Source organism: Pseudorasbora parva, chromosome 7 (assembly GCF_024679245.1).
Source record: "Pseudorasbora parva isolate DD20220531a chromosome 7, ASM2467924v1, whole genome shotgun sequence".
In the NCBI taxonomy this organism is placed as follows: domain Eukaryota; kingdom Metazoa; phylum Chordata; class Actinopteri; order Cypriniformes; family Gobionidae; genus Pseudorasbora; species Pseudorasbora parva.
In genome coordinates this window covers 33,164,695-33,308,873 of record NC_090178.1, presented here as the reverse complement: position 1 = coordinate 33,308,873, position 144,179 = coordinate 33,164,695, and the positions used below count along the sequence as shown (strand labels likewise).

Sequence of the window (144,179 nt, the reverse complement as noted above, 5' to 3'; positions counted from 1 at the left end):
TTTGTGTTTTTTAGGCTTATGCTAAGGGAAAACCGTTTGAGATATCCAATAACCGTTCGCATTTTAGCATCTTCTGTATATTTACTTCATGTTATCCGAGTTTGGAGGAGATTGAATGAATCGCTTTTGAGGAGAAGGTAAAAACTAAGAGCTCGCTTTCCACTTTGTGTTATCTTCCAACCAAATTATCTGACTTCCTGTTGGTCAGAGCTAATGACTGTAAATTAGAAAGTTGTCCGGCTCGAAAAGTACAATATATATACCGAGTTTGGTGACTGTAGATAAAACTAACCCCCCACTTTGGAAAAAAGGGACACTTCCTGGTGCCAGTTGGTGGCGCTATAACTTTGGCTTACAAAAGTCATATCCATGTGATCAGCCTCTTACAACGAACACACAGCTGAAGTTTCATCAAAATGAATTAATGTATGCAAAAGTTATAACACACTTCCTGTTTCCCTTTTCTCGCCATAAATTCGTCTCTTCGCCACGGCCAAACCGTTTGAGATATTAAAAAGTCGCTCGCAATTTAGCATCCTCAGTGTCTTGACTTCATGCTGACCGAGTTTGGTGCTGATCGGGTGAATCGTCTAGGAGGAGTATCACAAATTCCAGAGCATGCGTTTTCCGAACAACCCATAATAGCTCACTTCCTGTTGGGCTGACGCATAACTTAGAGCACGAAAGTTGTTCGGCCCGATGAGCTCTATATGTGTACCGAGTTTCATATATGTACGTGAAAGTGTGTTTGATTTATAGACCACGTTTTCAGACCCCACTTTAGGGGGCGCCGTAGAGCCCCCCTGCCACGCCCGGGTACCAGCCTCAGCCCGGCCCTGATGGCCGCGCATTCTGATGCGTGTGCAAAGTTTCAAGAGTTTTCGAGCATGGGAAGCGCCTCGAAAATGCCCAAATAGTCGGGTTAAAATAATAATAATAATAATAATAATAATAATCCTTAGAAGAACAATAGGGCTATGCGCCCTTTCAGGGCTTGGGCCCTAATAATAATAATAATCCTTAGAAGAACAATAGGGCTCTGCGCCCTTTCAGGGCTTGGGCCCTAATAATAATAATAATAATAATAATAACGAGCAGCGATGACGGGCCCAAGCCGGTGGCACCGCCACCCCGGTGGCATCAGCTTTACTGTGCACAGCAGGCCAATAGGCATTTAATATGGGAAAAAATAAATAAAGGGACTATGTCAAAGTCATTTGAATTCACCTCATTAACTGCAGCAACTGGTGCTGCTATGACCAGGAACCACAACAGTCATATCTCTGAGATCAGTTAAATTTTATTCTTTAATTTTATGTCAGGTGATGTCTAATGTCAATTTCAAAATGAGTGCAGAATACTGTCCAAATGCTGAAGTTGTATTATCCTTACACTTCTCTTAAAAATAAATTAAGCCAAATCACAGAGACCGCAACAATGATTTTAATATCAGTGTCAGGTAAGAGTAATATGCGTGCATATAATTTATGGAAGTTTATTATAAACAGCCACTTTTATAAGATCATGTGAATTTTTTTTTTTTTTATCCATTTGAATTCTATCAATAAATAATTAGTTTAAAGAGGTGTCATACGTGATCTTTGCAAACACAGCACATGACCTTCTTTAAAGCCCATGTTATAGAAAACAATTAAAAGTATTAGGATATCACTTTCAATTATGTGCAAATGTATTTTTTGCAGCTCAAAATTTTGTAAGTTCAGAAGACCAGTATTTAATTAAAGATATAATATATGTTTTTGTTTTACTTATTTTTCACAATAAAGTGATAGATATTTGTGATAGCCTATGAAATGAAAGGGTTAAATTATGAAAAAACAAGAGACAAGGTGACACACACACAGAGAGAGAGAGACCCCCTACACACACACACACACACACACACACACACACACACACACACACACGCACACACACAGAGTGATCCTGAGAGAGGGAGAGGGGGGGGTAATTTTTTTTATATTTATATTTTTTTAATTATAATTATTTGTATTACCACAATTATTTAACTAATTATATAAAACAATATTGTCAATGCCCTACAAATAAACTGGTTTTATACATTCATTTTTTTATTCAAACCCAGAATAATATGTTTAATCCTTTAATGCAGGCCAAAGCATTGAGAGGTAATCTTTTTAGACAGAAAAGTGTCTCTCTCTCTCTCTCTCACACACACACACACACACACACACACACACACACACACACACACACACACACACACACACACACACACACACACACACACACACACACTTACACTCATGTCTGGTTCACTATCTTTTTGGGGACTCACCATAGACGTAATGGTTTTTATGCTGTACACTCCATATATTCTGTCCTCCTACACTGCTCCTACCCCAAAACCTACCCATCACACAACTTTCTGCATTTTCACCTTTTCAAAAGAACTCATTCTGTCTGATTTATAAGCTTCTGTACCCATTGGGACCTCAGTTTAGGTCCCTACAGTGACACGAGTCCTCATGAGTCTGTGTGCATTCAGGTTTAAGTCCCCACCAGGCTAGAACAACACACACACACACACACACACACACACACACACACACACACTAGTAATGCTGAAGTATGCTGCAGGTAACTCAAATCAGCTCAGCCCCTCCCCCATTCCCCCATCCACAACACATACACACAGCCAGACACACACACACACACACACATACACACACACACACACACACACACACACACACACACACACACACACACACACACACACTCATATCTGGTTCACTATCTTTCTGGGGACTCAACATAGACGTAATGGTTTTTATGCTGTACAAAACATTAATTCTGTCCTCCTACACTGCCCCTGCCCCTAAATCTACCCATCACACAACTTTCTGCATTTTCACCTTTTCAAAGTAACTCATTCTGTTTGATTTATAAGCTTTTGTACCCATTGGGAAGTCCCCATGAGTCTTTGTGCATTCAGGTTGAAGTCCCCACCAGGCTAGAAAACCATTCACACACACACACACACACACACACAGAGGCAAGTTTTTTTTGCTTGAAAACTTATACAATATTGCCCTCTACTGGACATTAAGGGAGAGAATGTGTTGAAAAAAAAAAAAAAAAAAAACACAGTGTGCTATATAGAATAACCAGCAGGTGGGAGTATAGCCTTATTTATGAATCAGGCACTTGTGTTCTTATTTTGTGTTTTTTAGGCTTTTGCTACGGGACCACCGTTTGAGATATCCAATAACCGTTCGCATTTTAGCATCTTCTGTATATTTACTTCATGTTGTCCGAGTTTGGAGGAGATTGAATGAATCGCTTTTGAGGAGAGGGTAAAAACTCAGAGCTCGCTTTGCCACTTCTTATTATCTTCCAACCAAATTATCTGACTTCCTGTTGGTCTGAGCTAATGACTGTAAATTAGAAAGTTGTCCGGCTCGAAAAGTACAATATATATACCGAGTTTGGTGACTGCAGATAAAACTAACCCCCCACTTTGGACAAAAGCCACACTTCCTGCTGCCAGTTGGTGGCGCTATAACTTTGACTCACAAAAGTCATATGCATGTGATCAGCCTCTTACAACGAACACACAGCTGAAGTTTCATCTAAATGAATTAATGTATGCAAAAGTTATAACACACTTCCTGTTTCCCTTTTCTCGCCATAAATTCGTCTCTTCGCCACGGCCAAACCGTTTGAGATATCAAAAAGTTGCTCGCAATTTGGCATCCTCAATGTCTTGACTTCAGGCTGACCGAGTTTGGTGCTGATCGGGTGAATCGTCTAGGAGGAGTACCGCAAATTCCAGAGCATGCGTTTTCCGAACAACCCATTATAGCTCACTTCCTGTTGGGCGAAGCTTATGACTATGAGTGCGGAAGTTGTTCGGCCTGATGAGATCTATTAGTGTACCGAGTTTCATACATGTACGTGCAAGTGTGTTTAATATATAGACCCTGTTTTTCAAGGGGGCGCTGTTGAGCCCCCCTGCCACGCCCGGGTCAAAGGCCTCTGCCCGACCCTGTTGGCCGTGCATTCCGATGCGTGTGCAAAGTTTCAAGAGTTTTCGAGCATGGGAAGGGCCCCAAAAATGCCCAAAAGGCGAAAAGATAATAATAATAATAATAATTAAAGCTGCGAGCAGCGATGACGGGCCCAAGCCGGGGGCACCGCCACCCCGGTGGCATCAGTTTAACTGTGCACAGCAAGCCAATAGGCATTTAATATGGGAAAAAATAAATAATGGGACTATGTCAAAGTCATTTGAATTCACCTCATTAACTGCAGCAACTGGTGCTGCTATGACCAGGAACCACAACACTCACATCTATGAGATCAATTACATTTTATTCATTAATTTTATGTCAGATGATGTCAAATGTCAATTTCAAAATGAGTGCAGAATACTTTCCAAATGCTGAAGTTGTATTATCCTTACACTTCTCTTTATGTGTTTTTGACCTACCGTAGCTTGTGATTGTTCACCAATTTTATGCAGCAAAAAGCATGCTTGTTTTATTTCAATATGTGTGGCATTCAATATTTTTTTTAAATAAAAAATAATAAAAAATAAAGCCAAATCACAGAAACCGCAAAAATTATTTTAATATCAGTGTCAGGTAAGAGGAATATGCCTGCATACATTTTATGGAAGTGTGTTATAAACAGCCACTTTTAAATGTTTAAATGTAATTAAATTTAAAATAACGATATCAAAGTCATCTGAATATATTTACTGGTCAAAGTCGACCTCTCTAAAACATGCAGCATGTTTTTATACCGCTGAGAATGTGCACGACAGGCAATATGCATTTAAACAGGAGAATATTTGAAAATTGCTCTAATATGCCACATGTATCACAGCAGCTGGTACCCCTATGATCACAAGCCACACCTATTATGAAATTTAAATATAGATTTTTTTTTTTTTATGTATTAGGATATAATGGGTCACTTTCAATTATGTGCAAATGTATATTTTGCAGCTCAAAATGTTGTAAGTTCAGAAGGCCAGTATTTAATTAAAGATATAGTATATTTTTTGTTTTTTTTAAACTTATTTTTCACACTAAAGTGATAGTTATTTGTGATATGAAGGTTTAAATTATGACAATCAAGAGACAAGGTGATACACACAATGAGTGAGACCCCTCCACACACACACACACACACACACACACACACACACACACACACAAACAACCCAAACAGAGTGTAACTCAGAGAGGGAGAGTGAGGGGGGAGGGGAACGACAGACAGAGAGACAGAGTCTAATTCCGAAAGAAACAAGATAATCTAAACAGTGGGAGAAAGTTTTTTTTTTTCTTCACTGTCTGGAAACACTGTTTTGCAATAACAATAGTTTTATCTTCAAAACGGTGTTCTCAAGGACATATCCAACCTGGTTCATAACTAAGGCTATACTCCCCACCGCTCTCATTTTCGTCCACAAATAAAAGGCATTAATCTGCTTATTTTTAGGTTACACAAATTTCTTTGTTTGAAAAGGAAACTCAAATGTGTTTTTTCTATTGTTACAAATTAACTGGTTCTATAATTTTATTGTAACCCAGAATAATATATTTTTTTATCCTTTAATGCTTGCCAAAGCACACAGCAATGAGCTAATCTTTTCACAATCAAAATGAAGCTGGCACCATCCCCCTCCAAACACACACACACACACACACACACACACACACACACACACACACATACTGAGAGAGAGAGAGAGAGAGAGAGAGAGAGAGAGAGAGAGAGAGAGAGAGAGAGAGAGAGAGAGAGAGAGAGAGAGAGAGAGAGAGAGAGAGAGAGAGAGAGGGGCAAAGTGAGATTTAGATTAAACATATTTTTCAGCAAAACAATAATAGTAAAGTCTAAACGGTGGGGAAAAGTTTCAAGCCACACCTATGATGTAATTTAATTATAGATGAATTCTAATGTAATAGGATATAATAGGTCATTTTCAAATATGTGCAAAGTTATCTTTTGAAGGGCAATATTTTGTAAATCCAGGAAACCTGTATTTAATTCAAAAGTATTTTTTTATTTTTTTATTTTTTTAACTTATTTTTTACATTTGTATTAGCCTATGTTATGTAACGGTTCAATTATTACCATCGAGAGAAAGTGACTGACACACACACACACACACACACACCTGCAGCTTACTGTGTGTGTGTGTAAGCTGCAGCCCATCCCCCCTCCACACACACACACACACACAAACACACACACTCATGTCTGGTTCGCTATCTTTTTGGGGACTCATAGACGTAATGGTTTTTATGCTGTACAAACCATATATTCTGTCCTCCTATACTGCTCCTGGCCCCAAACCTACCCATCACACAACTTTCTGCATTTTCACCTTTACAAAAGAACTCATTCTGTCTGATTTATAAGCTTTTGTACCCATTGGGAAGTCCCCATGAGTCTGTGTGCATTCAGGTTTAAGTCCCCACCAGGCTAGAAAATCATTCACACACACAGAGAGGCAAGTTTTTTTTCTTGAAAACTTATACAATATTGCCCTCTACTGGTCATTTAAGTGAGAGCATAAGTGTTGAAAAAAAACAAAAAAAAAAGTGTGATATAAAGAATAACCAGCAGGTGGGAGTATAGCCTTATTTATGAACCAGGTACTTGTGTCCATATTTTGTATTTTTTAGGCTTTTGCTACAGGAACACTGTTTGAGATATCCAATAACCGTTCGCATTTTAGCATCTTCTGTATATTTACTTCATGTTGTCCGAGTTTGGAGGAGATTGAATGAATCGCTTTTGAGGACAAGGTAAAAACTCAGAGCTCGCTTTCGACTTCTTGTTATCTTCCAACCAAATTATCTGACTTCCTGTTGGTCAGAGCTAATGACTGTAAATTAGAAAGTTGTCCGGCTCGAAATGTACAATATATATACCGAGTTTGGTGAATGTACATAAAACTAACCCCCCACTTTGGACAAAAGATGGCGCTACTGAGCCCCTCTACCACGCCCGTTTCTGAATCTTTGCTTGCATCTTCTGGACAGCATGTCAGATGTGTGTGTTGAGTTTCATGCAATTTCAAGCATGCTAAGTGTCTCAAAAACACCTAAAAAGATTATTGGACTTTGACACGTTGCCATGACAACAGTATTTCAAGAATCAGGAATCCATTCATATGTCTATATCTGCCATGTTTTGACATTATACTGATGAAGTTTGAAGTAAATCGGGTGAAAATAAGATGGGGATTTAAAGCATTTTTGAAAGTGACACACTTCCTGCTGCCAGTTGGTGGCGCTATAACTTTGACTCACAAAAGTCATATCCATGTGATTGTCCTCTTACAACGAACACACAGCTGAAGTTTCATCAAAATGAATTTATGTATGCAGAAGTTATAATATACTTCCTGTTTGCCTTTTCTCGCCATAAATTCGTCTCTTCGCCACGGCCAAACCGTTTGAGATATCAAAAAGTTGCTCGCAATCTAGCATCCTCAGTGTCTTGACTTCATGCTGACCGAGTTTGGTGCTGATCGGGTGAATCGTCTAGGAGGAGTATCGCAAATTCCACAGCATGCGTTTTCCGAACAACCCATAATAGCTCACTTCCTGTTGGGCTGACGCATAACTTAGAGCACGAAAGTTGTTCGGCCCGATGAGCTCTATATGTGTACCGAGTTTCATATATGTACGTGCAAGTGTGTTTGATTTATAGACCACGTTTTCAGACCCCACTTTAGGGGGCGCTGTCGAGCCCCCCTGCCACGCCCGGGTCCCAGCCTCAGCACGGCCCTGATGGCCGCGCATTCTGATGCGTGTGCAAAGTTTCAAGAGTTTTCGAGCATGGGAAGGGCCCCAAAAATGCCCAAATAGTCGCGTAAAAAAATAATAAATAATAATAATAATAATAACAAAAAAAAATAATCCTTAGAAGAACAATAGGGCTCTGCGCCCTTTCAGGGCTTGGGCCCTAATAATAATAATAATAATCCTTAGAAGAACAATAGGGCTCTGCGCCCTTTCAGGGCTTGGGCCCTAATAATAATAATCCTTAGAAGAACAATAGGGCTCTTCGCCCTTTCAGGGCTTGGGCCCTAATTAAAGCTGCGAGCAGCGATGACGGGCCCAAGCCGGGGGCACCGCCACCCCGGTGGCATCAGTTTAATTGTGCACAGCAGGCCAATAGGCATTTAATATGGGAAAAAATAAATAAAGGGACTATGTCAAAGTCATTTGAATTCACCTCATTAACTGCAGCAACTGGTGCTGCTATGACCAGGAACCATAAGTCACATCTATGAGATCAATTACATTTTATTCATTAATTTTATGTCAGATGATGTCACATGTCAATTTCAAAATGAGTGCAGGATACTTTCCAAATGCTGAAGTTGTATTATCCTTACACTTTATGTGTTTTTTACCTGCCGTAGCTTGTGATTGTTCACCAATTTTATGCAGCAAAAAGCATGCTTGTTTTTATTTCAATATGTGTGGCATTCAATTTTTTTTTAAATAAAAAATAATAAAAAATAAAGCCAAATCACAGAAACCGCAAAAATGATTTTAATATCAGTGTCAGGTAAGAGTAATATACATGCACAATTTTGTAAGTCCAGAAGGCCTGTATATTTTTTAAAGATATGTTATATTTTGTGTGTTTTTTTTAACTTATTTTTCACATCAAAGTGATAGCTATTTGTGATAGCCTATGATATAAAAGCGTTAAATTATGACAATCAAGAGACAAGGTGACACACACACACACACACACACACACACACACACACACACACACACACACACACACACAGAGTGAGAGAGACCCCCCCCACCACACACACACACACTCACGCACACACACACGCACACACACACACACAGAGTGAGCCTGAGAGAGTGGGGGGGGGGGGTAAGGACAGACAGAAAGAGAGAGGCATAGTCTGATTCCGATTGAACAAGATTTGAAACAAAAAATTAAATTTACATTCTCAAAAGAACTCATTCTGTGTGATTTATAAGCTTCTGTACCCATTGGGACCTCAATTTAGGTCCCTACAGTGACACGTGTACCCATGAGTCTGTGTGCATTCAGGTTGAAGTCCCCACCAGGCTAGAAAAACATGAATATTGAACAAGATTTTAAACAAAAAATAATAATAAAATCTAAATGGTCGGAGAAAATTATTTGAAAAAGAAACTCAAATGTGTTTTTTTTATGTTAGTATTTTAGTTTTAAGAATTAATCTTCAAATACAAAATGTTAAAGAAAACCAATATATTGATAAAAAAAATACAAAAAGTACATTCATTTTACATTTTTATTCTTTCTGAGTTTGGTGACTATAGATAAAACTAGCCAAGTGTTTTATTTTTATACATTTTTCTCAAAGACTTATCCAGCCGTGTTCATAAATAAGGCTATACTCCCACCTTCTTTGTATTAACACAATTATTAAACTAATTATATAAAAAATATTGTCAATGCCTGTCAAATCTTCAGTGTCCTTTGTTTCATGTTGACCGAGTTGACTTTAGTATTTATCTAAAGGTCTTTTTATATTTGTATTTTCACAATTACGAAACTAATTATTTAAAACGATATTGTCAATGCTCTACAGATTAACTGGTTCCATAATTTTTCCATTTTTTATTCAAACCCAGAAATATATATATATATATATATATATATATATATATATATATATATATATATATATATATATATATATATATATATATATATATATATATATATATATATTTATCCTTTAATGCTGGCCAAAGCACACAGCAATAAAAGAGCTAATCTTTTCCTCATTAAAATGCAACTGACACCCATCCCCCATCAGACACACACACACACACACACACACACACACACACACAGTCAGAGTCACATGTCTGGTCTCTGGTGTGCTATCTTTCTGGGGACTCACCATAGACTTAATGGTTTTTATACTGTACAAACCATATATTCTGTCCTTCTACACTGCTCCTACCCTAAACCTACCCATCACACAAAACTTTCTGCATTTTCACATTTTCAAAATGTTTTTTTATATTTATATATTTTTATTAATAATTATTTGTATTAACACAATTATTTAACTAATTATATAAAACAATATTGTCAATGCCCTACAAATAAACTGGTTTTATACATTAATTTTTTTATTCAAACCCAGAATAAAACACACACACACGCACACACACACACACACACTGTAGAAATCAGTGACACGTGTCCCCATGACTCTGTGTGCATTCAGGTTGAAGTCCCCACCAGGCTAAAAAGAACACACACACGCACGCACACACACACACACACACACACACACACACACACACTCATGTATGTATCTCATCTTTTTGGGGACTCACCATAGACGTAATGGTTTTTATGCTGTACAAACCATATATTCTGTCCTCCTACACTGCCCCTACCCTAAACCTACCCATCACACAACTTTCTGCATTTTCACATTTTCAAAAGAACTCATTCTGTGTGATTTATAAGCTTTTGTACCCATTGGGACGTCCCCATGAGTCTGTGTGCATTCAGGTTTAAGTCCCCACCAGGCTAGAAAACCATTCACACACACACACAGAGGCAAGGTTTTTTGCTTGAAAACTTATACAATATTGCCCTCTACTGGTCATTTAAGGGAGAGCATGTGTTGAAAAAAAAAGAAAAAAAAAACACAGTGTGCTATATAGAATAACCAGCAGGTGGGAGTATAGCCTTATTTTTGAACCATTACTTGTGTCCCAATTTGGTCTTTTTTAGGCTTTTACTAAGGGAAAACCGTTTGAGATATCCAATAACCGTTCGCATTTTAGCATCTTCTGTATATTTACTTCATGTTATCTGAGTTTGGAGGAGATTGAATGAATCGCTTTTGAGGAGAAGGTAAAAACTCAGAGCTCGCTTTCCACTTTGTGTTATCTTCCAACCAAATTATCTGACTTCCTGTTGGTCAGAGCTAATGACTGTAAATTAGAAAGTTGTCCGGCTCGAAAAGTACAATATATATACCGAGTTTGGTGACTGCAGATAAAACTAACCCCCCACTTTGGACAAAAGTGACACTTCCTGCTGCCAGTTGGTGGCGCTATAACTTTGACTCACAAAAGTCATATCCATGTGATCGTCCTCTTACAACGAACACACAGCTGAAGTTTCATCAAAATGAATTAATGTATGCAAAAGTTATAACACACTTCCTGTTTCCTTTTTCTCGCTATAAATTTGTCTCTTCGCCACGGCCAAACCGTTTGAGATATCAAAAAGTTGCTTGCAATTTAGCATCCTCAGTGTCTTGACTTCATTCTGACCGAGTTTGGTGCTGATCGGGTGAATCGTCTAGGAGGAGTATCGCAAATTCCACAGCATGCGTTTTCCGAACAACCCATAATAGCTCACTTCCTGTTGGGCTGACACATAACTTAGAGCACGAAAGTTGTTCGGCCCGATGAGCTCTATATGTGTACCGAGTTTCATATATGTACGTGCAAGTGTGTTTTATTTATAGACCCCGTTTTCAGACCCCACTTTAGGGGGCGCTGTCGAGCCCCCCTGCCACGCCCGGGTCCCAGCCTCAGCCCGGCCCTGATGGCCGCGCATTCTGATGCGTGTGCAAAGTTACAAGAGTTTTCGAGCATGGGAAGGGCCCTAAAAATGCCCAAATAGTCGGGTTAAAATAATAATAATAATAATAATAATAATAATTAAAGCTGCGAGCAGCGATGCCGGGCCCAAGCCGGTGGCACCGCCACCCCGGTGGCATCAGCTTAACTGTGCACAGAAGTCCAATAGGCATTTAATATGGGAAAAAATAAATAAAGGGACTATGTCAAAGTCATTTGAATTCACCTCATTAACTGCAGCAACTGGTGCTGCTATGACCAGGAACCACAACACTCACATCTCTGAGATCAATTACATTTTATTCATTAATTTTATGTCAGATGATGTCAAATGTCAATTTCAAAATGAGTGCAGAATACTGTCCAAATGCTGAAGTTGTATTATCCTTACACTTCTCTTAAAAATAAATTAAGCCAAATCACAGAGACCGCAACAATGATTTTAATATCAGTGTCAGGTAAGAGTAATATGCGTGCATAAAATTTATAGAAGTTTATTATAAACAGCCACTTTTATAAAATCATGTGAAATTAAAAAAAATGTATCCATTTGAATTCTATCAATAAATAATTAGTTTTAAGAGGTGTCATACGTGATCTTTGCAAACACAGCACATGACCTTCTTTAAAGCCCATGTTATAGAAAACAATTAAAAGTATTAGGATATAATAGGTCACTTTCAATTATGTGCAAATGTATTTTTTTGCAGCTCAAAATTTTGTAAGTTCAGGAGACCAGTATTTAATTAAAGATATAATATATTTTTTTTTGTTTTACTTATTTTTCACAATAAAGTGATAGATATTTGTGATAGCCTACGATATGAAAGAGTTAAATTATGAAAAAACAAGAGACAAGGTGACACACACACAGCGTGAGAGAGACTACCTCCACACACACACACACACACACACACACACACACACACACACACACACACACACAGAGAGAGAGAGTGAGAGAGACCCCATACACACACACACACATACACACACACACACAGAGAGTGAGAGAGACCCCCTCCACACACACACACACACACACATAGAGTGATCCTGAGGGGGGGTTGTGACAGAGACACAAAATCAAACCAATATCTTAATGGTTCTCATTTTTGTCCTTAAACAAAAGGCATTAATCTTCTAATTTTTAAGTTACACTACTTTTTTTTAAAAAGACACTCAAATGTGTTTTTTCCTTTGTTAGTAATGTTTTTTTTATATTTATATATCTTTTATTAATAATTATTTGTATTTACACAAATATTTTGCTAATTATATAAAACAATATTGTCAATGCCCTACAAATAAACTGGTTTTATCATTTATTTTTTTATTCAAACCCAGAATAATATGTTTTATCCTTTAATGCAGGCCAAAGCACAGCATTGAGAGGTAATCTTTTTAGACAGAAGAGTGGCTCACACACACACACACACACACACACACACACTGTAGAAATCAGTGACACGTGTCCCCATGAGTCTGTCTGCATTCAGGTTCAAGTCCCCACCAGGCTAAAAAGAACTCACACACACACACACACACACACACACACACACACACACTGTAGTAAGTATAAACCGGCCCACACCCCCACCCCCACCCCCCCTCCACACACACACACACACACACACACACACACACACACTGTAGTAAGCTGAAGGTAGAAATCAGCCCCCCTCCCTCTCTCTCCACACACACACACACACACACACACACACACACACACGTCTGGTTCACTATCTTTTTGGGGACTCAGCATAGACGTAATGGTTTTTATGCTTTAACAACCATATATTCTGTCCTCCTACACTGCTCCTACCCTAAACCTACACATCACACAACTTTCTGCATTTTCACATTTTCAAAAGAACTCATTCTGTATGATTTATAAGCTTTTGTACCCATTGGGAAGTCCCCATGAGCCTGTGTGCATTCAGGTTTAAGTCCCCACCAGGCTAGAAAACCATTCACACACACACACACAGAGGCAAGGTTTTTTGCTTGAAAACTTATACAATATTGCCCTCTACTGGTCATTTAAGGGAGAGCATAAGTGCTGAAAAAACAGAAGAAAAAAAAAACAGAAAAAAAAGTGTGATTATATAGAATAACCAGCAGGTGGGAGTATAGCCTTATTTATGAACCAGGCACTTGTGTGCTTATTTTGTCTTTTTTAGGCTTTTGCTACGGGAAGACCGTTTGAGATATCCAATAACCGTTCGCATTTTAGCATCTTCCGTATATTTACTTCATGTTGTCCGAGTTTGGAGGAGATTGAATGAATCGCTTTTGAGGAGAGGGTAAAAACTCAGAGCTCGCTTTCGACTTCTTGTTATCTTCCAACCAAATTATCTGACTTCCTGTTGGTCAGAGCTAATGACTGTAAATTAGAAAGTTGTCCGGCTCGAAATGTACAATATATATACCGAGTTTGGTGAATGCAGATAAAACTAACCCCCCACTTTGGACAAAAGTGACACTTCCTGCTGCCAGTTGGTGGCGCTATAACTTTGACTCACAAAAGTCATATCCATGTGATCGGCCTCTTACAACGAACACACAGCTGAAGTTTCATCAAAATGAATTAATGTATGCAAAAGTTAAAACACACTTCCTGTTTCCCTTTTCTCGCCATAAATTCGTCTCTTCGCCACGGCCAAACCGTTTGAGATATCAAAAAGTTGCTCGCAATTTAGCATCCTCAGTGTCTTGACTTCATGCTGACTGAGTTTGGTGCTGATCGGGTGAATCGTCTAGGAGGAGTATCGCAAATTCCAGAGCGTGCGTTTTCCGAACAACCCATAATAGCTCACTTCCTGTTGGGCTGACGCATAACTTAGAGCACGAAAGTTGTTCGGCCCGATGAGCTCTATATGTGTACCGAGTTTCATATATGTACGTGCAAGTGTGTTTGATTTATAGACCACGTTTTCAGACCCCACTTTAGGGGGCGCTGTCGAGCCCCCCTGCCACGCCCGGGTCCCAACCTCAGCCCCGCCCTGATGGCCGCGCATTCTGATGCGTGTGCAAAGTTTCAAGAGTTTTCGAGCATGGGAAGGGCCCCAAAAATGCCCAAATAGTCGGGTTAAAATAATAATAATAATAATAATTAAAGCTGCGAGCAGCGATGACGGGCCCAAGCCGGGGGCACCACCACCCCGGTGGCATCAGCTTAACTGTGCACAGCAGGCAATAGGCATTTAATATGGGAAAAAATAAATAAAGGGACTATGTCAAAGTCATTTGAATTCACCTCATTAACTGCAGCAACTGGTGCTGCTATGACCAGGAACCACAACACTCACATCTATGAGATCAATTACATTTTATTCATTAATTTTATGTCAGATGATGTCTAATGTCAATTTCAAAATGAGTGCAGAATACTGTCCAAATGCTGAAGTTGTATTATCCTTACACTTCTCTTAAAAATAAATTAAGCCAAATCACAGAGACCGCAACAATGATTTTAATATCAGTGTCAGGTAAGAGTAATATGCGTGCATAAAATTTATAGAAGTTTATTATAAACAGCCACTTTTATAAGATCATGTGAAATTATATTTTTTTATCCATTTGAATTTTAATCAATAAATAATTAGTTTAAAGAGGTGTCATACGTGATCTTTGCAAACACAGCACATGACCTTCTTTAAAGCCCATGTTATAGAAAACAATTAAAAGTATTAGGATATCACTTTCAATTATGTGCAAATGTATTTTTTGCAGCTCAAAATATTGTAAATTCAGAAGACCAGTGTTATATATATAATACATTTTTTAAAACTTATTTTTCACAATAAAGTGATAGAAATTGCTGATATAGCCTATGATATGAAAGGGTTAAATTATGAAAAACAAGAAACAAGGCGACATACACAGAGTGAGAGCGACCCCCTCACACACACACACACACACACACACACACACACACACACACACACACACACACACACACACACACACACACAGAGTGATCCTGAGAGAGAAGGGGGGGGGGGGGGGAAGGGGGGAATGACAGACACAAAATCTAAACAGTGAGAGAACATTGTTTTTATTTCACTGTCTGAAAACACTGTTTTGCAATAACAACAATAGTTTTATCTTCAAAACAGTGTTCCCTAGGACATATCCAACCTGGTTACTAAATAAGGCTACACTCCCACCTTCTGGTTATTCTATATGCCGGTTGCTCATTGGTTCTCATTTTTGTCCTTAAACAAAAGGCATTAATCTTCTCATTTTTTTAAGTTACACACACTACTTTTTTTTCCTTTTCTTTTTAAAGACAATTAAATGTGTTTTTTTCTTTTGTTAGTAATGTTTTTTTGTATTTATATATTTTTATTAATAATTATTTGTATTAACACAATTATTTAACTAATTATATAAAACAATATTGTCAATGCCCTACAAATAAACTGGTTTTATACATGAATTTTGTTATTCAAACCCAGAATAATATGTTTAATCCTTTAATGCAGGCCAAAGCACAGCATTGAGAGGTAATCTTTTTAGACAGAAGAGTGGCTCTCACACACACACACACACACACACACACACACACACACACACACACACACACACACACACACACACACACTGTAGAAACCAGTGACACGTGTCCCAATGAGTCTGTGTGCATTCAGGTTGAAGTCCCCACCAGGCTAGAAAAAAGAACACACACACACACACACACACACACACACACACACACACACACACACACACACACACACACACACACACACACACACACACAGTAGTAATGCTGAAGTATGCTGCAGGCAACTCTTATCAGTTAAGCCCATCCACCATCCCCCATCCACAACCCCCTCCCCCCCCCCTCCCACACACACACACACACACACACTGTAGAAATCAATGACACATGTCCCCATGAGTCTGTGTGCATTCAGGTTGAAGTCCCCACCAGGCTAGAAAAAAGAACACACACACACACACACACACACACACACACACACACACACACACACACACACACACACACACACACACACACACACACACACACACACACACACACACTAGTAATGCTAAAGTATGCTGCAGGCAACTCTTATCAGTTCAGCCCATCCACCCCACACACACACACACACACACACACTCATGTCTGGTTCACTATCTATTTGGGGACTCACCATAGACATAATGGTTTTTATGCTGTACAAACCATATTCTGTCCTCCTACACTGCTCCTACCCCTAAACCTACCCATCACACAAAACTTTCTGCATTTTTACATTTTCAAAAGAACTCATTCTCTCTGATTTATAAGCTTTTGTACCCATTGGGAAGTCCCCATGAGTCTGTGTGCATTCAGGCTTAAGTCCCCACCAGGCTAGAACAACACACACACACAGAGGCAAGGTTTTTTGCTTGAAAACTTATACAATATTGCCCTCTACTGGACATTTAAGGGAGAGCATGTGTTGAAAAAAAAAACAAAAAAAAAACACAGTGTGATTATATAGAATAACCAGCAGGTGGGAGTATAGCCTTATTTATGAACCAGGCACTTGTGTTCTTATTTTGTGTTTTTTAGCCTTTTGCTATGGGAAGACCGTTTGAGATATCCAATAACCGTTCGCATTTTAGCATCTTCTGTATATTTACTTCATGTTGTCCGAGTTTGGAGGAGATTGAATGAATCGCTTTTGAGGAGAAGGTAAAAACTCAGAGCTCGCTTTGCCACATCTTGTTATCTTCCAACCAAATTATCTGACTTCCTGTTGGTCAGAGCTAATGACTGTAAATTAGAAAGTTGTCCAGCTCGAAATGTACAATATATATTCCGAGTTTGGTGACTGCAGATAAAACTAACCCCCCACTTTGGACAAAAGTGACACTTCCTGCTGCCAGTTGGTGGCGCTATAACTTTGACTCACAAAAGTCATATCCATGTGATCGGCCTCTTACAACGAACACACAGCTGAAGTTTCATCAAAATGAATTAATGTATGCAAAAGTTATAACACACTTCTGTTTCCCTTTTCTCGCCATAAATTCGTCTCTTCGCCACGGCCAAACCGTTTGAGATATCAAAAAGTTGCTCGCAATTTAGCATCCTCAGTGTCTTGACTTCATGCTGACTGAGTTTGGTGCTGATCGGGTGAATCGTCTAGGAGGAGTATCGCAAATTCCAGAGCATGCGTTTTCCGAACAACCCATTATAGCTCACTTCCTGTTGGGCAAAGCTTATGACTATGAGTGCGGAAGTTGTTTGGCCCGATGAGATCTATAAATGTACCGAGTTTCATACATGTACGTGCAAGTGTGTTTAATATATAGACCCTGTTTTTCAAGGGGGCGCTGTTGAGCCCCCCTGCCACGCCCGGGTCAAAGGCCTCTGCCCGACCCTGTTGGCCGCGCATTCCGATGTGTGTGCAAAGTTTCAAGAGTTTTCGAGCACGTTAAGTGCCCCAAAAATGCCCAAAAGGCGAAAAGATAATAATAATAATAATAATAATAATAATAATAATAATAATTAAAGCTGCGAGCAGCGATGACGGGCCCAAGCCGGGGGCACCGCCACCCTGGTGGCATCAGCTTAACTGTGCACAGCAGGCAATAGGCATTTAATATGGGAAAAAATAAATAAAGGGACTATGTCAAAGTCATTTGAATTCACCTCATTAAAGGGGTACTTCAGCGCTGGGAAGATGAATCTGTATTTAAACTGTGTCATCAATGCAGTAGAAATGTGAAATTATTTTTGAATTGGTGTCTTCTAGACTGAGAAAAGACAGAAAATGTATTTTTGTCCCATGGGGATGAAAGACTACAATTCCCAGAATGCTTCGCTGCCCCGTGAGGCCATTCCCAACGCTACCAACTTCTGTGACTGAGTTAGAGAAGACACTACAATTAAAACCTGAACCTGTCTGTTCAATATAATGAGTGAGTCGCCGCGCGAGTATCACAGCACTGAGCACTAACTGCACGAGTGATGAGAGCTGAGGTAATTGCGACTACACTCGCGGCATACATTCACACAGGAGTTCAGTCTGGCACGTGTTTCAGTTCATGCCTTTGCAAGCTTAACTTTCATAGAAATGAATTTGAGATGTTAAAAGACTTACATTGCTCACCATAGCTCCGTTTAAATGATCCTGTCTGCAAGCTGAGCTCTCCCTGCAAGCTGAGTGTGATCTCCCATCCCCCAATTCCGGATTCAAAACATGCGGAAATGGCTCCCTCTGCTGGCTGTAGTCTTTAGCCTCTGGGCAAACATTCCTCCTATGATGCAAAAATCGTCATTTTGCATCATAGGAGGAATTTTTCCAGAAATAAAATGCATAAATCTCTCGTCTCAGGGAGATATGAGGGGGGAAAGCACAATAATTTGAATATTCTCCAGGGTTTCTACTGATACAAAGCCATATGCTAAACGCTGAAGTAACCCTTTAACTGCAGCAACTGGTGCTGCTATGATCAGGAACCACAACACTCACATCTATGAGATCAATTACATTTTATTCATTAATTTTATGTCAGATGATGTCAAATGTCAATTTCAAAATGAGTGCAGAATACTGTCCAAATGCTGAAGTTGTATTATCCTTACACTTCTCTTAAAAATAAATTAAGCCAAATCACAGAGACCGCAACAATGATTTTAATATCAGTGTCAGGTAAGAGTAATATGCGTGCATAAAATTTATAGAAGTTTATTATAAACAGCCACTTTTATAAGATCATGTGAAATTATATTTTTTTATCCATTTGAATTTTAATCAATAAATAATTAGTTTAAAGAGGTGTCATACGTGATCTTTGCAAACACAGCACATGACCTTCTTTAAAGCCCATGTTATAGAAAACAATTAAAATGTATTAGGATATCACTTTCAATTATGTGCAAATGTATTTTTTGCAGCTCAAAATATTGTAAGTTCAGAAGACCAGTGTTATATATATATATATATATATAATACATTTTTTTAAACTTATTTTTCACAATAAAGTGATAGATATTGCTGATAGCCTATGATATGAAAGGGTTAAATTATGAAAAACAAGAAACAAGGCGACATACACAGAGTGAGAGAGACCCCCTCCACACACACACACACACACACACACACACACACACACACACACACACACACACACACACACACACACACACAGAGAGTGATCCTGAGAGAGAAGGGGGGGGGGGGAAGGGGGGAATGACAGACACAAAATCTAAACAGTGAGAGAACATTGTTTTTATTTCACTGTCTGAAAACACTGTTTTGCAATAACAACAATAGTTTTATCTTCAAAACAGTGTTCCCTAGGACATATCCAACCTGGTTACTAAATAAGGCTACACTTCCACCTTCTGGTTATTCTATATGCCGGTAGCTCATTGGTTCTCATTTTTGTCCTTAAACAAAAGGCATTAATCTTCTCATTTTTTAAGTTACACACACTACTTTTTTTTTCCTTTTCTTTTTAAAGACAATTAAATGTGTTTTTTCTTTTGTTAGTAATGTTTTTTTAATATTTATATTTTTTTATTAATAATTATTTGTATTAACACAATTATTTAACTAATTATATAAAACAATATTGTCCATGCCCTACAAATAAACTGGTTTTATACATGATTTTTTTTTATTCAAACCCAGAATAATATGTTTAATCCTTTAATGCAGGCCAAAGCACAGCATTGAGAGGTAATCTTTTTAGACAGAAGAGTGGCTCTCACACACACACACACACACATACACACACACACACACACACACACACACACACACACACACACACACACACACACTGAAGAAACCAGTGACACGTGTCCCAATGAGTCTGTGTGCATTCAGGTTGAAGTCCCCACCAGGCTAGAAAAAAGAACACACACACACACACACACACACACAGTAGTAATGCTGAAGTATGCTGCAGGCAACTCTTATCAGTTAAGCCCATCCACCATCCCCCATCCACAACAACCCCCCCCCCCCCCCCCACACACACACACACACACGCACACACTGTAGAAATCAGTGACACATGTCCCCATGAGTCTGTGTGCATTCAGGTTGAAGTCCCCACCAGGCTAGAAAAAAGAACACACACACACACACACACACACACACACACACACACACACACACACACACACACACACACACTAGTAATGCTAAAGTATGCTGCAGGCAACTCTTATCAGTTCAGCCCATCCACCCCCCACACACACACACTCATGTCTGGTTCACTATCTATTTGGGGACTCACCATAGACATAATGGTTTTTATGCTGTACAAACCATATTCTGTCCTCCTACACTGCTCCTACCCCTAAACCTACCCATCACACAACGTTCTGCATTTTCACCTTTTCAAAAGAACTCATTCTGTCTGATTTATAAGCTTTTGTACCCATTGGGAAGTCCCTATGAGTCTGTGTGCATTCAGGTTTAAGTCCCCACCAGGCTAGAAAACCATTCACACACACACACAGAGGTAAGGTTTTTTTGCTTGAAAACTTATACAATATTGCCCTCTACTGGACATTTAAGGGAGAGCATGTGTTGAAAAAAAAAAAAAAAAAAAACACAGTGTGCTATATAGAATAACCAGCAGGTGGGAGTATAGCCTTATTTATGAACCAGTTACTTGTGTCTCTCTTTTGTATTTTTTAAGCTTTTGCTACGGGAACACCGTTTGAGATATCCAATAACCGTTCGCATTTTAGCATCTTCTGTATATTTACTTCATGTCGTCCGAGTTTGAAGGAGATTGAATGAATCCCCTTTTGAGGAGAAGGTAAAAACTCAGAGCTCGTTTTCAACTTTTTGTTAACTTCCAACCAAATTATCTGACTTCCTGTTGGTCAGAGCTAATGACTGTAAATTAGAAAGTTGTCCGGCTCGAAATGTACAATATATATCCTGAGTTTGGTGACTGCAGATAAAACTAACCCCCCCATTTTGGACAAAAGTGACACACTTCCTGCTGCCAGTTGGTGGCGCTATAACTTTGACTCACAAAAGTCATATCCATGTGATCGGCTTCTTACAACGAACACACAGCTGAAGTTTCATCAAAATGAATTAATGTATGCAAAAGTTATAACACACTTCCTGTTTCCCTTTTCTCGCCATAAATTCGTCTCTTCGCCACGGCCAAACCGTTTGAGATATCAAAAAGTTGCTCGCAATTTGGCATCCTCAGTGTCTTGACTTCATGCTGACCGAGTTTGGTGCTGATCGGGTGAATCGTCTAGGAGGAGTACCGCAAATTCCAGAGCATGCGTTTTCCGAACAACCCATTATAGCTCACTTCCTGTTGGGCGAAGCTTATGACTATGAGTGCGGAAGTTGTTCGGCCCGAGGAGATCTATAAGTGTACTGAGTTTCATACATGTACGTGCAAGTGTGTTTAATATATAGACCCTGTTTTTCAAGGGGGCGCTGTTGAGCCCCCCTGCCACGCCCGGGTCAAAGGCCTCTGCCCGACCCTGTTGGCCGTGCATTCCGATGCGTGTGCAAAGTTTCAAGAGTTTTCGAGCACGTTAAGTGCCCCAAAAATGCCCAAAAGGCGAAAAGATAATAATAATAATAATAATTAAAGCTGCGAGCAGCGATGACGGGCCCAAGCCGGGGGCACCGCCACCCCGGTGGCATCAGCTTAACTGTGCGCAGCAGGCCAATAGGCATTTAATATGGGAAAAAATAAATAAAGGGACTATGTCAAAGTCATTTGAATTCACCTCATTAACTGCAGCAACTGGTGCTGCTATGACCAGGAACCACAACACTCACATCTCTGAGATCAATTACATTTTATTCATTAATTTTATGTCAGATGATGTCAAATGTCAATTTCAAAATGAGTGCAGAATACTGTCCAAATGCTGAAGTTGTATTATCCTTTACTTCTCTTAAAAATAAATTAAGCCAAATCACAGAGACCGCAACAATGATTTTAATATCAGTGTCAGGTAAGAGTAATATGCGTGCATATAATTTATGGAAGTTTATAATAAACAGCCACTTTTATAAAATCATGTGAAATTTAATTTTTTAATCCATTTGAATTCTATCAATAAATAATTAATTTAAAGAGGTGTCATACATGATCTTTGCAAACACAGCACATGACCTTCTTTAAAGCCCGTGTTATAGAAAACAATTAAAAGTATTAGGATATCACTTTCAATTATGTGCAAATGTATTTTTTGCAGCTCAAAATATTGTAAGTTCAGAAGACCAGTATTATATATATAATACATTTTTTTAAACTTATTTTTCACAATAAAGTGATAGATATTGCTGATAGCAATTATGATATGAAAGGGTTAAATTATGTAAAAACAAGAGACAAGGCGACACAGACAGAGTGAGAGAGACCCCCTCCACACACACACACACACACACACACACACACACACACACACACACACACACACACACTGAGAGAGACCCCCTCCACACACACACACACACACAGAGTGATCCTGAGAGAGTGAGGGGGGAGGGGAATGACAGACACAAAATCTAAACAGTGAGCGATCATTGTTTTTATTTCACTGTCTGAAAACACTGTGTTGCAATAACAACAATAGTTTTATCTTCAAAACAGTGTTCCCTAGGACATATCCAACCTGGTTACTAAATAAGGCTACACTTCCACCTTCTGGTTATTCTATATTTAGTTATTCTATATTTATATTTAAACAAAAGAAATTAATCTACTTTTTTTAAGACAATTAAATGTGTTTTTTTCTTTTGTTAGTAATGTTTTTTTATATTTATATTTTTTTATTAATAATTATTTGTATTAACACAATTTTTTAACTAATTATATAAAACAATATTGTCAATGCCCTAAAAATAAACTGGTTTTATACATTAATTTTTTTATTCAAACCCAGAATAAAATGTTTTATCCTGTAATGCAGGCCAAAGCACAGCATTGAGAGGTAATCTTTTTAGACAGAAGAGTGGCTCTCACACACACACACACACACACACACACTGTAGAAATCAGTGACACGTGTCCCCATGAGTCTGTGTGCATTCAGGTTGAAGTCCCCACCAGGCTAGAAAAAAGAACACACACACACACACGCACAAACACACACACAGTAGTAATGCTGAAGTATGCTGCAGGCAACTCTTATTAGTTAAGCCCATCCACCATCCCCCATCCACAACACACACACCCACCCACAAACACACACACAAACCAACACACACACACACACACACACACACACACACACACACACACACACACACACACACACACACACACACACACATACACACACACTCATGTCTGGTTCACTATCTTTCTGGGGACTCATAGACGTAATGGTTTTTATGCTGTACAAACCATATATTCTGTCATCCTACACTGCTCCTGCCCCTAAACCTACCCATTACACAAAACTTTCTTCAAAAGAACTCATTCTGTCTGATTTATAAGCTTTTGTACCCATTGGGAAGTCCCCATGAGTCTGTGTGCATTCAGGTTTAAGTCCCCACCAGGCTAGAAAACCATTCTCACACACACACAGAGGCAAGGTTTTTTGCTTGAAAACTTATACAATATTGCCCTCTACTGGTCATTTAAGTGAGAGCATAAGTATTGAAAAAAAAACAAAAAAAAACAACAGTGTGATATATAGAATAACCAGCAGGTGGGAGTATAGCCTTATTTATGAACCAGGCACGTGTGTCCCTATTTTGTGTTTTTTAGCCTTTTGCTACGGGAAAACCGTTTGAGATATCCAATAACCGTTCGCATTTTAGCATCTTCTGTATATTTACTTCATGTTGTCCGAGTTTGGAGGAGATTGAATGAATCGCTTTTGAGGAAAAGGTAAAAACTCAGAGCGCGCTTTGCCACTTCTTGTTATCTTCCAACCAAATTATCTGACTTCCTGTTGGTCAGAGCTAATGACTGTAAATTAGAAAGTTGTCCGGCTCGAAATGTACAATATATATACCGAGTTTGGTGACTGCAGATAAAACTAACCCCCCACTTTGGACAAAAGTGACACACTTCCTGCTGCCAGTTGGTGGCGCTATAACTTTGACTCACAAAAGTCATATCCATGTGATCGGCCTCTTACAACGAACACACAGCTGAAGTTTCATCAAAATGAATTAATTTATGCAAAAGTTATAACACACTTCCTGTTTCCCTTTTCTCGCCATAAATTCGTCTCTTCGCCACGGCCAAACCGTTTGAGGTTTCAAAAAGTTGCTCGCAATTTAGCATCCTCAATGTCTTGACTTCATGCTGACCGAGTTTTGTGCTGATCGGGTGAATCGTCTAGGAGGAGTATCGCAAATTCCAGAGCATGTGTTTTCCGAACAACCCATAATAGCTCACTTCCTGTTGGGCGAAGCTTATGACTATGAGTGCGGAAGTTGTTTGGCCCGATGAGATCTATAAGTGTACCGAGTTTCATACATGTACGTGCAAGTGTGTTTAATATATAGACCCAGTTTTTCAAGGGGGCGCTGTTGAGCCCCCCTGCCACGCCCGGGTCAAAGGCCTCTGCCAGACCCTGTTGGCCGCGCATTCCGATGCGTGTGCAAAGTTTCAAGAGTTTTCGAGCATGGGAAGGGCCCCAAAAATGCCCAAAAGGCGAAAAGATAATAATAATAATTAAAGCTGCGAGCAGCGATGACGGGCCCAAGCCGGGGCACCGCCACCCCGGTGGCATCAGCTTAACTGTGCACAGCATGCAATAGGCATTTAATATGGGAAAAAATAAATAATGGGACTATGTCAAATTCATTTGAATTCACCTCATTAACTGCAGCAACTGGTGCTGCTATGACCAGGAACCACAACACTCACATCACTGAGATCAATTACATTTTATTCTTTAATTTTATGTCAGGTGATGTCAAATGTCAATTTCAAATGAGTGCAGAATACTGTCCAAATGCTGAAGTTGTATTATCCTTACACTTCTCTTAAAATAAATTAAGCCAAATCACAGAGACCGCAACAATGATTTAATATCAGTGTCAGGTAAGAGTAATATGCGTGCATAAAATTTATAGAAGTTTATTATAAACAGCCACTTTTATAAGATCATGTGAATTTTTTTTTTTTATCCATTTGAATTTTATCAATAAATAATTAGTTTAAAGAGGTGTCATACGTGATCTTTGCAAACACAGCGCATGACCTTCTTTAAAGCCCATGTTATAGAAAACAATTAAAAGTATTAGGACATCACTTTCAATTATGTGCAAATGTATTTTTTGCAGCTCAATATATATATAATACATTTTTTAAAACTTATTTTTCACAATAAAGTGATAGATATTGCTGATAGCCTATGATATGAAAAGGTTAAATTATGAAAAAACAAGAGACAAGGTGACACACAGAGTGAGAGAGACCCCCTCCACACACACACATAGAGTGATCCTGAGAGAGGGAGAGTGAGGGGGAAGGGGAATGACAGACACAAAATCTAAACAGTGAGAGATCATTGTTTTTATTTCACTGTTTTGCAATAACAACAATAGTTTTTATCTTCAAGACAGTGTTCCTAGGACATATCCAACCTGGTTACTAAATAAGGCTACACTCTCACCTTCTGGTTATTCTATATGCCGGTAGCTCATTGGTTCTCATTTTTGTCCTTAAACAAAAGGCATTAATCTTCTCATTTTTAAGTTACACGCACTACTTTTTTTCCCCTTTTCTTTTTAAAGACAATTAAATGTGTTTTTTCTTTTGTTAGTAATGTTTTTTTATATTTATATTTTTTATTAATAATTATTTGTATTAACACAATTATTTAGCTAATTATATAAAACAATATTGTCAATGCCCTACAAATAAACTGGTTTTATACATTAATTTTTTTATTCAAACCCAGAATAATATGTTTAATCCTTTAATGCAGGCCAAAGCACAGCATTGAGAAGTAATCATTTTAGACAGAAGAGTGGCTCTCACACACACACACACACACACACACACACACACACACACACACACACACACACACACACACACACACACACACACACACACACACACAGTAGAAATCAGTGACACGTGTCCCCATGAGTCTGTGTGCATTCAGGTTGAAGTCCCCACCAGGCTAGAAAAAAGAACACACACACACACACACACACACACACACACACACACACACACACACACACACACACACACACACACACACACACACACACACACACACACACACACACTGTAACGCTGCAAGTATAAACCGGCCCACACACACACACACACACACACACACACACACACACACACACACACACACACACACACACACTGTAGTAAGCTGCAGGTATAAAGCAGCCCATTCCCCCCCCCCCCCCCCCCCCACACACACACACACACACACACTCATGTCTGGTTCACTATCTTTCTGGGGACTCAGCATAGACTTAATGGTTTTTATGCTGTACAAATCATATATTCTGTTATCCTACACTGCTCCTACCCCAAAACCTTCCCATCACACAACTTTCTGCATTTTCACCTTTTCAAAAGAACTCATTCTGTCTGATTTATAAGCTTTTGTACCCATTGGGAAGTCCCCATGAGTCTGTGTGCATTCAGGTTTAAGTCTCCAGCAGGCTAGAAAACCATTCACACACACACACAGAGGCAAGGTTTTTTGCTTGAAAACTTATACAATATTGCCCTCTACTGGTCATTTAAGTGAGAGCATAAGTGTTAAAAAAAAAAAAAAAAAAAACAGCCAGTGTGATATATAGAATAACCAGCAGGTGGGAGTATAGCCTTATTTATGAACCAGGCACTTGTGTGCTTATTTTGTCTTTTTTAGGCTTTTGCTACGGGAAGACCGTTTGAGATATTCAATAACCGTTCGCATTTTAGCATCTTCTGTATATTTACTTCATGTTGTCCGAGTTTGGAGGAGATTGAATGAATCGCTTTTGAGGAGATGGTAAAAACTCAGAGCTTGTTTTTATGATTTTTCAAGATTGAAACCAAATTATCTGACTTTCTGTTGGTCACAGTTAATGACTGTAAATTAGAAAGTTGTCCGGCTCGAAAAGTACAATATACATACAGAGTTTGGTGAATGTAGATAAAACTAACCCCCCACTTTGGACAAAAGTGACACTTCCTGCTGCCAGTTGGTGGCGCTATAACTTTGACTCACAAAAGTCATATCCATGTGATCGGCCACTTACAACGAACACACAGCTGAAGTTTCATCAAAATGAATTAATGTATGCAAAAGTTATAACACACTTCCTGTTTCCCTTTTCTCGCCATAAATTCGTCTCTTCGCCACGGCCTAACCGTGTGAGATATCAAAAAGTTGCTCGCAATTTAGCATCCTCAGTGTCTTGACTTCATGCTGACTGAGTTTGGTGCTGATCGGGTTAATCGTCTAGGAGGAGTATCGCAAATTCCAGAGCGTGCGTTTTCCGAACAACCCATAATAGCTCACTTCCTGTTGGGCTGACGCATAACTTAGAGCACGAAAGTTGTTCAGCCCGATGAGCTCTATATGTGTACCGAGTTTCATATATGTACGTGCAAGTGTGTTTGATTTATAGACCACGTTTTCAGACCCCACTTTAGGGGGCGCTGTCGAGCCCCCCTGCCACGCCCGGGTCCCAGCCTCAGCCCGGCCCTGATGGCCGCGCATTCTGATGCGTGTGCAAAGTTTCAAGAGTTTTCGAGCATGGGAAAGGCCCCAAAAATGCCCAAATAGTCGGTAAAAAAAATAATAATATATAATAATAATAATAAAAACCCTTAGAAGAACAATAGGGCTCTGCGCCCTTTCAGGGCTTGGGCCCTAATTAAAGCTGCGAGCAGCGATGACGGGCCCAAGCCGGGGGCACCGCCACCCCGGTGGCATCAGTTTAACTGTGCACAGCAAGCCAATAGGCATTTAATATGGGAAAAAATAAATAATGGGACTATGTCAAAGTCATTTGAATTCACCTCATTAACTGCAGCAACTGGTGCTGCTATGACCAGGAACCACAACACTCACATCTATGAGATCAATTACATTTTATTCATTAATTTTATGTCAGATGATGTCAAATGTCAATTTCAAAATGAGTGCAGAATACTTTCCAAATGCTGAAGTTGTATTATCCTTACACTTCTCTTTATGTGTTTTTGACCTACCGTAGCTTGTGATTGTTCACCAATTTTATGCAGCAAAAAGCATGCTTGTTTTATTTCAATATGTGTGGCATTCAATATTTTTTTTAAATAAAAAATAATAAAAAATAAAGCCAAATCACAGAAACCGCAAAAATTATTTTAATATCAGTGTCAGGTAAGAGGAATATGCCTGCATACATTTTATGGAAGTGTGTTATAAACAGCCACTTTTAAATGTTTAAATGTAATTAAATTTAAAATAACGATATCAAAGTCATCTGAATATATTTACTGGTCAAAGTCGACCTCTCTAAAACATGCAGCATGTTGTTATACCGCTGAGAATGTGCACGACAGGCAATATGCATTTAAACAGGAGAATATTTGAAAATTGCTCTAATATGCCACATGTATCACAGCAGCTGGTACCCCTATGATCACAAGCCACACCTATTATGAAATTTAAATATAGATTTTTTTTTTTTTATGTATTAGGATATAATGGGTCACTTTCAATTATGTGCAAATGTATATTTTGCAGCTCAAAATGTTGTAAGTTCAGAAGGCCAGTATTTAATTAAAGATATAGTATATTTTTTGTTTTTTTTAAACTTATTTTTCACACTAAAGTGATAGTTATTTGTGATATGAAGGTTTAAATTATGACAATCAAGAGACAAGGTGATACACACAATGAGTGAGACCCCTCCACACACACACACACACACACACACACACACACACACACACACACAAACAACCCAAACAGAGTGTAACTCAGAGAGGGAGAGTGAGGGGGGAGGGGAACGACAGACAGAGAGACAGAGTCTAATTCCGAAAGAAACAAGATAATCTAAACAGTGGGAGAAAGTTTTTTTTTTTCTTCACTGTCTGGAAACACTGTTTTGCAATAACAATAGTTTTATCTTCAAAACGGTGTTCTCAAGGACATATCCAACCTGGTTCATAACTAAGGCTATACTCCCCACCGCTCTCATTTTCGTCCACAAATAAAAGGCATTAATCTGCTTATTTTTAGGTTACACAAATTTCTTTGTTTGAAAAGGAAACTCAAATGTGTTTTTTCTATTGTTACAAATTAACTGGTTCTATAATTTTATTGTAACCCAGAATAATATATTTTTTTATCCTTTAATGCTTGCCAAAGCACACAGCAATGAGCTAATCTTTTCACAATCAAAATGAAGCTGGCACCATCCCCCTCCAAACACACACACACACACACACACACACACACACACACACATACTGAGAGAGAGAGAGAGAGAGAGAGAGAGAGAGAGAGAGAGAGAGAGAGAGAGAGAGAGAGAGAGAGAGAGAGAGAGAGAGAGAGAGAGAGAGAGAGAGAGAGAGAGAGAGAGAGAGAGAGAGAGAGAGGGGCAAAGTGAGATTTAGATTAAACATATTTTTCAGCAAAACAATAATAGTAAAGTCTAAACGGTGGGGAAAAGTTTCAAGCCACACCTATGATGTAATTTAATTATAGATGAATTCTAATGTAATAGGATATAATAGGTCATTTTCAAATATGTGCAAAGTTATCTTTTGAAGGGCAATATTTTGTAAATCCAGGAAACCTGTATTTAATTCAAAAGTATTTTTTTATTTTTTTTTTGTTTTTTTAACTTATTTTTTACATTTGTATTAGCCTATGTTATGTAACGGTTCAATTATTACCATCGAGAGAAAGTGACTGACACACACACACACACACACACACACACACCTGCAGCTTACTGTGTGTGTGTGTAAGCTGCAGCCCATCCCCCCTCCACACACACACACACACACAAACACACACACTCATGTCTGGTTCGCTATCTTTTTGGGGACTCATAGACGTAATGGTTTTTATGCTGTACAAACCATATATTCTGTCCTCCTATACTGCTCCTGGCCCCAAACCTACCCATCACACAACTTTCTGCATTTTCACCTTTACAAAAGAACTCATTCTGTCTGATTTATAAGCTTTTGTACCCATTGGGAAGTCCCCATGAGTCTGTGTGCATTCAGGTTTAAGTCCCCACCAGGCTAGAAAATCATTCACACACACAGAGAGGCAAGTTTTTTTTCTTGAAAACTTATACAATATTGCCCTCTACTGGTCATTTAAGTGAGAGCATAAGTGTTGAAAAAAAAACAAAAAAAAAAGTGTGATATAAAGAATAACCAGCAGGTGGGAGTATAGCCTTATTTATGAACCAGGTACTTGTGTCCATATTTTGTATTTTTTAGGCTTTTGCTACAGGAACACTGTTTGAGATATCCAATAACCGTTCGCATTTTAGCATCTTCTGTATATTTACTTCATGTTGTCCGAGTTTGGAGGAGATTGAATGAATCGCTTTTGAGGACAAGGTAAAAACTCAGAGCTCGCTTTCGACTTCTTGTTATCTTCCAACCAAATTATCTGACTTCCTGTTGGTCAGAGCTAATGACTGTAAATTAGAAAGTTGTCCGGCTCGAAATGTACAATATATATACCGAGTTTGGTGAATGTACATAAAACTAACCCCCCACTTTGGACAAAAGATGGCGCTACTGAGCCCCTCTACCACGCCCGTTTCTGAATCTTTGCTTGCATCTTCTGGACAGCATGTCAGATGTGTGTGTTGAGTTTCATGCAATTTCAAGCATGCTAAGTGTCTCAAAAACACCTAAAAAGATTATTGGACTTTGACACGTTGCCATGACAACAGTATTTCAAGAATCAGGAATCCATTCATATGTCTATATCTGCCATGTTTTGACATTATACTGATGAAGTTTGAAGTAAATCGGGTGAAAATAAGATGGGGATTTAAAGCATTTTTGAAAGTGACACACTTCCTGCTGCCAGTTGGTGGCGCTATAACTTTGACTCACAAAAGTCATATCCATGTGATCGTCCTCTTACAACGAACACACAGCTGAAGTTTCATCAAAATGAATTTATGTATGCAGAAGTTATAATATACTTCCTGTTTGCCTTTTCTCGCCATAAATTCGTCTCTTCGCCACGGCCAAACCGTTTGAGATATCAAAAAGTTGCTCGCAATCTAGCATCCTCAGTGTCTTGACTTCATGCTGACCGAGTTTGGTGCTGATCGGGTGAATCGTCTAGGAGGAGTATCGCAAATTCCACAGCATGCGTTTTCCGAACAACCCATAATAGCTCACTTCCTGTTGGGCTGACGCATAACTTAGAGCACGAAAGTTGTTCGGCCCGATGAGCTCTATATGTGTACCGAGTTTCATATATGTACGTGCAAGTGTGTTTGATTTATAGACCACGTTTTCAGACCCCACTTTAGGGGGCGCTGTCGAGCCCCCCTGCCACGCCCGGGTCCCAGCCTCAGCACGGCCCTGATGGCCGCGCATTCTGATGCGTGTGCAAAGTTTCAAGAGTTTTCGAGCATGGGAAGGGCCCCAAAAATGCCCAAATAGTCGCGTAAAAAAATAATAAATAATTAAAGCTGCGAGCAGCGATGACGGGCCCAAGCCGGGGGCACCGCCACCCCGGTGGCATCAGCTTAACTGTGCACAGCAGGCAATAGGCATTTAATATGGGGAAAAATAAATAAAGGGACTATGTCAAAGTCATTTGAATTCACCTCATTAACTGCAGCAACTGGTGCTGCTATGACCAGGAACCACAACACTCACATCTATGAGATCAATTACATTTTATTCATTAATTTTATGTCAGATGATATCAAATGTCAATTTCAAAATGAGTGCAGAATACTGTCCAAATGCTGAAGTTGTTTTTTCCTTACACTTCTCTTAAAAATAAATTAAGCCAAATCACAGAGACCACAACAATGATTTTAATATCAGTGTCAGGTAAGAGTAATATGCGTGCATAAAATTTATAGAACTTTATAAACAGGAGAATATTTGAAAATTGCTCTAATATGCCACATGTATCACAGCAGCTGGTGCCACTATGACCACAAGCCACACCTATTATGAAATTTAAATATAGATTTTTTTTAATGCATTAGGATATAATGGGTCACTCTCAATTATGTGCAAATGCATCTTTTGCAGCTCAAAATTTTGTAAATTCAGAGGGCCAGTGTTTAATTAAGATATAGTATTTTCTTTGTTGTTTTTACATATTTTTCACACTAAAGTGATAGTTATTTGTGATAGCCTCTGATATGAAGGTTTAAATTATGACAATCAAGAGACAAGGTGGCACACACAAAGAGTGAGAGAGATCCCCTCCACACACACACACACACACACACACACACACTCACACAATCAAAATGAAGCTGGCACCATCCCCCTACAAACAGACACACACACACTGAGAGAGAGAGAGAGAGAGAGAGAGAGAGAGAGAGAGAGAGAGAGAGAGAGAGAGAGAGAGAGAGAGAGAGAGAGAGAGAGAGAGAGAGAGAGAGAGAGAGAGAGAGAGAGAGAGAGAGAGAGAGAGAGAGATTAAACATGATTTTCAACAAAACAAAAATAGTAAAATCTAAACGGTGGGAAAAAGTTTCAAGCCACACTCATGATGTAATTTAAATATAGAAGAATTCTAATGTAATGGGATATAAGTCATTTTCAAATATGTGCAAAGTTATCTTTTGCAGCGCAACATTTTGTATTTATTACAGTATTTAATTCAAGGTATTTGTAGAGTTTTTTTTTTTTTTAAACTCATTTTTTTTTACATTTGTATTAGCCTATGATATGTTAGGGTTCAATTATTACCATCGAGAGAAAGTGACACACACACACACACACACACACACACACACACACACACACACACACACACACACACACACACACACACACACACACACACACACATATCTGGTTCACTATCTTTTTGGGGACTCACCATAGACGTAATGGTTTTTATGCTGTACAAACCATATATTCTGTCCCCCTACACTGCTCCTACCCCTAAACAGTAGTAATGCTGAAGTATGCTGCAGGCAACTCTTATCAGTTAAGCCCATCCACCATCCCCCATCCACAACAACAACCCCCCCCCCCCCCCCCACACACACACACACACACACACAGACACTGTAGAAATCAATGACACATGTCCCCATGAGGCTGTGTGCATTCAGGTTGAAGTCCCCACCAGGCTAGAAAAAAGAACACACACACACACACACACACACACACACACACAAACACACACACACACACACACGTCTGGTTCACTATCTATTTGGGGACTCACCATAGACGTAATGGTTTTTATGCTGTACAAACCATATATTCTGTCCTCCTACACTGCTCCTGCCCCTAAACATACCCATCACACAAAACTTTCTGCATTTTCACATTTTCAAAAGAACTCATTCTGTATGATTTATAAGCTTTTGTACCCATTGGGAAGTCCCATGAGTCTGTGTGCATTCAGGTTTTAGTCCCCACCAGCCTAGAAAACCATTCTCACACACACAGGCAAGTTTTTTTGCTTGAAAACTTATACAATATTGCCCTCTACTGGTCATTTAAGGGAGAGCATAAGTGTTGAAAAAAACCACACAAAAAAAACAGTGTGATATATAGAATAACCAGCAGGTGGGAGTATAGCCTTATTTATGAACCAGGCACTTGTGTGCTTATTTTGTCTTTTTTAGGCTTTTGCTAAGGGAAAACCATTTGAGATATCCAATAACCGTTCGCATTTTAGCATCTTCTGTATATTTACTTCATGTTGTCCGAGTTTGGAGGAGATTGAATGAATCGCTTTTGAGGAGAAGGTAAAAACTCAGAGCTCGTTTTCAACTTCTTGTTATCTTCCAACCAAATTATCTGACTTCCTGTTGGTCAGAGCTAATGACAGTAAATTAGAAAGTTGTCCGGCTCGAAATGTACAATATATATATACCGAGTTTGGTGAATGTACATAAAACTAACCCCCCACTTTGGACAAAAGCCACACTTCCTGCTGCCAGTTGGTGGCGCTATAACTGTGACTCACAAAAGTCATATCCATGTGATCGGCCTCTTACAACGAACACACAGCTGAAGTTTCATCAAAATGAATTAATGTATGCAGAAGTTATAACACACTTCCTGTTTCCCTTTTCTCGCCATAAATTCATCTCTTTGCCACGGCCAAACCGTTTGAGATATCAAAAAGTTGCTCGCAATTTAGCATCCTCAGTGTCTTGACTTCATGCTGACCGAGTTTGGTGCTGATCGGGTGAATCGTCTAGGAGGAGTATCGCAAATTCCAGAGCATGCGTTTTCCGAACAACCCATAATAGCTCACTTCCTGTTGGGCTGACGCATAACTTAGAGCACGAAAGTTGTTCAGCCCGATGAGCTCTATATGTGTACCGAGTTTCATACATGTGCGTGCAAGTGTGTTTGATTTATAGAGCCCGTTTTCAGACCCCACTTTAGGGGGCGCTGTCGAGCCCCCCTGCCACGCCCGGGTCCCAGCCTCAGCCCGGCCCTGATGGCCGCGCATTCTGATGCGTGTGCAAAGTTTCAAGAGTTTTCGAGCATGGGAAAGGCCCCAAAAATGCCCAAATAGTCGGTAAAAAAAATAATAATATATAATAATTAAAGCTGCGAGCAGCGATGACGGGCCCAAGCCGGTGGCACCGCCACCCCGGTGGCATCAGCTTACCTGTGCACAGCAGGCCAATAGGCATTTAATATGGGAAAAAATAAATAAAGGGACTATGTCAAAGTCATTTGAATTCACCTCATTAACTGCAGCAACTGGTGCTGCTATGACCAGGAACCACAAGTCACATCTATGAGATCAATTACATTTTATTCATTAATTTTATGTCAGATGATGTCAAATGTCAATTTCAAATGAGTGCAGAACACTGTCCAAATGCTGAAGTTGTATTATCCTTACACTTCTCTTAAAAATTAAATTAAGCCAAATCACAGAGACCGCAACAATTATTTTAATATCAGTGTCAGGTAAGAGTAATATGCGTGCATATAATTTATGGAAGTTTATTATAAACAGGCACTTTAATAAGATCATGTGAAATTAACTTTTTTTATCCATTTGAATTCTATCAATAAATAATTAGTTTAAAGAGGTGTCATACGTGATCTTTGCAAACACAGCACATGACCTTCTTTAAAGCCCATGTTATAGAAAACAATTAAAAGTATTAGGACATCACTTTCAATTATGTGCAAATATATTTTTTGCAGCTCAAAATTTTGTAAGTTCAGAAGACCAGTATTTAATTAAAGATATAATATATGTTTTTGTTTTTTACTTATTTTTCACAATAAAGTGATAGATATTTGTGATAGCCTATGATATGAAAGGGTTAAATTATGAAAACACAAGAGAAAAGGTGACACACACACAGAGTGAGAGAGACCCCCTCCACACACACACACACACACACACACACATAGTGATCCTAAGAGAGGGAGAGGGAGGGGGGAGGGGGAATGACAGACACAAAATCTAAACAGTGAGAGATCATTGTTTTTATTTCACTGTCTGAAAACACTGTTTTGCAATAACAACAATAGTTTTATCTTCAAAACAGTGTTCCCTAGGACATGTCCAACCTGGTTACTGAATAAGGCTACACTCCCAACTTCTGGTTATTCTATATACCGGTAGCTCATTGGTTATCATTTTTGTCCTTAAACATTAATCTTCTCATTTTTAAGTTACACACACCAATTACTTTTTGTTGAAAAAGACAATTAAATGTGTTTTTTCCTTTGTTAGTAATTTTTTTTAAATATTTATATGTTTTATTAATTATTATTTGTATTAACACAATTATTTAACTAATTATATAAAACAATATTGTCAATGCCCTACAAATAAACTGGTTTTATACATTTATTTTTTTATTCAAACCCAGAATAATATGTTTTATCCTTTAATGCAGGCCAAAGCACAGCATTGAGAGGTAATCTTTTTAGCGCACACGCACACACACACACACACACACACACACACACACACACACACACACACACACACACACACACACACACACACACACACACACTCATGTCTGGTTCACTATCTTTCTGGGGACTCATAGACGTAATGGTTTTTATGCTTTACAAACCATATATTCTGTCCTCCTGCCCCTACCCCTAAACCTACCCATTTCACAAAACTTTCTGCATTTTTACATTTTCAAAAGAACTCATTCTGTATGATTTATAAGCTTTTGTACCCATTGGGACCTCAATTTAGGCCCCTACAGTGACATGTGTCCCCATGAGTCTGTGTGCATTCAGGTTGAAGTCCCCACCAGGCTAGAACAACACACACACACACACACACACACACACACACACACACACACACACACACACACACACACAGTAGTAATGCTGAAGTATGCTGCAGGCAACTCAAATCAGCTCAGCCCATCCCCCCATCCACAACACCCCCCTTCCCCCCCCACCCCTGCCCCTGCCCCTCACATACACACACACACACACACACACACACACACTCATGTCTGGTTCACTATCTTTTTCTGGGGACTTACCATAGATGTAATGGTTTTTATGCTGTACAAACCATATATTCTGTCCTCCTACACTGCTCCTACCCTAAACCTTCCCATCACACAACTTTCTGCATTTTCATCTTTTCAAAGTAACTCATTCTGTTTGATTTATAAGCTTTTGTACCCATTGGGAAGTCCCCATGAGTCTGTGTGCATTCAGGTTTAAGTCCCCACCAGGCTAGAAAACCATTCACACACACACACAGAGGTAATGTTTTTTTGCTTGAAAACTTATACAATATTGCCCTCTACTGGTCATTTAAGTGAGAGCATAAGTGTTGAAAAAAAAAAAAAAAAAAACAGTGTGATATAGAGAATAACCAGCAGGTGGGAGTATAGCCTTATTTATGAACCAGGCACTTGTGTTCTTATTTTGTGTTTTTTAGGCTTTTGCTACGGGAACACCGTTTGAGATATCCAATAACCGTTCGCATTTTAGCATCTTCTGTATATTTACTTCATGTTGTCCGAGTTTGGAGGAGATTGAATGAATCGCTTTTGAGGAGAAGGTAAAAACTCAGAGCTCGCTTTGCCACTTCTTGTTATCTTCCAACCAAATTATCTGACTTCCTGTTGGTCACAGCTAATGACTGTAAATTAGAAAGTTGTCCGGCTCGAAATGTACAATATATATACCGAGTTTGGTGAATGTAGATAAAACTAACCCCCCCTTTTTGGACAAAAGTGACACACTTCCTGCTGCCAGTTGGTGGCGCTATAACTTTGACTCACAAAAGTCATATCCATGTGATCGGCCTCTTACAACGAACACACAGCTGAAGTTTCATCAAACTGAATTAATGTATGCAAAAGTTATAACACACTTCCTGTTTCCCTTTTCTCGCCATAAATTCGTCTCTTCGCCACGGCCAAACCGTTCGAGATATCAAAAAGTTGCTCGCAATTTAGCATCCTCAGTGTCTTGACTTCAAGCGGACCGAGTTTGGTGCTGATCGGGTGAATCGTCTAGGAGGAGTATCGCAAATTCCAGAGCATGCGTTTTCCGAACAACCCATTATAGCTCACTTCCTGTTGGGCGAAGCTTATGACTATGAGTGCGGAAGTTGTTTGGCCCGATGAGATCTATAAGTGTACCGAGTTTCATACATGTACGTGCAAGTGTGTTTAATATATAGACCCAGTTTTTCAAGGGGGCGCTGTTGAGCCCCCCTGCCACGCCCGGGTCAAAGGCCTCTGCCCGACCCTGTTGGCCGCGCATTCCGATGTGTGTGCAAAGTTTCAAGAGTTTTCGAGCACGTTAAGTGCCCCAAAAATGCCCAAAAGGCGAAAAGATAATAATAATAATAATAATTAAAGCTGCGAGCAGCGATGACGGGCCCAAGCCGGGGGCACCGCCACCCCGGTGGCATCAGTTTAACTGTGCACAGCAGGCCAATAGGCATTTAATATGGGAAAAATAAATAAAGGGACTATGTCAAAGTCATTTGAATTCACCTCATTAACTGCAGCAACTGGTGCTGCTATGACCAGGAACCACAACACTCACATCTCTGAGATCAATTACATTTTATTCATTAATTTTATGTCAGATGATGTCAAATGTCAATTTCAAAATGAGTGCAGAATACTGTCCAAATGCTGAAGTTGTATTATCCTTACACTTCTCTTAAAAATAAATTAAGCCAAATCACAGAGACCGCAACAATGATTTTAATATCAGTGTCAGGTAAGAGTAATATGCGTGCATATAATTTATGGAACTTTATTATAAACATCCACTTTTATAAGATCATGTGAAATTATTATTTTTTATCCATTTAAATTCTATCAATAAATAATTAGTTTAAAGAGGTGTCATACGTGATCTTTGCAAACACAGCACATGACCTTCTTTAAAGCCCATGTTATAGAAAACAATTAAAAGTATTAGGATATCACTTTTAACTATGTGCAAATGTATTTTTTGCAGCTCAAATTTTGTAAGTTCAGAAGACCAGTATTTAATTAAAGATATAATATATGTTTTAGTTTTTTACTTATTTTTCACAATAAAGTGATAGATATTTGTGATAGCCTATGATATGAAAGGGTTAAATTATGAAAAAACAAGAGACAAGGTGACACACACAGAGTGAGAGAGACCCCCTCCAGACACACACACACACACACACACACACACACAGATCCTGGGGGGGGGGGGGGGGGGGGGGTAACTAATTATATAAAACAATATTCTCAATGCCCTACAAATAAACTGGTTTTATACATTTATTTTTTTATTCAAACCCAGAATATGTTTAATCCTTTAATGCAGGCAAAAGCACAACATTGAGAGGTAATTTAGACAGAAGAGTGGCTCACACACACACACACACACTGTAGAAATCAGTGACACGTGTCCCCATGAGTCTGTGTGCATTCAGGTTGAAGTCCCCACCAGGCTAGAAAAAATAACACACACACACACACGCACACACACACACACACACACACACACACACACGCACAGTAGTAATGCTGAAGTATGCTGCAGGCAACCCTTATAAGCTCAGCCCATCCACCCCCCCCCCTCCCCCCTCCCCCTCCCAACACACACACACACACACACACACACACACACTCACACTCATGTCTGGTTCACTATCTTTTTGGGGACTCGGCATAGACATAATGGTTTTTATGCTGTACAAACCATATATTCTGTCCTCCTACACTGCCCCTACCCATAAACCTACCCATCACACAACTTTCTGCATTTTCAAAGTAACTCATTCTGTCTGATTTATAAGCTTTTCTACCCATTGGGAAGTCCCCATGAGTCTGTGTGCATTCAGGTTTAAGTCCCCACCAGGCTAGAAAATCATTCACACACACACACACACACAGTAGTAAGCTGAAGTTCGAAATCAGCCCCCCCCCTCCCCCCTCTCCACACACACACACACACACACAGTAGTAAGCTGAAGTTCGAAATCAGTCCCCCCCCCTCCCCCCTCCCCCCTCTCCACACACACACACACACACACACACACACACACACACACACACACACACACACACACACAGACACACTGTAGTAAGCTGAAGGTAGAAATCAGCCCCCCTCCCTCTCTCTCCACACACACACACACACACACACACACACACACACACACACACACGTCTAGTTCACAATCTTTTTGGGGACTCATAGACGTAATGGTTTTTATGCTGTACAAACCATATATTCTGTCTTCCTACACTGCTCCTACCCCTAAACCTACCCATCACACAACTTTCTGCATTTTTACATTTTCAAAAGAACTCATTCTGTCTGATTTATAAGCTTCTGTACCCATTGGGAAGTCCCCATGAGTCTGTGTGCATTCAGGTTTAAGTCCCCACCAGGCAAGAAAACCATTCACACACACACACAGAGGCAAGGTTTTTTGCTTGAAAGCTTATACAATATTGCCCTCTGCTGGACATTTAAGGGAGAGCATAAGTGTTGAAAAAAAAAAAAAAAAAAAAAAAAAAAACAGTGTGATATATAGAATAACCAGCAGGTGGGAGTATAGCCTTATTTATGAACCACGCATTGTGTCCCTATTTTGTCTTTTTTTTGCCTTTTGCTACGGGAACACCATTTGAGATATCCAATAACCGTTCGCATTTTAGCATCTTCTGTATATTTACTTCATGTTGTCCGAGTTTGGAGGAGATTGAATGAATCGCTTTTGAGGAGAAGGTAAAAAGTCAGAGCTCGCTTTCCACTTTGTGTTATCTTCCAATCAAATTATCTGACTTCCTGTTGGTCAGAGCTAATGACTGTAAATTAGAAAGTTGTCCGGCTCGAAAAGTACAATATATATACCGAGTTTGGTGAATGTAGATAAAACTAACCCCCCACTTTGGACAAAAGTGACACTTCCTGCTGCCAGTTGGTGGCGCTATAACTTTGACTCACAAAAGTCATATCCATGTGATCGGCCTCTTACAACGAACACACAGCTGAAGTTTCATCAAAATGAATTAATGTATGCAGAAGTTATAACACACTTCCTGTTTCCTTTTTCTCGCCATAAATTCGTCTCTTCGCCACGGCCAAACCGTTTGAGATATCAAAAAGTTGCTCGCAATTTAGCATCCTCAGTGTCTTGACTTCATGCTGACCGAGTTTGGTGCTGATCAGGTGAATCGTTTAGGAGGAGTATCGCAAATTCCACAGCATGCGTTTTCCGAACAACCCATAACAGCTCACTTCCTGTTGTGCTGACGCATGACTTAGAGCACGAAAGTTGTTCGGCCCGATGAGCTCTATATGTGTACCGAGTTTCATATGTGTACGTGCAAGTGTGTTTGATTTATAGACCCCGTTTTCAGACCCCACTTTAGGGGGCGCTGTCGAGCCCCCCTGCCACGCCCGGGTCCCAGCCTCAGCCCGGCCCTGATGGCCGCGCATTCTGATGCGTGTGCAAAGTTTCAAGAGTTTTCGAGCATGGGAAGGGCCCCAAAAATGCCCAAATAGTCGCGTAAAAAAATAATAAATAATAATAACGAAAAAAAATAATCCTTAGAAGAACAATAGGGCTCTGCGCCCTTTCAGGGCTTGGGCCCTAATAATAATAATAAAAACCCTTAGAAGAACAATAGGGCTCTGCGCCCTTTCAGGGCTTGGGCCCTAATAATAATAATCCTTAGAAGAACAATAGGGCTCTGCGCCCTTTCAGGGCTTGGGCCCTAATAATCCTTAGAAGAACAATAGGGCTCTTCGCCCTTTCAGGGCTTGGGCCCTAATAACAAATAATCCTTAGAAGAACAATAGGGCTCTGCGCCCTTTCAGGGCTTGGGCCCTAATAATTAAAGCTGCGAGCAGCGATGACGGGCCCAAGCCGGTGGCACCGCCACCCCAGTGGCATCAGTTTAACTGTGCACAGCAGGCCAATAGGCATTTAATATGGGGAAAAATAAATAAAGGGACTATGTCAAAGTCTTTTGAATTCACCTCATTAACTGCAGCAACTGGTGCTGCTATGACCAGGAACCACAACACTCACATCTATGAGATCAATTACATTTTATTCATTAATTTTATGTCAGATGATGTCTAATGTCAATTTCAAAATGAGTGCAGAATACTGTCCAAATGCTGAAGTTGTATTATCCTTACACTTCTCTTAAAAATAAATTAAGCCAAATCACAGAGACCGCAACAATGATTTTAATATCAGTGTCAGGTAAGCGTAATATGCGTGCATATAATTTATGGAAGTTTATTATAAACAGCCACTTTTATAAGATCATGAGAAATTTAATTTTTTAATCCATTTGAATTCTATCAATAAATAATTCGTTTAAAGAGGTGTCATACGTGATCTTTGCAAACACAGCACATGACCTTCTTTAAAGCCCATGTTATAGAAAACAATTAAAAGTATTAGGATATAATAGGTCACTTTCAATTATGTGCAAATGTATTTTTTGCAGCTCAAAATTTTGTAAATTCAGAAGGCCAGTGTTTAATTAAGATATAGTATATTCTTTGTTGTTTTTACATATTTTTCACACTAAAGTGATAGTTATTTGTGATAGCCTATGATATGAAGGTTTAAATTATGACAATCAAGAGACAAGGTGGCACACACAAAGAGTGAGAGAGACCCCCTCCACACACACACACACACACACACACACACACACACACACACACACACACACACACACACACACACACACACACACACACACACACACACACACACACACACTCACACTATCAAAATGAAGCTGGCACCATCCCCCTACAAACAGACACACACACACACACACACACACACACACACACACACACACACACACACACACACACACACTCACACTATCAAAATGAAGCTGGCACCATCCCCCTACAAACAGACACACACACACACACACACACACACACACACACACACACACACACACACACACACACTGAGAGAGAGAGAGAGAGAGAGAGAGAGAGAGAGAGAGAGAGAGAGAGAGAGAGAGAGAGAGAGAGAGAGAGAGAGAGAGAGAGAGAGAGAGAGAGATTAAACATGATTTTCAACAAAACAATAATAGTAAAGTCTAAACGGTGGGGAAAAGTTTCAAGCCACACTCATGATGTAATTTAAATATAGATTAATTCTAATGTAATGGGATATAATAGGTCATTTTCAAATATGTGCAAAGTTATCTTTTGCAGCGCAATATTTTGTATTTATTTCAGTATTTAATTCAAAGTATTTGTAGAGTTTTTTTTTTTTTTTAAACTTATTTTTCACATTTGTATTAACCTATGATATGTTAGGGTTCAATTATTACCATCGAGAGAAAGTGACACACACACACACACACACACACACACACACACACACACACACACACACACACACACACACACACACACACTGTAGAAAGCTGCAGGTATTAATCAGCCCATCCCCCCTCCACAAACACAAACACACACACACACACACACACACACACACACACACACAACACACACACACACACACACACACACACACACACATACACACACACACACGTCTGGTTCACTATCTTTTTGGGGACTCAGCATAGATGTAATACTTTTTATGCTGTACAAACCATATATTATGTCCTCCTACACTGCTCCTACCATAAACCTACCCATCACACAAAACTTTCTTCAAAAGAACTCATTCTGTCTGATTTATAAGCTTTTGTACCCATTGGGAAGTCCCCATGAGTCTGTGTGCATTCAGGTTTAAGTCCCCACCAGGCTAGAAAACCATTCACACACACACACAGAGGCAAGGTTTTTTGCTTTAAAACTTATACAATATTGCCCTCTACTGGTCATTTAAGTGAGAGCATAAGTGTTGAAAAAAAAACAACAAAAAAAACAGTGTGATATAAAGAATAACCAGCAGGTGGGAGTATAGCCTTATTTATGAACCAGGCACTTGTGTGCTTATTTTGTCTTTTTTAGGCTTTTGCTACGGGAACACCGTTTGAGATATCCAATAACCGTTCGCATTTTAGCATCTTCTGTATATTTACTTTATGTTGTCCGAGTTTGGAGGAGATTGAATGAATCGCTTTTGAGGAGAAGGTAAAAACTCAGAGCTTGTTTTCGACTTCTTGTTATCTTCCAATCAAATTATCTGACTTCCTGTTGGTCAGAGCTAATGACTGTAAATTAGAAAGTTGTCCGGCTCGAAATGTACAATATATATACCGAGTTTGGTGAATGTACATAAAACTAACCCCCCACTTTGGACAAAAGCCACACTTCCTGCTGCCAGTTGGTGGCGCTATAACTGTGACTCACAAAAGTCCTATCCATGTGATCGGCCTCTTACAACGAACACACAGCTGAAGTTTCATCAAAATGAATTAATGTATGCAGAAGTTATAACACACTTCCTGTTTCCCTTTTCTCGCTATAAATTCATCTCTTCGCCACGGCCAAACCGTTTGAGATATTAAAAAGTTGCTCGCAATTTAGCATCCTCAGTGTCTTGACTTCATGCTGACCGAGTTTGGTGCTGATCGGGGGAATCGTCTAGGAGGAGTATCGCAAATTCCACAGCATGCGTTTTCCGAACAACCCATAATAGCTCACTTCCTGTTGGGCTGACGCATAACTTAGAGCACGAAAGTTGTTCAGCCCGATCAGCTCTATATGTGTACAGAGTTTCATATATGTACGTACAAGTGTGTTTGATTTATAGAGCCCGTTTTCAGACCCCACTTTAGGGGGCGCTGTCGAGCCCCCCTGCCACGCCCGGGTCCCAGCCTCAGCCCGGCCCTGATGGCCGCGCATTCTGATGCGTGTGCAAAGTTTCAAGAGTTTTCGAGCATGGGAAGGGCCCCAAAAATGCCCAAATAGTCGGTAAAAAAAATAATAATATATAATAATAATAATAAAAACCCTTAGAAGAACAATAGGGCTCTGCGCCCTTTCAGGGCTTGGGCCCTAATAATCCTTAGAAGAACAATAGGGCTCTGCGCCCTTTCAGGGCTTGGGCCCTAATAATTAAAGCTGCGAGCAGCGATGACGGGCCCAAGCCGGGGGCACCGCCACCCCGGTGGCATCAGCTTAACTGTGCACAGCAGGCAATAGGCATTTAATATGGGAAAAAATAAATAAAGGGACTATGTCAAAGTCATTTGAATTCACCTCATTAACTGCAGCAACTGGTGCTGCTATGACCAGGAACCACAACACTCACATCTCTGAGATCAATTACATTTTATTCTTTAATATTATGTCAGGTGATGTCAAATGTCAATTTCAAAATGAATGCAGAATACTGTCCAAATGCTGAAGTTGTATTATCCTTACACTTCTCTTAAAAATAAATTAAGCCAAATCACAGAGACTGCAACAATGATTTTAATATCAGTGTCAGGTAAGAGTAATATGCGTGCATAAAATTTATAGAAGTTTATTTTAAACAGCCACTTTTATAAGATCATGTGAAATTATATTTTTTTTATCCATTTGAATTTTATCAATAAATAATTAGTTTAAAGAGGTGTCATACGTGATCTTTGCAAACACAGCACATGACCTTCTTTAAAGCCCATGTTATAGAAAACAATTAAAAGTATTAGGATATCACTTTCAATTATGTGCAAATGTATTTTTTGCAGCTCAAAATTTTGTAAGTTCAGAAGACCAGTATTTAATTAAAGATATAATATATGTTTTAGTTTTTTACTTATTTTTCACAATAAAGTGATAGATATTTGTGATAGCCTATGATATGAAAGGGTTAAATTATGAAAACACAAGAGAAAAGGTGACACACACACAGAGTGAGAGAGACCCCCTCCACACACACACACACACACACACACACACACACACACACACACACACACACACACACACACACACACACAGTGATCCTAAGAGAGGGAGAGGGAGGGAGGAGGGGGAATGACAGACACAAAATCTAAACAGTGAGAGAACATTGTTTTTATTTCACTGTCTGAAAACGCTGTTTTGCAATAACAACAATAGTTTTATCTTCAAAACAGTGTTCCCTAGGACATATCCAACCTGGTTACTAAATAAGGCTACACTTCCAACTTCTGGTTATTCTATATACCGGTAGCTCATTGGTTATCATTTTTGTCCTTAAACATTAATCTTCTCATTTTTAAGTTACACACACCAATTACTTTTTGTTGAAAAAGACAATTAAATGTGTTTTTTCCTTTGTTAGTAATTTTTTTTAAATATTTATGTTTTATTAATAATTATTTGTATTAACACAATTATTTAACTAATTATATAAAACAATATTGTCAATGCCCTACAAATAAACTGGTTTTATACATTTATTTTTTTTATTCAAACCCAGAATAATATGTTTTATCATTTAATGCAGGCCAAAGCACAGCATTGAGAGGTAATCTTTTTAGCGCACACACACACACACACACACACACACACACACACACACACACACACACACACACACACACACACACACACACACACACACACACACACACGCACACACACACACACACACACACACACACACACACACACACACACACACACACACACACTCATGTCTGGTTCACTATCTTTCTGGGGACTCATAGACGTAATGGTTTTTATGCTTTACAAACCATATATTCTGTCCTCCTGCCCCTACCCCTAAACCTACCCATTTCACAAAACTTTCTGCATTTTTACATTTTCAAAAGAACTCATTCTGTATGATTTATAAGCTTTTGTACCCATTGGGACCTCAATTTAGGCCCCTACAGTGACATGTGTCCCCATGAGTCTGTGTGCATTCAGGTTGAAGTCCCCACCAGGCTAGAACAACACACACACACACACACACACACACACACACACACACACACACACACACACACACACACACACACACACACACACACACACACACACACACACACACACACAAACACACACACAAACACACACAAACACACACACACACAGTAGTAATGCTGAAGTATGCTGCAGGCAACTCAAATCAGCTCAGCCCATCCCCCCATCCACAACACCCCCCTTCGACCCCCCGCCCCTGCCCCACACACACACACACACACACACACACACACACACACACACACACACACACACACACACACACACACACACACACACACACACTCATGTCTGGTTCACTATCTTTTTCTGGGGACTCACCATAGATGTAATGGTTTTTATGCTGTACAAACCATATATTCTGTCCTCATACACTGCTCCTACCCCTAAACCTACCCATCACACAACTTTCTGCATTTTCACCTTTTCAAAGTAACTCATTCTGTTTGATTTATAAGCTTTTGTACCCATTGGGAAGTCCCCATGAGTCTGTGTGCATTCAGGTTTAAGTCCCCACCAGGCTAGAAAACCATTCACACACACACACAGAGGTAAGGTTTTTTTGCTTGAAAACTTATACAATATTGCCCTCTATTGGTCATTTAAGTGAGAGCATAAGTGTTGAAAAAAAAAACAGTGTGCTATATAGAATAACCAGCAGGTGGGAGTATAGCCTTATTTATGAACCAGTTACTTGTGTCTCTCTTTTGTCTTTTTTAGCCTTTTGCTAAGGGAAAACCGTTTGAGATATCCAATAACCGTTCACATTTTAGCATCTTCTGTATATTTGCTTCATGTTGTCCGAGTTTGGAGGAGATTGAATGAATCGCTTTTGAGGAGAAGGTAAAAACTCAGAGCTCGCTTTCGACTTCTTGTTATCTTCCAACCAAATTATCTGACTTCCTGTTGGTCAGAGCTAATGACAGTAAATTAGAAAGTTGTCCGGCTCAAAATGTACAATATATATACCGAGTTTGGTGAATGTAGATAAAACTAACCCCCCGCTTTGGACAAAAGATGGCGCTACTGAGCCCCTCTACCACGCCCGTTTCTGAATCTTTGCTTGCATCTTCTGGACAGCATGTCTGATGTGTGTGTTGAGTTTCATGCAATTTCAAGCATGTGAAGAGTCTCAAAAACACCAAAAAAGATTATTGGACTTTGACACATTGCCATGACAACAGTTTTTCTAGAATCAGGAATCCATTCATATGTCTATATCTGCCATGTTTTGACATTATACTGATGAAGTTTGAAGTAAATCGGGTGAAAATAAGATGGGGATTTAAAGCAATTTTGAAAGTGACACACTTCCTGCTGCCAGTTGGTGGCGCTATAACTTTGTCTCACAAAAGTCATATCCATGTGATCGGCCTCTTACAACGAACACACAGCTGAAGTTTCATCAAAATGAATTAATGTATGCAGAAGTTATAACACACTTCCTGTTTCCTTTTTCTCGCCATAAATTCGTCTCTTCGCCACGGCCAAACCGTTTGAGAAATCAGAAAGTTGCTCGCAATTTGGCATCCTCAGTGTCTTGACTTCATGCTGACTGAGTTTGGTGCTGATCGGGTGAATCGTCTAGGAGGAGTATCGCAAATTCCACAGCATGCGTTTTCCGAACAACCCATAATAGCTCACTTCCTGTTGGGCTGACGCATAACTTAGAGCACGAAAGTTGTTCGGCCCGATGAGCTCTATATGTGTACCGAGTTTCATATATGTACGTGCAAGTTGGTTTGATTTATAGACCATGTTTTCAGACCCCACTTTAGGGGGCGCTGTCGAGCCCCCCTGCCACGCCCGGGTCCCAGCCTCAGCCCGGCCCTGATGGCCGCGCATTCTGATGCGTGTGCAAAGTTTCAAGAGTTTTCGAGCATGGGAAGGGCCCCAAAAATGCACAAATAGTCGCGTAAAAAAATAATAATAATAATAATAATAATAACAAATAATCCTTAGAAGAACAATAGGGCTCTGCGCCCTTTCAGGGCTTGGGCCCTAATAATAATAATCCTTAGAAGAACAATAGGGCTCTGCGCCCTTTCAGGGCTTGGGCCCTAATAATCCTTAGAAGAACAATAGGGCTCTGCGCCCTTTCAGGGCTTGGGCCCTATAATAATAATAATAATAATCCTTAGAAGAACAATAGGGCTCTGCGCCCTTTCAGGGCTTGGGCCCTAAAAATCCTTAGAAGAACAATAGGGCTCTGCGCCCTTTCAGGGCTTGGGCCCTAATAATAATAAAAACCCTTAGAAGAACAATAGGGCTCTGCGCCCTTTCAGGGCTTGGGCCCTAATGATTCGAGCTTTGTGACATGGTGCATTATCCTCCTGGAAGTAGCCATCAGAGGATGGGTACATGGTGGTCATAGAGGGATGGGCATGGTCAGAAACAATGCTCAGGTAGGCTGTGGCATTTAAACGATGCCCAATTGGCACTAAGGGGCCTAAAGTGTGCCAAGAAAACATCCCCACACCATTACACCACCACCACCAGCCTGCACAGTGGTAACAAGTCATGATGGATCCATGTTCTCATTCTGTTTACGCCCAATTCTGACTCTACCATCTGAATGTCTCAACAGAAATCGAGACTCATCAGACCAGGCAACATTTTTCCAGTATTCAACTGTCTAATTTTGGTGAGCTTGTGCAAATTGTAGCCTCTTTTTCCTATTTGTAGTGGAGATGAGTGGTACCTTGGGTGTAACAATTGGTTATTTCAGTCAAAGTTGCTCTTCTGTCAGCTTGAATCATTCGGCCCATTCTCTTCTGACGTCTAGCATCAACAAGGCACTTTCGTCCACAGGACTGCCACATACTGGATCTTTTTCCCTTTTCACACCATTCTTTGTAAACCCTAGTGCGTGAACATTCCAGTAACTGAGCAGATTGTGAAATACTCAGACTGACCCGTCTGGCACCCAGAACCACGCCATGCTCAAAATTGTCTAAATCACCTTTCTTTCCCATTCTGACATTCAGTTTGGAGTTCAGGAGATTCTCTTGACCAGGACCACAACCCTAAATTGAAGTAACTGCCATGTGATTGGTTGATTAGATAATTAATTAATATTGAACAGGTGTTCCTAATAATCCTTTAGGTGAGTATATATATATATATATATATATATATATATATATATATATATATATATATATATATATATATATATATATATATATATATATATATATATATATATATATATAAGCATTATGTAAATATTTAAGACTCTCCTTGTATAGATCCTTTTTTTGGTGGATGGGTTTTGCAAGTAAAAACTATACCATTTAATTTATGGTGAAAAACAGTAAAAAAGTCCCTGTGTGACATCACATAGCCTATGATTTGAATTTATATAAATAATTTGTTTCCTCTTTTTTCCTTCTGCTATTTAGATATTGTTTATTGCATTAGTGTCATATTACCCTGATGGTGTTGTTTTTGTGTGTATGATGTGCGTCAGAATATGAGTCTGAAACTGCTCCATTGCGCTGTGATTATGGGGCGTGTTTCAACCGAACCAGGAAAGACATCAACTGGATAGACCTACAAACAATCAGAGCAACGAAGCGACGCATTGTCAAATGTCAACAGACAGAGCTCAACTGCACTGTGTTGCCAAGTTCGCGTTTTTTTCCGCGGATTGTTTTCGGCTTTAAACTACTATTATGTGATATATAGACCCATGAGTGTGAATTTTAGCAGGCAACCTTGCCAAAATAACACACATATTACCCCCCAAACACCATTTTTTTCCAGAGAATCCCCCAAGAAGTTATTGTTTAGGGCTAGTAGTTGGCGAGTTTTGTTGTAAAAACTTGGCAACCCTGTCTGCACATGCACTGGAATAAACGATCTTTGCCGGTGTTGTAAAAAAATGAAAGAATTTAATGATACACAGAGTACTTACCCAACATGATCATCATTTTTAAGAGAAATTGCGAAGGTGAATGCCTATACAAACAAGCTCTCCATTTAGGATTCAAACAAATATAATCTAAACCCCTTTGATAACGTGCATGATTACGTTACTGTTGATCATCTGTCTGTCATCGTCTAAACCCCGTCCTGAGGATCTCATTGGTCCGAACAGTTTTTTGCTCGGAGATAATTACTCCTCTATAGATCGAGGCCAGACCGAAACGCCCAACCTGACCAAAAAATTGTGGGCGAGGCTAAGTTCGGTTGGCATCCAGGCTAGTTATCAGTATTTAGAGGTAAACATTTGATTTTTTATTTGTTCAAGTAGACTTGAAAATAACATTACATGACTTGAAATATATGGCTATAAGCTGTAAAATATGACATCCAGTAAAACCTGAAACATGTGAAGTCACTGTGAAGTTATGGCAACTACAGCTCATATTTTTTTAAGTTAATTTAACAGGATGTTTTTTACATTGTACGTCATAAATGTTGCTGCATCATTTATGTTCATAACACAAAAGTGTGGGATGGGTTATGCAGTTTAATACTTATGATTAGTGGATTGGAATTCCCCTAACTGTGAACAATAGTAACAGTGATGCTTGCCATGACATTCAACACTAAAGAGTCAAAGTTGGTTGTTGTAAATTTTGGATATTTGAAGCATATATTTGTCTACTTTATGAGTGATGGGATTTGTATTTAAGTGTATGTTGTACATCTGAAAGAGCACAAAAAAACTCTGTGCCTAGAAGAAAAGGCAGCACAATGAGGCCGAAGAGTAATATGACTCTTCTGTTTCCAGTAAATTAGACTGAGTATGTCACTGAATGTGAATGCTAAAGTTTTGCTGTACAGTATGCGCACACTGACTCATAAAAGGGAGGGAGAGAGGGATTGTTCCATACTAAGTATTGGCTGAACTCCAGGCTCCACTTTGAGAGGGTCTCCTTCTGTGCAAACTCACCTTCACACTGAGGGATCCGAAAGCTTGCAGAAAGCAGCCAGCGCATTTACCTCTCCCAACCTCATTATCTACAGACATTACACGTGTTGTCTTTGCTAAAGTTTTGCTGTACAGTATGCGCACACTGACTCATAAAAGGGAGGGAGAGAGGGATTGTTCCATGCTAAGTCTTGGCTGAACTCCAGGCTCCACTTTGAGAGGGTCTCCTTCTGTGCAAACTCACCTTCACACTGAGGGATCCGAAAGCTTGCAGAAAGCAGCCAGCGCGTTTACCTCTCCCAACCTCATAATCTACAGACATTACACGAGCTGTCTTTGTTTATTAAAAACGCAGTATTTTCTAAAATAGCTTGTTATTTTACTGTCCTACCTCCATAACCAAGCAACCAAACCGGATGTTGACTGGGATTTGCATCTGTTGAAGTATCAAAACAAGCAGTGTGCTTAATGACCGCTTTTTCCATAGTAACAAAATCCTGTTGTTGTTTTGGAACTCTGATTTTCAATGACGGCCACATGTTCCCCTGATAGTTCCTTCAGGGTCTAAGCTAAAGAGAGCCTGCGATGGAGAGTTGTGCCGTTAGAATGAACAGCAGATATTTTCCAGGCCACTGTGTGAAAAAAGAAAAAAACAGAATGCACCTGAATCATTAATAGCCCTCAGGAGGATAAAGAGTGTTAGAGAGAAAGAGATTGAAAGAGAGAGAGAGATTAAAACAGATGTGCAGGATGGGAGGAATGGCCTTCCTGAAGAATGGTCAAAGAACAGCCACATCTTTACATGAGTGGCATTATCTATTATAAACCTTGAATAGCCAAACAAACTCCCTGTTAAAATGGTCAGTATTGCTAGCAAACAGCATATTTTGTTGTGTTTAGCTATGCAATAGCGTGCTATAGTGTTCTTACCAATCTTTTAACCATTTCCAGCAGAAGTCATTGTCTGGTTGGCGGCTATCTTTTTATTTTTTGCTTTTTAAACAGTATAGCCATATTAAACGCTAATTAAACCATTACGCTAATTAAACCATTGTTTTTATCAGGGTTAACAGAGCACAACAACAGTGATTTTTATATATGTTAATGTGAAGGAATTATGCGTATCAATTTTACACAAATGTTTTACCCGTATTTAGCTTTTTTTAAGGTTAAAGGAAATTTCTGTAAAATTAATAGTTAGAAAAATTACCAGTAACTTTTACATTTTCTACAGATTTTTTTACAGTGCTGTTTTTAGATACTTAAATTGTGATTAAATAAAAAAAATAATAATTTAAATTTAGATTAAAATGCAATTAGCTAAACTTTAGAAAGGCCAACTCAAGTACTGTCACACTACTGTACTGTTTTGGTTTAGTTTTCTGTTCTGTTCTGTTCTGTTCTTGGTCTGCCTGTATTGTATTCCGTTTGCTAGTTTGTTTCCATGGTAATTCATTCAGCATGTGTTTCTAAGTTACGTTAATCATCACCTGTCTAAGCCCTGAGTTCTCTCTTTGTTCTGTATCGTCAATGTTAGTTTGGTTGTTTTCTCCTGAGTTTCCCTTTGGATTTATCATTAAAGACTGTTACAGAATACTGGACCCACATATTGAGTAAACTTAAAACATGGACTCAACGGCTGTGTGTCCCTACATGAACAAAGACCACTACTGAAGTATTTGAGCTGGATCCTCCAGCATAGAGGACTTTCCTTTACAGCCCTCAACCCAGAAAACAGCCAGCCACCATCCCGCCGAGCAGACACAATGGCAGAGCCCACCGCAGACAGAGGAATCTAGTCTGATGCAATTAATGAGCCGGAGCCTATTAATAGGACAAACATCACGGAGCCTGAGCTTTGATGAACGTCTGACCAGGTGTATGAGCCTGCAACACTGTGTACTGAACCCTGCATGCTCACACTCCAACCACCGAGGGTGAGCTGTTATTCAATTTGGCTGCATGATTTGAGAATTTGGATGAGGAAATTTCCCTATTTCTCTTGTCCTCACGGGTCCCACCCAGCATAAAATCTTCAGGGCCCGACTTAGTGTGCCACTAACTCACCATTGACAGGGCTCAATCCGAGGGGCGGGATAAATGGTTGTCTTTCAAACTCCCTCTGCACGGCGTGCACGCAATTGGATAGCGCTACAACCAACCAGAGCTAGTTGAAAGATTAAACTTTCGCCGTATCTGGTCGGAGAAACTCAGAACACATCTTCCTTTCTTAAGAATGACTTCAGTGCCGTTCTTTGTTCTTTTCTCAGAGAAAAGCTTAACTCCAAGTTAACTCTTCCAGAGTCGCGGTCAAAGCTGACTCGAAAGACCTCCGTCCGCCAGTTTCTGTGTTTACTAAAAGCACGCAAGCAAGCGCAACTCGGCTGTCATTATGTTAAGCCCTGTCCCCCGACTCTATACACGATGTGACTGGCCCAACCAGAGTTTGGCCCGTAATTGCTGTAGCTCAACCTCAGGGGGGTCATTGGCTCTGTCTCCATCCATCAACCTGGTGGCACTGTTGAGGAAATCACCCTCCCTCAACTTCGCCATGTGGCATCATTCTGGCTGGACTCTGGCTCACCATCTGGATCCTCCTGCTCCTGTCTCCACCCTGACTCCTCTCACCAACTTTGCCACCCTGGTCTTCTCAGTTTTTGTCCCTGGTTCCCTTTCCTCTGCCTGCTCTGTGCCCTCCTCCAGAGCCCCCAACCTCCCTCCTCAGCTGGACGCTTTTATAATTCTATTGTCTTTGAAATATGGTGTAGTACAAATGTATTTATGTAAACTAAAATATATAGAGCTCTATATAAAATATATAGGGTATGACGATATACAGTACATCGTTACCACAGTATAAAATATCTATCATCAGAGATTTTGCTATATTGTGTATATTGCAGTATGTAAATATATAGCACTATTGACATTTCAGAGTGATGAAATACTTTGAGGAAGTGTTTGATGTTAAACAGAGTTATTATAAGCACAATAAATCCTGAAAAGGAACTCAGTGTGATGCTCGTGCTGAATGGCACACTGCAAAAATGTGCACACAGAAAGCCATCTCAGAAAGTTCAATGTTAAAGGTGCCCTAGATTGAAAAATTGAATTAACCTTGCCATAGTGAAATAATAAGAGTTCAGTACATGGACATCATGTACTGTGAGTCTCAAACACCATTGCCTCCTACTTCTTATGTAAATATCGTGCATGAAAAATAAGTGATTCTCAACATAATGCCAACCATGACGTAATCGTTGGGGATCATTTATATGTACGCCCCCAACATTTGCATTTGTCCAAACATATTCATTGTCAGGCGGAACTGACAGAGCCAAATCATCGGGACTGCAGGTAAACAAGACACGCGAGGATAGCGAAAACGGCAACTCTCAACATCCATCTTGATAAACACCTAGCCACAGACTTCAGCACTCTACTGACTTCATTTGACCTTAAGTTAGTATCTACTACGGCTACTCACAGATCAGGTAACCAATTAGACCTCGTCTACACACGCAACTGCTCCAGGGACAACACTTTAGTTACTCCATTACACACCTCAGACCACTTTCTCATCACTCTTAACCTCATACTGACTCCTGATACAACACGTACTCCTACACAGATTACCTTTTGGCGTAATCTACGCTCACTCTCTTCCTCTTGCCTATCCACTATGGTTTCAACTTCACTCCCTCCACCTGCTCAGTTCTCAGCACTGGATGCTAACAGTGCTACTGACACTGTTTGCTCCACTCTAACATCCTCCTTAGACAGTTTTTGCCCCCTTTCATCCAGACCAGCCCGCCCCACCCCATCTGCCCCCTGGCTGTCTGATGTTCTCCGTGAACATCGCTCTGGACTCAGGGCAGCAGAGACGAAATGGCGGAAATCTAAAAAATATACTGACCTTACCTTGTATCAGTCTCTTCTCTCTTCTTTCTCTACAAATGTCTCCACTGCTAAAACAACATACTACCACAACAAAATCAACAAATGCTCTGACTCTCGCACACTCTTTAAAACATTCTCCTCTCTCCTTTGTCCTCCTCCTCCCCCTCCTTCATCAACTCTTACAGCTGATGACTTTGCATCATTTTTCACAAACAAAACATCTCTCATCAGCAACCAGTTCTCCTCACCACAAACTGACACGCACATCACAACAACGAACACGAACACGCTTCCATCCTTCTCTCCGCTCTCTGAGGCAGATATTTCTAAACTCATCCTTTCCAATCACCCTAATACCTGTCCACTTGATCCTATACACACTCACCTCCTTCAGGCCATTTCTTCATCAATCACTCCTGCACTCACTCACATTGGGTCCTGTCATTCAGAAACATTTTGATAGTGCATTTTCCTGGACCGTTCCCACCTGGTGGAATGACCTGCCGATCTCAATTCGTGCTACCGAGTCTGTAGCCATTTTTAAAAAACATCTTAAGACACATCTTTTGCAATTGCACCTGACCAATACAGAATAGCACTTACTGATCACCACAGCAACGACCAAAAAGCGCACACTCCTGGATCATATCTACGTCTCTCATCCGGATTTGTGCCTTCAGGCGGGTGTGTTACATTGTTATCATAGCTATCATAATCCGGTGTACTGTATTTTGTGTACGTGAGTTTTTGTTGTAGATGGCTATTGCTGCGCGTTTAGCTAGAATGCCATACAAAACCAACCCATTGGGCCACTGAATCTGCATTAACGACAACAGTTGGGGCAACAGCCTTAGTCCTAATGGGTTGTTATCATGTTATCATGGCTATCAAAATCCAGTGTTCGGTATTTTGCGTATGTGAGTTTTTGTTGTAGGTGGCTATTGTAGATGGCTATTGTAGATGGCTATAAAAAAAAAAAATTGTGTACTGTGCTAATTAATTGAGACTTCTTACAGCTCTTACAGGTTGTTGGCCTTGTTTGTTTTGTTGCTTCTATTGCTCTCCCCTTTTTTTGTAAGTCGCTTTGGATAAAAGCATCTGCTAAATGATTAAATGTAAATGTAAATGTAAACTCTCATGGACACACATGTCATGTTTCAGGCTGTGCAGGAGACGTGAGAACTTTTCATACCCTTCCCACAGATATGTCAACAGTCATGGTGGATGTTTATAATCGGATACCACAACAATTTAATTCAAGATCGTTCGTTTGTTCGGCCCATTTCAAGCAAGCTTCGCTCAGTGTCTTAAACTGAAGAAAGTGGCAACGATATTCCAGCAAGCAGTAAGTAGTGAGTTTCTTAGACAGACAGCATTGTCTAGATGACACAAGATGCTAGTACAGTAACAATAGGAAACACCAAGTACCATACCAAACTAAATAGTGTGTCTAATGACAAAGGCTAATATTATTTTGTATTACAAAATACAACCGTAGATATGTTCCTTACAGATCGTTCACTCGATCCTTCTAGCAAACGTCACCTTTGCCCACCATATAAGTTAAAACGACATTTGACAAGGCTATTAATTTAGGAAAAATAAATATATTTATATTTTTGAGAACTTATATGATGTTTTTGCATGCTTATATTTCAGAGTACTTCACAATCACTGCGTAGCCTACATTGTGACTAACGTTATATAAACATACAATATCTTTGACGAAAAAAGACGATTTGGTTTTGTCTGAGGGAAAGAAGATTGTTTGTGCGGTTGCCAGATTTCAGTCATTTAAATCCCCCAAACAGAGTTTTTCTGTGAAAAGAACACGTATACTATTCAGTGTTTTACCTAAACATGCACAATCTGGCAACCATATGTACGTGAGCTCTCTCTCTCACACGCAGATGATCTGAAAACACCAATAAACAAGTAGCCTGCATTTTAGCAATCTCCATTTGAGATGTTCTGCTTAAAGTGTCATTCAGTCTGTCTGTGTTCTGTCAGGACAGTCAGGACTCATGGGCTGCTTTGCTGAACAGCTGAACTGCTGTGAGCTGCTGAAATAAGCCAATCAGAGCAGAGCTCAACATTAATATTCATGACTCTTCCAAATAAGGCACGAACAGAGCATTACATCCTAGGGACAATTTATATGGTTGTAAATGGATCTGTAAAACTGATTCTGGACATTTTTTGCCCTTAAATAAGCCACATACCCTCTATGTAGATATCAGAAAACAATTTAACATATCATTTCAAATCATTCAAGGGCACTTTTAAACTTTTTTAAAGGTCAATAAGTAGTGAAAAAGAACTCAGAAAGCCATGTCTCTCAGCATGAAATCGCGACTTCAGTTCTACATGCATCTTATTGCGTTTGAATTGTTGAACACACGCAATCATGTCAAAGTGCCCATCGAGTGGAATATTCATGTAAACACAGCTGGTTATGTAAAAGTAAACAGTTGGGTGTAAACCGGATTTCTATTAGTAAAATAGATCTGTGTGTTTGGTCTTAAAGTGACGGCAGCCTAATATACCTGCTGCTCTATGTCATTAAAGTCGAAATAAAGAGAAAATAACTTACTATTCTTGACTGAACATTTAATAAGAATACATTTATATTTAATTCATGCAGAAAAGATCATGCATATATTTGATTACTAGATTTCTATACTAATTCTAACATTCAACATGTTAAACCAGCTGTACCTCAAAAAATTGTTATATTGTATTTGTCCTATTGTCCTGTTATTTAATAAACACAACGGTGACTGGACAAGGAGTGCAGGACAAGGAACAACAAAAGTAGTGAATAGGTAATTGACTAAACACAGTAGACACATATGAACTAATAATGACAATAACCAAGGAGGCAGATGAGTGCCAGGAATAATCTGAACAACGAAACGTGCCAAATGAAAACAAACTCCATGAGCAAAGTCCATGAGCTAAAATGCAGTATAGCGTTAATTCTGGTAGGGCACGTTAGTCAAGCTCACATCAGCTGACCACGTCTACCTAGGAATATGATTCCTATCACAGCATGCATATATATATATATATATATATATATATATATATATATACACTCTAAAAACTAATACTATGATTTACTCAATTTTTTTGGTGAAACATTTTTACACTAAAAAAATTGAGTAAATTTTAAAGCAGTGAAATCAATTATAGACACCATAAGAACTGAGTAAATGTAAGTAAAAAAATTAAGTAGATCTGAGTAACTGCATTTGTTACATTAACAAATTCAATTGAGTAGAAAAAATTGGGTAAAAAGCATTTTAAAAACCAATATTTATGACTAATATTAACTGTTTTTATTTATGAGTATTACTAACTTGTATAGTATAACTTTAATTTCCTCTAAACCTTTGTAAAATACTCCACAGTCCACACAAACACACTTATTCATGACATGGCCTTTATTGTCCACGAGTACAGCAATAACGTTACAGCATATATTACTGTTTTGACATGTAAAGAATAACAGTTATTTTACAACATTTAAACTCATGTAAAAAACATTTTAGAAGTAAAAATTAAACATTTAAAAGTAATTCAAGTGAAATCAACCGGTCTGTTATCCCATTTCCACTGTATCAGCGCTGTTTCTCGAGCCTGAGATGGACTAACGGCGGTCTGCAGGTGGACTTTGAACTTGAGACCGCTGTCCTGCGTTTCATTCGTAGCTGAAAGATGCTGCGAGGCGCCAGACTCCATAACCTGACAATAAACAAACAGTGCCCAGTTAATAAGACTTTATCATCCAAATTCATTATATTCATTATCTTTACGAATAAAGAGGTTGTGTGTTTTGAGCAACACAGCAGGCGTTTCAAAGACCAACGCCACATGTTAACTTAAGGTGACTCACACTGTCCCTGAATGTTGTTTTGAATTAAATAAAATGCCTTTAAGCACAGTAATGATTATATAGATAAAACAAAACATACAAACCTGAATTTTACTGATGAAATGCCCCAATTCTGCAACGCTGAGAAGAAGAAACTGCTCTGGTGACTGAGGAGAATAGTGATGTCCGGTTCGCGAACGAATCGTTCTTTTTAACCGGATCTTTATAGTGAACCGGTCGAACCAGTTCACCAAATCGAACTGAATCGTTCTAAACGGTTCGCGTCTCAAATCAGGGCTGATCCCACAAGTTACTGTAGTTATTAACTTTCTGCCATCAGTGACAGTCTCTCAAACTAGAAATAAAACGAATATCTTGAAGTAGATGCTGTAACTCCAATCGTTAGCTGAAGTGAGACATGTTTTGCTGAGAGATCTGATGAACTCACGAGCAGCTGATACTGAGCATGCGCGTGTAACCGAACGAAGCGGTTCGGTTGTCGGACCCTCGGATCAGCAGTACAGAATCAAAACCGTTTCTATCGGACACGTTCGATACTGAGAACCGATGAGCCGATGAGCTGCGCATGCGTGTTATTTGTTCAGAGGAACGAAATGCAGGTTAAGTGTATTTAAAACTAATCACGTTTGGAAACATTATAACAAAGCTGTCACTGTATTATTTTAAAGTTTTGGAAACAATAGATTGTAAAACGGTCAAATTAAACATTTATTTGTTTTATCAATAATGCATGATATTTTCAGGAACAGCTTTTATCTTATTTAATTTCTAAGTCGATAAAGATTTTAAAATAGATGTAATCAAAACAGTAGCCTATGATATTATAGACTAAATAATCTTGATTTTAATTAAGTAATATTTGTGGTTCTTGAAACAGATCGGTTTAATTCTCCATTCTCAAATATTTTGAAATAAATTTCACAAATGTATTAAGTATATTTAAAATAAATAATTGGTTATTTGAATACTAAATTATTTTAGTGAAAAAAACTTAAATATAACTATAAATTTTCGACAAAATTAACTGTTGGATTTTTAGTCAATTATTTTGGTATGTTTAACTAAAACCATCAAGTAAATGATATTGAGAGATTTTATTAAGTTAATAAAGTTAATTATTACTGTGATATTTACTAAGCCACTGAATTATTTTTTAGAGTGTATATATATATATATATATATATATATATATATATATATATATATATATATATATATATATATATATATATATATATATATATATATATATAAGCTCCTTCAGTATTATCAGCTGCTATCGCATTCCTCTAGAGCTAATTACTGTCCTCCATCCCCAGCTCCTACACTCGACAGTTAGGATTTGACATCTGATTCGTGAATTATGTTGTACATTTTCATATTGAAATTAATGGAATATGCAATACATCGTTGTTTCTGTTCTGTTTACCCTAAGTGGGGTTATCACTGCTCTCCCTGCTCTTCTGGGAGTTCTAGCCCAGAGCAGAACCATACCGCCAATCTAAACTATATGCTAATTGTCTATCATATTTGACGATAGTGATCCTGACAGAACATAATAATGACAACCTACTCCTAATTTAATGTAATTTGTATTGAAACTTGTGTCATTTATTTATTTATTTGTCATTAATTATAATCAAGCTTTAGTATGTTACAATACATTGTAATAAATGTAGAGTAGAGAAGAGAGGCCCAGTGCACGGCATTATTCAAAACACACGAGTCACACAGGACGGACATTAGCCAAGAAAGAACTAATATATGCTGGCTTTTGCTTGAATATGCTCGTGTGTCATGTTCGCTTGTTTGTCCATTTGCGATCGTATTGTGTCTCACTTCAGCGATGATAAAGACCCGTTCATTTCCACACCGTATGGAGCATCTAAAACCCCTCAGTGTTTCAAGGTTTCAAGTGTCAGCTCACAAAATATGTCCGACAGGTAAGATACTATACTCCTAATATATGTTTGTTTCCTCTTTTCATCTATTTAACCCATCCGGTCATAATTGTAATATGTTCCATAGTTGGACTATCAGCTCGTGTTCTATCGAGCTGTTCATGAGAACTGTTTGTGTTTTGTGATCGCTATAACTCTAATCTTGTCATAATTGTAATATGTTAGTTAGTTGGACTGTCGGCTCGTGTACTATCGAGTTGTTCATGAGAACGGTTTGTGTTTTTGTAATGGAAGGGGTGACTTTTTCATTAAATATTTGACCTGGATTAGTTAAACACAGATTATGCCGTAGTCGATGGGTTACATATGTGTGTGGGGCGGAGCTATCAAAATAGGGCCGAGACCCTTTTTGGGGGTAGGGGCATGTTTGTTTTGGTGATTTGAAATATCAACAACGTTTACCAGATATTACTTATCCCACCTTTAAATAAATAATAATTAAATGTTCTCTTTTTCTTAGGTGAACTTTGCTTTGAATTAAACTGGAACCTGGAGGGGTAAATAGTGCAGCAATAGTTGACTACAACTGTTAAAACTAACTTGAATTTCTAAGTGTTGTTTTTGAACGAGGCTCAAGGTTTTGATCATCTGACTGAGCACTACGTGTTCTAGTCTCTTTCCTTCTGTGTCCTGCCAACCATTCCATGTGTCTGTAACTAATAAACCTCCAACCTCGTTTATCTCTCTCTCTTTCCCTCCCTCTCTCTTTCTTTCTCAGTTACTCACCCACTCTGCCCATACAAGGAAAGGCAGGCAGGGTTGATGTCATGGATTGAAGAATGTTTAAAGAATCCAAAGGGGGGCGAGACTAGGAGAGAGAGACAGAGAGAGGTGTTTGGATTGTAATACGCATGACCTGTACGAAAGACAAACGAGAAAGAACTTGTTTAGATGGAGGGATGGTGTCATTCCTTTAGGAGACATGTAGGGGGAGGGTTCAACAGCTGTAAGAAACAGGAGTAGAGACTGCAGAAAGTTATCATTGAAAAGTTTAAACACACAGTTTTCAGCCTTACGGAGAAAGAAACAAGAAAAGGAGAAGGAGGCTGGCAGGTATGTCAAAGCTGTTTTCAATATAACAAGACTGCCAAGAGCTTGTTTGACCGTTTTATTTAATAACTGTCTAATGGCTTATGTGCATAACTGCTGGTGAGGTAAATCAATTCACTTTTTGTGTTACCTCTGTTATACCTCTTCATATACACACAGAGAAAGGGGTGTCAAAATTTTACCTTTAGGGGTACAACAGCTTGTCACTGGAGCAGTACTTAGTATCTTCTTTTTTACTTTAAAAAGGTGCATATTAGTATCCTAGAGTACATATGTATCTTAAGGTACTACTACGAAGCTTTTTGTGGTAAAAAAGGTACAAATATGTACTTTTAAGGGTACTGCCCCAGTGCCCCTCCTGTTGTATACAATTTTGACACCATTTTTTTCTGTGTAAACAGGCATTGTTAAACACAAACAACAAATATATGCTATATATTTACACAAATATATAAGCTATGTATGTATATACACACAAAACAACAAATACTAAAATATAAGCAAACTGTATAGTATTCAGATTTAAGCGGTTATCAAAACTATGGAAATATTTGCAGAGTTGTAAGGCATATTTGTGTTCGGCTGCTTTAAGAATTGAAATCAAATATTTAAATATATTTTAAAGTATAATTTTATATTTTGTAACAAAACCGAACAAATGTTGTGGAACGTTTTGCTTGTAAAAATGTGCAGCTGCTAGGCATGTTATTTTATGACCCCTATGGCTACTTGATAAGATTATTTCTGCTAAAATGTATTTGTCACTGTATTTAAACTAAACTAAAAAACGGTAAAAACGTAGCTAAAATGAAATAAAATGAATAAATACTGTGCAGATCTCTTAACAGCTGTGCAGTCATCATTGGCCAGAGATTGTTGTCCCACCTCCAGCGGTCAGGAGAATGCGGAAGCGTGAACCGGAAGTGTGACTAGAGTCGGTACATTTGGAAAAAGTTCATGCTGGTAGATCAGATTGGCTGATGATCATCCCCACGAGAGCTTGTCAGTACTAGCAGAATGGTGCCTGACGCCAACACAGCACCATAACGTAATATAAATTAAGAAAGGATACTCATAAAGGGCGACATTTATCCACAAGACTGTATAGGGATTTAAATAAGACGCGTTGTCTGCCTACATCCCTGTACTGTTTTTGACATAACTGTACCTTTCCAGAGGAAAACGAACAGTAAGTGCTTTTATTTCACATTTTCTATAACGTGTAACTGCAATGACAGAAGTTTGTCACACAGTAAACTGGTTATCTTTATTCGCATCAAAACCACAAACCGCATTCAATGTGGATTTCGTGATGTATTGAAATAGCATTAACGACCGTTAATGTGTTGTTTGAATGACTTTCAGTATTTTGAATCTGCAAATCTCTGATAGTCGGTTTGTAAACGTTTACGTCCTCAGTGAAGAATGTTTTCTGACATAACCTAATCATGTAAAGTGAGGGTGTGGCGCATGTATACAATGTTAACTAAATCTTACTAAATCCACTAAAAGATTCAGGACTGGAATTTGTCCAGTGGGACTGTATTCATAACTTGTATTATATTCAGTAGGAGCTTTATCTCTCTTGTTACTGTCTTGGTTTTCAGTCCATATAAGGTTAAAGTAACTTGTTTTAGCTCGAACTGCTCTTGCGTCTGATAAGCGACCATCAGGAACGTTACACAAACTTTTCCGCGTCTAAAGAAAGAAACCGCAATTACATGTTGTCAATGCAGTATTCATGCAAGACTTTCGTAATGAATGAATGTAGGATTTCCCTGGGTGGGGTCCCTAAAGACGACAATAAGGTTTATTGGCCTTTAGGCGACGCCAGGGTGATTTAGGATTTTCTACTTGAAAAAGTGCTGAATGGACTGGAATGATAGATGCATCATACGAACATGATACCTCCAAATGCTCCAATACCCTGAACATGTTTTTAAAGCTATTTCTCTATTGTTATAGTTCAACATAAAATAGTAATATTCAATGTTATAATTTGTGATGAGGAGTACAGAAAGCCTTGTTGGTGTTGTGCTGCATTAAAATTTGGACACGACCGCCCAAGTCAAAATTTGAAAGCGATGTATGCTAGGTCATTTCCGATAGCATATAAAGGCAGCATAAATGTCATTATAAAACTGATCGTTCCGACTGAATTGTGATAGGATGAGCAGCAGTTAAAAGTAGGCTAGACAATTTTTTTTATTAAACACTTTTTGTTATACAGGTTGAGTCTCTCTTCACATCCTAATAGCAATCAATAATAGAAGTGGTCTAAATATAACAAAAAAATAATTATCTGTGGAAGCCTCAGGCAGGACCATTTTTTCTTCTTCATTCAATCATTGCATTCCGTCTGAAAGGATGATAGCCTAGGTTGTCCTACCTGCCTGTCAACATGTATTTCCATACCTCCATGCAACCCGCTCACGCAGACATCACACATCACCATCGTGTTCATTGAGGCTGTGCAGAGTTGTAGACAAACAGCAGCCACCTTTTACAGTTCTTTCTGAACCAAACAACAATCTTATGCTGTTTTCACACCATGTCATAACTGTCATCTGAAATTGCCTACCCTACCTTTAATACGTTTTCAACCACCCTACTGTTGCTGAACTATATTATTTATATCAGTTACAAAACAAGCAGCTTTCATTGGGAATACGTGGGGTTTTTAAGCCCTCACATTAAATTTCTGATTGGTTTCTGAAGGAAATGACTGGATTTCACCCTTAAAAATTTGCCAAACAGATGTAAAGGTGTTGTCACATTAGTGATACTGCAGCTAAATTTGTGTGCAAAAATGGCAATAGTGTAGCGACGTATAGGAGTTGTGTAATGATTAAGATGATTCCAGAGGAACATAAGTTCATCAGGAGCCTCAGGCAATAAACAGTCCAGGGGTCCCAATAAACCATAACGAGCCCCCTGGAAGTGTTTTCTGTTGTTCAGCACAGTGAATTTGCATGAACAACTTGGTGCATTTAGCGATTTCTGGGAAAAGCTGACTCTTAAGATACTGCACATATTCAAAAACATGCACCTACCCAAAAGGATCACACCCCTATCTTGATGGTTCTACCTCCAAATTCACGAAAACGTGATGCAACACAAGCTCTGTCTCCATCTGTATACGCCCCTTACTGCTGATTGGCTACAAGTGTGATTTGGTGCTAAAACCTCATTGGTCCGCAAGAACTAATAAGGTTTGTTCTTATGCATCAAGCAGGCTTGGTTGATCTTTAGTTTATGTCCGCTGATCAGTGTTTATATGTGAAAATCCTAAATGAAATTTTTACATTTAAACTCTTCAGAAAGTTTGGACCGAACAGTTTCTATCTATATAGATTAGCTGTCAATGGAGGGAAAGCAAGCTCTCAGATTTCATCAAAAAAGATCCAGATTTTTGTTCCGAAGATGAACGAACAACTTATGGTTTTGGAATGACACGAGGGCGAGTAAAAGGCAGAATTTAAATTTTTAGGTGCACTAACCCTTCAGAATGTTTTTATGCACCCTAGAAAGCAAGCATGCAATTGAAGGATTGTATGATGTAATGACCCACATCATGCGCGTCTCTCATGATGTAAGTATGCGATGTTTCTGAGTTGTCTGTAAGCCTAGCATAACCCAGACTGATTGTGGGCGTGCCATATGCTTTTCACCACAGTCACCCAAAACAATAGAATCCCACTGCTTCGGGAGTTGTCTACATCAAATTCCGACTGAGTGTCTTTGTGCATGTTTAAACTGAACTTGGGAAAGGAAGTGACTCTCATATTAGTCACTGTAGATACTCATTGTGATAGGATAGGGCCGTTTATAGTTAGTGATGTGATGTCATAGATTACATTATCTTTTGAAACACACTGCCTTTTTGGTGTCATACTTTGTGGTAAGTTGACGGCTCAATGTTTGACGAGAGCTGTTTCATCACTTCCCAAAACTAGACGTTTTTTAGTCAGTTTGCTTTTAAAGCACACAATCATAATCTAGTTATAACCATCTTAATATAGCTGTGAACTCTTATCTACGTACTGTGTTAGATGCAGCTACTCTGTGGCTTGTTGGACCTGAGATAAAATCTGTAGAGGACGCCAGAAAACGGCAATGCAGAAAAATGTTTGCAGCTAGAGAGTACTATGACACATCATTTTGGTTGATGTGATTGATTTCTTATAAAGAGCTATTTGCCCATGTGCAGTCACAGTAGAACATTGTAGAAAATTGCTCAGTGTAATTTCAACACATCCTGTTATTTTTTTAATGTCTGTGGCAAAGAAAATCTTGCAGAATTTGCATATCTCGTCATGGAGTGATCCTCAAATAGTTCCCATTGTTTCCCTCTGAGGGTAACGTTTACAGGCCGCAGTATCCATCAAGGATGTCTCATGGAGCCAGATCAGCTGCTTCTCCTTTCCACAAAAAAAACAAAAAAAAACAGAGCCAGACTCCCTATATCACAGTCATTCTGATCAAGTGATGAAATGCAGACACATGCGTAAGGCCAATGGAATCTTTATATTGCAGCTGTTTCTCTTTCCATGGCGCGCACACACTGTGAGAAGGTCCTCCTGGTTCGATCAGATCTAATTCTTTGCTGGAGCTCCATATGGCGGGTAATGCAAGTCCCTGGATCATGTTTATACTGTTTTTTTTTTTACTGCGTTGTTCGACAGTGTTGTTTTGCATGATGGATCTCCTCTCACTAACCTTCACTTTATCAGTGTCTAGCACTGTATCCAGAGCATTACAGTACCCATAAAGACCAAACACACTAGCCAAACTGGCAGCTGGTGATCTCAACAAAGCAGAAAACGTCCTAGTTTGCACTAGGGCTGGGCTATTTATTAAATATACGTGCAGTGGTTTTGCTGGCATGATAAAATTAGGCAACTTGATGAATATTGAGAGTTGTCTTGTCTAGCTATCACAAGACCAAGCTCAATTTAAGATTGAACATTGGTCTGGGGAGTCTGCTCTGTATTCTACTGCACAAGAGGAGTGATAAACGAGCATAGTTCAAATGACTCTGTACGCAATTGAATAGTCCTTCAACCAATCAGACCACAAGAGGCGTGATCAACGGGCAAAGACCCATCGTTTCTCTATCCATCATCGTGTTAAACCAGCCAATAGCTCGCCACGTGGATAAGCGTAGCATTTGCATGCCAAAACTCATTTTGCCGTATCGATTCCACAAGATTTCACACTCGTACTATTTATACGCATCACCATGAGATCGTGTTGTGTTAAACCCGCCTATGGGACGCCAGGTGGATAAGCCAGTCTGTGGTTGGTTCCCGCGAAAGTGTAACAGAAGCAGTAGAAATTAATGTACAGTTTTCCAGGCTGAGTTGCAGAGCGAAATCAAATCGCTGGCAGATCAGGCTGGGTTTACCCAGTCTATATTGAGAGGGCTTTATGTGCATTTTATTTGACCATTAAGTTTGTGTCTTTAAGGCACAGAAGAACTATAACGATAACGGTAGTTCACACCAAAAACGATAACTATAAAGATAAGAATCAGCATCCACACCAATGCACAATAAAGTTTAGTTGGTTACACTTTATTTTAAGGTGTTACAGTGTAAGTATGTATTTAAGTACTGCATAATATTAATGAACAACATACTTACTATAGCAGTAGGGTAGGATTAGGGGTTGGTTGAGGGTTAGTTGCATGTAATAATGCATAATTTACTGTTATTACTATAGTGAGTGCAGGCAATGTGTATCAAGGACACTGTAAAAGTGTTACCATTTTGTTTATTATAAGCGTGTTCTGCTTTTTTGTCATCTGCCTCTTTAAAACTGCTCAAGCACGTTTTGTGTGGTTTCTGATAGGCTGTCAATGTTTTTATCTTTCATTTGATGGAAAAATATAGTCTCTGATTTAAATTTACATTTAATCTTTTTTTAATCATTGTAACATTTTTAATTTGTTATTTGATGTACTGTATTACAATATGTAGTACTTATTTAATAATTATGTATTTATTGTAATGTAATAGTGTCAAAACGCACAATAATAATCAAGCATTTTCACAGCATTTCAAGCATTTTATACATTTTCTATCATTAGAATATATTATTATATTTGATTAAAAATACTGTATAAATATTGTATGTTAAGTGTATTTTTATATGGAATGAAAATTAATTAAATACAAAATTATATTACATTATTATATTTTATATAAATAACAATGTTTTATAAGGAAGTAAATATACTTTTGTCCATTTAGTGAAAAAACGGTGTGGAAAATAATTAGCTATAGTACTCTTTTTAAATTTTTGAAAAGTCTTAAATTAGGTTATGTATTTTATTTATATAGGGTGAATTCAGGTTGCCTGGGACACTTTTTCCAAGTCATCTCAATGGTAAAAAGTGTTCCAGTCACCCTGAATTCACCCTAGTTTATCTCGAACAATCCTAATTTAAACTAAAGAAAAACAGGAATAAAGAAATTAATTTTTCTTCTAACATGCATTGCTTGTCAAAGAAGGATGAATGGCTTTATGGTCTCTTGTTTTTGGTTAGCTTGAAAGGGAACACAGAATTAAGGATGTGATCATCTTTTCCATTCTGTGGCAGAGGACAATCTCAAAAATAAGTCATTGCTGTTTGTTTTGAGCATCAGTGTCACGTGTGCTCTGCTTTGGATCGGTAACTGGAACAACTCATTGTAAGCACCCGCAAGCTTATATTGATCTGGAGATGGAGGCCATGAGGAGAATAAATCATCTTTTGAACCTCAGGATTTATGGCTTGTTTTCTGTCCTTTGTGAATATTTTATCAGAGCATGCACCTCTGCATTATTAAACTCTACATCTGAACCAGGGGAGCAAGGTGAAGAATTTGCACTTTACATGCCACTGCCTCTCATGGCACACTCAGAACTGGAGACTAAAAATACTTAGCCTTTCTTGGCCTTAAATTGTGCTTCCACTTATGGTTACGCAGACTCCGTTAAGAGCTTCTCAGATTTTGAGATGGTTTGGTGGACCACATCAAAGCGTCTTTAACTCTTAGCATCTTAAATGAGTGAAGGTAGGGTAAAATGGATCGTTAACTCTTGTCAGACGTTTAGGGAATATTCGTGTGAACTGGAGCTCTTCTGCTCATGCCAGAATGCTGGAGTTTGAGGTTGTGGTTGTGGTTATGTGTGGGACTCCACAGCTAAACGATTCATAATTACTCCTCTTGATAAAAATCATTCACCGATGTAGATTTGTATGGCTGTCATTGGACCAGACTGCTTTGCAGTATTTACACTTGTGTGTAACAAAGAAAATTAGTTGGACGTGGCCCAAACAAGGTGAAGAGGAACTTGCTATAACGGTTTTTGTTTGCACAACATGAAGTGTGAAGAGTTATTTATGGATTCTGAGAAATGTGTTATTATGGCTTAGTAATGTAGCATTCAAATGATGTAGCCTATATCAACAATTTTACAATGGTTTTGAATGTGGCACATTTTTTGAATGTGGCACAATTTTTTATTGAAATAAATCCTAAATGGGATATGGCTTAAAGGGATAGTTCAAACAAAAATGAAAATTCTGTCATCATTTACTCACTCTCAAGTCGTTCCAAACCTGAATGAGTTTCTTTCATCTGCTGAACACAAAAGAAGATATTTTGAAGAATGTTTGTAACAAAGCAGAGCAACCATTGACTACCATAGTAGGGGGGAAAAAAACTATGGTAGTCAATGGTCTATGATATGTTATATCTCACTGTGTCCTTACTGAAGCTCATTAAATATGCTAATCTCATCCAATCCTAGCCGTGGGCGTTTACTTCCAAGTCTTCAGTGCATTCAGCCTATGAATTATTCGTTATGATGTTTTTGAATGTAAAAACCACACGAACGTCATGCGTTAACCCCAGACAACAGTATAAAAAAATCAGTTCATGACACCTTTACCTTCAAAAGATATTTTTCAAGAAACCAGAGAAAGATTTCTGTACCTACTTTAAAGTGAGTGGTCTAATCCAAATCCAAGTCTTCTGAAGAGACACAGTGGCTTTAAATGATGAACAGATTTACAGCGCACAGGCCTACTGTAGTAAACACAAGCATCCAATTCAATACTTGCTCACCTGCATACTTTATTAAAGTGTCTTTGGTGGTTCCATGGTTTCGTCAAAAGTAACACTGAAAATGCGTAGATATGACGTCACAATGACACGGTTAAAATTGCTGATTTCTCTAGATTTAAACATGGTTGAAAACATTAAGGATAATGTAAATACACAAAAAAGTTAACAAAATATATAACATTGTTTTATTTAGATTTTTTGAAATATTTTAATCTTAAAATAAAACATTGTGCCTTTTCAAAAATGTAAAAACTACTAAGTTCTACTCATTTTTCATTTGAGTTCATTCGAATATTTGCTTTAATTTCTTTTTGGATTAATTTCAGGTGAGAAGGTGTCAGTTAATTTCAGGATGCTTAACCGAAACTGCGTGAGAGAACAGCCATGTATGTTTCTTTCCTAGCTGACTTCGTATTACATGATTTGACAGGAAAGAATATGGTAATTAGGATAGAATAACAAAAATGTGGCTCCAATTAGTAAAGCTAGAAATGAAAGACTTTCTTTTGTCATGAAATCCGTGTATACATCATCTGCCTGAGAAGGCAACAGTGGGTTGAAGTAGAGAGAACTAATTGGGTAGGACAGACCAGTCTGCATTTGATGCCTTTAAAGTGTTTGCCATCATCCGTAATTCATACTTTCAAAGTAGGAGTCTTATGGTTCACTGGCTGTATTACGAGAACTGTAGAGGGAAAAAAATGTTATGACTTAGTCATAGGGTCAAATGAGACTTGGCTCGGCTGCAGCAGCAGGAGGAGGGGAATGAGGTAATGCCTTCGTTTTTAATGGCAAACATGCTTGAGGTAAATATTTGCACATAGCTCATGCCATGAGAGCACTTCTGCGGTATATCACATCCACATGTCTCAAGCACTTTTAACTGTTTCTAGATGAAGCTCAGTTGACCGTACCCTGAGGCCTAGTAATGGGAAAGTCATGGTATGACTTCATCCCTGATAACCTCAGTTTGGAGAGCTTCCTTGTGTGCACACAAAATCAAAACAGAAATGATATCCTCCAAGAGAACTGTTCTGCTGTGTTATTTTAGAACATCTTTGTAAGGGTTCCAATATCATGGCAAATAGTTTTTTTCCTTGATCTTTTAACTTCTTGCACTATGAAAGCGTATCGGAACTTTCAGAACTCAAAACGTTCTATTCCCAAAAGAGCATCTTTTGAAACTAAGCTCTACAAAAACGGCTGATTCTCACCTTCACCGGTTTTCAGTGTCACACTGATGAATGCATGAACACATGATGATTCAATGTTCATGTCAGTAGCTGCGTTTCCATTACAGATTTGAGAAAAACTTTGTCGATAACTTAAATGTCGATAAAAAACTATTGCGAAATGACAGCGTTTCCATAGCTGCAGTTATGCGACTAAAACGTATTATTTTCCTCTCGCGATATGTCATTCCAAAATGATGGCACTTGGTAGGTTTGTATATCCCATCCACCACACTAGCCATTATTTTTATTGGAAGGAGACTTATGTGTTATCCAAGCATTAATGGCAAGGAAGGTTATCTAAGCGGAACGGATATGAGGTGTGTGTGTGTGTGTGTGTTTCAGATCTGCTTCAAGGTCTTCATGATGTAGCATTTCTGTGTTTAGAATCCAGTATTACTGTAATCCTATTGTCTTTTATGAGTTTAATTAAGAACTCTGTCTTGTCTTCTCTCCAAACAAACCGTCATCTGTAAAGAACGATCGACTTTTAAGTGCGCCAGGTTGACGCATAAGGGAAAAGAGCGCAATGTTTGAATTTGCATGGTAACTCAAATGTTTATTTATTTTTTTATGTATTTTTTACCACTTTCGTTATTTTGGCTAGACATTTTGTTTGTTGGACATATGCACTGAATTTACAAATGCTTTGGAAAAGAAAAAAATTGGCATTTAATAAACAAAAGATAATTTTTTTTTAAATGAAGACAGCGTTTGGAGTGAGTGCATGCAAAATAATTAGTTCCCTGAGTCCACAAATAAAAGTAGACAGTTTATAGTTTATAAATATGTCTTGAACTTATCTGTATAGCTAAAAATGACAGAGTATTGCGAGTTGTTTCCACTGTCCTAAAGGAAGAAGGAAAAAATGAGAGAACGTTGGCGCCTTTATCGGCTGTGGGTTAAACAATACATAGTCTAACTACGAAACTAAATAGGCTACGTTTAGGCCTAAAAATTAGCCTGTAATATTATTATTTCAATGTATATGTTGATTATGAAAAGTGAGTAGCATGAGTAAGATATAAGAATATTTTTAAGACCTGGGGATTTTGATCACTTCGAGTTTTATTTTCTAGAAAGTCTTTCTTAAAAAATTATTTAGTTTTGTATAAATTGTATTTTTATCAATGTTTCATCAATTATTTGCCTCTATATTAAATAAGAAGCGAGCTAAGATCATCTAGAATGGATTGACGTGCGTAGATGGCCTGTTTCCTCTGCCTTTGAGTAAGGCTGAAGCTATAGCTCTTTCTGTTTTAAAACATTTCTTGAATATATGTCTTAATTACAGTAGGCTTATATATATAGTTATATTATTTGTGGCTGCACTGGGGTCCGTCATTACTAGGTTAAAGTTACGCCACTGTCCTTATTAGGAGAAAATGTACGGGTCCTTCTCAACAAATTAGCATATTGTGATAAATTTCATTATTTTCCATAATGTAATGATAAAAATTAAACTTTCATATTTTAGATTCATTGCACACCAACTGAAATATTTCAGGTCTTTTATTGTTTTAATATTGATGATTTTGGCATACAGCTCATGAAAACCCAAAAGTATTGAGTGCATAACTGAACATAATTATTTGACGGTTGACTTTTTTTGTATTAAAAACACTTTTCTTTTATTGGTCGGATGAAATATGCAAATTTTTTGAGATAGGAATTTGGGGTTTTCATGAGCTGTATGCCAAAATCATCAGTATTAAAACAATAAAAGACCTGAAATATTTCAGTTGTTGTGCAATGAATCTAAAATATATGAAAGTTAAATTTTTATCATTACATTATGGAAAATAATGAACTTTTATCACATATGCTATCATTTATCACATATGCTATCACACATTTGATCACATATGCACATTTTATCACAGAATTGCCTGAAAAACCACCTCATGAGAGCATAAAACCTTTTTTGCGATATATGGGAGTTTTTGCGAAATTGCCCCGTTTCCATTGGTCGTATTGTCAATTCGCAATTTCAATGTGTGGAAACTGATTGCCTTAAAATTCTCAAGTAAGCTGAACTTAAAGGGGGGGTGAAACACTCAGTTTCAGTCAGTGTCATGTCAATCTTGAGTACCTATAGAGTAGCATTGCATCCTGCATATCTCCGAAAAGTCTTTATTTTTTTAATAATTATATAAGAAAGATGCGCTGTTCCGAGTCTTTCCGAAAAAAGCCGAGCGGGTGGGGGCGTGTCATGTGAGCGGAGCTAAATAATGACGTGTGCAGCAGCGCGCTGCAGTGAGGAAAGTGAGTCGCTCTGTGAGGAAAGTGATTCGCTCTGTGAGGAAAGTGATTCGCTCAGTGAGGAAAGTGATTCGCCCGCCGCGTGAGGAAAGTGAGTCGCTCTGTGAGGAAAGTGAGTCGCTCTGTGAGGAAAGTGAGTCGCTCTGTGAGGAAAGTGAGTCGCTCTGTGAGGAAAGTGATTCGCTCTGTGAGGAAAGTGATTCGCTCTGTGAGGAAAGTGATTCGCTCTGTGAGGAAAGTGATTCGCTCTGTGAGGAAAGTGATTCGCTCTGTGAGGAAAGTGATTCGCTCTGTGAGGAAAGTGATTCGCTCTGTGAGGAAAGTGATTCGCTCTGTGAGGAAAGTGATTCGCTCTGTGAGGAAAGTGATTCGCTCTGTGAGGAAAGTGATTCGCTCTGTGAGGAAAGTGATTCGCTCTGTGAGGAAAGTGATTCGCCCGCCGCGTGAGGAAAGTGATTCGCTCTGTGAGGAAAGTGATTCGCCCGCCGCGTGAGGAAAGTGATTCGCCCGCCGCGTGAGGAAAGTGATTCGCCCGCCGCGTGAGGAAAGTGAGTCGCTCTGTGAGGAAAGTGAGTCGCTCTGTGAGGAAAGTGAGTCGCTCTGTGAGGAAAGTGAGTCGCTCTGTGAGGAAAGTGAGTCGCTCTGTGAGGAAAGTGAGTCGCTCTGTGAGGAAAGTGATTCGCCCGCCGCGTGAGGAAAGTGAGTCGCTCTGTGAGGAAAGTGATTCGCTCAGTGAGGAAAGTGATTCGCCTGCCGCGTGAGGAAAGTGAGTCGCTCTGTGAGGAAAGTGATTCGCCCGTCGCGTGAGGAAAGTGCTAATACAGATCGACCGCCGGCCTATCAGTGGGTAAGTCAGTAGCTACTGGTTATATCACCTGTTTAGCATCCTACAAGCCAGCGCTTTGATGGGCGTAGCCTGTTGCTTTCGCTCTCTCCCTTGCTCTCTCTCCCTCGCGCTCTCTCACGCGCTTCCGGTAGAATTGTCCGTAAGGCCCATACAAGGAAATTCCGCCCCCACTAACGTCAATGGGGACGCATGATCTCAAAAAACTTGCCGAAACTTATGACTAACCGGAAGTAGTATTTTTGACAAAGAAATACTCCCATCAAACGTCCACCTTAACTTTTGAAACTTTGTCTATGTTTAGTATGGGATTCCAAGTCTTTAACAGTGTAAAAAGATCAGTATGCATGAAACAGCATTTCACCCCCCCTTTAACACTCAGTTAAGTAAGCTTAATTGCATCAAGTTGTGCTTACTTAAACCATTCAAGTCAACATAATTCTATCTGTGAGCTGAGGAAGTGTACTCCCAGAATGCATTGCAGCATGAATAAATTAATCACAGGGCAATCGTAACTCCGTTTTATTATTTTTGGCGTTATTTTACCATTTTATTTGCTGTCTTTTGTCAGTATAACCCCAATAATGACAGCAAATGAACTTGTAATGGTCTTATTATGTGTGAAAAAAAAAAATGTTACCATTGTTGTGTTTTGCACGCTGAATGTTGAAGTCTGTGTGTGACTCAAGCATGGTCTATTGTTGGATATTGTCACAAATATAGAGGCATTATATCAACACAATTAAAAATTTGTCAGAAGCGTTAGCAATAAAATGTTAAAAGATCATTAATTGGTATTACATTTTTATCTTTATGTGCAGGTGTGTGTGTGTGTGTGTATATATATATATATATATATATATATATATATATATATATATATATATATATATATATATATATATATATATATATATATATATATATATATATATATATATATATATATGGGCCGGGACTTTAACCCGTTAATTAAGATTAATTAATTACGTGACTTTAACGCGTTAATTAATTATGCACAAAAAAAAAAAAAACTATTTTTGCAGCGCGGAATGTTTTTCAATGAATGAGTTTCGACGGACCGATTATACTGGAACACCAACTAGCGCTCCGGAGTCACGACAATAACAAACCATGGGTGCGTCTCAATCAGCTCCCTAGTTCAGTAGTCAGGGCACTGATCAGGGAGTCAGCCCATTGACTTATGTCCTGATCAGTGCCCTGACTAGTGAACTAGGGAGCTGATTGAGACGCAGAGCATGAGTGAACATGAACGAAGAAGCTGATGAGACCGCTTTGCTCGGCCCCGTGGATGGGAATTTTTTTTTTTAAAAACGAAAGAATGGAAGCGTCGACAAGAGCACGGTTGTGTGCAAGCTAAGTTATACATCAAGGAATTTGCGTATCACCGCAGCACATCGAGCCTCAAATATCACAAATATGCTTTTGCTAAACTTAATGGCAAACATTGCGCTGGTCTGCTGGACTGAAATAAATAAACAATATTTTGTTGATTAAGCTTATGTATTCAGTCATTATTCAATGGTATACTAAAAATACATGTGAAAAATTACTTCTCATTGTTCTCAGGTCAAATATTTATATGCAATTAAAATGCGATTCATTTCGATTAATTAATTACAAAGCCTCTAATTAATTAGAATAATTTTTTTAATCGAGTCCCGGCCCTAATATATATATATATATATATATATATATATATATATATATATATATATATATATATATATATATATATATATATATATATATATATATATATATATATATATATATATATATATATATATATATGAGTGTTCCCTTTGGTTGGGCACTTGGAACTTAATTTAAATTACTATAAATCTCTTCCTGTTGATGCAGGAATGCAATACGAAATCAGTTATCTGATTTCAAAGGAAGGGAAATAATAAGTATAAATATATATATATATATATATATACACATATATATATATATATATATATATATATACACATATATATATATATATATATATACACATATATATATATATATATATATATATATATATATATATATATACACACACACATATATATATATATACACACACATATATATATATATATATACACACACATATATATATATATATATACACACACATATATATATATATATATATATATACACACACATATATATATATATATATACACACACATATATATATATATATATATACACACACATATATATATATATATATATATATATATATATATATATATATATACACACATATATATATATATATACACACATATATACTTATTACTTCCCTTCCTTTGAAATCAGATAACTGATTTCGTATTGCATTCCTGCATCAATAGGAAGAGATTTATAGTAATTTAAATTAAGTTCCAAGTGCCCAACCAAAGGGAACACTCATCACCATAATGGTGAGATATTTTAGGAAATCAACATAAATTTATGAAGTCAGCTTATGTGATGCTCTCCCAAAGTATTTAGTTGTATTTTCAATAACATTCGAGATGACTGGAAAATGAGTGAATGCAACTAAGAAGAACGATGACTGCAGAAGTGGAGGAAATGAGGGAAAAGTCTATTTAGAATATCCCCGCCTCAACCTTTGGCCCGCCCACCTGTTTTTTTTTTTGTGTGTGTTTTCTTTTTCCTTTGGCAAAATGGTACTCAAGCCAGTCAAGTAACGTTTACTTGGGTTTTCTAAGTAACAAAGGCATAGCATGCAAACAGTTCAGATTACTAAATTATTTTAAGTAAGGTCAACAAATTATTGGACATTAAGTAAAGTTCACTAAAAAAGTCTTAGTAAGAACAGCGTTGGATTTTACAGTGTATGAAGCCCATCCCTCTGAAAAACGCAATGGTGTTAGATTGGTTAGATGGCCAAATGTAGTTTCCTGTATTTTTATTGTCTGAAGTGCCAAGCACAGGTTGCGGGAAACGTCACGCCCCTTACCATTACGGGCAGAAGTCACATCTGCGGTGACTAGCAAGGGTTTATGATGTCAACCTGGGAAGAAGCTCGCTGTAGTCTAAACTGGAAGTTTTTGTAGGCATTAAACTGCCATACCTTTAAAAGAATATATCTCAGTTTGCATTGAACTTTCAGCGCTGTAATTTTGCAGATACTGTTTATGCTCAAGCAGTAACATTACACACTTACTAAATTTAAAAAAGTGAAATTGCACGCAACCACCCCTTTAAATAATTAATTTTATAACAAAAACACCATGCAAAAAAAATCTCATATATACCCTAAACACTTTTCCACTTTGTCGGTTATATTGAAAGGGTTTATGAGCATGATCAGCTGATCGAAAACTCTGGTTGGCCGTTGCGTTCACGCGATCAACAGACATGTCTGGATCTACAGTAAATGGTAGGAATGAGTGATGGATTTGTTTTAACAAGGTTCCTGTTAATTGTGGTCTGATCATAGATAAAGGGGCTTTCACACCGTAGAAACCTTTTCATAGTTCCTATAACTAATGGTGGAAGTACCCGCTTTTTGGTGTGTTCATACAGCAGGAACTATTTTAGTTCTAGGAACACCTTTTGTGGGAACTAAATTAGCTCCTCCTTCAGAATATATGGTCTAACCCTGCACAGACTAGTGACGTAAACATATGTTGTTTGGCCAAAAGCATGCAAAACATTGGCACTCAGCATTGTTTTTTAAATTGTGCAAACACAGTTTTTAGCGTATTTACTCATGGAAAAAAGTCCAGGCACTTTTACAGACAAACTTTACACTAAGGAGAAAATCCAACGTGACTTTGAAGAGCGAAAACATGATTATGTAATTTTGCTCAGCTAGTGACATTGGGCATCAACCACACGGCAAACTCTATATAATACTTTTTTTGTGTACCATTTACTTTCTTTGTTTAACAGTTCTGTCTAATAATAACAACAGATAAGATAGGACTGTTAAACAGATTGTAAACTAATGAAGATTGAAGAGAATGAGAGCACAGTGTGTGCTCAGGCTCAGGTTAAGTCATTCTCAGCGGCATCAAAATTAAAGTCCTGCACAACAACCAGAGCAGCAGGATATAAGTGACGGCTTACATCTCTTCAAAGTTCCAACTGGTGGAGCAAATGCAACCTGGGAAATTGTCCTGGGGGAACATTTAGCTCTCTGGGTTACTGGTGGCTACTTCCAATAACTAAATTCCTGGTGTGAAAGGCCCCTATACTGATGTTATTGAAGGATGGGGCAGTTAAAATGTATTGCTCAGTTCACATTTGTAGGTGGCTGTTAAACAAACTGTTTAAATCCCAAGTTTGGATAAAGGGTGAAAACACTAGAAAGGGACATCATTTCAAATCGACATCAAAGTGCAAGAAATAATAATAATAAAAAAATGTTGTGTGATCTAAAAAAAATAACTTTTCAAAGCTGATATCTGAGAATGAGACTTTTCTCTGGACATGAAACCAAGTTAAATACAGAGTGGATATGAAACAAGTACAAAAAATAGACAACATAGAAGTACCTGAGATTTGCAGGAAGTGAATTTTCATGAAATGAAGGATTTCCTTGTTATACCACACCTAAGTTAAACAAAAAGTTTGGGGAAAGTAAGATACAACTTTTGTTTCTGGTTGGACTGTACACCGTTTCTAGCTTTTTCATGTGAGTTTACAGAAGTTTAACTTCTCTTAAATCAGTTATGTTTGTTAGTTATGACAAAACAGGAAAAACATTGTTCTCCACAATGTATTTACTTCTCTGTAATTACAGAGATACTCACCACATCTTTATTATCACTCGATGGGGATTTTATACTTATAGCCAGATGTTGTTGTATAATGCTAAAAATATTAAAGAAAAATTTCCTGTTCATGTTCAGTGTGTTTTAAAGCTGGAGACATGTAGGAGAGGTCTTTCAAATTTAACCCAAATGGTTGACTAACCTATGTAGAAGTGGGCGGCTCTCTTGAGAAACAGTTCTGCATGAACAAAAGAGTTTCAGGCATCAAAGCGACAGACCATTTTCTAAACGTTTAGATTTTCCATATGCTGTTCTGCCAAACGATGCAACCAAGTGGTCTTGAAAATAATTTGTTTGCATTGTACTTTTTTTTGCATAAATGGTAATCTGAACTGTAACACTTCTTTAACTACATGCATGTTGTTGTATTTTTCAGATCAAGATGTCTGACTCAAGTAGCGGCAAGCCCATTGTGGTAACTTCCTCTGTCTCCCTCAAAGTGACCGCCCCTTCTTTCTACAACCAGCCCAAAAAGTTTGCATCCGTCGCTCCTCCACGCCCCAAAGCACAGATGGCCCCATCACAGCCGTCGCCATTTGTAAGCACTGGTGTAATTGGGCGAGTTGGAGAGATGCCCCCGCCCCCTTCAGCTCTTTGTGAGGGTAAGGCAATTTTCATGAAAGATGAAATGTGGTATTTCTAATATAAGACCAATCTGTGATAAAGAACAAGAAAAGTATTTTAAGAATCTGTTTTAAAACGCATATGTGGCAAAATCTTAGAAATGTACTCTTTGTATAAAGATTAGTTTGAAAAAACATCTAGAGTTTTATTTTAATGTCTTTAAAAATTGAATGTATCTTTAAAAATATATTTTATATATATATATATATATATATATATATATATATATATATATATATATATATATATATATATACACGAGGAAAATATATTTTCCTTACACTTTTAATACATATGAGTCTACACTATATATTATAAAAACAAAAAAAAGATTTTAAATATATTTTTCAGGGTTGTTTTATTATTATTATTATTATTATTATTATTTTTACAAATACCATGAACTTATAGCCTGACAAGCCAGACCCTCATCAAGATGTTTGGTCTGGAAACTCACCATTGACAGGGCTCAATCCGAAGGGCGGGATAAACGGTTGTCTTTCAAACTCCCTCTGCACGCGATAGGATAGCGCTACAACCAACCAGAGCAACGTGAAGCGGAGCTGGTTGATATATTAAACTTTCGCCGTATCTGGTCAGCAAAACTCTGAACACATCTTCCCTTTTTAAGAACTTCAGTGCCGTTCTTTGTTCTTTTCTCAGAGAAAAGCTTAACTCCAGATTTGCTTAACTCTAGATTTGCTGCCGCTAGGGTGCATCTAGAATTCTAGGCTAATGAAATTGTTCATTCATAAATATTTTAAGATTTCAGACAGTTGAACCACATGTGATTTTTACTAAACTAACCTAGCCTTATCATAAAAACCTCAACTTATTTGCTATTTAAAGAGTTATTGACCTTGAATCTTCATCATGAGGGTCTACAGGGGTTTTCTTTTTTTATATATTTTCCTGTTTCATGTGTTTTGCACCACACATAATAAGCAGTAAAGTAGTTGTTAAAAAATAATTTAAAAAATACAAATAGAATGTGAGACTATTTAAGTTTTCTCAAAAGAATTTTTGAGCCTTTATTCTTCATTATATCATATCACTAGTGGGGCATTGATCCTTTATCTCATTTTAAGAAAGCTCACTCTACTTGTTTTTAGCAAATGTAGTAATTCTCTCCTCGCTAGAATTACAACATATGCACTTTGCAACAGAGCGCATTTTCAGACACGTCTGTTAAAGTATTTACTTTTGAGCCAAGTGTGGAAAGCATTTTGTAGATAAACAGCTGAATATGAGCTGAATTACATTTCTGTCTGATGTGGTATATTCAAGTGCAAGTTCTGATGATCTAAAGAGTTTTTCCATATGTGAGCAAAGCATTGTATGATAATGTGCAGTATGTAGATAAGCTATGCTTTTGTGCTTTGTGTTGAGGTGAAAGAACAATGCAGAAAGCGATTTTGTCATTGTGAATTGGTGCGAGTGTAATGTAATTCACTGCCTTCGTTCATTAGACTTCCCGCCCCCTCCTCCTCCTCCTCTGGATGATGTCGAGCTCCCAGCCCCTCCTCCAGAATGCCAAATCACACCCCCTGCATCTGATGCCCTTCCTCCTGCATTCCCAGCCCCGCCCCCAGTTGCAGAAGACCTGCACCTCCCTGCACCTCCCGAGGAGTTAATCTCTGCACCTTCTGCCTCTTTCCCCCCACCCCCACCACCACCACCACCACCTCCTCCTCTCCCCGAGACTGGTTCAGGTGTCAACTCTCAGGTAGGTTTCCAAATATTAGATTTATTACGATTTGATTTTAATCTTAACAAGTCTTTACGTGCCCTTTTGTCATTCCCAGCCTTTATGACTTTCTTATTTCTGGTTAAGATCAAAAAGCTTTCACAGAAAGAAGACAAGGAGACTTGGTGGTGGAATGAGGAAGTCCAGGAGAGTATCCAGAGGAAGAGGTTAGCTAGGAAGAAGTGGGACAGTGAGAGGATGGAGGAAAGTAGACAAGAATATAGGGTGATGTAGCTTGAGGTTAAGACAGGTGGCAAAGGCCAAACAGAAAGCGTATGAGGACATGTATGCAATGTTAGATAGTAAGGAAGGTGAGAGGGATGTGTATCGGTTGGCGAGGCAGAGGGATAGAGATGGAAAGGATGTGCAGCAGGTTAGAGTGGTTAAAGATAGAGACTGATGACATACCAGTGGAGGTATGGAAGTGTCTAGAAGAAATGGGAGTAGAGTTTTTAACTAGGTTGTTAAAGGTTTTAGAGAGTGAGAGGATGCCTGAGGAGTGGAGGAGAAGTGTTTTGGTGCCGATTTTTAAGAACAAGGGAGATGTGCAGAGTTGTGGAAATTACAGAGGTATTAAGTTGATGAGCCATACAATGAAGTTGTGGGAAAGAGCAGTGGAAGCAATGCTAAGGGGAGAAATGGACATTTGTGAGCAGAAGTATGGTTTCATGCCAAGAAAGAGCACTACAGATGCATTATTTGCTTTGAGAATGTTAATGGAGAAGTACAGAGAGGGTCAGAAAGAGCTGCATTGTGTCTTTGTAGATTTAGAGAAAGCATATGACAGAATGCCAAGAGAGGAGCTGTGGTATTGTAGTAGGTCTGGAGTGGCAGAGAAGTATGTTAGAGTGGTCCAGGATATGTATGAGAGCAGTGGTAAGGTGTGCTGTAGGTGAGACAGAGAACTTTACGGTGAAGGCGGGACTGCATCAAGGATCGGCTCTGAGCCCCTTCTTGTTTGCGGTGGTGATGGACAGGCTGACAGCTGAGTTCAGACAGGAATCTCCATGGACTATGATGTTTGCGGATGACATTGTGATCTGTAGTGAGAGCAGGGAGCAGGTGGAGGAAAGTCTAGAGACGTGAAGGCTTGCTCTGGAGAGAGGAGGAATGAAGGTTAGTCGCAGCAAGACAGAATACGTGTGGGAATGAGAGGAAACCAAGTGGAACAGTGAGGTTACAGGGAGAAGAGGTAAAGAAGGTGCAGGATTTTAAGTACTTATGGTCAACAGTCCAGAGCAATGGGGAGTGTGTGTAAAAGAGGGAAACAAGCGTGTGCAGGCAGGTTGGAATTCGGGTTGTGCCGATGGACGATATCATCGTCCATCATGATGGCTGACTGAAATCACGATGGAGCGCCGCCATCGTGATGCCAAAAAAGATTTTTAGATAGATTCCTAGCCTTTTCCTCCGTAAAGATGCGTCCTATGCCGGTCTGCGCGTTGAGATGAATGTGGGACACGAGCTGGATAGACACCTTTTCGAATATCTCTGTCTTCATGTTTTCTCCTAATGTTGCAAAGCAACACTTGTTGTAAAAGGGCTGAAGAGCGAATTTTATCTTCCACAGGGTCAAGACATTTAGGCTATGTTTGATTATGCACTGCCAGAGAAAACGAAAATCGCAGGGTGTGAAATGCGCTATTCAAATAAACTTGACATGCCTCAATTCTAATAACAAGCACAAACATAACATTGAATAAAATAACTTCAGAAATCTGAGAATTGGGTGACCAGGTCGCAAAACAGAATTAAAAAGCTGGCAAATCTTAAATTGGGCTCAGCCCACCTCTCTCATCCAGGGCTGCAATGTTACATCTGCAAATGTATTTCCTTTGTAAACAAAGCTTTGTGCTTTACTCTTGTGGTAATATTCACGTAAAACAGCATTCACATACAAAACACTGGGTTAATAATGAAAATGTAGCTTTAAGTAGAAAAAAGTATTTATGTAAAGAGATAAATTAAAATAAAAAGTGCACAACCCTTGTTAAGTGGAAGGAAGCTACTTTTTTCCCCCATCACGTGCAACCTAGTGCGGGTGAATCCTTATTTTGGTTACTAAAATAATGAAATTATAGTTTTTAAGTAGAAAATAGTATTTATGTAAAGAGATAAAATACAGAGCGTAGTAAAGTATATCTTTTTATAAAAATAAAAACAAACGACGATATCATCGTCTATCGCAATGTTTTACTGTAAACATCGTCAACTGCCAATTTAGGGGACATCACCCAACCCTAGTTGGAATGGGTGGAGAAAAGTGTCAGGCCTGTTGTGTGATAAATGAGTACCAGCAAGAATGAAAGGAAAGGCGTACAGGACAGTAGTGAGACAGCGATGTTGTATGGTTTGGAGACAGTTGCACTGAGGAAAAGACAGGAGGAAGAGCTAGAGGTAGCAGAGCTGAAGATGTTGAGGTTCTCTTTGAGAGTGACGAGAATGGATAGGATCAGGAATGAGTGCATCAGAGGGACAGCACATGTAAGATGTTTTGGAGACAACATTAGAGAGGCCAGGTTGAGATGGTTTGGACATGTTCAGAGGAGGGAGAGTAAATATATTGGTAAAAGGATGCTGGGGTTAGAGCTGCCAGGCATTAGGTCGAGAGGAAGACCAAAGAGGAGGTTTATGGATGTAGTGAAGGAGGACATGAAGGTAGTCGGTCTGAGAGAAGAGGATACAGAGGATAGGACTAGATGGAGGCAGATGATTTGCTGTGGCGACCCCTAAAGGGAACAGCTGAAAGAAGAAGACTCCATTCTTACTAACAATGCACCATTCTTTTTTTGTTTTTTTTTGTTTTTTTTACTAAAATAAAGTTTTGATAATCAACTAATCACATTTGTTTAATATACAAACATTTAAATTGGACAGTAGGAATCAGTATTTTTGAAAATGATGATATCATTTTATTCCTATTTAAATAATTTAAACTTTGGTTATAATAACTTTTTCATAACATGAAAACATAACACTTAAAGGCTTAGTTCAACTCAAAATGAAAATTGTCATTAATTAATCCTCCTCATGTCATTCCAAACCTGTAAGACCTTCATCATCTTCAGAACACAACTGAAGATATTTCTGATGAAATCCGAGAGAGTTTCTGAACCACCCAAAGGCAGCAATGTCGTTGTAACTTTTAAAACCCAGAAAGGTAGTTAAGTCATTGTTAAAATAGTCCATATGACTCCAGTGGCTTAACCTTAATGTTATGAAGTGACGAGAATTACTTTGTGCACAAAAATATTAAATAACGACTTTAATCAAGAATTTCTTCTCTTCCACGTCATTCTTCTATGCTAATCGCGTAGTAAAAACAGGACATATACAGTCCCTGACAAAAGTCTTGTCGCTTATCTATTTTCTAGAAATACCTGATATTAACCTGACTTTTAATTAATTAATTGGTGTTAGAAATAGCTCGTATGAAAAGCTAAAACCCTCCCAAATGATGTTTAATGCACTGAAATAAATAAATTTCACAGAAAAGATATTTATCATTTAATCAAGACAGAAAGGTCAAATTTTGGCAAGACAAAAGTTTTGTCGCCTATACAGAAATGTAACAAATTTACTGCAAATACAAAAATATGTCAGCAAATTAAGTTGTGGTGCTGTGAGATTCAAATTTAATATCTTGTATGACTTCCATGAGCTTGAAGGACTGCATCCATGCGGTTTGGCAAGGATTCATACAATTTATTGATGAAGTCATCAGGAATAGTTAAGAAAGCAGTCTTGCATGCCTCCCAGAGTTCATCAATATTCTTTGGTTTCGTCTTCCATGCGTCCTCTTTCATCCTACCCCACATATGCTCAATGATGTTCATGTCTGGTGACTGGGCTGGCCAATCCTGGAGCATCTTGATCTTCTTCGCCTTGAGGAACTTTGATGTGGAGATGGAAGTATGCGATGGAGCACCGTCCTGCTGCAGAATTTGGCCTCTTTTATGGTTGGGAATATAAGAGGTAGCTAAGATTTCTTGGTATTTTAGACTATTGATGTTGCCTTCCACCCTGCAGATCTCTCGCACACCCCCATACTGGATGTAACCCCAGACCATGAGTTTTCCGCCACCAAACTTCACTGTTTTCTGGGTGAATCTCGGATCCATTCGGGCACCAGTAGGTCTCCTGCAATATTTGCGGCGACTGTGGTGTAATTCAACAGAAGATTCATCTGAAAATCCACCTTCTGCCACTTTTCCTGCGTCCATCCTTTTAGCAGGCTGTGGGCCTTGGCAAATGCCACACGGTTTTTCAATTGTCTTTTGTTTAGTGCTGGCTTCTGGGCACTGATTCGACCATGGAGGCCATTTCGAGGCAGAATCCGACAAACTGTTCTGGTTGACACAGGGACTTCAGGAGACCAGGTCTCGTGGAGCTCTGCTGCAGTGGAAAATGGGCTGGCCTTGGATTTTCGAGCCAACAAACGGTCCTCTCGAGCAGTTGTCTTGTGGCGTCTGCCTGACCTGGGCTTGTCAAAAACGTCTCCAGTCTCTTCAAATCTTTTTTTTATCCTCTGTACTTGACGCTGAGACACATTGAAGGTGTCTGCCACATCAGCAGTGGATCTGGTCTTCAGCCTCTTGATAATCAAAACTTTAGTCTCTGGGTGAATCTTAGGCATGTTTGCAGAGGTCTAGTTGCAGTTGATGTGAAGGTCTAGCGTACTGGGGTTCTTTTTATACACACCTGAGACCTAATTGATCCATTATTAGTCACAGGTGAAGCTCATATGACAAGGTGACAACACTTATGTCTTTGCAAAAATTGACTCAATGGGCTTTACCAAGCTGTGAATATTAGAATACTTTTTGAAAATTTTGTTTTTCACTGAAACATTATCACAAAAGATGGTGGGATTAAAATGAGCCATTTCTTGTAGAAAAATCTTGATTAGAAATATATTTCAGCGGCACTTTAGGTCAATTTGTACACAAGCGACAAGACTTTTGTCAGGGACTGTAATATAATATATAATAATCTAATCTAAATTAATATAATGAACACCCAGCTGGTTGTTATCGCAGAATAAACCCCGACAGAATGATCAGGACATTGCATCACTCTGAAGGGGTTTATTCTGCTATATGGCTACTAGTCTCAAATAAATAATTATTAGACACAAAATATTGTCTCGAGATTAAATATTTTATTAGCTCTTACGCAAAGATTCCGCGAAGAAAAACAGTTCCAACCTGCTTTAAGCTTTTATCTATTTCTGAAGATTTGTCATATGCCCTTGCTAAATGTTGAAAATGAATGCTGAAAGGGTTAGTTCACCCAAAAATGAAACCAAGCCTATGATTTACTCACCCTCAAGTTATCGTAGCTGTATAAGACATTCTTCTTTCAGACAAATACAATCGGAGTTATATTTAAAAAGTCCAGGCTAATGTTAATCCAAGTAGTTGTGTTTGAAGTCCATAAAAAATGCAGCTGTCCGTCAAATAACGTGCTCCGCACGACACCGATGGGTTAATAGAGCCTTCTGATTCGAATCGATGCGTTTGTGTAAGAAAAATATCTATATTAAAAACATTATAAAGGAAATCTGCCTTGAAGTTTTCCATTGTAACCCACGGCTGTTTAAGCCACAAGATGGCGCCAGCGTTAAGCATAGAAGTAGTACCGGTCAAGATAACTCGTAGTACCCGTATGTGCGGTTGTTATCTGGAAATAACATACCGCTGGAATGCGCGATTGACCAATCAGAATCAAGTATTTCACAGAGCCGTGTAATAATATAATATAATAATAATATAATATAATATAATATAACTCTCTCCCCTAAAGGATTATTAGGAACAACTGTTCAATGTCTCATTAATGCAATTAACTAATCAACCAATCAAATGGAATTTGCTTCAATGCATTTAGGGGTGTGGTCCTGGTCAAGACAATCTCCTGAACTCCAAACTGAATGTCAGAATAGGAAAGAAAGGTGATTTAAGCCATTTTGAGCATGACATGGTTGTTGGTGCCAGACTGGCCGGTCTGAGTATTTCACAATCTGCTCAGTTACTGGAATTTTCTTGCACAACCATTTCTAGGGTTTACAAAGAATGGTGTGAAAAGGAAAAAACATCCAGTATGCAGCAGTCCTGTGGGCAAAAATGCCTTGTTGATGTTAGAGGTCAGAGGAGAATGGGCCAAATGATTCAAGCTAATAGAAGAGCAACTTTGACTGAAATAACCACTCGTTACAACCGAGTTATGCAGCAAAACAACCTGGATGATACTCCCCATAATTACAGTTTAATGGAACAGTATCAAGACTCATATTCTGACTAGAATTGAGTATGACGATGTCAGGCTAGTAGTAAAAATGATTGTTTCCCATATTACCGCTTGAACTGAGTTGGGTACAGAGATCTGTCATGCCACATTAAAGAGCCCCAAAACATCACTGTATTGTTGAATTAAAAAAAAAAATCTGATGGCAATTTACGTTTTTCTTCATTTTGGTGCATCGTTAATTCTCAATCTTTATGGCCTGATATGGCATTCCAGATTGCATTGCATTTTACAGTCTTCTGTAGTGACTCTTTTTGTAAAAAGAGAAGATGGGAAAGCTGAGCAGTTTGCTGCAGTAAACTCTGCTGTCCTGTGAGAGACAGTTAAGTGTGCTGTCTGCTGACTTGTCCATATAAGCCCTGGCTCTATTTATGGATGTGTTATTGTGGTGAGTGCGATGTAATTGGGCTACATCATCACTCTCGCAGGGCCTCGTTTCATCAAACCGACCCGCTGTTGCTACTAACAGCAATGAAAATACAGTGCAAATCCAACGTTTTTCTTGAAACGTTTCCTTGCTATAATAAAGATTTTTGGGATGGGCAAAACTCACTGATCTTTTGTCTGAACAACAAGTTTAACTTATTTGTCTTAAGAAAGCTACGTGTTCACTGGAGGACATGTTCTTGTGTTCCAAAACAGCTGGACGGAGCATGCTGTTCCACACGTAGGCTCTCGTCGGGCTCCCGTCGGTGGCAGTTTGCTCGATTCAGCATGTTGAATCGGTGTCTGGGCCATTGGTGAGAGTAGGAATTGGATTGATTGGATGTTCAGTTTAGCGAATGAGTCAGTGCATGAGAATTCAAGCGAAAATTATGAAAGGGAGCGAGTAAGTTGAGACGGAACAGGCAGAAGGCTGATCTAATGTTATGCTATCCTATTAGAGTATTTAAAATGTGAATATTTTCATAACATAAGCCACTTAAAAGGAATTAAGTTAACTGACATTTAAAATGGTAAGCAAACGCTGCTTTGTTTACATTTCATGTATCTGCGTATATCCTTGTTTCAGTTTCTCCTTTTGTATATCAAATATAGACTATTGATACCTGCTGATATAGACAGTTTATTCCTTACACACAGGCGCAGAATGCATGTGCTAGTTTGCTGTCGCTGTAGTCTGTGCCGTGCATTCAAGTTAAGATTTAGTCCAGACACTGGTGACACGAGGCGACAAAACTGTCGGTTTTTAACGCAGCTTGTTCTTTGATGTCGTGGTGTGTCCCTGGCTTTACAGTACGTGCACTTGCATGTATTTACCGTGTACTTGCCTAAGAAAGTACTGGTTAATATAAGGTAACTACATGTTAAGGTTACGTTTAGGTGTAGGTTCATGGTTTGTGTATAGTTATTACGCAGTTGTGATTGGCGTTACATTTATAGAGATCGCTAATGTGTCGTCATCATGGCGTATTCTCAGTGGTGAGTGCAAAGCATTTTGGGAATCCGCGGCACAAACGGGCGCCAGAGTCCTTATTTGAATGGAGGTAAGAACGCAATGTTTAAGATGCCATCTACCTGCTGTGTTATAAACGGCAATAGGGATTCTCACGATAGAAGTGGCATAAAGCTTAAGAACGGGATATCCTTTTATCGTTTTCCATCGAGGAAAATAATAGTACAACTAAGACACTTTTCAGAGGTGACAAAAAGACGACGAATGGCATGGATAGCAAAAGTAAGGAGGCCCAAGATTACCTTCATAATAAAGTAATACAACCAATAAAACAGTTGATTTTCTTTTTTTATCTAAGTGTAATTTAAAAATAAACAGATTAGAGCGTTTGAGGACAAGAAAAGATAACCAATGCAATATGATGACTGTCCAAAAGATGGCATTAACAGTACATTGTACATTAAATGGAGTTGGATACATTTTATTGATATAGATCTCATGTTTAATTCTTGCATCTAAACACAATATAGCGTTAGTGCCAAGATTTTTCATAAGGCATAGAATAAAGGCATAGATTCGCAAACTTTGCTTACAATCCCTAATGGTCTAATTGTCCTTTAAGTTTGTCAGAAGTTCTCGTTTCTAATCTGCCCTCGTAATTTTTTTTTCCTCATCAAAACTGAATATCATCACGTTGTACATCGAGCATGGACAATTTTTGTGCATTTTGTTTCCTGATTTCAACAGAACAAATAGAAAATCTCTGCAACGACGTTAAGTGTTAGATTACGAGCCACAAGAGAAATCCGCGCCACTGAAAACAGTGGCAACAAGTGGGAGATCGCCTCTTATTTAAAGGTCCTGTTCTTCAAACTTTAGTTAGTGTGAAATGTTGCTGTTAGAGCATAAATAATACCTGTAAAATTATAAAGCTCAAAGTTCAATGCCAAGCGAAATATTTTATTTAACAGAAGTTCCCTTTCAAAGCCTACAGCGAACGGCACTTCCTTCTGTAATGACGTCACTAGAACCGTTTGTTGACTAACCCTCCGCCCACAAGAACACGCAAAATAGGGGGCATGGTCTTGTTGCTCTCCCACGTGGAGAAGAGCGCGCATTCAGCGCTTGCATCTCCCCATTATAGTAAGAGGCGGGACCTTTCCGGGCAAAGTGCGCTAAGCTGCTGTCCAATCACAACACGGGAAGTGCTGGCCCAATCAGAGCTCGTTACGTGTTTCTGAAGGAGGGACTTCATAGAACAAGGAAATCATCAGGTCGTTTTTAGGACAGAGGAAACAGCGGTGTTCAGATAAGTAAATAATGTGAAAAATACTGGGGTTTTTTACACGCAAAACATGAACTCATGTTATATTGCACACTGTAAACATAATCAAAGCTTCGAAAACATGCGAAGAACGGGACCTTTAACAAACAAATGAAATGATGCTCTTCTAGTTAACCAGAGATGTTTGGTTTGTATTAGTAGCTGCATTTTGTATGATTATATTTAGTTTTTCGCTCTAATTTTTAATTATTTTCATGCCAGAACACTAGCCTCTATGCCAGGCCATGTAAACTGGCTAAACATACCCATAAATCTTTGCGTCCTGATGATGTTGCTGCCCAGTTGTATTGTACATTTATTGTGTTACATTATTATTATATAAGACGAAGAACAGCAAACATTTGATGATGAAAAGACTTTTGGAGCACCCAGAATGTGCTGTGCTTTAATAAAATACTCATAAGTAATTACAGACTCCCACGACACATGATTTTGCAGTTAGTTGAGGAATTGCGACCAACATTACAGAAGCCAACGAGCCGACACACAGCATAACCGGTCATTCTTCAAGTGACTAATGCCTTTTTTTTCTATTTCTTTTTTTGTTGTTGAAAAATGTGTAAAAAGCTTCTCAATTTTAATTTCTACCGTGCTGAAGTTAAAAGCACGCTGTTGTTTCTCCATTTTGATTTTAGGTTTAAGTTACCTCAGAAGCAGTTTGCGCATTGTTGGTTGCTTGGTAACAGACCTGACAGTTAATTACCCAACTCAATGGAGCGTTTTCATATTTCCTAACTACAGATAAATGTGATTTTGTAAGATAGGATAAGAATCCTAAATCAAGTTAAGATTTGCTTCTATAATGCAAAATTGTGAAAATTTCTTAAGTTAAGAACTACGATAGAAAGTTAATGTAATATGCCCCAGGACTGTAAAATTAAGTGCTGCCAAAAATATATCTTTAAAATAACTGATACGGTACTGATATAGTGCGCGTCCCTAATATTAATTTTGCGCACCACCAAAAATGTGATTTCATGCTGAAATAAGCACAAAAATAAAAAAAAACAGTACACATTGCATTGCTATAACTGAAGACATCACTAATTGGCTGCTACCTAAACTAGTTGACAGTAGTGCCTGATCCCAAATATTTTCTAAAATTAAGTGTGCTTATTTCTACTGCCAAGCAGTGGAGTTGATTGTCATGAGATATTCATCTGTTTTGGGTTATTGCATTTAAAAACAGAAATACTTCGATTCTAAAATACGCATAAAAATGTATACTAAGTTGAGGTGCACAATGTTTTTTTTGTTTTTTTTTGTTAATAAGAAGATGTGCATAAACTATGACAGAAAGACTTAAATTTACAGAATAAATGCCTTGATGTGCAACAATAAACTTTGCCTAAACGGATGACATGACTGGATAACTGGACTAACCCGAGCATCAGTAACGTGAGTGTTTCGTCTGCATGCTCTAAGGCACAAGTCATTTGATGTATGAAAAATTAGCACCAGTGGCTTCTTTTTTATTATAGTTTACAGATCATTTGTGCCAATTTCCCAGAAAGTAGCAATTTATTCTCTTGAACACATGGGATGGAAACAGTGCTTTATTCAAAAAAAAAATTGTGATATTCCAATTTGGTTAAATTCAGAACTTTGGATGGCAACAACTATAGAAAGTGCATGTTTCTTCATTGAAGATGTGTAGTGATTGAACAGTGCTGCGGTTTTCTGAGAGCAAGGCTGTAATTTGTTTGTGTCTTTCTCAGCTCTTCCAAATTTTTAAGAGCTTTTGTGGATTCATTTAATTGTCAGGGCGGATTCACCAGCACATTCTGCCCCTTTATTTTCTCATACACTTTGATCAAATTACTTTAACTAGACATCTATATAATCTACGAAGACTTCTCAAGTTTTCTTTTGTATATTCTTCACACGTTTAATGTACTTTGGATTGTTTTTCAGCTCTGACCCTGTGGTTTTCTGTTCACATATTCCTTTTTATTGCTTTGTACTCTATCCCACCCTTTTATTGCCTCACATTTATATACTCTTGCACTCTTTCCAACACTACATCTGATTTCATGGCTGATTCACCCTTTATCATTCTCCTCTCCTAAACCACATCCTTTCCAACCTCTTCTACACCCCACATTCATCTCGTCTCATCTTTTCCCCCCATAATTTCTCTCTCCCATATTGTCTCTCGTTTGTTGTCCATAGAGGCTGTTAGAGAAACAGACGAGTTTTGACAGGCAGCTGGGCTCTTTGACCGATATGCTGTCAGAGATGGAGACTAGTGGACCTTTCAACCCAAAGGTAAATGCACAAACTTTAACCTCTGACATTCTAATCTTGACCTTCAAGAGTCAGTTTATTTCCCTTGAATTTCCCTCGAATGGAATAGTTCATCCCAAATTTTGAATTCTGTCAATATTTACTTGACCTAATGCCATTCCAAGGCTTACTTTCTGTAGATCACAAAAAGGAGATGTTTTGATTAATGCTGCTCTTTTTTACATAGAGGTCTACAGATATGGAATTTTTGATGGCAGATGCCAATGTTTTAGGATTTTTTAGGGTTGCCATTGACCAATACAAAGCTGTAAAGATATATATTTTTTTATATATAATATCACACTAAAAATAGTAAATAACACTGCGATATTATTTATATTTATTTTACATAGTATTTACTAAATTAAGAATAAATAATTTGAAAATGAATCAATTTGAAAACTAATAATTTGAACTTGATGCAGTCATCCTCCTTGATGCTGTAATCCTATTATAGTATTATTTTTTTTAAAAATAAAGCAATTATTAAATAAGGGAGAATTTGTGTTTTTTATGAACCACTAATCTTTGGGTGAATTAAGCCTTAAACTAAATATTTTGTTTCCATGACTAATAATAACTGTATAATAAGGAACAAATATTTTTCACAATCTTAATCTTGCGACATTCTGATGCCACAATTTAGAGATTTTGTAAGTTCCATTTCCCCATCTGATGTGTGACATATTTCTGTATTTGTCTGTTTGTTTGCTCAGTTGCCTAGCCAGTTTTCATCAGCAGCAGCACCAAAGCCAGTAGCACCACCACCAACCGCCCCTAAGCCTGCCCTCTCCTTTTTGCCCCCTCCTGAGCTGCAGGATCGTCCTCCCCCTGCCCCTTGGGCTGAGGAGCTACGTGCCCGAACACGACCAGCCAATCAGAGCACAGCCTCTGCCACTGCTCCTGTACAGTCATTGGCTAAAGGTCCAGCTGTTGCTGCAAAAAGCAACTTCCCTCCCAGTCAGCTGAATTCAAATTTTGGTTCCAAAACAGTTAGTGCTGCACCTTCTGGAGGCGCGAGAGGATTTAACCATGCCGTTAAAACCCCTGCCCAAAGCTCTTTCCCACCACCTCCTCCTGCCGCTCCTCCAGCCCCTGTTGCTCCTCCAGTGAATTTTCCCGCCCCCACACCTGCTTTCAATCACTCTGAAACATCTCCCATTGGCAGTCAGCAAAGCTTTGCTCCGCCTTCTCCTGTGGCACCCAAGAAGTCACCCATTGGCAGCCAGCAAAGCTTTGCTCCACCCTCTCATGTTGCACCTAAAAATTCACCCATTGGCACCCAGCAAAGCTTTGCTCCGCCCTCTCATGTTGCACCTAAAAATTCACCCATTGGCACCCAGCAAAGCTTTGCTCCATCCTCTTCTGTTGCACCTAAAAATTCACCCATTGGCACCCAGCAAAGCTTTGCTCCGCCCTCTCCTGCTGCACCTATGAAATCACCCGTCTCATCGTTCAGCAGACCAGCAGGAAACACTGTTCCACCAAAGGTGGGTGTTCCTTAGATTGTAACGTTATGCAGTAATTTAAATAAAGGTACTGGTTAGATAAGATAACAGGGCAAGAACATTTTTTTTTAAATGAATGCTAATAACTTCAGATAAATGTTTATTTCCTGAATTAAGACAGTTTTACAGTTATGGAAAGCTTAAGTGTAAGGCTTTAGTTTGGTAAATGAAATAGTCTTAAATTTTGAGATTTATTCTGAAAAGACACATTAAATTGATCAAATGTGACATTAAATAAATCCAATAAAATTCTATTAAAAAATTATTGAAATGGATTTCCACAAAAAAATCAAGCATCAATATTAGTCATTTCTAAAGGATCATCTGATACTAAAGACTGAAGTAATAATGCTGAAAATTCAGCTTTGCTATCACCGAAATAAATTGCATTTTAATATATTATTGTAATATTATTAAAATAGAAAAGTTATTATTAAATTGTTATTATTAGTTATTATTAAATTGTATTCATATTTCACAATATTGCTGGTTTTAATGTATTTGTTTACTGAATATTCTGCTTGGTGAGGATAAAAGACTTCTTTCAAAAACATTTTAAAAATATTACTTAAATAATATTACTGATATTATTTAAAACCGACCCATAACTTTTGAATAGCATTAAGTTATAGGATAAATAAAAATAAAGCACGCAAATGGATTATATTGAAGTATAGTGTTAAAGCTTAGGTTTTAGTTTTTGCATATGCATATATTCTGCATAAATGGAATCGACAATAATAAATCAAAATAAATGCAACATTTATCTATGTGCAGTAAAGGTAACTGTAGATGTAAGAAAAGACCAGTCACATTTCAGTATGCAAATGGTTGTCGGAAAAAAGCCAATTGCTGTTAATTTGCAAATACTACAGTCATGGTGATTGGCTAAATTTTGAATTCTAAACATTTATCAGTGTAAATCAATGGAAGATGTTAACATTGCTTAAAATGTATAAAGTTGACACACAAAAAAAGTCATTTCTAAAAAAATGGCAAACATTTGCTGTTGTTTTCAGGTGTCTGGTTCTGGTGGAGCTCCTCTCACTATGAGGGAAGTAGAAGAGCTGGAGAAAATGACTAAGGACTTTATCAAAGACATGGACAAACATCCTCCTGTAATCACCTCTCCAGCTTCAGGTACACACCTTGTGGATCACCTCACCTTGTGTACTCACCCACACCCTTAAAGGGATCCCCTGGTGTTGAGACTTGTATGGCTTAATATAGCATAAACAATGTCTCTTACTGAAATATGTTGTAGAAAACCCATGAAAGATCTACATTATTTTAAAAAATCGATTTTATATTTGGACCATGGGTGGCGCCATTTTGTTTGCGTTCTAGGTTGATGAAGTAGAATGGTTGCTCTCGGCAATCAGCTGGCGTTACCCGTAGCTATTTGTACCAAAACGCAACTCGAAAATTGATTCATTGTTAAACAAAACCAATGAATTGCTTTGTATTGTACTTAAAAACACACTCAAACATACATGTGCACACAAACTCACCTACACAAAGTCACAAACAGATCGGCGGGTGGGCACACACACCTGACAGACTGTTCTGTCTCAATCGAGGTGTTGGGCATCCATGACAGGGGCTGAATCCGAAATCGACCCCCTATACCCTGAAATAGGGCATTATTTGAAGGGACGGCCATTTGTAGTGGTGTCCGAAACCAAAGTGGACATGTTCGAGTGCACTCATTCAGTCTCAAGTTGCACCGCAATAACGAGTGTACAGCCGATTTACACACAACAGCTGTCCGAATTCACGCACTCGTTTTCATTCACTCCTTCAAGTTGTATTAGTGAACTAAAGTAGGGAATGTTATTCGTGCCTTAAAAATAAAAGTTTAAAGATTGAGGTTTTAATTCACTGAGCTTGTGCTCAAACTTTAATGCACGAACCAACATCCCATGCATCATCACCAAAACATCCTGCCTCTCTTCCTCATGCCCCCTATCCCATGGTCCTATACCTAGATAGTTCCCTCTGCTGGTCACACTAGGTATTACAGTTAATCTGATTCTACTGCATATCAATCGTCTATCTATGATATCAATACAGGAAATAGTGAATGAGGGTGATGTATGCATGCACGCACGCAGTGTGTGTATCCTCGCCGATCTGTTGGGGTGTGTGTGAGTCTGTGAGAGAGAGAGTTTGTGTGCACATGTATGTTTGAGTGTGTTTTAAGTACAAGTACAAAGCAATTATTTGGTTTTGTTTAACTCTGAAACAATTTTCGAGTTGCGTTGTGGTAAAAATAGCTACGGGTAGCGCCAGCTGATTGCCGAGTGCAACCATTCTACGTCATCAACCTAGAACGCAAACAAAATGGCGCCGCCCATGATCCAAATATAAAATCTATTTTTTTAAATAATGTAGATCTTTCATGGGTTTTCTATTACATATTTCAGTAAGAGACATCATTAATGTTATATTAAGCCATACAAGTCTCAACACCAGGGGATCCCTTTAAGATTTGATCACTCTCTTTCATTTGTTCTAATTTCAGTGATTTCCTGGTTTTGATGTTAATTTAAGCCTCAGTCTCAGTCATCCGTATGGCTCTTGTTTAACGCACGGCAGACAAGCTGCGATAAACATTGACTCGGTAATGGCGCTAGGCTTTTCTTGCTCTTTTTTTTCCGTCTCCCTCTCTCTTTATCTATCTGTGTAGGGTTTTAGCTTGTTTAGCTTCTCTGTCTCAGTTTATTACTTCATTATCAGTGTCTTAAACACCACAGCAGTTCACCTCTTCCGTGTCTGGATCTCTCTGGATGAGTGTTGTAATGATCTCGCTCTGTCTTCGTCAGCACTGAGGTGTTTTTTTTTTTTTTTAGGTTTCTTAGTAGCTTAGATGTTCTTGCAGGTGAAAACTAAAAATACTTTTTGATTAGTTTTTAATTTGATCAACCTACTTTCACATACAACTGAAATAAAGTTTGATTTGTGTATTCATGTCCTGTGTTTCATGGTTTATTTTTAAGTCTGATATATTCTTGGTCATAGATTTGATTTAGTTCTTTATTACCCGGCTTGTTGTTTGCTAAGATGACGGTTCAGCTTTATCACAGTAATAAATTTGAATGGGATTTTTACTTCTATAACCTAACTGTTGCATTCTATATAGAGAATGGCAACAGTTGCTAAGGTAGGATTGATCAGAAATGCTTTTAAGGTGGGGCTGTGCTGTTGAACTGAGGCCCTGTTTACACCTGGTATTAATGCTGTGTTCCAGGCAAGCCATAACCCGTGTTTTTCCAACCTTCTACCCTTGAAAGATCACTGGAACGCCAGTCAAACCCATGACTTCCCACCTGTGAACTCGTACTAGATCCACGTACTCCCAGCTATGTGCTCTGACGTCACGTAGCCTGCGAAACAACAATGGCAACCCCTACGGATATACAAATAAAATAAAAGATATAAAAGCTTCTCTTGCCTTATGCACCATTTTTTATCCTCTGTTTCCCTCCAATAAGCAAGGAGTAAGCACCTTTAGCTAAGGAACATAAGCCTTGTACGGTCCAACATGCTTCGTTTACATCTAGCTACCACAATTCCTTTACGCTCAGACAGTTTGGCATGACTTCGCCTGGAATGCTACAAAGTCGCAAGTCGTGGTTTAAAGCTGTAATTACGAGCTCAAGAGCCTGCCTGGAACGCAGCATTAGATACATTTTGGCCAATCGGATCACAAGTGGACGACACTAAGTACCAGTAAAAATGGGTCTAAAACATTTTGAGCTTATCCACTATCCGCAATTTCCAGTGGTAGTCGAAAACGCATTTGACCAGATTGCTTTCGTAGTGTAAACTCTCCGCAGAAGACCACTGACATTATGGGAGGCGTGCTTGCCATATGGGATTTAAAATTTGTTGGCGGGAGACCCAATTTTGGTTTGAAGATGAAAAACGTACCAAGCACTATGTTTGGAGTGATCTTGCGACTGTCAGAGCAAGACCATTTCCGTCGTCTCCAGGTGCGTTCATATGTAAATTGCACTAGCTTGTTTTGTCCATTAGATCGAAAGATCTGGTAAAAAGTCCATACATTTACCCACCCCCTAGACTTTCCCCTTGAAGAAATCAGGACCGAAGTGGTTGAAAGTGGTAGCCTGACGTTGTCATACTCAATTCTAGTCAGAATATGAGTCTGATACTGCTCCATTGGGCTGTAATTATGAGGCGTGTTTTAACCGAACCAGGAAAGACCTCAATTGGATAGACCTACAACCAATAAGAGCGACGGAGCGACGCATAGTTGTCAAATGTCAACAGAACTCAACTGCACTGTGTTGCCAAGTCCCTTTGATGATGTGGATGATTACATTACTGTTTATCATCTGTCCATCATCGTCTAAAGCCCACCCTGACAATTTCATTGGTTCGAACAGTTTCTGTTTGGACATAATTACCCCTATATTGATCAAGTCCAGACTGAACTGCTGGAGCTTAAATGTTGTGGGCGGGGCTAAGTTCGGCTGGCATCCAGGCTATGAAAGTGGATAAAAGAGATGAATTTAAAATACCAGGTGTAAACAGTAATGTGTCTCCCTCATCTACTTGTGATCTAATCGACCAAAACGCATCTTAATACCAAGTGTAAACAGGGCCTGAGACCTCTAGAGTACGCTACTTTAGTACAACCTCTTCAGTCACCCACTTATCGCCCTGGAGACTAATCTCTGTTTGCTGCAAAATGAACTTTTCTTTACCACATAAATCTCTTGTTTTCCTCAATCTCTATTTTCTTTCCTAATATAAACATATTTTTCCTTTCAGAAGTGTGTGGTAAATGTGGAGAAGCTCTGTCTAGATCTCAGCCAGCAGTAAGAGCGATGGAGAAACTCTTCCACTCCCATTGTTTCTGCTGCATGACCTGTCAGCTCCCCCTGCAGGGCATGCAGTTCTACGACCACGATGGGACGCCTCAGTGTGAGGACTGCTACATGGTGAGACAAACCCGTTTAGACACCTGAAATTTCATATTCCATTTTTATTTTTAATTGACACATTTACCCTTTTTTGTTATCAGACAAATACCATTGTTTTTCCTTAAAGAGTAGCATTTTCTTATTGTTTGTCTTTGGGTTTGATTGTGTCTTTCCAGAAATCTCTGTCTGTGTGTTCCCTCTGTGGGGAGCGGATCAAAGACCGCGTCCTGAAGGCAGTGGGCCAGTGTTTCCATGCCCACTGTTTCCGCTGCACTACCTGCAGCTGCACCCTGGAGGGCGCTCCATTCATCACCGATGACGACAACAACCCCTACTGTGTCAAAGATTACCATCGGTGAGCCATCACACTAATCACAGACCAATCAAAGCACTCAGTTATACTGGTATAATTTTTAGCATTTTAACAAATTATCCCACTCAATCAGTTATCAGTGTAATGAACAAAACAGTGATATTTTATATAGGGTTTCTTTAACTAAAGGACACTTTTAACGTTGTAAAATGAAACTTCCAACACAAGTTAAATTGTTTAATTTGGGATTCATTTTGGAATATTAATTGCAGACATTAGTTGCATTTGTCTTGCTAAGGTATTTCTTAGTTAGCTTTTTATGTAACCTAAATACACCCAAATAAATAGTATTTTCATACTTTTTTTTTGTAATTGAATTACAGCATTAGAAAATTTTGCCCACAAGCAATTTTATTTAACATGCTTGTCCCATATTTATAAAGTTTAAAAATATTTATAAAACTACTACTGCGAAAACATTACCGGGGCAAAATTGTTTATTGTAATAGACTCCACAACTTGGGCATGGTTGTAATTTGTATAAAAAGTTTATAAATAATTCCTGCACAATGTATATTGAAACCGTTTTATTATTTCACGTTGCTCATGGGTTTTAATCGTCATGTTTTTGTGATGAATTTTTAATTTTAAGAGTCAAAAGTCTGGCTAGAACAAGAGAAAAAACTAAAATTATACACAATAAATAAAAAATAAATGTATTGTAAAAACAATTGTCATAGAGCAAAAAAAAGTTTAATAGTAATTTAACAGTATCTTATATTATAATATAAACTAACACTTGAAACATGAATGTTATTAGTCTTAGGCCACATCTACACGAAGAGCTTTCCCAATCCAATCTTTCCCCCCCCCCCTGGTCTCAAGAAATATCTGCACGCACACGAAACCCCTGAAACCGACTCAAAACGATGTAGTATACATGCCAGGCCAGTGTGTGACGCTGTATTTTTTTTTTTTTTTTTAATTACTATTATTATCTTTACGACTGTTTTAACTATGCTTGTTTTTAATTTTTTATTCGTCCATATGATATTCTTTTTTTTCTCATGCATTTGTTACCACTGTTTTAATTAATTTCTATGTAAAGCACTTTGAATTGCCATTGGGTATGAAATGTGCTATACAAATAAACTTGCCTTGCCTTGCCTTGCCTAATTCTGCCACAGAAATACTAGTGAGGGGATGTTCGGTTCTTTTCAGTTCGGACAGTTCGTTTTAATGAACCGGTTAAAAAAAAACAGATCACCGGTTCTTTTAAGTCCTTACATAATGACGCCATTTCTATTATACCGGCGGATGAAAATACATTCAAACATATTCATATAAAGTATTTGTAATCAAAACTTAGTATAGTAATAATTATTATTGACATCATCATCATCTTGGATACGTTTTTTCATTTATGTTTTGCAACAGCACTCAATACAGCCACAGTCGTGCAAACACTGATGTTTTACAGATTAAATAAACTTACATTGACATAACATACTTACACAAATCCTTAGTTTACCTGTGCTCATATTATCAGCATCAGTTGTCCCACTCCGAGAGAAACAGTTCTCAGAATCGAACATGTCCAAACGATCGAACGTGTCCGATAGAAACGGTTCTCGATTCTGTACTGGTGATCCGAGAACCGTTGCAACCCGTTCCTGACTCGAGAACCGCTGTAGCTGTGTGTGTGTGCTGAGCTGCGAACTGTTTCAAGCTGAATATGTAGTCTATATCAAACCTACTGTTTTGATTACATTTTAAAATGTGTATCGACTTAGAAATTAAATAAGAAAAAAAGCTGTTCCTGAAAATATCATGCATTATTGATAAAACAATTATAAATGTTTAGTTTGAACGTTTTACAATCCATTGTTTCCAAACTTTAAAATAATACAGATATAAGACAGCTTTGTGATGATGTTTTCAAACGTGATGATCAGATCTCTCAGCAAAACATGTCTTAGTTCAGCTAATGGTTGGAGTTACAACATATAATTCAAGATATTAGTTTATTTCTATTCAGAGGGACTGTCACTCATCAGTGATTAACTATAGTAACTTGTGGGATCATCGCTGATTTGAGATGCGAACCGTTTAGAACGATTCAGTCCGATTTGGTGAACTGGTTCAACCGGTTAACTAAAAAGATCCGGTTAAAAAGAACTATTTGTTCGCGAACCGGCCTTCACCAAGAAATACACTAAAAACGGAGAAGAGTTGTGGCTAGAAGGGGTAAAGCAATTGTAGGAAGTGAGGCAAAATCTCACGAAAAAATAATAATAAATAAATTGTGTTTAGTTAATGCCTATACCTACCACAAACCTAAACCTACCCTTACAATAATACAAATACAGTGATTAAATGACGCAATATTGATGTGCGCATGCCCAGTGCCCGTAGCTGTATCCCTTCTAGTTTTTACCGTGTGGGACGTAGTGTGATGACATCACCGTTTTTCAAAATATACGGATTGGCTGTAAACACGAGAAAGGAAGGTTGTCGTTTTCAGATTTATCCACTCTGGGACCCGGTTTTAAAAAATATATATCGGTTTCAGGGTCCTAAAATGCAGGATCCATGTGGACGAAACTCTGATGCGTTACAAAATGTTTATGTATACATTCAAACGCGTCGCCGTCTGGACTAAGTCAAAGCAATAGTTCAACCGAAAAAAACAAATACAGTCATTACTCACCGTCAAGTTGTTCCAACATTACCAAACAGTTGATGGACCCCATTTACTTCTATAGTATGGAAAAATATGCTATGGAAGTCAATGGGGCTCGTCAACTGTTGAGCAGAAGAAAGAAATTCATGCAGGTTTAGAACAACTTGAGAGTGAGCAAGGATGATAGAATTTTCATTTTTGGGTGAACTATCCCTTTAATGTTAATTTTGACATTTACTGATACAGTATTAAAATTAAAAGCTGTTAATGCACAGTTAAGTACTGTATTTTTATTAACAAAGATAAAAAAATACTGTAACAAATGTATTGATCATTGTTCATTAATACTTTAAAGGAACTGTATGTATTTCAATTAATCATAAAATGACCCTGATATGTCATTAGACATTAAGAAATCATGTTAATTTCAAACACTTATATCACTGACAACAGCAGTCCGGCCAGAATATTGTAAATTAAAAGTTTTTGTTGCAGCCCTCAGCTGATGTTAACATGTTGTGTTTTGGCCTGAAGCTCCGCCCTCCACCTATCGACCAATCATGAAGTCAGTAGTGTTTCGGCATCCGGGTTGCCAGATCTGCTCTAGTTACCACAGCTCCAGCTACAAACGTTCCTGCTGGATCTGCAGCCTATCTGGCAACCTCGAGTCAGGGGGGAGGGGGAGAGGGGATAGTGATTGCAGTACCAGTTTTGGCCACAATCTTACATACACTTCCTTTAACTAATGTTAAACCTTATTGTAAAGTGTTACCGAAATGTTTTATCTAAACCTCTCTCCTCCTTTTTCTGTTTCTCAGCCGTTTCTCTCCACTTTGCGTGAGCTGCAATGAGCCGATTGTTCCCGACCCTGGAAGTGAAGAGACCATCAGGGTTGTCGCTTTAGAGAAGAACTTTCACCTGAAGTGCTACCGATGTGAGGTAAGAAGACTCTTCCTTTTGTTATGTTTACCTATTTGTTCTAGCCTCAAATTAAGAGATGTTTTAAAATAAGAAATTGCTCTTTCATTGCAGGATTGTGCTCGTCACCTGTCCATCGAGGCAGACGCTGATGGCTGCTACCCATTGGATGGCAGAATTCTGTGCATGAAATGCCACACCCAACGTGCCAAGCAGGCCAAACAGTGATTGGTGGAAACGTACACACACCTTAACCGAATTTAAGACGTATAATTGGTTCAGCTTTGAAAATGTACGTGTTCTAATTCCCTCTTCCGTTTTACATTCTCATTTTCTTCATATTTGCTCAATGTCAGTTTAGCCTTTTCTCGACAAAGCTCTGCTGCTTTTTCTGAATGGCCTTATCCAGAGCCCTTCTGCTAGGACCTGATGTGTGCGAGCACAATGTTAGTGCCTCCATGTTGAATGTTACATACAACAATTTTTACCCGTATACTGTTTGATATGTAAAGTGTCAGAGTAGTGATTTTAGGACATTTATTACTGTAGTGGCTGATTCTGTGCAGAGGTAATGTACTGCACTTCCGTTTGAACTGCACAGCTGTACAACTCCCAGCATGCCTTTAAAAAAAAAACATCCATAAATTGTACCACAGCTGACTACTGAGGCAAGATGTATAGTTTGTATATCCACAGTCATCCATGCACTTTCAATAAGGCTTTTCTGAAACATACATTGTAGTTGATGTGAAGGGCTCTTTGTGAAATTGTAGTCACAACAAATGTAAAATAAGCAAAAAACTAAAGCAAGTAGAGATGCGATTTGTCATGCATGCTTCACTTATAGAACTGTTTACCTCCAAATGAACAAATATTTTAAAAAGCACATTTGTTTTGTCCTAAAACATGTCGAACAAAACCTGATTGTTAAGTTAGCATCGATTATCATGCCAGTATCAGTTCACTTGCTTTCATTCCATATATTGCCGGATGTATTTAGCATCTGAACAATTAAATCGGTTTGCAATTAAGTATTTCCAAAGAAATGCACATCGATCACTGAGCCTCTTGTAATATTTACGTAGACATACTGTAATAAGTCTATGACATTGTAGCTGAAGCTTTTTCTTTTAAAACATCTGGATCATGGATGAGAGAGTATTATCTGCACAAAATCTTTAACTAGAGCCTTCTGGTTATATACAGTAAGATTTACCATCAAAAAACTGTAGAATTCATCAGTGTTACTGTAGACAAACTAACAGGATTATGAACAAACTGAACTCTTAAATGTTTTTCATTAATATAACATTTTTAACAGCAATTAATGCACAGAATTCTATCTTTTCCCACATTGCCATTTTAGTTCATTTGTTTTGTTGTTTACAATAGCAACTACTTTCTAGCGAAGACCAGTCGTTTTGGCTTTAAGATAGCGCTGATATCAAATTACATCTGTTTTACATAGCTCAGAAACATTCATTTTATTTATCTATGCACACCTCTGTTTCTCTTCTTGGCCTTTTCACTTGATTATGTCCAAGAAATTCTAGTATTTGATCCAGATGAATAAAACAATGGCTCCAAAAAAAAAAAAAAAAAAAAAATACATGACCAAATGTAATGTGTTATGCATGATTTGTTGTTCTTGTTATTACAGTGTTTTATGCGTCATGTTTCACGGTTGCCTCATTTTCATGCTGGTATCTCAATACTGCTGAATTCAGTAAGGCATTATGGACCATTTGGTTTAGCCTCCATGTATTTACCATTTAACATTACTTTTTTTTTTTTTTTGTAAACTCAACATCTAATTTCCTCTCTTAATATGTGAATGTGTGTATGTTTACGGTTGAAAGTATGCCAATGTGTTGTTTTTGCTATCATTGTTTTTCTTCCACATTTGTACTGTATTCTGAACTAATAAAACTATAAAATTGACAAATGTTTTTGTTTAATTTGTCATTGCATTTATTAGAAAATGTTTCCCATCTTTTTCAGTTTCATTTTCATATAGCAATGTGTATTTTTTTTTTTGGTCCATATGTGTTTACGTCTTCGCCATGTGACGCCATCCAAACATGTTCGTTCCCACGCAATGTGTGACGTGCTCTTTTGTGGTTTGGCTCCTCTCACCCCCCCTCAATTCTTATCAGCCCGCTCCAGCTTCACATACGTCACTGATAGTCAAGAGTGTCGACGTATGTTTATGTAAAAATGTGAATATTTATGTATATTAACTATGCCGCTTCCTTCACTGATAAAGCGTTAAAAAAAATGCACTTGCAGGATTTTTCCCCCTCGTTTAGTGTTTGTTTTCCCATGTTTAACTTGGGTGACTTGATCCAAATGATGGATTTTAGAGCAAAAGCATCTTCTGGCCCTCATAAAGTTAAGAAATGGTGAAGTTCAGGAAAAGCATCCTGAAATGCCCCATTTATGTATGAGAAAGAGAGGGGTCTTGAGGGAAGCCACTTCATTACATGTTTATCAGTCAGTGAAAGAGTGAACAGAGAGTGTGATGAGAGAAGATAGTAGTTGATGACTTGTGGTTTACGGAGGAAGTGCTAGAAAGAGGAACAGTGTGACAGAATAAAAAAAGCTTTGCTGGAAAACCAATATGTAGGAAGAATCCTGATCAAACGGCCACAAAAGAAGAAAGATGGATGAGAACCCAGCTGTTCATCAGGTAAGGCTTTCAAGATGCACAATTGTTCCTTTTTAGACTTTTCCCAGTTGTGTTTTATATGACCATGATAGTCTCAGGAAATGATAGAAAAAGGTGGGCTGGGATTGGGGTTTGAACCAGAGAACTATAGTCACCCATTTAAGCACCACCATGGACTTGTAGTTTATTCTGTAGAGTTAGTGCCTAATATGAAGTTTTGACTTGAATCAGAAAGGTCTTCAGGCCAACTTACAGATGAATGGCGTGGTGTAAAGAATCCTAGTTCACTGTCCACCACCAATATGGCCTTGCGCAAGGTACTTTAACCTTTAACCTTTGCGATATAAGTTCATGATGCTGTTCTATTTCACGGCTCTGGAACACGTGATTTTGATTGGTCAATCGCAACATTAGTCTGAAAGATATTTCACACCGTCGTTGGCTCTCCTCACTCCTGAAATCGTTGTTCACTAAAACAAAGCGGATTGTTTTGAACGTGACTTCTACGTGAGATGTGTTTCTTATATCTACAATTGACATATTACAAAATGTATCTTTTCTTCCAGCAAAATCTTGACGAATTTTCGCGTGACGCGAAATAGCTTCGTCTCTTATGTAAACTGCCGCCATTTATGACACTTATCATTATCATTATACTGAAAAATACGAATAGAACTCAAGTTTTTGTATTGCTGTAATATTGTTGTAGATTTTGTCTTAATGCTTTGCCGATTGTTTTCATATTGAAATTGACTTAAAGCAAATATGTGGTCCTTCCCTTTTCACAATACTCATGTTAGTAATAACGTACCTAAATAAAAGCAAAAAAAAAAAAAAACATAGGCTACACACACACGAGTCTGGTTGGGGACTCTCCATAGATCTAATGGTTTTCATACTTTATACTGTATAAACTGTAAATTATCTCCTCTTACAAAACCCCTGTACCCATCACAGAAACCTTTAGCCTATGCATTTTCACATTTTCAAAAAAATAAATAAAAAACAAATTCTGTATGATTTAGCTTGTTTCCCCGTGGGGACCTTAGGTCTGCTGTGACACAAGTCCCATGAGTATGTGAACATTCAGGATGAGATCCCTACTGTGATAGAAAAACATGAACACATGAGTTTAATGATTATACAGGAAAGATTTAAAAAAAAAAAAAAAAAAAACTCAAATCAATATTTCATGTTAAAATAATCTAATTATTAGCTGTGGGCTAGTGTGCAGTACTCTTTTGAAGATAATTGTATTAATTTGTATTGTTCTTGAACATGACTTGTTCTCGTTGTGGTTGGATGTCAATGGATGCCAATGTAATTTCAATCCATAATAAAGTCTGAGTTATACATTCCAACTTTTCCTAAATATGCTTTTAAATTGACATTTCAACACGTTCATGAATATGTACCCACAGGAAATGGTCACAATGTCAGAGGAACAGCCTCGTTCTGATGAGCCAAATCCAGTGGGATGCAACAAGTACCGCAGGCACTTATTGGTTCTCTTTGCCTTCTCTCTCTTCGGAACTACGTTAGGTTTAGGCATCTATTCCCACCTGCAAAAGGAATCACAATGGAACTTAGGTATAAACCTAGCCCTCATTCTGGTATAGCTTTATTTAATTGGTAACAGTGGTTGTGATTTCTATCTCTTGTCTTTCAGCTGCTCCTTGCCTTTCTCCCGCCTGTCTAAAAACATCAGAGCATTTTACTGTTGCAATGGATCCATTTTCTCGCCCCTGTGACTACTTCCTATTTGCCTGTGGAGCAGGTGGATCTTCCACCAACGAAGAGAGACAGAGTATCACGGGGTCCTCCAATAAAGACAATGGAGAACTAGAAGTGAGGATGAGAAAAGAGGCAGATGTTCAAGGAGAAAGTGATGGGCGGCTAGATACATTTCCAGACAGACAGACCGCTTTACTGAAAGCCATTAAAGAAATACTAGGTGAGTGAAATTCCACTGTGTCTTTTGTACCTAAAACAGAACCGATGACATGGTCTCATTCATAGTGTCTTCAGTTTTCAATGTCTGCTTCTATCTGTCTATCTTCCTTCGAGCTAGACTTGGATCTATACATTGGTTATTGATTGTATGGAGGCTCTGTCATTTCAAAGGAAAATAAGAGTGATGACATTTTGATTAATTTGAAAATTAAAAACTGAACACAAAAAAAAATGCACAAATGACTGAATCAGTCAATATCAATAAGATACTAAGATACATTTTAGAAAATAAATAGGGTGAATTTCAATTTCTATCTATCATCTACCTATCCATTCATCCAATGTCATTGAATGAATGCATTACAATATGTTTCTATCATGTATTGTTAGTCGTATCGCTATCTCTGTCCAAGGCTTGACTTTTTTCAATTATCAGGCAAGACTCAACATTCAACTTTTGCCTTACAGTTTCCTTAGTCTCTTTGGTACATTTCTTGAATCATCCTTAACATTTCTAAACCATTAAGTTTCCATGTTTTAAACAATTTGTAAAGAAATTACCACTCAATAGATTACACGCAAAAGCATGTAAATACGTAAATATGCTAATGATCAAATCAATGCCATCAGAATGGCAAGTCCTTGTGTCAATGTTCACGAACAAGATGCTTAATAAGCCAGTGAACTTTGTCAGTATTTCCTGATTTAAACTATGGCTACAGTTTTGATGACAATGATTAAAAATAGACAATTGTTCTGTATGACATGTATCAGTTTAATTTCAGTTTAATTTCACTTTAAAATCAATTTAATTTTAGAAGTGCAGATTTATGCATACTGTACGTGGGATATTGATTGCAAGCGATTGGACATGATTCGCCATGTATACTATAACTGTTTGCCAACACATTGCAGTACAATATATTTGTACTGTACTGTACAAAATTGGCAAGTTTTAATTTCAGTTTAAAATCTATTTAATTTCAGTAGTAAAAAGTTGAGTTTAGAGATTGGACATGATTCACCATGTTTGCTTTTGTCAACACACTGCAGTACAATGTATTTGGGAGAACAGCAATATACAATGAGACAGGTAAAATGCCCCTTAGACAGAACTGCACTGTACATGCATCACTATGTTAAAGTACAGTCTTTCTACACCTACTTGCAATGCAGCTTGGAAAGAATATAAAGCCTCACACATTTCCCTTCAATGGTGAAGATTCACCTGAGATCAATTAATCAATTCAGGACACATTTACAAAAGAAATCAAAGAGAAAGGAATGGAAAATATGGTTTACAGATTTTGACAACCTTATAGCTTTTAATGTGACTGTGACTCCACTCCTGAAGGGTCACTGTCATGCAGAATTTAGCTCTAACCACCTCCAAAACTCCTGCCTGGTAGTTTCTAGTAATCCTGAAGACTAGTGCTGTGTTCGAATTTGAAATCTGCATTCCTCCACTCATATAGTCCACTCAAAGGAGTGGATGAAATCGAGTGAGTGAATTCAGACACTGAGCGCACCGGAAGGGCTCCCGCTTTTGCCGTTTGTGCTTGCTGTTTAATAATCATTTGAAATGTTGCAAACTGGCAGCTCCTGTAGTAATGAAAAGATTCATCTTGAACTCTTTCATGGAAGCTAGCATGTGTAAACCTTAAATAAACATAGTCATTTAAAAAGGAATGTATATCTGTATGATATTAGTCATATATTGGATCAGTGGTTTGGAAAGTGGATGGATGATTCAGCTGCGGTCGCAATGTTTTAGCGAGTTGCGGGAATGTATTCAATGCGCAGCTCTCACAGTGCAAATATGGGTATTGTCTAGCCATTGAATGTACATCAGTAGGACACTTGTTATTGCAGTGCATTGTAGGATTGAATGAGTGCGCTCAATAACGTCCACTATATGATTTTGGACCACTACAGATGGCTGTCCCCTGAAATAGTGAGGCTCCTATTTAAGAGTATGGGGGCAATATGAATCACACCACTGAGTTATGAATGAATGTCTAGTAGATCAGGGGTTCTCAAATCTGGCACCCGAGATCCACTTTCCTGCAGAGTTTAGCTCCAACCTTGATCAAACTTATCTGCCTGTATCTTTCTATTAATCCTGAAGAGCTTGATTAGCTGGTTCAGGTGTGTTTGTTTAGGGTTGGAGCTAAACTCTGCAGGAAAGTGGATCTCGGGTGCCAGATTTGAGAACCTCTGGTCTAGATGTTTTGGGGGCTAAGAATATTTGAACCCATATAATATATTTTGATCAACATGACATAATGTACCTACGAATTGGCCATTTCAATCTGTATGATCTCTGTTTGATCAGAGTCTCCTGAGGAGGAGGGTGTTTCTGTGAGTGCTGCAGAACAGAAAGCAAAGAAATTCTTCAAGACCTGCATGGATGCAGAATCTCAAGAGAAAGTGGGTTCAGAACCCTTCCTCACACTACTCCAGCAGGTATACACACTTTTTAGGATAAGAGAAAGTACAAAAAAAGAACACTTGTGTGGGTGTTGCATCATGTATTTTGCTTCAGTGTTCTTTGTTTTTTTATTTTCTGTGTGTGTGTGTGTGTGTGTGTGTGTGTGTGTGTGTGTGTGTGTGTGTGTGTGTGTGTGTGTGTGTGTGTGTGTGTGTGTGTGTGTGTGTGTGTGTGTGTGTGTGTGTGTGTGTGTGTGTGTGTGTGTGTGTGTGTGTGTGTGTGTGTGTGTGTGTGTGTGTGTGTAGTTAGGTGGCTGGGCAGTATCAGGTGGATGGAATCAGAACGATTTTAACACCACCCTTGCCCTGCTGATGAGCCAGTACTCCACATTTCCTTTCTTCAGTGTGTATGTAGGGCCAGACACTGGTGAAGAGAAAAATGCTTCCAATCAACACTACATACAGGTGAGGTGATCACTAATTTACTAATTTATTTTTTAGGACCCTTTTTGCAATGGTTAGGTCACTATTCTTCACACAGTGAGCAGAACAGCATTGATGTATGTGGGCTAAACTGTGGATAATTTACCAATGCTTTGGCATAAAATTAATTAACTGACTACATCTTTCAAATGATGTATTCTTTTCTCACTCAGACACAACCACCATGTATGTATGTATGTATCTACAGGCCAATTTGCATGTTTACCTACTCTAGGCATGCACAATCTTCATTTTTTGTCTGATTCCGATTGCCGATTTTGTTTTCTTCTTTGTTTTAAGCTAATTTATTTGTTGTTTATTTGCTCTATAATGGCCAAACTGACCTTAAATTAAAAACAGCATGAGAGGCCACCACTGAATTTAATCATGGCCCAAACAAGGACGATACACACAAAGATTGTTGTCGACTGTGTAATTTTAAGATTTAAAGCAAAAACAGAATGGTCTGACTTTAGATTTGTGAAATTCAAAAAGCAGCAGACTGTGTTAACGTCCTGTTTACAGACTTCATAATATTTTCACACAAATTACCTTTCGGGAAATGATTGAAAGTCTGGAATAGAATGACAAAATAAAATGAAAAACGAGTAGCCGATTCTGATTTATGGCTGGTCGACTGGTGCATCTCTAACATTCTTTTCGAAGCATTTCCTGAGGTGAAATTATAATGTTACTTTCTACATAAAAAAATTGTCATAATTTAAAAATAAATAGTTTATTTTCTACTTTGATCTTAACCCTCTAATTTGAACGCTCTGTTTTAAGGAGCATATCTGCGGTGAGACTTCAGTGAAAACGCCCACTGCTGTGATTGGATAAAATCTTTGCATATGAAATATAGTATGTGGAATTCTCTCAAGAAACTTTTACTACGTTTTTTAAGTTTTATGAATCGTGAAAAGTGTTGATTATAACATTATATTTAGATCTATTCCCGTGGCATGAAATGTTGCAGTGATGAGCATTGTAGCCGATGATATTCATGTCTGTTGAGTGCATGAATCAGGGGCGTAGCCATCTTTTCAGAAGTGAGAGGGACAGAAATGTCGTAATATCAATTTTTTTTGACCGATATATGTATGATATATATATAAATGCGCTGCATTTACTTAATTAAAAATGCAGTAAAAAACATAATATAGTGAAATATCATTCTGATGTAACTCATCTGTTCTCTATGTGAAAAATATATAGTAAAGTGTAATTTATTCCTGTGATCAAAGCTGAATTTATCATCATTACTCGTCTTCAGTGTCACATGATCCTTCACTAATCATTCTCATTTGAGGATTTCATAATCAAGAAACATTTATGATTATTATCAGTGTTGAAAACAGTTTGCTGCTCATGGTGCTGCTTAATTTTTTTAACCCATTTAAACATTTGTGGTCCACTTTTGGACTTTCTGTGAGAGCGCCCTCCTCATATTTAGATTCGAATAAAATGACAGGTCATGCATAGATAATTTTTTTGTCTCTGAATTTAAATCTTGATGTATTTACATTGGTTTCTATCTAAATACACTTCCCCATGACCTCAAGAAGTGCGCTATCAACCGAGGTTAGAGAAAGCTGTTTTTAGCGTCCCTGTTAACTTGCCCACCCTTGCGCTGGGAACGCCGGTTCGAATCCCGCTCGGAGCAGGTCGACTAGGATCGGGGAGACCCAGTAAAAGTGCGGGGGGATGAAAATACACTTTATTAAAAGTAATCTACGCCCATGGCATGAATGCAGTGATCTCTTCAGTTCAACTGGATGTTTTATAGTACAATGACCTCTTACATGTCAAACGGAAGGAAGTTTTGATTTCTTAATTCATGACCCCTTTAAACTTAAGTTCAAAACCTAACATAATACTAAACTGAAAAAGACATTTCTACACTAATAGCATATTGAAATATATTCCAAATATTTTTTTTTAATGAAATCAAGACAATTAGATGTAGCTGCTAAACACTTACACAGTTGTTAAGGCCATTACATATTCTACAAGAATATAGAAAAAGTTCTCACTCCAAGTGCTGGGAGAACAAAATTATGTCACATTGTTCTCGCAGCCCTGGTTTGGGAGTTCTCACAGCTTCTTCTGGACATATCATCTTGGCAGAACTTTTTTCTTGTGGGTGTCCGAGAACTATTATGTGATTGATCAGAAATTAAATGGGCGGGGTTATTGTGGAGAAACGGACATGTTCGGCACCTGCTTTTCTCGTGAAGTATGGAATGTCCTGACCAGAACAAATTTTGTTCTTGTTCTTGAGAAAACAAAAACATTTCTTTGTTCTTGTGGAGTATGTACCAAGCTTTAGTCTTTCAACTTCATTACCATCTATACAAAATAGGACAATTTAGGAATTTTAATTAAGTAATTCTTTTAGGAATTAATTTGTACTGTAGTGTAAAAATGGATCATGTAAAACATTTCATCCATCCATCCATCATCTTCCGCTTATCCGGGGTCGGGTCGCAGGGGCAGCAGTCTAATGCCGCCTTCACGTGCTATCGGAAATTTGATAATTCCCACTTCTGAAATCGTGATTACGAGCTTATCGAATTCAAATTTTGAAATGAGTGGGCGTTCAAGTGCAATTTTTACCAAGGAAACTCGCATGTTAATTCCGATAGCACGTGAAGGCAGCATATGCAGACACACATTGACTTCCCGCTTCCTAGACACTTCCTTCAGCTCTTCCCGGGGGAACACCTAGGCGATCCCAGGCCAGCTGGGAGACATAATAATCCCTCCAGGGTATCCTAGGTCTTCCCCGAGGTCTCCTCCCAGTGGGACGTGCCCCGAACACCTCCCTGGGAAGGCATCCAGGAGGCTACCACAGCACACTCCTTTCAATGTTGAGGAGCAACGGCCCTACTCTAAGCTCCTCCCGAGTGACGGAGCTTCTCACCCTATCTCTAAAGGAGCGCCCCCTTTCGGTCATCATGACACACAGCTCATGACCATCTGTGAGAGTAGGAACGTAGATCGACCGCTAAATCGAGAGCTTCGCCTTACAGCTCAGGTCCTCCTTCACTATGACAGACCGGTACATCGACTGCATTACTGAAGAAGTTGCACCGATCCGTCTGCCCGTCTTCCGTTTCATCCTTCCCTCACTCGTGAACAAGACCCAGAGATACTTGAACCTCTCCACTTGAAGCAGGAACTCTCCACCAACCTGAAACGGGCTAGCCACCCATTTCTGATGGTCTCGGTCTGAAGAGGCCAACACGAAAACATCATCGGCAAAAAGCAGAGACGAAATTGCGTGGTCCCCAAAATTGGACACTCTCCGGCCCCTGGCTGCGCCTAGAAATTCCGTCCATAAAAATCAGAATTTTTCGAACAGAACCGGTGACAGTTCTGAGCAATCCCTGCCAGAGTCCAACATGTCTGACTTATATCCGGCAGTGCGAACCAAGCTCTTGCTCCGGTCGTACAGGGACTATACAGGCCTAAGCAGTGAGAGGGACAGAAATGTCGTAAATTCCCTGGACCCCATACTCCCAGAGCACCCTCCACAGGATGCCACGAGGAACACAGTCAAATGCCTTCTCCAAATCCACAAAGCACATGTGGATTGGTTGGGCAAACTCCCACACTGTAAAAAATTATTTCGAAAAATAGTTACCTGGTTGCCTTAAAATTTTTAATTCATTGAAATTAAAATTTTGAGTTAATACAATGAACATTTTTGGAGATTCGACAACCTTTATTAAAATATTATTAAAAGATTTTGTAAGCATATTGGGTAATTGTGTGTGTTTTATTTCTGATGACGCAGTGAAATATGCCAAATAGTGCTATTTTCATGATTTATCACATTTTTTATGTGGTTCAGATACAAAAATATTTTGAGTTTCCATTTATTGAACACATTTCCTTCATTGTATCAACTCAAATTTTTAAGTTCAATAAACACAACATTTTAAGGCAACCAGGTTACTTACTTTTTTAAGTTAAACCAACAAAAACCAACAAATTTGTTTTACAGTGCATGAACCATGCACCCTGCACCCTGCACCCTGGAGAGAGTATTGAGCTGGTCCAGTGTTCCACGATAACATATTTCAGTGAATTTAAAACGTTTTGTTTTGTAAATAAATGTTTACGGATGAAAACACTGAATAATGCTTCCTTTTGTTAAAATTGTTTAGGTCATTGTTTTTTAATAAGTTTTAAGTATGTTTGTTGGGTGTCAACCTTTGCTAGTGTTATGGGACAGTGCATTGGTTTGAGATATGTATGAGTGTTTTTGTAGTTTTAGCACATTTTGGATGTGAAATGTACTGCTGTGCCAAGCAGAAAGTTGAGACTGTGTGAAAAACTGTGTGAAGAGTTTTGAAAAAGAGACCTAAGTATTAAGAAATGTGTGTAAAAAAAAAACTGCATGAGACTGCAAATGACTGCATGAAATGGTTTTGACAGGCACACTTCTCTTTCCTGTTTTTATGGATTTCATTCATTTAATTGCATATATTTTGACCATGATATTTTCATTCTAGTGAGCATTTTCTAAAATCGCTTTGGCACATTTTTAACATCTCTAAAAACTGTAAGCGCAAATGTCACGCCTGTTTGCTGGAACATCAGAACTCTTTTCCATGTCTGCATAATGCAGTTACTCACCCAACACATTTAATCCATGCTTCAAAACCTATAGTGTTTTGTCTGTAAATTGGCCAATGCCGCCAAAATAAAACATGTTCTTGTTGTGGCGTGAGCCACACTTGTCAAAATGTTTAGATGGGGGTTTTTTTCACCAGGAAAATATTTGCTATATAGAATTTTTGTTGTTGTTGTTGTTGTTGTTGTTTTTACTGCTTTCTATACTATACTAAAATGTCAGTTTTGGCTAGATGAATGTTCTTGTGGATCCGTATTTTAGATACTGACTTCAACAGTAGGTCAAATGTACTGGGAAAAGTCAATACTTTAGTACACAAAGAGAATTAACACTTTTATTTATACTGTAGAAATATTTTTGTCGAAATATGTTGCATGCAAACTAAAAATTCACTTGCTTGTTCGTTTTTACACACATTCTTATGTCTTCTCCTAATACCAAAACACATTCTTGCATATCTTCTGATTGCTCTACCACAACAAGCAACTGTGATTTTTATTTTTTTTTAGTTTAAATTTAACATTAAACACATTTCTACATAAAAGTACTGTATAAATTCAAATGTAATTACAAATGCTGCTTTTGAGGGCGGCAACGTTGCTCCATGGTTAAAAATGTCTGTTTACATTTCTATAGATTGATGAGCCTCATTTTCAATTCCCTATCGACTGGAATAGCAAGACACGTAAATCCAAAGCTAGTACCCGGGTAGGTGTTTTCTGTTCAGCTCAGTACCAGATTTTATACATATAGTGTTGCTAATGCTTCTGGGTTCTTTGGTATTTTGGTAACATCTCTATTGTTGTCTGTTTCTGTTCTTCTTTCTCAGTATTTGCGTCCATTCTATTTGTCCTGTGGTCAGTATTTGGCTCTTTTGGATGTTCCCTCCGGTGGAACCACACAGCACTGTGGTCTTTATATATCTCTGTCCACAACTCTCGCCGTGGCCACATCTCCTCTTCGCTACCGCCTGAGTCAGAAGTTGCTCTACCACAGAATTACCATCCAAGAGCTACAGGTCTGTGTGTTTGTGTGGAAATTGGATTTCCTGTCTGACTTTTGTATATAAATGGATCAATAACAAATAAGAGTGTTCACAAAAAAAAAAAAAAACTGTGTGAAAATGCAGTTACTCACCCAACACATTTAATTCATGCTTCAAAACCTATAGTGCTTTGTCTGTAAATTGGCCAATGCAAATATATATATATATATATATATATATATATATATATATATATATATATATATATATATATATATATATATATATATATATATATACTGTAAATAAAATAAAATAAGTTACATGGTTGCCTTAATTTTGAGTTCACTGAAATTACATTTTTTAGTTAAAACAATGAACATTTTTGAGAATTTTATTCAAATGAGATTTATTCAAATATTATTAAAATATTTTGTAAGCATGTTGGGTAATTATATAAATTGTATGTTTTATTCGTGATGACACAGTGAATCATGCCTAATTGTGCTATTTTCATATTTCTGTGGTTCAGATACCAAAATATTTCGAGTTTCTATTTATTAAACCAATTTCCTTCATTGTATCAACTATTTTTTTTATTTCAATAAAATCAAAATTCTAAGGCAACCAGGGCCCTCATTTATCAAGGGTCTGACGCACAGTTCTGTGCGTAGTGAGTGTGTAAGAACAGTTTCACGCAAAGTGTAGGATTTACCAACTTGTACTTATACGTAGAAATGTGTGTAAATATAAGAACACCTCTGAGCATGCTTACGAGGAGAATCTAGTGGTAGAACAGCGATAATACACATAAAACAGCATGTAAAGGGTTACTTCAGCAATTAACATATGGCTATGTATCAGTAGAAACCTGGGAGTATATTCGAAAGATCGTGCTAAATTTATTTGACACTAAATTTATATATATATATATATATATATATATATATATATATATATATATATATATATATATATATATATATATATATATATATATATATATATATATTATGCATTGTGTTTAAAATGACTATATATCTTTATCTATAGATTATTTATATAGATAGATAGATAGATAGAGATATAAATACAATACAATACAAATGTTGGATGCAATTATTTCCTTGGACCCAACCCACAGTTCCCTTACTGAAATCCTCAACAAGCCAAAATAAAATGGGGCTTGCATGCAATCGCCAGATTTCCTAACATAATTGGATCCACAGACTGCACTCACATCGCCATAAAAGCACCGTCATAAACCGACAAATTTAATTATGTAAATAGAAAAGTGTTTCATTCTGTTCTCTGCTAGACAAATAATCATTTGTGTTGCAAATTTGTTGTTGTTTGTTGTTGTTAAACGTCATTGTCATTGTCGTCAACGTCAAAATGGTTGACTCATTTTGTGTTTGTGAAGTTCCTCTTTTTGCCATAATTGCGGTGAGGGAAAAAAAAACAATCTCGTAATCATCACATAAAGGGATATGTTGTCACCATATATGGTTCATTGGAGGCGTTTCTGAATGTATATATATATGTGTGTATGTATGTGTGTATGTATGTGTGTATATATATATATATATATAAGCATTGATGAAATATATCCATCCATTTAAGTTCAGATCTATGCTAAAAAGGGGGTGGTGACAGTTAAGTAAACATATATATATATATTTAGTTTACTTGGTAACTGTAACTGGTAACTTGGTAACCACCCTCATTTTTTTAGCATCAATCTAAACTTAAATGGATGTATTTCATTAATGCTTTGAAATGCAGACTTAAGGTCGGACTCTTTTTGGAGAATACACTCAGCAGATTATTGCAGAAGTGAAAGCAATGTGTACTGAATATTTTCCAAAATAATTTGGAGCCTTAAATTGCTAGAAAATCAAAGCTATACATCTAACCAAGTTGTGTTCCAAACTTGAATTTGATATCCCAAAAACCTTCTAAAAGGATTTAAAGAGCCGTTTCCATAGTAATGTAATGCCCAATTTCATGAATTTTGAGTGTTTATGCTTTTGAATAATAGCTCATTTATGATGATTACTCTAATATGTCATGGGGGTAAAGCAATAAAAAAAAAAAATGTGTCCGACTACAATGACATTTAACAGGCTATGTGCCAATTAAGAAATGTTTTATTTGTATTCATATTTGTTTCATATGGTTTTGGAAAGACTTTTATTCCTTTTACAAGAAAAGCTTAAATTGAATAACTCATAATGCCATGTGATATAAATTTGCTTTACAACTTGAATACATCTAAGTCTTATTCTATTTCAAAAATGATGCTCATCATAGAAGATGTGTATTCAAGTTAAAGTGTGAATCAATTGAGTCAAACATCTATTTAATACATTAATAGATGTACTAAAATAAAAATGTCATTAACCCAAAATAATGTATGACTTGTGTTCTAAAGGAGCTGTTTTTCCTGTCCCTCACAGACTCTGGCTCCAGCTATTGATTGGCTTTCTTGTCTACAAGCCATATTTCAGCCTCTTCCTATCAGCCAATCAGATGTTGTGTTAGTCCACAATTTTCCGTACATAATCCACATGTCCCAGACAATCAGCCAATGGCAAGTCCAGCATGAGATGATGGGCACGTAAGTCACTTTTTTGGCTTGGTTTCTTAAAATTGGATCGATCTTGATAAATGATACAGATGTTTTGTTTTCTCCATATGTGCCTGTGTGTATAAATCTGCAGTGGCCCTCTTCACACATACATGATCTTCAGTCTTTTGCAAACACTCATACCTGCGCTGGACTCGAGGTTCTTCCAAACAATGAGAAACTATTCCATTGCGACTGGAGACACACAGGAGGTGGGTCGGCATTAAATTAATTCCCCACAAAGCCTATTTGTTTGAGGTGAAGCAGTCCAGATTGCATTATATATTTCATTCGCTTATACGGTCTGTGATTTTAGGAGATGCCACGGTGGTGGCGATGTGTTCAACAGACAGAGCGAGGATTTGACACCTTACTAAGTCATGCGATTAGAGAACGACATGCACAGAAAGAGGTGCATTTTGGTTTTGGACCTCATGAAAAAATAAAGGATTGATTATGCATAAATATGTATTTAAAAGAGCAATGACACAAGTGTTTTTCTCTTTCTGCCAGGCTGAAGAGTTGATTCATGATGTTTATTCATCCCTCAAGAAGAAACTAACTGATCTGAGCTGGAGGGACAACAAATCATCAGGCTTTATTTTGAACAAGGTAAAACCATATCCAAAAAAAACACATCCAATTTAAACTGCATATGGATTTTGTTCTGATAATCTTGTTTCTTTTTCAGATTAAAACTCTTAATCCAAGACTCTCCACTAAAACATGTAACCTCAATCATAAAGAACTCAACCATCTCTATGCAGAGGTAGATTCATTTGAAGATAAATACGTGATGTGTAAACAATCTGTGTAGTCTGATGAGTGGATGAAATATTCTTCATTACCTGTGTTTCTCTTCCTCTTTGCACTAGGTGGTTTTGAAAGAGGAGGATTTTTTCTCTAACTACCTGCAGATGCTGGTTCTGGAGCAGAAGAGCAGGAGCAGACTGCTCTCACACGGCACACGGACTGAAGGGTGAGTTTCTCATGTTAGCAATTTATTTTAAGGTTATGCATGTTTGAGCTTCCTCAAGAACCAATGAGGTTCATTCTCATGTGTTACGCATCACATTTGAGCTTCCTCAAGAACCAATGAGGTTCATTCTCATGTGTTACGCATCACATTTGAGCTTCCTCAAGAACCAATGAGGTTCATTCTCATGTGTTACGCATCACATTTGAGCTTCCACAAGAACCAATGAGGTTCATTCTCATGTGTTATGCATCACATTTGAGCTTCCACAAGAACCAATGAGGTTCATTCTCATGTGTTATGCATCACATTTGAGCTTCCACAAGAACCAATGAGGTTCATTCGAACCAATGAGGTTCATTCTCATGTGTTACGCATCACATTTGAGCTTCCACAAGAACCAATGAGGTTCATTCTCATGTGGTATGCTGCACGTTTTATCTTCCTCAAGAACCAATGAGGTTCATTCTCATGTGGTATGCTGCACGTTTTATCTTCCTCAAGAACCAATGAGGTTCATTCTCATGTGTTACGCATCACATTTGAGCTTCCTCAAGAACCAATGAGGTTCATTCTTGAGTGTTACGCAAAACATTTGAGCTTCCACAAGAATCTATGCGGCTCATTCCATTGTGTTACACTAGCTTCTACACAAATAGTGTTTACCTTCAAAAGACTCTAAATTAATTTGATCTGAATGTCAAATTTTAGTTCACATTAACTAAATCGCTAGCCTGACAAGCCAGACCCACATCAAGATGTTTGGTCTGGAAACTCACCATTGACAGGGCTCAATCCGAGGGGCGGGATAAACGGTTGTCTTTCAAACTCCCTCTGCACGCTATTGGATAACGCTACAACCAACCAGAGCAACGAAGGTGAAACAGAGCTTGTTGATAGATTAAACATTCGCCATATCCGGTCAGCAAAACTCCGAACACATCTTCCCTTTTAAAGGACGTTCTTTGTTCTTTTCTCAGACAAAAGCTTAACTCCAAGTCTTCCAGAGTCACGTTCAAAGCTGATTCGAAAGACCGCCGTTCGCCAGTGTCTGTCTTTTGCTAAAAGCACGCAAACGCAACTTGGCCGTCGTCATTATGGCCCCGCCCACCGACTCTATACACGATGTGATTGGCCCGGCAAGAGTTTGGCGTTTACAGCTCAGAAGGGTATTGAGAGTTGCTAGACGACACTCACGGGCAGATTAGATTTGCTGCCGCCAGGGTGCGTCTAGATTTCTAGGCTACTAAGTCGCTAATTGATTTCACATTAAGTTCACATTTAACCAAATGTACTTTTATGTTTGTATCCTTTTGTACTCGATTATCACTATTCTGATATTAAAGTTGTGATGTAACAGAACTACGTATTTTTTCCGTATTGTGCATACATACAAGGGAAACAGATTATCGAAAATGAAAAAAATGTAGGGCTAGGACCGATTTTAAGTCATCATCCATTTTACATTTCTGTCTTTCCTCTTCCTAGTTTGTCTATCACTCCATCCATCTCCGGTAATGACATCATCATCCCTGTTGGAATGTTTGTTTTGCCTTTCTTCCATTCCTCATATCCCAGGTATCTTATTACAACATAAACACAGAATACTTATTCAGTGGTAATAATATTAATGCATTCTGACAGACCATGGTATAAATGATTATATTCTCTAGGGCACTGAATTATGGTACACTGGGATCTCTGATGGCTAAAGATCTTCTCCACCTTCTGCTTCCTGATAGTAAGTCAGTGTGGATTTCCATATGAATATGCATGTGCGATGTGTTTTTGATTGTTTTTATTCCCCGCCTATGTTTCTCGTTGATCGCTAGTCCACACACAGGCCAATAATCCAGAGTCAGAGGGTATGTGCGTGTGGTCTCATTATCTGAGTGTGACCAAAGGTCCGGGACAGGCTGGCACATTTTCTCTTCCCCCTCCTAAACAGCAGGAGGTTTGGGTGCAGTACTCCGCTCTACAGGTGGCTCTGGAGGTAAGTTAACTCACTGTAGTCTAGGGGTTTACAATCTTTTAGGCCCCGTCCACACAGAGACGCGTTTAGCTGTATACGTATACATTTTGTACCGTATCAGCGTTTCGTCCACACGGATCCGGCGTTTTAGAAGCATGAATCCTATATTTTCTGGAACCGGGTCCCAAAGTGGGTAAATCTGAAAACGATCATCTTCCATTTTCGTGTGTACAGCGAATCCGTATATTTTCTGAAACGGTGATGTCATCACACTACGTCCAGCACGGTGAAAGAGTTAAGGGATTCAACTACGGGCACTGGGCAAGCGCACATCAATATCAATATAAAACACATCTATTAAGTAGCAAATGTATTTATTGTTATTTTATTGTGAGATTTTGCCTCACCTCCGACCACTGCTATACCCCTGCTAGCCACAACTCTTCTTCTCCGTTTTTAGTGTATTTCTGTGGCAGAATTACAGCGCCACACACTGGCCTGGCATGCAAACTACATCATTTTTAGTCAGTAATCTCGTGTGGACACAGATATTTCTTGAAACGAGGGGAAAAAAAAGATTGGATTGGGAAAGCGCTGGCTTCGTGTGGACGGGGCCTTAGACAATCTCTCCCCAAATATGATTACCCCATAATAACATTTAACAGGCATCTCATAGAGTTTCTTGTTCGAAGACCCATTTATTCTGTGCAGAATTTTTTTTATTTAGAATTTTTTTAGTTTCTATATCAGGGAACATTCTTTTTAGGAACTTTGGCTAACGTTCTGGCAAGGTTCTCTCAAATGTATGAATAAAAGTCCAGTAACGGAAATAGAACTTTTGCTTAAATTCAGCTGTTCTTTAATAATGTTCTAAGAAAATGTAAGCACAAAAATGTTATTTCATTCATAAAAGGTTTTAGTAAAATGTCTTAGTTGGACATTCACAGTGCTCAAAAGTGGGCGGTACTCACCGGTAAGCATGCCTGCACTTTCTCTTGCCTACCGCTAATTCACACTTTTATAACGGATCAATTTCTGTGCAATATGACTGTGACTGAAGCCCAATTGTTCAATTTAGTGGCACGCGAATCACTGTAGGTGCGTTCAAGCGCGCTCCAAAAGTGTTAAGATTTGCACGAGCCGTTCCCTCTTGACAATGATGATAAAATGTGCGACCCATTTGAATTCTGTTGAGAATGTAGTAAAACAAGCTTTTTAAACTCATGATGACCACGTTTACTAGAATGTATCACATTCTATTGTATTTATTGTGGTAAATGTTGACTAGTTGTAGAATTTATAATACAGTAGATAATCAGTAATGGGAATAGATTGTTCACTAAAGATGTATCTTACACCTGTGGCATGTTGTAGCTATAGTTTCTAACTGTGTTCATGTTTTTCATAACAAATGCTATAGATTAAAAAAAGAAAGAAAAAAGTGAACATTGGCCTGGATGTAGTGAGGAGCTGTCAATGGTCTTCTTTGTAAATAAACCTTTAATGTGACAAATGCTGTAGTTAAACAATTACAAGAATAATATATTAGTTTTAAGGCTGAGTACAAGTTACAAAGAGCTTTTAAATTTTGACCTTCTTAAATTATTGACTAAACGAAACAATCCTCCATAACCAAGCCCCGCCCCCTTTAGTAAGTAACGTTAAAAAGTAACGTTTATAATGTCTGCAAAATTCTAAAATGGAATGTTTCTTTAATGTTCATGAATTTAAAACAAAAAATAAGGGTTTAAAACTATAAAAAATACTGGACTTCAGATTACGTTATCATAACGTCATAGACGTTATCATAACATGTTATGATATGTTATGACGTCATGTTATCATAACAATCAGAATGTTAGAAAAACTAAATAAGGGTTTTAAGTTCTATGTTGTTTTTCTTCTCATTATAGTACTTTAGTGTTAGATTTATTATTTATTAATTTATTTTAATCTAATTTGTATTTATTTAAATCTTTTTTTTTTTTTTTTTTTTTTAAACGTACTGTTAAGTAAGCTTACTGTTACTGTTTGAAAACCTCTGCTGTAGTCTACAACAATACTCTTTTTACTGTTTTTTAGAAATTAACCCAATATTTGTCTTCCTTTCAAAATGTGTATATTCCACATTTGTTCCTTACAGGCTTATAAGATGAGTTTCACAAGGCATCCAACGGACTCATCTCTATCAGGCCTCTCTTACATTCACCTGTTCCTCTCATCCTTTACTAAGGTACAGAGAACATCTCAAAGAGAATTACATAGGCACTCAAGCATGTGTGCTAATCGAACATTCAAATCAAATGTTACAGGTAACGTGTGATGCTGACTCCTTCCGTGAGTTCATGCCCTTTGAACCTTCCTTCCTGGTGACAGTCCTGTGTTCAAACTCGGGCTTCTGCCCCAAACCGTTGACCTGCCTGAATAAATCTCAGAGTTCTCCTCACGAGACGTGTCAGAGTCGAACGCTGCGCTGAATCTGGGCGGAACACATCTCCCCTGAGACTTTTTGGAGCTGGTTTGGGACTATTGAACCATTGGAGCTGCTTAATGTTTAGTAAAATAGGAGAAAGTCATTCCAGAGATCATTAGCCTTTTTATATTCACTGGATAAGTAATGGGTTTAGAAATGTCACATATACATTTAGGCAATATTATCACATTTGATAAGTGATGTACAGTATGATGAACAGTTAAAAGCTGCTTGGTGGATATGATCTCTCACAATGCATTGAAAATATATACTATGCTTTTACAGAATTTTGAGGGAAATGTTGTAGATTCATGCAAAATAATATATTATGGAAGAGAGGAAATCTCATGCAGTTATATAACACCTATGGCAGTATTTCCTAGTTTGTTTACAAAGTTACACTGGTTTAATTTGTGGTAACTGTGGTCTTATTATATAAATACCAACGTTAAACTGGTTACTAGAATTAAGTTACGTTTTTGGAAGGTAGGAGGGCATTTCACCTTGTAAAAGCAATTTTAACAGAGAATGTAACTCATTAACAGAGGCGGATACAAGTGAAATATTTTTACTTTCTACTCAAATATATTGTTCAACTATTTGTACTTTATCAGTGTTCTTCTTTGGGAAACTTTTACTTCACTACATTCCAAATCATAATATTGTATTTTTTACTGCACTACGTTTCATATTAAATATAATTGAATACTTAATTACATTAAAAATATAGTAAAAGTAATTCAGTGTTTCACTTGTGTGCAAGAAGGAAAGTACTACATTGTTAATGCAATTAAGGATTAAAGGTGATCTATATATATAAAACAGTCCAGTAAAAAGTATGACATCACACTTTGGAATGTAGTGACGTAAAAGTTTTCCAAAGAAAAACAATAATAGTATATGCAAAATTGTATATGGATGAACATAATAGCCAAATTGAACAATATGTGTAGAAAGTAAAAAAAAAAAAAAAAAAAAAAAAAACTTGACCACTGTCTGCCTCTGCTCATTTGATTAATTGTACTCTATTCTCTTTAGTGTAAATAGAGTTTGAGGTCTGAAGTCTGAATGTATCATAAATATCTCATATTTGAAAGAAACGTTGAAGTGTGTGTTGCATCATGTGTTCTTTTTCTGGTGTAGCCATCATGAAAGTTCAGGCATTGGTTTGATTATAACAGTAGCAAAAAATCGTGTAATGGTATTTAATAGTGTATTATTGTTTTCATAATATAATGTAATTTATTAGGTGTCCAGGTGTAGCATTTTACTACAGGAGCCTACATGTTTTATTAGGCAGAGTGAGTGTCATCAGCGTGCGCCGCTCTGAACAAACGTGTTGTTGTGACGTACATTTGATTTGTCGTAGTTCTGTGTCAACATGGCTGCACGCGCTGGAGACAAGCGTGGTCTGGAGCATTTAGATGAATATGAACCTAAACAGGCAAAACAGCAAAGAAGTCTGCACGATCAGATGACGGAAAAGCGTCTTGTTATTGTGTTAGAAGGAGCGACACTTGAAACCGTAAAGGTAAAAGACCACGAGGCTCAGTAAAGACAGAAACTTTAATGTTGGATCAGGTGGTGTTCACTCGATTGACACCAGAGCATTATTAATAACATTTCTCATAACCGTATGTTTCAGCATTTGCGTTACATAGGGGCGTGTTTATGTGCAGGTTGGGAAGACATTTGAGTTGCTGAACTGTGATCAGCATAAGAGTATTATTATGAAGAATGGAAGAGACCCTGGGAAGATTCGCCCTGATATCACACATCAGGTAAAAATCCCATCTAACATTAAGTGTTTGAAATGCGCGTTAATCTACTTAGCTTTCAACCTCTAAACAATGGTAATATTAACCCTCATAATGCACTGGGGTTAGTTTTTACAGATTTTGTAGAGATGCATACAAATTGTATAGTTTTAGTAAAGCATGGTTTTAAAAGTAATTTAAGATATTTGACAAATCTTTTGTTGTGGGCCAGTTGATTTGACATCAACTGAGGCTTTACAAGCGATGTCAGTTCTGCAGACTTTTTTTTTTTTTTTACACATCTATTTCGTTTTTGTCTCAAAGTATATTTATTCCTCTTTTCCATTCCTCTTCCTACATTTTTGGGGGCTCAACTGTGTTGTTAACATCAAATTTTCAATACTGTTAATTCTCATATTATATGTTTTTGTAAATTGAATATGTATTAATTTGTATATGGATAAAATGTTTTTGCTTTTCTGTAGTTAATGTAAAATTTTAAATTTTAAATATGTAGTAATTTAAGTAGGTAATGTCATGCTAAGTCAAAACACAAAACAATGACTTGCCTGATTTATTGATCAGGTTTTAGTTGGAAAATACAAAGTTACGACTGTTTTTATTGCTTCCATTCCACTGGGTCCAAATGGCATGCAGTTTATGAATGCATTATGAAGTTTAAATGAAATCAAGAAAACCAGTCATGTTCTGCTGATTTTGACAAAGAGATTTTTTTTAATTTGTCCCACATCTGTACTCTGAATGTTACTTCTGCTTTCCCACAGTGCCTGCTGATGTTACTGGACAGTCCTTTGAATAGAGCTGGTTTGCTGCAAGTGTACATTCACACAGAGAAGAATGTTTTGATCGAGATTAACCCACAGACAAGAATTCCTCGCACCTTTGCACGATTTTGTGGACTCATGGGTAAATTCAAATAGAGGCGCCATTTGCATATTGACTCTAATGTTGTTGCTATTGTATTGTAATGGGTTACACTATTTCAAGGTGATGTTACAATGTAACCACATATTAGCATGGAAGGCTATACTTTTTTTAAATTGTTACAGTGTTTTTAATTGTTACAATTGTTGCCATTGTTACAGTGTAACTATACATTTAAGTACTGAGCAATATTAAGTAACTACTATAGGGTTAGGGTAGGATTACAGGTTGGTTGAGGGTTAGTTGCATGTAATTATGCATAATTTACTGTTATTACTATGGTAATACATGTAATATAAAGTTACTGCACTGAATAATATTAATTAACTACATGTAGTTAATTTAGGGTTTAGTTTAGGGTTAGTTTGAATTGTTTTAGGATTTAAAGAAAGGATTTAAGGGCATTTTAAAAAAGGGAATAAAAAAATCAAGGTAAAAGTAGTTCTAGGTCTAATTGTAGTTTTGAAGTGATCAATTTAAAAATTTTGCATGTCCAATTTTTGGGAGGGACATGTCACCCTCACTGTGTTGGTGGATGTTATACAATCCTTAGCAAAAAGTTGCTAAATATTTAGTTTTTTTTAATGGTCTTAACTATTTAAGTCGCATATCACTGGTCAGGAAATGATATGAATTGCAAAAATACTGAAATTAAAGTAATATAGCAGAGCCTTCCCCAACTTGCGGACAGCTTTTTATAGGAAGAAGAGTCAGTTGTTCATGAGTTGACAAATGTCTCTCAGTTTATTTGAGGTTAATGTGAGACCAAATATTCACTATAGGGTTCAAACCTGGACTCTGAACACGCCAAACCATGAACCTGATGGACTTGTTCTCGAGCCACTTCTTGCTTGTCTTTAAAATTCAGACAGGAGCATTGCCGTCTTGAAAAATAACACTGGATCATTCCTCTTTAGATAACAACCTTTATTTGTGGGCAGCAAGCCTGAACTCCAACGCATTAAATGACTTCACAGTGAAATATCTCCCCAATATCAGCAGCTAAAGAGGCTCCGTACACAATGACACCTCTTCCTCCATGCTATACTGTGGTCGAGATGCATTCATTATTATATTTCTCAGCAGAATATTGAAGACACTAGTCTGAAGCATCACCATGCAACTCAAGTTTCATTGAGATTCATCACTCCACACACAACTTCCCATATTTTGCCAAAAACTTAATTCTGTCTTTTGATGTTTGTGCTTACATTATGGTAATGTACCAATAATTGGTGGTTAAGGCAATGAAAAGCTTGGTGTTTAACCCCTTTTTTTGCCCAGGAGTGGACCTAATTTACTATTATTACCATAGTACACGTGACTTGTAACTAGACATTAAAATAGTGTTAAATTATAATGCAACAATATCTGTAATGCTATATGTTGGATTCTGAGTAAATTTAGCTTCCTACGATTTGTCATCCTATAGTTCAGCTCCTGCACAAGATGAGTGTGAGAGCAGCAGACGGCCCTCAGCGTTTGTTGAGGCTCATTAAAAATCCAGTGTCGGACCACCTGCCACCCGGTTGCCCCCGATTTTCCACATCATTCAAAGCAGATGCTGTATGTCCCAGAACTATCGTCCCTAAAGACGGACCTGCCGCTATTGTCATTGGAGCATTTGCACATGGAACTGTGAGTCTAAAATATACTCTGCATAGAAAATTTCATAAACATGAATTCAAGTAAATCACTTTGCAAGTAAATCGGTGTACTAAACTCTTTGTCCATGCCGGTGTAGGTGAATGCCGACTACACAGAGAAGACCGTGTCCATCAGTAACTACCCTTTATCTGCAGCTCTGACCTGTGCCAAGATGTGTTCAGCGTTTGAGGAGGTCTGGGGAGTGTTATGATGAAACCAAACTCATATGAACTGTCATGTCTCTGCCTGAAAGGAACAGACCTTTGGACTATGTTCTGTGTGTTTCATCCCTTTGAGCAAAAATTGGTGTGAGACCATATCACACAGTAATTATAACACACTGAAGCAAACAGTTATACTCTTTAAAACATGGGGTATTAAACCTTAATGTCTTTTTGATAGGTTTTCACATTTCATAAATCCAGGTTTGCATTTAAATATATTCCTGATATGTAAAACAACACTTACCTTTTTCTACTTGCAATAAAAAATTAGCTGGCTTTATTCAGCACAATTGAGAGATGTGTCAAGTTCTTTTTTAAAACAACGTTCCCCAGCTTTATCCTATGAGTCTAGACGGCTTCACAGTCTAGTCTCTCCTGTTTTCAGTCTCTGGTCCCTTTATCCCCAACTTTGCTATAGATGTTACTTAAACATTATTTCGCTCTAGGCTTGATGTTGGTTTTCCCTACTTGTTTGTCCTTTATTTCTACAATTGGCACCTTTTCTAACAGTTCTCGCAGGCTCCCTCAGTTGTTTTTTTTCCATTTCGGGTTTCAGTGCATTTGAACGTTTGAGTTCCTGCCTCAGATGTATGTTAGCCATCTGTTGGTTTTGGGAACAAAATATTTTTTTGGACCAATCTATACAGACGGGTGATAAATTGATGGATAGACATACATATTATAGATGGGTTGATGGACGATAGATAGATAGAAATTATTTAGGACGCCAATAGGACCGACATCAATAATGGACTACAAAATACAAAACTTTTATTAACCAGAAAGCTTATATTACAGAATGCACATTGTTAGAAACCAATCAGTCTTTTAGGAGCCATCGTCCCCTTGTACAGCCGCCAGTGCAGAAGAGCCGCTGGCATTCATCGTCGTCTCGGTGGAGTTCTCCAGAAGCGCGGCTCCTGCCTCAGTCTCCGTCTCCTCCAGTTCATCCGCTGATTCGTCGCTCATCTCCGGATCATCGCAATCTTTAGATTCGTCCAGCGCCGACTTCTCCGTGTCTATCGGGTCCAGGTAATGACAAACTGCGCTCTTCCGACCGAACGACTCTTCATCGTGGAGAGCCAGCACCTCTATGCGGTTAGAGACGGGCTCGTCCTCCTTCCTCTCGGACAGAAACGTCCGCTGCAGCATCAGTTTCTTCATTGTGTGACATTTGTATTTAAGGGCTGGATCAGAGTCTGCACCATCCTCTTCAAAAATCACACATGTCCCGATGGCGTCCTCGTATTCACCAGCGAACAGATACCGACCCACCTGCATCATGGGCTGCTCGCTGTCAATGTCCACTATCTTACAGGTGCTCTGCCGACTGGAGAGTAAATCAGAGCTGATCATTCCAGACAGTTCCGCCACAACCATCTGTTCCTCCTCCTCCCATTCGTCCTCCATGGCAGTGGATGAAGAGGCAGTTGTATTTATGCAGCACTTGAGTTAAGTCTCCGAGAACTTCAAGTAGGGATATTCCTTCGTAGAATGTGCGCGACGGAAGTAGTCATCGAGTGTGATTCATTTAGGCGAATCGATTCTTTCGAACTAGTCGGTTTAAAGATCCGGTTTAAAAACATTTCATATTTTACGTCGCCATACACTCGCTACTGGTTGCTATGCCAGGTTTATTTATTATTATTATTATTTTTTTTTTTAAAGTAATTCCATGTGCCCCAGTTCCGTTTGTTGCAACCATAATTTAGCGTGGGCATATAGAACGTAAATAATTTAATTTACCAGTACTTTTATTCTTCTGTCTAGACATGTTTTTGCATATTTAAAGAAGTAAAATGCTTTTTATTAAAACTGTGTGTGTGTGTGTGTGTGTGTGTGTGTGTGTGTGTGTGTGTGTGTGTGTGTGTGTGTGTTTTCGGTCGTTCATTTTATTCCTCTATTTCCCTGAAAAATGGTGAGAGGGAGAAAAACATTTTAATCTAGAAAAGATCCGACTCTAAGGAATGAATCGTTCACGAATCGCTAACAACTTCCGGAAATCCAACGTGTGCTGAAGTCACATGTGCGCTAGTTCACGGCATGAGAGAACCACATGTAACGTTACTCTGGCTACTTTCGTGAATTAAAACTAAAGCGTCTGAGTTGAGTGTTTTAGAGAAGAGCCGGATAATCGAAAGAAATTGTTTTTGTTAAGCTGTAAGTATCTGTTGGGTTTACAGTTCCTGTTTATGTATCCTAATCGGGTCACAGTAAGCTAGTCTCGTAGTTTGCTGCGTGCTATTAAATGGTGCGCAAAATACAACCTAATATGTTTAATCTAAACATGATATTGAATTTACTGCAGTTATATAAACACAATGGGTCTGAATTGTATTAACTTTACTAGCGTTACCTGTGTTAAATTGTGGAAGGTGCATCACGCTCCGACCTGACCATTAAACAGGCAATTGTGCAAGTAAAAGTTGGATTTGTCACGAGTACAAATCAGACATATTTTAATACAATAAAAGTTATGAATTGTGTATATGACTGTTTACATGAGTGATATTGTACAGTGAAAGCCACATGGCAACTCTCAAGTTTCTGTCTGTCTAACCATATAATAATCACGTTTTTACTTTTGGTCAAATCTGTTTTATTCATTACTTGTTTTGTTACCCCAGGACAACTTTGTAGGTGTCAATCATGGGCAGGAGGTTGGATCCCAGCCTTAGGGTGAAACGAGGACCTGGACGTAAGGCCAGGAAACAGAAGGGAGCAGAAACTGAGCTGTCCAAGTTTTTGGTTGAAGGTAAATCAAATCACACATAATTAGCCGATGTGTTATTTATCTTCTGATTTATATACATTATACATCATATATGTATTATATGATATAACAATGGTTATCTTCTGTTCACAGATGACGAGCCCAAAAAACTTTCAAGCAGAGGAAGAAAACGGTAAATTGATTTGGAAGCCTTTTTTCTCCTTAGCTCTGTGATGATAACTTGTCAATTGCTATTATTATTTTAATTTCGACAGCGCTGTAAAGAGAACTCAAGTGACCAAAGAACCCAAACAAGTGGAAAAGCCTAAAAAAGGTACATAAAGGTTAAAAAAAGACACTAAAATGGAATAACAATGTTAATAATAACCTTTTGCATTTGTAATCAATTCATATGTATTGCAGGATTCTCAGATGAGAATAGTGAATGGCTCAAACCAGCACAGAGGAAGCGCAAGATTGAGCAATGCGAGGAAGATGAGGAGAGCGACAGCCAATGGGAAGATGAAGATGATGACGTAGAGGGCTTAGATCACAAGGGATTGGTGGAAGATGATGATGATGATGATGATGATGATGAAGATATGGTGGATGACTATGGTGCCGATGAAGGGGCTGAACAAGACAGTGATGGAGAAGAGGTATGAAACAAATATTTGTGTGTCAAATGTCAATAACATACTACCTATGTGCAATTTCTCCATTTAAATATCCGGATGTCCTACTTGTTTTGATAAATGTAACATTTGGAGCACAAAATACAAAATCATCCTTTGTCGTGACAGCTTCTGCCAATAGAGAAAGCTGCAAGAAAACAGAAAAAACAAACAAGCATGAAACCAGAGAGTGATGACGAGGATGATGAAGAGGATGACGACGAAGAAGAAGAGGAAAAAGATGAGGAGGAGGAAGAGGATACCGTGCAGGCAAATATTGATGAGACGGAGCAATTCAAACTGCCAGCTGCCGCGGATAGAGCCAAGGAGGGTGAGTCAACTTTATCAAACGACAGATTTCCACGACCTCCTGGATTTGATTTGACCTAGAGTGGTGTTTTAACGCACCGCCCTCTGTCTTGTGTGTCTGCAGGTCTTTTACTGATGGACTTGCAGACCATCCATCAGAGGATCAAAGATAATGTGGATGTGCTGTCTCACTTCAGTGAGAAGAGAGAGGAGGGCAAGGAGAGATCGGAGTATATCTCTCTGCTGTGCTCTGACCTCTGCACCTATTACAGCTACAATCAGTTCCTCATCAGCAAACTCATGGACCTCTTCTCTCTCTCTGAGGTGTGTGTGTGTTTTGTACGTGCTCTTGCTTTTTAACCACTTTGATGCTGAAGTATAAGAAGTTTCCTGTTGTAGTACCACCCATCTGCTTCTTCACAAGGTGTGTGGCTATGCTAACAGGATAAAGCAACTGTCTGTCAAGATCTGAAGGGGTGGATGGCCACACCCCCTCCACCTCTATATGAATTGGCAGTACATCTATATCAGAACCCACTTCTTTGTAAAATGTTGTATATCAACTGCCGCATTCAAAACCTATCCAAATGCAATTTTCTATTTCAGCTGATTGATTTCCTAGAGGCCAATGAAATTCACAGGCCAGTCACCATCAGAACCAACACCCTGAAAACCAGAAGGAGAGATTTGGCTCAGGTTTGGAATCTCCCTCTCTCTATCAGTGGCACCATTTATGCCTGTTTTGCATTCCAATTGTGCTAAATAACATGGGTTCCAAAACATGATCCAATTACTGAAAAAAATTCAAAAACTAATGTTTGTTAAAAACACATCGTATTTGTTCAACGCTAGTGCGTCCTGATGCACCTCATATTCAATGACAATACAGCACTCAATACAGCATGAATTGAACAAAGTTTACACAGATAAACAGTTTTGCCCACGGTTTTCTTTTATTAGCGCTGTTGTAATGTATCACTGAGGAGCCAGCACGTGTATCCATCTACAGAAACATAGCCGCCTACATAAAGCATTATTTTCAAGTTACAACCTATATTATTGCGTCATCAGATGTGAGATGAACCGCGGTGCAAGTGCTCACTTTGTCTCTCACCCCAGAATATACATATATATCCGAGTCCTGATCGGGATTTAACGTCCGATTCCGATCGAGTCTGAAATCACGTGATCGGGCCCGATTTCCGATCACGTGATCGGATCGGGACATCCCTAGTTTTTGGTCAATTTTGACAGTTGATTAGGGGATTATTTTATGAGGCCAAACTCTTTCTACTTTGCTGTAGACCTTTACTGAAAGGCTGAATATGTTAAAGCCTACCTGATCACTTTAGTCTGACGGATGAACAAATCAAATTAAAACCTTATGAATAAATAGGATATCTTGTAAGATACTGCATGATCCAAATATAGTATTATTTGATACATTTTTAAAGTTTTCATTACATTTTGGGCACAAAATCCACGCTGAATCCACCCTTCTGATGAAATCAGTTTAATCCAGATTTTTTGGATCAAAGTGATCTAAATCCTACAAAAAAGTTCTGAAAAACCCAAACTAAAGGTTTGATCTGGATCAAAACCAAGATTAGATTAAGTGAGCTAATCCGATTATGTAATCCGTTTTTTCTTTTGAAAAACACATTTTCAAGATTTGATCCAATCCGTTATCCAAAATCCTAGTGGATTACTTTTGAAAAACTGGGCCCTGAACATCAAAAAGTTAACGTCCGAAAGATTTATGGCCGGTGGAACTAGCTGTGTGTGACGTATCTTGATGCTTTGCACCAATTAAACTTTTATTTGAACGATTTTATTTTGATAAATATTTACAGAAGCATCCAAGCAGGAGTTGCGGTTAGAATAAGATAACATATATTAATTGAATTTTATCAATAAGCATGTTTTACCTCACAGAATTCAATCTGTAGACATATTTGATAATGTTGCCACTTGCACTTGTTTACATTTTAAGAGAGAAAACGTCCTTTGGTTGAGACATTAAACCGAAGTCCTGACTGTGGTCATTAAATATCCCAGGATGTCCTTCTGAAAAAGAGTAGGGGTGTAACCCCGGGACCCTGGCTAAATTTGCCCTTTGGCCTCTGTCCATCATGGCCCTCTTAATCATTCCTATAACCTGATTGGCGTAATCACTCTGTCTCCTCTCCACCAATCAGCTGGTGTGTGGTGAGCGTTCTGGGGTAATATGGCTGCCGTCGCATCATCCAGGTGGATGCTGCACATTAGTGGTGGTTGAGGAGATTCCCCCCTTCTATATGTAAAGCTCTTTGAGACAAACCAAAATAAATTTACAAAAAAAGCTATAATGTTCAACTGAAATTCACCGCATTTAAAATATAGATTTACAATTTATTTTATCTTTGTGTTTTAAAATAAAGAAAAAATGCAAATTGTGCTTTATTATTGGGATACAGTAGGTCTATTTAAAGGTGCACTATGTAGTATTTTTGCAGTAAAATATCCAAAAACCACTAGGCCAGGGTTATATATTTTGTTCAGTTGAGTACTTACAATATCCCAAATGTTTCCAACTATTTGTAAATTGTGAGAAAATTGCTATTTTAACTAAGGACCGGGACGTTTCAGCATAGCGTTGGAGCGAGTCGCCTGTCAATCGCGTCATATCTGCGGTACCCTCAGTTTTATTCTGCAGAAGCGTTTTTCTCTTAGCAGTGTGAACATGTCAGAGCAGCGCCGAGCGAACGCACAGAGTAACGTCATAACATAACATAATTTTAAACACACTTAAATGTATCTAATATGATAAACAGAGCTGCTTTACCTTAAAATCATCATCGGAAAACGCGGAAATGAGGGCGCCCGGTGACTGTGTCCCGTCCCGTCATAATAAGTCCCTTTGCTCGCGAGCCGTGTGTTTGTATAACAATCACTCCAGTGGCCGTGCTCAGCTCCTCAACACTCGGTCCTGCTCTGCTTTACACTACAGTAACGTTAATAACCGCATCCATGAACATGATTTCTGCCCGAGTCCTATTTTCCACCGGCTGTGAGGTGAAGACCAAATGTCCCAAGATGCTGCGCTCACACTTGGCGTCATCAAACTACGCCTGTTTTGAATAGGCGCCCTCTAGTGGACGGAAAGTTACATAGTGCACCAAAATGTAACTGCACCTTATAGTTGCTATGAAGTGGAAGCGAGAGAGGTTTTTTTTCGTACATATTTTGAAGTACGCCCAATTGTAATGGATTATTAAAAAAGAAAATAATGTAGGGGTGTGAACGATTCTTTTCATCAGTTGTAGATTTGATTTTGAGATGTGAACATTGCACTCAAATGAATGCAAGTTTGCGGTTAACTGTGGAGGCGGGTTTAAGCGGACTAAATGATTGAAGAGAGGAGTTTGTCATTTCCACTGGAAGATACAGTTATGACATTTTCATTTAACATTACAGTCGCACACAAAAAAATTAAGCATGCTAGATGAATCGTTCACTATAGATAAATTGCAAAATAGAGTGAATGTTCATTAACTTACATTTTCTTTAAGACTCAAGTGCTCACATGAGATCTGAGACTGTACTAAGGTTCTTTTTTTGCATGTATGACGAAATGTTCTTTATAGTTGAACGAGGTTCTTTTAAGACCTGTTCACAGAAAGCTTCTTTGGGGAACCAAAAATGGTGGTCCTATGGCATCGCTCTCAAAGACCCTTTTGGAACCTTTATTTTTAAGAATGTAACAAGCATCACCTGACCGCTTCGGAGCGGGACACTTGAAACGGACATTAATAACAGATGTAAACAAAGCCAAAATGCCATTAACACTTGTCAGCCTGGTTCACAAATGGCTTCTGGTTCTAATGCCTAGTTTTTTTTAACACAGGCTTTGATCAACAGAGGAGTAAACCTGGATCCGTTGGGGAAATGGTCCAAAGTGGGGCTGGTTATCTATGACTCCTCTGTTCCCATAGGTCAGTTCCAGTGTCATAGCAAAATATAATTGTCTCTCTTCGGCGATTGTAAGTGTTAATTGTATTTCTCTCTTTCATACAGGAGCAACTCCAGAATATTTGGCAGGCCAGTACATGCTGCAAGGTGCGTCATCGTTTCTTCCTGTAATGGCTCTGTCTCCCCAGGAGGGGGAGTCCGTGTTAGACATGAGTTCCGCTCCAGGAGGCAAGACCACATATATGGGTGAGCATATGCTTCTCCACGGCAGTCACACCAACTGCTGTGTTTTTGTAAAGTGGCTAATCTCAGAGTCTTTTTATTTTTTGTATTGGCACAGTTGGCACAAAATAAAAGTAATGTGGGAAAGCACATTATTGCCTTTTTAGATTGTTCTGTTAAAAAGTAGGCATTATGAAATGATTTTGGAGTCTCATTTGCGTATCGTCTGTGTGATGCAGCTCAGCTCATGAGGAACACAGGCATGATTGTGGCTAATGATGCAAATGCAGACAGACTGAAGAGTGTGGTGGGGAACATCCATCGTCTCGGCGTCACTAACTCTGTCATCTGCAACTATGACGGCAGACAGTTCCCGAAGGTCTGCATCAGTTTTTCAATACTGAAACAAAAATATTTGTCCTGTTTTGTGTTTGGTATCATTCCCATAAGCAGTGTCTAATCTGAGGTGTTTGGTTCTGTGTTGTAGGTGATGGGAGGTTTCGACAGAGTGCTTTTGGATGCTCCTTGCTCCGGTACAGGAGTCATTTCCAAAGATCCAGCCGTTAAAACCAGCAAGGTAATTCTGTTCTGAAAGTCACCAGTTATCATTCTTTTGATGTTAAAGTTTTTAAAGACTTGCTTCACCCTTTACTCTGAAGGATTTGTTTAGTTTGTGCACATTCTCCATTCAGAACTCTGAATTATTTCTTTCTTTCTCTCAGGATGAGGCTGATATTCTCCGCTCGGCTCACCTGCAGAAGGAGCTCATCCTGTCAGCTATCGACTCTGTCAACGCTGATTCTTCAACTGGTGGATACCTTGTTTACTGCACATGCTCTATTATGGTGAGTTGACCAATACAGATTCATTTTAGTCTTTGATATCCAGTATCAAGAACATATCTGACCTTTTAATAGTTGTTTTATGTTTTGGTACATTGGTAACTGAACAGTAATTTCAATAAAACTGCAATAAACTATATTGTAGGTTTATATATTAATTATTAAATAGTAGTATCTATGTAAAATGAGGTTTGAAGTCATGCACTACAAAAGTTTGGGATTGGTATGAAGGTTTTTGTTGTTTGTTTTTTTGAAGGATGTCTGTTATGCTCACCAATATTGCATATATTGGTGCAAAAATGCAGTTCTAAATAATTTTCTTCTGTTTTAAAAGGATTTTTCAACAGCTATAACTCTAGTCTTCAATGTCACATGATCCATCTTATCAATGTTGAAAACAATTGTGCTGTAAAAAAAAATCAGGAAGAATTGAACAGAAAGTTCAAACGAACAGTGTTTATTTGAAACATAAATCTTTTAATCGTTGCTGCCACAATTGATCAATTAACTGTATTCTTGCTGAATAAAAATATACAATAGTTTTAAAAAAATATATATATTGACCCCAAACTTTTGAACAGTAATGTATGTCCATGGCACTTCTCAAAATACTCAAAATGTTAATATCTCACATTTTATGAATATATTTGTCTCGGAAGAGACCGTTTTTGCTTGACTGGAACGAATAACCAATTCCTTAGTGCCCAGCGATCATAATACTTAAAGGCCCACTGAAATCAAAATTAAGTTTTTTAGCTTTTAGTATGACTGTGTTAGTCTTAAAGTTATGAATAAGCTGGTATGTTCCAAAACTATGACACAACTTGCATTTAGGAGATAATTTTCAAAATTTACAGTCTCTCACTTCTGCTAAAACTAATCTCAGAGTTTGGTGACATCGTCGCAGACTTCACTTTCTCGTCAAATGTTCTGTCCAATCAAAATGCTTTCTTGAATCTAAAGCCCGCCCCCTACACTACTGAAGCTGTGGCTGAAATCGGTCAGTTGTTAACACACATTTACTAATTTCTACATGGTGAAAGGCACATAGCACACTATATATGTGATAGGAAACTATTCAGTGTAAATATGCTTTCATTTGAGGCGAATAAAGTTTTCACGTTAGTTTCACGCACCGCCTCAGCGCACACACTCCAATGGCTCTGGTCTAAATTTAGACTACAGACACGAGAGCGCAGCGCGGATCATATGCGCGAGTCGGCGCAGACAACAACCATATCGACCCATTTGAATTCTGCACAGAATGCTGCATTTCAAAGCGATATGGAGGAGATTATGATGATAAAAAGTGTTAGAGGAAACTGGCTTTACCAAACAGAAAGGTCCGCTCTTGCGCTCTAGTCAAACTGTATATTAACGAAACGCTATTGGCTGTTTCAAAAAAGGGGAGGAGCTGCTAACAGCTGAAGCCGTTTCAGGGGAAATTACGTCAACACTTTGAATAATGCGGCGTGTTTGAAGGCACTTCAGTGGGCCTTTAAGATGTCATACTCTGAACATGGCGTCCCACATGAGATGTTATTTAGCCTGGAAATAATGAAGTCTGAAGTGTTAGAATCTGCAAGAAATATTTTCTTAGCTTTGTCACCAACAACAAATGAGCAACCTATGAACTAAATCTGAGTGCAGCAAAAACCTTTTTTAACTGTCTGATTTGACATAGACTGACACAGATATTGCATTTTAAACCAGTGCTATAATTTAGAGGAATTGTGGAAGAGATGGATGGAGAGTAAATGTATGAATCTTTGTCTGAAAACCTACTGAAATGTCTGGAAGATTGCACTTTAAGTCCTCCTCAGTTCACTAATTTATTGAAGTGAATTGCTTATGAAGTTTTGATTCATCTTCTCCATAGGTGGAAGAGAATGAGTGGGTGGTGGACTACGCTCTGAAGAAGAGAAATGTTAAGCTGGTCCCCACTGGACTGGATTTTGGCAAGGAGGGCTTCACCAGGTAATGAGGTCTTATGAGATCCATCTAAAGTAATAAAAGTTGCACAAGAAATTATGCCAGAGAAAGCGTAATGAATTATGAAGTGCACTTAAAAAATGAGATCTCTTTTTCCACAGATTCAAAGAGAGACGGTTCCATCCCTCTCTCAAACTGTCACGCCGATTCTACCCTCACTCCCACAACATGGATGGTTTTTTTGTGGCCAAGCTAAAGAAGCTGTCGAACACCATCCCTACTGCGGCAAAAGAAAAAGGTGTGTGCTTATTTCCCATATTTTCCACATCTTGTTCATAAGGGGCATTCTTCGTATTATTTTTCCGCTCTAGGAGTCTATGGCAGCCCATAGAACCGCTTGGAAAAGTTCTGTAATTTGACACACAGATAGATAGAGGACAATCTGTCACCATAGCAATTTTGTAGTCTCAGTCCCTCTCGTGCCACCAACTGTCCAAATTTACACTTAAATTTCTGCTAATAACTTTTGAACCATATGGGCTATAAACAAAAAATCCTTATTGTTCCCACCTTGGCTCAAAGAAATTCAATTGAGGCCATTTTCCATCATAATGTTCCAGCCATTTAGAAGGTTCTGGAAAAAAAAGCTTTTAAAAAAAATTCTTTCTAGGCCAATGCTCATATTTTCACGAAAATGTAACAAGATCATATTTAGACCATGCCGGCAAAAAGTTATGGAATTCAAGTTGGTGCGTTATACGCTGAACATTCTGATTAATTGAGATCATGCAGCATTTAATTTTAACCTAAAAGTATATTGCGGTGTATGCAGTGAGAGTTGTTTACTATTCGAATCAACAATGGTGTTTCAAAAAATACAACTGATTATACGACGACTATGTTCAGGCTCTGTTAAGCATATATGCGAAGGACAAAATCCAGTGGGAACTGGAAAGTCACGCACAGTCCTACATCACCGGACTAATCTGGTACTTTAGACTGCGATGGAAACAGAGCAGCAGGTCTGGGGTGAAAAGAGTTTGTGGGAAAAAAGTTCCTGGGGACAAATTGTTCCGGGTAATTTCGGTGGAATTGGGGTTAAAATAAATGTTCGGCTATATCTCTGCAACACTTTTTACCATATACTTTCCATACTTTGTGTGTGTTAAGACAACCATGACCATGATTTGAGAGATCATCCTGCGTCGTTCCGGTGCAGTACCACCTAGTGGAGATATGAAAACTGGCTCTTTTTCTTATAACTTCTGAATTGTTTTGACAAGGATCACAAAACTGGTCTCTTAAGTTTTGGTGCACCATGCCGAATTTTATCAACAATTTTGATAAAAAATGCTATATTTTACGAACACATTGATGTATCATTAGGAAACTCTGTTGACATGCCCTGAAGGTACTAAAAAGTTTCAGGGCAGCGCCACCGTGTTTTAATCACATCACTTTGGTCACAGTGCTACTTATTGGTCGAAAGGGGGCTTCAAAGATGGCCAAATAAAAATATATTTTTTATTTTACTAATTATTTATTTTAAGTTATGTTGTGCTTAGTTTGTATAATATCTGCTGGAATGTTAAAAAAATGTTCAGTGTTAAATAAATATTTTGAAATTGTATTTTTGTTATTTGATTTATTTCTCTGAAAAGCAACACAAAATAGTAAAAAGCAAATTTTTACTATTTAATTATTGTAATGGTAAAAAAAATTGCCAAATAAATGGAAAAACTGCGAAACACCGCGTTCGGTATTCGGCCTTCGGCCAAGCATTTCATTATTATTCGGTTTCGGCTTCGGCCAAGAATTTCATTTCGGTGCATCCCTAATTTTCAATTGCATATTATAAACTTACGAGTACTTTATTACTTGAAAGAAGTAAATATACATTAGAGCACATATTTTTGAAAGAACTAAGTTTTTTTAAACTAAGAATAAACTAAAAAAGTTACGCAGTGTAGCTTTAAAAATATCTATTTGACAGTGTATGCAGCGTTTTTTCCCCAGTGGTATCAAAAATAGCATTGAATATCGATGTGCCATGTTTTGACTCCACCCCTCAAAGAATCGGAATCGTAAAGAACCGAAATCAAAAGTAAGAATCGGAATCAGAATCGTTCAAATCAAAACGATGCCCAACCCTAAGGAACATGCTGGCCATGTGAGTTTTTAGTAAAAAGTTCATAATAAACAGAAGTTCTGATGTCATATTATACATATTATATTTTTTGTTTTGTTTTTTTGTTACCGTGGTATCGATTTAGTATCGGTATCGAAGAATTTTTGCCTGGTATCGTATTGAAGTCATAATTTTGGTATCGTGACAATACTAATGTCTTTAATTGCTCATTGTTGCAGTTGGTCAGATGCTGCCAGACATGTTGGCATTACTTGTTCTTTGTGCTTGCCCTGATAATTGCTGCTTGCAACTATAGCTGATTTTAGTGTTTCTAATGTACTTTTCAGAAAATGAAGTAGAATCTACAAAAATGGAGACGGCAACCTCATCGGAGAAGATCCAAAAGCCGGAATCTAAGGAACGGAAGCCAGCTGCATCTCCAGCGAAAGGCAACATGGTCAAAAAGCAGAAATTAAAACGCAACAAATCTCAGCCGCCCATCATCTCGAAGAAAGCTGGAGTGAAATCTGAGAATAAAAAATCTGATGGTCCCAAAAAAGCCAAAATTGCCAAGTTGGATGGTGAAGCATCCAAAAAGATTGAGAAACCTGACAAAAAGGTAAAGGAACTGAATGGAGATTCATCAAAAGAGGTTGTAAAGGAGAAGAAAAAGGGAAGCCAGTTTAAGAAAAAGAAAAACGTGATGAAAAGGAAGAGCAGAATTGGGAAAAACAAATTTAATAAGTTAAAACAGATGCTTGGACAAGAAAGTGGCCAGTGAGATTCATTGCTATGAATTGACATGGACCTGTATGCTCAGGACTGGGATCCATCAGTGGTTTGACACAAGACCGGAAGATAAACCAATCCCAGCCTGCTTTTGGGGACTCAAAGATCATCCTTTGGAAATGTACACAATGATTTTGTGTATTTATCTTGCTTCTCAATACTTTTGTCAACCTTATTGCTTATTTACTGAGAGGTTTTCTTCAACCTTGTGGTATAAGTGTTATAAATGTATATCGTCTGTTTTTAATGGATTTTGTTTTGAAAACATAATCATTTAACTGAAATGCTGCAAAGGAATGTGAGTATGTGGTCTGTTCCCCCCTTCCCTCCCCATCACACCTATTAAAAAGAAAGTTTCTAAAAAAGATATGGTGTCTGAAATTGAAGTCATAATGTACTTTGGTTATACCCTGGGAAGAGAGTGCATGAAATTGTTCGGCTTGTCGGCTTGTCATAAGCTGACCTTGCCTTTCAGAACTTAACCTCAGAAATCAGATCAAAAACTGTTGAAGTAGAAGTGATATTTTTCTCTGAGCCCGAGTGCATCACAACTGCTATACAGCAAAACCTTTTGACTTCACTTTTCACATCGCTTGGCTCCCGCCACACAACATTTATCTAAGCGCAAAAACTTTTCTTCAGGTTCAAATGGCTAAAACGCTCAG

General features: G+C 38.2%; 5 protein-coding genes and 1 non-coding gene across 8 annotated transcripts; 5 read left to right on the top strand and 1 right to left on the bottom strand.

Moving 5' to 3' along the window:
* The first annotated feature begins 62,606 nt into the window (after window positions 1–62,606).
* On the top strand, window positions 62,607–106,109 carry zyx (zyxin). 2 transcript variants are annotated; one of them, XM_067449116.1, is made up of 10 exons: window positions 62,607–62,832; window positions 80,472–80,697; window positions 82,189–82,445; window positions 93,686–93,781; window positions 94,516–95,289; window positions 96,327–96,447; window positions 100,105–100,274; window positions 100,433–100,611; window positions 104,071–104,191; window positions 104,285–106,109. In XM_067449116.1, the coding sequence occupies exons 2-10, from the start codon at window positions 80,478–80,480 to the stop codon at window positions 104,396–104,398; spliced, it is 2,052 nt and encodes a 683-aa protein (XP_067305217.1). In that variant the 5' UTR covers window positions 62,607–62,832; window positions 80,472–80,477; the 3' UTR covers window positions 104,399–106,109. The 2 variants fall into 2 exon arrangements, with proteins under 2 accessions (XP_067305217.1, XP_067305216.1); XM_067449115.1 differs by lacking the exon at window positions 62,607–62,832 and adding an exon at window positions 63,746–64,018.
* Window positions 106,110–106,532: 423 nt separating this feature from the next.
* On the top strand, window positions 106,533–126,182 carry kel (Kell metallo-endopeptidase (Kell blood group)). Of its 2 annotated transcripts, none has more exons than XM_067449112.1 (18): window positions 106,533–106,859; window positions 108,260–108,428; window positions 108,508–108,792; window positions 111,127–111,257; window positions 111,528–111,686; window positions 116,983–117,054; window positions 117,176–117,364; window positions 119,791–119,951; window positions 120,055–120,172; window positions 120,277–120,372; window positions 120,474–120,572; window positions 120,652–120,729; window positions 120,836–120,939; window positions 122,425–122,514; window positions 122,610–122,677; window positions 122,769–122,929; window positions 125,052–125,141; window positions 125,221–126,182. In XM_067449112.1, exons 1-18 carry the CDS (start codon window positions 106,833–106,835, stop codon window positions 125,383–125,385), a joined length of 2,262 nt encoding a protein of 753 aa, XP_067305213.1. In that variant the 5' UTR covers window positions 106,533–106,832; the 3' UTR covers window positions 125,386–126,182. The 2 variants fall into 2 exon arrangements, with proteins under 2 accessions (XP_067305213.1, XP_067305214.1); XM_067449113.1 differs by lacking the exon at window positions 106,533–106,859 and adding an exon at window positions 107,265–107,345.
* A 491-nt stretch (window positions 126,183–126,673) lies between these two features.
* emg1 (EMG1 N1-specific pseudouridine methyltransferase) lies at window positions 126,674–130,242 on the top strand. The gene is made up of 5 exons (XM_067449114.1): window positions 126,674–126,912; window positions 127,061–127,162; window positions 127,924–128,065; window positions 129,516–129,721; window positions 129,828–130,242. Exons 1-5 carry the CDS (start codon window positions 126,763–126,765, stop codon window positions 129,939–129,941), a joined length of 714 nt encoding a protein of 237 aa, XP_067305215.1. The 5' UTR covers window positions 126,674–126,762; the 3' UTR covers window positions 129,942–130,242.
* Window positions 130,243–130,703: 461 nt separating this feature from the next.
* Window positions 130,704–131,777, bottom strand: gtf3c6 (general transcription factor IIIC, polypeptide 6, alpha). The gene has a single exon (XM_067449111.1). It carries the CDS (start codon window positions 131,362–131,364, stop codon window positions 130,783–130,785), a length of 582 nt encoding a protein of 193 aa, XP_067305212.1. The 5' UTR covers window positions 131,365–131,777; the 3' UTR covers window positions 130,704–130,782.
* Window positions 131,778–131,967: 190 nt separating this feature from the next.
* On the top strand, window positions 131,968–143,871 carry nop2 (NOP2 nucleolar protein homolog (yeast)). Its single transcript, XM_067449110.1, has 16 exons — window positions 131,968–132,114; window positions 132,582–132,709; window positions 132,821–132,860; window positions 132,943–133,001; window positions 133,091–133,326; window positions 133,471–133,672; window positions 133,775–133,974; window positions 134,257–134,346; window positions 137,537–137,624; window positions 137,707–137,847; window positions 138,063–138,202; window positions 138,311–138,400; window positions 138,546–138,668; window positions 140,545–140,642; window positions 140,759–140,895; window positions 143,073–143,871. Exons 2-16 carry the CDS (start codon window positions 132,604–132,606, stop codon window positions 143,504–143,506), a joined length of 2,184 nt encoding a protein of 727 aa, XP_067305211.1. The 5' UTR covers window positions 131,968–132,114; window positions 132,582–132,603; the 3' UTR covers window positions 143,507–143,871.
* Window positions 134,037–134,178, top strand: LOC137083981 (small nucleolar RNA SNORA29). Its single transcript, XR_010906675.1, has one exon. It is a non-coding gene; the product is annotated as a small nucleolar RNA SNORA29 (small nucleolar RNA).
* Window positions 143,872–144,179: the final 308 nt, after the last annotated feature.

Bases quoted from the DNA above. Each gene is read 5' to 3' on its own strand.
- zyx (XM_067449116.1), top strand. From the start codon at position 80,478: ATGTCTGACTCAAGTAGCGGCAAGCCCATTGTGGTAACTTCCTCTGTC. The intron at 100,275-100,432 runs GTGAGACAAACC...GTGTCTTTCCAG, and splicing joins AGTGTGAGGACTGCTACATG to AAATCTCTGTCTGTGTGTTC. The intron at 104,192-104,284 runs GTAAGAAGACTC...CTTTCATTGCAG, and splicing joins TGAAGTGCTACCGATGTGAG to GATTGTGCTCGTCACCTGTC.
- kel (XM_067449112.1), top strand. From the start codon at position 106,833: ATGGATGAGAACCCAGCTGTTCATCAG. The intron at 120,573-120,651 runs GTAAAACCATAT...TTTCTTTTTCAG, and splicing joins CAGGCTTTATTTTGAACAAG to ATTAAAACTCTTAATCCAAG. The intron at 125,142-125,220 runs GTACAGAGAACA...CAAATGTTACAG, and splicing joins TCCTCTCATCCTTTACTAAG to GTAACGTGTGATGCTGACTC.
- emg1 (XM_067449114.1), top strand. From the start codon at position 126,763: ATGGCTGCACGCGCTGGAGACAAGCGTGGTCTGGAGCATTTAGATGAA. The intron at 128,066-129,515 runs GTAAATTCAAAT...GTCATCCTATAG, and splicing joins ACGATTTTGTGGACTCATGG to TTCAGCTCCTGCACAAGATG. The intron at 129,722-129,827 runs GTGAGTCTAAAA...ATGCCGGTGTAG, and splicing joins GAGCATTTGCACATGGAACT to GTGAATGCCGACTACACAGA.
- gtf3c6 (XM_067449111.1), bottom strand. From the start codon at position 131,364: ATGGAGGACGAATGGGAGGAGGAGGAACAGATGGTTGTGGCGGAACTG.
- nop2 (XM_067449110.1), top strand. From the start codon at position 132,604: ATGGGCAGGAGGTTGGATCCCAGCCTTAGGGTGAAACGAGGACCTGGA. The intron at 132,861-132,942 runs GTAAATTGATTT...TAATTTCGACAG, and splicing joins TCAAGCAGAGGAAGAAAACG to CGCTGTAAAGAGAACTCAAG. The intron at 138,401-138,545 runs GTAATTCTGTTC...TCTTTCTCTCAG, and splicing joins CAGCCGTTAAAACCAGCAAG to GATGAGGCTGATATTCTCCG.